The sequence below is a fragment of the Trachurus japonicus genome, chromosome 21, assembly GCF_045865225.1.
Source record: "Trachurus japonicus isolate A0001 chromosome 21, Traja_1.0".
Taxonomy (NCBI): domain Eukaryota; kingdom Metazoa; phylum Chordata; class Actinopteri; order Carangiformes; family Carangidae; genus Trachurus; species Trachurus japonicus.
The window spans coordinates 20,915,088-21,035,983 of record NC_140927.1 but is presented as its reverse complement, the minus strand read 5'-3'; the positions used below and the strand labels follow the sequence as shown (position 1 = coordinate 21,035,983).

The window sequence follows — 120,896 nt, the reverse complement described above, 5'->3', positions numbered from 1 at the left end:
GTACGTGCATGCTTCCCACAAAGCAAACTGTATATGCATTTCTTCACAGATGACACCCATGTTTACAGATCTGATTGTAATACTTTTTCTTTTTTAAAGATGAGACAGAAATACTAAATTAGATACCATAAAACCACAAATCAGGGTGGGGTTAGGGTGTTGAAAACAAGTTCAGAAAGTACTTTCCAGATGTGACAGAAGATAAAACACAATGAGATGAACACACATAGGGGAAAATAAACAAAGCATGTGAAAATAAATTATTAAATAAGCTGGTCAGAATCCCAAAAGGGATAAAAGATATCATTGGGCCATTTTTCATTAGTTTGCTGTAAAAAGAGGGCAAGAAGCCTTACCCCCGTCTGTTGAGCAGTGTGCTAGGAGAGAGAAGTGACGTGGGGTGTTGCAAGTCATTTCTGTAATAAAAGTTTTAAAATCTTTGAGGCCACAGTGAGCCAGTGTAAGGGCGCCAAAACAGGGGAAATACAATCATATTTTGTAGTTCTTTGAGAACCAGAGTATCAGTATTTTGTACAGGCTGGAGCTGTTCAATTGATTTGTGTGTTAGGTCACTGAGTAAAGCATCACAACAGTTCAGTTGGCTGTAAATAAAGGCATGAATGAGGAATTTAGTGACCTGGAATGAAAGAAAAGATCTGACTCTGAGTTGACAGATGGCCATCTGTGTTGTGTTGTGGAATTGAGAGGAAACATTTAGGTCTGAATCAAGAATCATCCCTAGATTTCTGGCCTCTTGTCGGCAGCGCAAGTCCAAGGGAACCAAAGCTGACATTATGAATTCTCTATGTGCTTTCGGCTCAAAGACCATCGCTTCACTTTGATCCATATTAAAGAGACTAGAGCCATACAGGAGTTTCACCTGAATCGCACTTTATCTTACAAGGCTGATGTTAAAGGTTTGAATGGTTGAGGGTTGGCCAACATTGCAGACACCCGTTTGTTTACTGTTTCCACTAAGATCCTTCAAAATGGGACCAACAGTCAGAGGAAAAATGTCCACTCTCCCTTAAGCTTTGTTTTGGTCTCCACCACCTTTTGAGAAAAAAACAAAAAAAAATCTGACTTTTTTCCTGCTAATCCATGATCCACATGGCCAATTTATGCCTTTCTTTAAAAACAACTTCCCACTGTGGCTGAAAAAGTTGTCAACTAAAAAAGACCAAAACAAAGAGCTAAAAGATGCTGAAATGAGATCTGAGAGGTAGCCAGACAACAATTCTCTGCTGTGACCTCTTTAGTATTTCACATTGGTAATCTTGACTTTCTTTTGATCTATTTTTAATGTAAAAATGTTGACTGGTGCAGCTTTGTTTACAAGTTGCTGTTTATCTTTTAATTTATTTCCATGAGATAACGAGTGTTATGAAATTCATAATTGTTTTTATCATCATAGGCAATGACACGGGAGTGAGGACACAACACATTTTTCATTGTACTTTTACTATCTACAACTTTGTATTCATGATGGATCTATTTCTACTCAAGCGATGAAAATATTGTATTAAAAGGTGAATGCCTAATTAGGCTTAATCTTAATCAAACACCACATTTATCTCCTGAGTAATCAAACCAAAATTTGAACACAAACACTTCAGCTAGGAGATAAACAACATCACAAAGTGAAAATATTTCTCAACAGTTGATTTTAACAGTAACAGCGCCTCTGTCTCTGTCATCGTTTTACTTGTCCTTTTACCCTGTGGACTCTCCTAACAAAACCCTGCTTCGTTGTTGGCCCTTTCTCCTTGCATCTAAAGTACTCCAGCCAAGCATGAGATGGTTATAAAAACATCATCTCACATCGTGGTGACCTTTTTAGGGGCATCATGCCAGGCAAACACTCCGAATGAAAGCCCTGAATGGATCTGTGATGACCCGTGTGTGTCCCCCACCCCAACCGATCGTCACACTTGGACGAGTGCACAGAAAGACTGTCTCATTGCAGGCCCCTAATGGCCGCCGCTGGGCAGTCTGAAGCAGGAAGTCGCATAGATGCTGGAAGAAAAAAAAAAAAAAAAAAGGATAAAAGCAAGCTGTGGCCTTAGTGAAGTTGGGATTTTGGGAATACATTTCCATGCTGCACAGCTGTGTGTCACTGCAAAGCCTGAAATCAATCCTGAGGAAGAAAATGAGAAACCCAGGAGGCCTTTGCAAATTCCTGTTCAAAAAAGTTTAAGTCACAGATGTAGAGCATTTACAGTATCAAGTTGTAGAAGCTTTTTTCTTTTCTTATTTCAGCTCCTCTGCTAAGAAATCCCTCTTGAATTATTTGAAAGAATTTTGTTCAGGAGGGAAATTACATGAACATTTGCTAAAATACCTAACAATAATGCTGCTGCTGATGTGGTTTTAATCATTTTTTACTGTCGGCACAAAAACAGCGAACACATCCCACTAACATGTATTGCCTTTTTGATATACTTAATTCCTCTGACATATACAGTTTCATTGTTCAGTCACACTGTTGTATGGATTGACATTCAGCCTATGAACATGTGCCCTACATTTGTCCCTAATGCATCAGTCCTACATACTGACCACTGCCGCATACTGGTGCAATAGATATGAAATACATACTATTGCATTTTGTCCTGTTGAGATATTTGTGCAGTTTCAGAATCCATTAGGATTTAGGTAAATGTGATGAAAACCATAGATTCAGCCAATGTACAATTGTTTGAAAAATGAAAATGAAAAGAAAATGAAAGATAAAAAAATATTTAAACTTATGCAAAATAGAAAAACAGTTACCTGTGAATATGTTAATGATTAATTACGTACCATTTAGTTAATGAACTTCAGACACATTATTTCATACCAACATTTGACATGTTAGTATGATATACATAGCTTGCAGCCAGGATTAAGCCTTTTTCAGTATTTAGGGAATACAATGTATCATCTAACGGCACTTTATTAAAATAGCTTTCTGTTTCTCCCATTTAGTCGATCAGCTGACCCATAATTCACCCCTCATATACCGACCACTGTGTTCATGCAGATACATTTGTGAAGACACCATTGTGTTTGCTCATAATCTCACTCATAATGCTGCCTCTCATGCTGCTTATTCTGCTTCTCTGCAACACATTACTGTTCCTGGCTGCTGCACCAGCTCAGCCTCCTCCTGTTCTGGTCTCTCATTGCCATATACCTCTGTATAGCCTCTCTCCTTGTTGTACATTGCATGAATCCCATTTTAGTGTCACAAATCTGTTGGGTATAGTTCTGAATGGCTGCAGGAGGCTCATTGTGTTCCCAGTTGAAGTCCCTCTGCAGCAGAAATTCTTTGCAAAGCAGCGATACATTTGCAATAAATGATGCAAGTGTCTGATGTGCTTGCATTTTATCTGAGATGAGCAGAAATTTCACAAAGAAAACGTCGGCAGCAATAAATTCAACTCTGTTCTCCTCCGTATTTTATGAGCAGCATACACATACCCTCTGTTTTTCCCCTCTAGATGACTTAATCTGAGGAAACTGAATGGAAAAGCTGAGACATCTGAAGAGCTTTGACAAATGTCGAAGTCAAACTGATAGAGTTAGAGTTATACTGTAGGTTCCTGACTCTCAGTAACCCCCTCAGAAATGATGTATTATCCGATTTTAACCAGCATGTTTGTTCAAACTGAAATATCTCTACAACTGGCCAGATTTCTGCTACTGGGACTTGTTACAATTGTGGACATTATACCTGCTTAATGCACAATGTCAACATTTCCTCTGTGAGCATGTGAACATGTTGTATATGAACACAGGCTCAAAGCCTTATACTGTACACACACACACACACACACACACACACACACACCACACACATATATCCATATCTATATCCATGATGTATTTATCTCATGTTCATGACAGACATCATAAAAGTTGTTATAATTTTTAGTAAATAAAACAATTACGAATCTGCAGCGTAAATTCACATGGTTGTAATCTTCCTCCAACATAGTTTAAGCCATGCTACTATTGCCCTCCGGTATAAATACATGTTATGCATGTTGAGCTAAAATCTGAACTCCCTTCATTCCTTCTCCTGGGCACCACAGCTAAATATATGACTGCCATCTAAATATGTCCCATTACTGTCTTCCAATCTCTAATTCTGCTGTGCTAAATCAGTCCTTCTGTCTCTTTCAGTGGCAGGGAGTCTTACTAATTACCATTTCAAACCTCTAGTTTGGCTTCCATGTTCCCTCATTATATCTGATGAGGAGTCGGGCCAGTTTGGGGAAAAAGGGAAACAAGCATTCAAAGGCTGTGCAGGCTGGAGAAGCGAAATTACACAGTGCTGCTGAAAACCACACACTCATGAAACAACAGTATAGTGGCTTTGGTGGTCAGTGTGGTGACACACACCATGTCTGCTGTGCTCTTTTGTAAATGGATAACGCTGCAGAATAACTACAGTTGTGTTTTCTCTGGGAACAGTTAGACACAGTGGGAATGAATTATGTATCTGTATCTGTATCAATCCTAACTACCAATCACATCAAACATGTTTGCCTCTTTACCTGTTGTGCATTTCATACTTCCATTTTAACAAGATGAACTCATGCTGTGAAATTATGCAGGAGGCCAATACGATTCCATTCAGTCCTACACTTCATCTTAACAGCATTTCACCACATTAGTTTTGTCATGCAAATCCTTATTGCCCTGAACACACAGCCACGTTACCCTGCGTGGGCTTCCTGTATCATAATAAATTCAAACCTGTGCGAGGGTGTGAATTATGCAGAAAAAATATTTTACCTCAGGTGCCAAATAGAATCACGGGTTGACCTCAGGAGAAAGGAATATGGGCTGGAAAAAACCGACATGAATTGCATCTTCAATGTTTAATTTGGTACGTATACTGGAAGTATTTCAGTGGAGTATGTTCATGGTGCATAAAACCTAGGCTCTTCTCTTCAGTGTGGGTGTGGGGGTCCTGCTCTCCTTGTAAATTGCTAACCGAGGCATATGGTGTCTGTGACCTGCAGGTGTTGAGTCGCAGGCGTGCTGAGAGACCAAAAGAAGTGGAATTACACTGACATGGGCATCCATTCACTCTGGTGCTGGATAATTAAAGTTGTATGTGTGTGTTTTGTTGTTGTTTTGTAAGGTAGTTGTTATTCACCATTTCCAACCTGAGTGCAGAATGAATGATAAATAGCAATATGGCTCTCATGCACTGTGCAGCCAGTAAAGGGGAGATACTGGAAAAAGAAGTGAAAAATCTCATCCTACTCTCGCAGTAATCCTTTAAAGAGGGCTTTGCTGCCTCTCACTGCCAAACACTTTGATACATCCCTTTTGAAAATATGTGAAGAAAAAAGAAGCTGGAACAGAGTGATTTTAAGGGGATTGAGGAGGTGAGAGAGATTTATGGTTATTTCACCTCGCTTTTCTGCATGAAAAAAAAATCAAAAATTATCTATTATATGAAGGAATAAAAAATGCTCAGAGCACTATCTTGGGGATGTCTTTGAAATCTTGTGCAGCAACAATCATTTTTACTTAATATAACAGCAGACGTGACCATTAGCAGCAGAAGCAGTATTTAGTTGGGTAAAAGTAACAACGCTGGAAGATCAAAATACTGCATTACAACTAAAAGTTCTGCACTAAAATATATGTCCCATGTGAGTGTAGGAAATAGCATATTGATAGAGTAGAATAGAAGAATAGACTCTTTATTGTAATTGTATAAAACAATGAAACTTCAGATGATCTCCAATAGATTCCTCTAAAAACAAACCAATACACACACACCATTAAAGGCATCATTAAACAAGGAAGTGTATAATAAATAAATAATGAATGAATTATGCAGAATAAAGAACAAGTGTCAGGAAACACACAGAGATAAAAACTCTCTGTCATATTGCAGTTTTTATATAACACTTATATGTGAGTAGCAGCGAAACTGCTGTAACCTCTCCTTCTGAAATACAACAGAGGAGAGGTGCAAAGTATCAAGAAATGAAAGTACTTGTACAGCCAAGGTGAGTTCATTGATATAGCACCATTCAGACGCAAGGCAATTCAAAGTGCTTCTCAGAATCATATAATACATCACATGGAAAAGACATGGAAGAGCCATTCAAGTATGTAACAAATGAACAATAAAGATACTTTAATTGTGTAGATGTATTTCACCACTAAGCAGAGCTAGAGGAAATCTAACCTGGGTCTCAGTATCATCATATGGTCCATGAATTATAACTTGTGCACAAGCATACTGCAAGAGCAGGCTCGGGAACATAACAGGCTGCCATATTTAAATCCACAAGTCCCATATGACGAAGCTAAACTTCGTACTGAAATCAGATTTCACACGTCGGGGACCCAAACACTTTTTCTGTGTATGTGCGGTAGTACTGTGGGTTTGTAGGATAGGAAAGAAAAGAAATTACAATGTGGGCGTTTGTACCTAAAAGTAGACATGCAGGGTGTGGGGTGTGAATGCTACTGTTTAATTTCCACTCTTGGTTGTTGTCAGTGAAGGCAACGCGGTGCATGTACTGAATGTGAAGTATTTACAGAATACATTAATATGTAGATATGCAAGACATGCTAAATCCTGAGCATGCTGTTTGGAAGACAGCAGAGGGTGGAAGCCCGATCACAGCGGACCAGCCATCATACACGGACCTGTCCATCAAATACTCGGTCGCCATGGAAACAACCTAGTTCCAAACTAGCGCGAGGCGGGTGCAGCCATATAATGGAGGACCAGACAGAGCCGCGGCTGCCTGGGGAAGTGGTGCTTTTGAAGCGACCACCCTCTTCCTTGTCTTTTCCTCTCAGACAAAATGAGACCGCAAGCGAGAGTGACACAGAATCTGGCTGCGTCGGTACCCCAAAAATATACACAACCGTGCAATCTAGCTACACTGTGGTCCTCTTTTGTAAGTCGTTGTCTTTTCCTGGAGGTAATAGCTACTTGGGCCTGAGCCACATGACACTTCTTCTGCCGTCTCTCTGGAAACGATATTATAGGTTTAGAGCGGTTTAGAGACGAGTTTCAAAGAGCTCAGATGGCTTATCTTATCAACAACATGTAATCATTAAAGGTATTACATCCAGCTTACATCAGTCAGATAACTAGCACATTACAAGTAGAGCCAGGAAATAAGTGAGAGATGGAGGAGAAAGGAGGAAAAGAAAGACAAGGACAGTGTCCAAGAGAGAAAAAGATGGAGTCATCCCGCTCAGTCGGTGGAACATGAAAAGGGAGACAGACTGGTGACAGCTGTCTTGGGACGACTGTTGAGTATCAAAGGTCCTGCAGAGATGTGACATCAAATCTTACCGGTACAGTGATTATTGTGACCTCACACCGTCAGACATGAAGAAAAGAGACTAATTGCTGTTTTCAAAAGGTGTGAAGCCTTTGTGGACAAAAACTGTGACGGGAACATAAGACGACAAACAACAGTATTTCCTGTGAGATAAAGAGAAAAATAGAAAGAGAGAGAGAGACAAACAGAGAGAGAGAGTTGACAAAAGGTGAGCTGATGGTGTCTGCCGCTGCCGTATGGTGAGACTGTGGGAGTGGGGCTGCGCCATCTCCCAAGAAGTGACAGGTATAGTGTGAAGAAATCTCAGGGAAACCTCATGGGGTCCAACACTGCTGTGAAAACAGCAGCATAAATGAATATAGCTGCAAGTGACAGCGACTGGCAGGGTCCAAACACTCTGTGTATCTACTGTAATACCAGTATACTTGAAAATGTGTACACGCCGAGCTGATTCCATCACAAACCTGTCTGAAAAAGGTTTCTGATTTATACAGAGCCAGATTTACTGGCCCTGTGGTCGTGTGTCTCTACCAAAACAGCCAAGATGTGGTTTGTGATCATGTCTGAACACATTCTCATAGGAAGTGAAATCCAGAGAGTGATTTGTTATAATTAACATTTGAATTCTTGAGTTGTTGCCATGAAATGTTGAGTCGTTCACAGTGATAGATTGATAGATGTTAATGTTTTCTGAAGAACTCTTATATAAGCTATACTGCGTAACTTCTATCACCCCCTAGAGGATTTCTGCGTTATTACAACGATACGGCTGGCACCTCAATATGGCGCATGGCCTGGTGTAACAGGCCCCTCCCCTCCCCACCGCTGTCTCTTTCTTCGCCAACAGACCTTCTGCCGAACGGGATGGCTTTTTCTTTTTAGTAGGATCCACTTCTGAACCTCTTGGTCGCTTCTTCGGGTTCTCCGCCATGTTGCTTCTAGCAGCGCTCTCCTCCACACCAAATACAAAAAGAACAAATACTGAAAAATACCGCGAGGTGATAAGAGGAGCCGAATGGCTTAATCAGTGTTGTATCATCTCCTTTTGTAGTGGCTTGGGTGAAACGGATATTTACAGACATGTAGAAGTTACGCACTATAGCTTTAAATCCACTGTAGGTGGATAAAATATTTATCATTTATCATTCTTTTGTGGTTACACCATATGACATTTTCAGGGCATTCAGTCTTACTTTTGTTAAAAAAAGGTTCAAATGTTGTTTCAAGTGACATAAAACCAACTAGATAGATAGATAGATAGATAGATAGATAGATAGATAGATAGATAGATAGATAGATAGATAGATAGATAGATAGATAGATAGATAGATAGATAGATAGAATCTGCTCTGGTAACAGGTGATCTGGTCGAGGGTAATGAATGCTAAGTGACTGATCAAATTGTTTCAGGTGGCTGGATGTTGACTACAGCCGGCTGGTTTCCACAACATGGCCAGGCCAGCTGTCCTGCTCTGTGTCCTGTGTTTTTCTAATGTCACAATGCTGGTTATTATCCAGAGATCTGGGACAGTGGGTGTAATGCAGGATAATGGAGCTTATTGCAGAGCCCTGGGTCGTCTTTGTTACACGCAGAGGTCACGTGGAAGTGTCAACAGTCTGCTGGCGAAACGATGACAGGCTTTTTTCCAACATCTTCCCCCTGTTGGCTCGATGAATTCATCCGGCACTGTGGAGGAACTGAGGCAAAGAGCAGGTGTAGCTGCTACCACAACACATCCATCATCCACTGGTGCCTCCTAATGCACATGTAATATTTAGGTGGAACAAAGTAGATGTGGGCAGGAAAGGAGTGAACGGAGGAGAGGAACTGCAGACAGCCACTAGCCTATACCTTACCTTTGGACTAAATTAATCTTTTTCTCTTTGTCTATTCTGTCTCTTTGATAAGTGGCTATGGCATTATCACAGTAATGTCTCTTAGTGGTGACATTTCAGGTTTGTCTCGAGCATTTTTATCCCTTATCAGGCTGTGGTGCGTTATTCTAGTACAACTCGTGGTTCTACTCTTGTGAGCACAAGGTAGGAAAGGAGAACTGTCAACAGATACATCAAATAAGCAGAGGCAGATTAAATAGTTGTACGTGTTTCACATTGGAAGTTAAACCTTTGTGTGTTTTAAGGTTTATGTGCTTGTCCACACTAAATCATTTATACACGGATTAATTCAGTGTGGTATCTGTCATCTTGTGCTTGTGCTGGGCTCCTCATGGAGTCTGTAGCTCAGGACTTTACTTTCAGTGTTTTCGAGATGTCTCGTTGATGTCTTTGTGGGGTTTAGGGAGGTTTAAGTGGTTCCTGAGGACTCGCTTGACTGTTGTCTCCTTCTGTCTCGCCATTCTTCAATAAACTGACTCTTTCTTTTTTGCTTTGCTCTTGTGTGTTTTTGTGTTTCTGTTTATGGAAAACTAAAAACAAAATTATATTGATTTTATTGCTCTCTCATAATTGAAATCACTTATCCTTCCGTTGTTCACAAGAACATTAAAAAAGATTAAGGGGTTATTAAAAGCTCTGCAGGAGAACTCCCTCACATTATAGCTGTGCTTTTATTGTAGGTGAATACTGAACGAGAATTAACGGTGCAGCAGATGAAGCAGATGTCCACTGAGTGTGGAGCAGATAAAAAAATGACAATTAAAAAAAAAAAAACCTTATGGCCTAGTGTCTGGTCAACTACAGTAGATGGGCTTTTTGCGTTATTATTTTACAGGTTCTCAGAAAAAATACTTCACTGGATAAATAATTCCATAACTGAGCTATGTATCATTCATAAGACCACTGCTCAAGTCCTACACCCTTTTAGTCACACCAACTTCGCATCAATGCCTCTGTGTGTTCAAAATGCTCAGAGATAATGATCACAAGATCTGTTGTAACACGCTGTTAGACGGAAATTACCAGTCATCTGTTTGACAGCAGACTACAAGTGATAAAGTCATCTGAAGGAAGGAAGTACGCTTTAAAGGGATGATATGACTAATTAGGTCACCAAACCAAAATATGGAATCATTGTTTAATTTTGAACAATGTGCGTCATTTATGAACCGGCTTGTTTTTAATTATACGTGATTATTACGTCCAACTGGTGATTTCCCACTTCATCACACTCAAACAAAACATGGTTTTCTTTTTGACCCGTGGCATGACAACACTGGCTGATGGGTCGAGCCACTATTTTGACAGAAGATGAAGTATCTTGACAAATGTTGAACTGGTTGTCGTTGATTTGACTCATGTCCAGGATTAACTCAAATGGCTTTCGTAAACTTCTGTAGCTCTACCGGCAATTTATCAAAGTTGGGTCATGACCAAATTCCTCCGCTGCAGTTGAAGGAGACTGTAAATGTCTAAATAACCCTGATAAATAGAGGAAGAGATCAGGTATGAACCCTTTCTACAATTGGCAGCAGAGAGATGGCTGTTGGTTATGTTGCTTGACACTGTGAAATGCAAGTTTGGCTTGTGAGTTAATGTGTTGAGCTTCCCTGCTAATTATGTACCTGTTAGGAAGATATAACAGGGATAAAGATAATTGCCAAAGTTAACCACAGCCATGCATATTTAGTCAATTATGATTAGTGAGTGAGTATTCATTTGCCTATACTGACCCTGTCCTTTTGACTCCTATCATATTTCCAGATAACCGCCATTGCTAACAGATCATTTGTCTTCTTTTGCGCATCTATGTTCACATGAGTGCATCTGACCCAACACTCGTATTATATTGCCACCAGATTTAATTGTCTCTCTTCAGAGCCCGTTTAGGGAAATGTTACTCATTTACTACCTATATATAATTTGCTGTTCACCTATCAATATGCAGCATGTGAGGAGACAAGGTGAACCTGATGAAATGCTCTCAAAAAGTCTCATCATCCTTCAATCTGCCAACCCCATCAACACCTCAGCATTGTGTTGATGTGAATGAGCCCATTAAGTCAACAGGACTTTTGTGATATTGACTCACATCATTTCTAAATCGGTTGAGATACTGCGATCAGGAGAAACAGATGGCATGAAATGACCAGGATATTGAAGGGCTCGAAACACCCGGGCACATCCAATGTATTGCCATGGAAACCGTCATGCTCTTGCGGGCTTCTAATGGCCACAATTAGTTGAGAGGAACAACAAAGTGGGGTAGATGAGAGAGATGGCCAGATGTTCAGATACGTCTTTAGCTGTAGCGGAAAGCTTTGACTGCTATGTGATTTATCTCAATCATACAGTTATGAGTTTCAATGATGATTATGCAGGTAGCAATGATGAGGGTGGTGCTGGTGGTGTTTTGATTTTAAAGCACAGACAAAAAAAACAAAAACAAACTACAATGCCCAGATAACAGCAGAAGAAAGTCAGTCTCACACTCATTATAGCATCACAACCTCCAAAACAAACAAAAAACAAAACAGTCAAAACCTTTTATCCTAACTGATGGGAGAGTATTATTTGAGACATGTCAGGCAAAGTGTTTGATCCATGCACAGGCAAAGGAAATCTAACAGTCAACTGATTGATTGCCCTCCCCACTAACAGTAGTTGTCAAACTCAGGTTAGCAACTGTTTCTGGGCACAAGAGCCTTGTCTGCCAGATCTGCACAAATTATGTGCTGCTTTTTTTTAGCCTTTAAAAAACAAGCTCAACCCCAAAAGTGAAAGGTGTTTTTTTTTTTTAAGCCTCAGTATGTAGTGTTGGGGTTAAACCGATTCTAGATTGCAGCGCTCACTCGCTCACCCCTCCCGTCGACAAACACGTTCGCAAACTAATCGCTAACTGATAACAATATCTTTGACCAATTACCATTGTTTCTTTTGTTATTATTATTATTTTAACACACGTGCAGACTTCCACTCGTGCCTTCAGTCATATTTCACAGCAAAAAGTTACACCAATGCAGGACACCAATTACAGGATGTGTCAGTTACGCAGTGCGGTCCCATGAAGGAAGATGAGAGGACAACATACTCGGACATAGATGATCAGCTGTAACAACGGTGCTGCTAAAAGAAAAAAGAAAAGAAAAAAAGACGTGCGGTCTCTGCTCTCCAGCCCCACAGCTGTCAGAGGAGCCTCTGCTGTCCCTCTCTCTTCATCCTGGTGTTTGGCTGCACTTTGTATAAGAACAGTTCAACATTGTAAGATGTAGCTGCTAATGCTGCTTAACTAGCACCGTGTGTGTTTTATAATGGCAGAAAAAAACAAAAACAACTACGTCGATCATCCTCTGGGCACAAGCCTAGTCACAGACACTCAATAGAGCATTTGAGCCAAGTTTGTCCGCTTTCGTGTACCATATTCAAAAATGGCGATGCAACATGGCAGACTCCAGTGCACCAGCCACCTAAGTATTTGTAAACAACTCATTCTAAGCTACAAGACAGCTTTCATTAGACATCGGTATACGACGTATTTATGAAAGCAATATTTGATTTTTGCTAATAAAAAGCCAAATAAGTTGGGGCGGTGCGTGGCGCAGTGGTTAAAGCGGCCGCCCCATGTCGAGGCTACAGTCCTCACCGCAGGCGTCCCCGGTTCGAGTCCCGCATCGGGTGGACCTTTCCTGCATGTCATTCCCCCTCTCTCTGCCTCCCCCTTTCCTGTCTATCTCTACTGTCATCACTATCAAATAAAGGCAAAAAAAGCCAAAAAATATACTTTAAAAAAAAAAAAAAAAAAGCCAAATAAGTTACATACTGTCCCTTTAAGCCTGTTTGTCTGCTCGAGACTTTCCTCAAATGTTAGCATGTTAGCATGCCTGGCTAGCTATAGTTGTTGAAAGTAAGTAGCCTCCCAAGACTACGTATATCACTAGCTTACAGCAATATTTCATTTATTATGCTCTGGTGTCGTGGAGCCACTGTGCCAGAGCTGCTAAAATTGCTAGTAGCAACAGCAGTTCTTCTGTCCTTCTGGTTTTTTGAGGATTATACGCCAACCCCAGTGAAACTCATTACGCTCGAATTTCATTTGACAACAGTTGATCCCCACGCTTTAAGACTTCTCTTTTGTAGAAATTGTTGCAACAGAATAAGACTAAGATTAAGCCTACATCTAACCTCCCATACTGCGACTACAGTGTGAGTAATCAGGAGGAGGACCCTGTGATTAAAAACATGCACATGCAAACATATTAACCACAAGTGCTTCTGTCCTGGCAGACACTTTTGCATACACTTTTCCTCACACCTGGTTGGACATCTTGCTCCTGTTGAAATTCCTTTTTCAGTCGTCCACTACAAAGGCTGCAGTATAATGAAGTGTTGCTGACTGACATGCACCTGGACACTGATGATAAGCACCTGAGTTTGGTGCTCAACAAAGGGGCTGCTGACCTGCTCGGGGGGCTGCTGAGACGACTGTAAGAGACCCATCAGTACGGAGGTCTTAACATATTGCTCCAGGCCAGAAACACACTTCCACACAAGCCCACTCGCACTCTCCATTTTTCAGTCACAGTCTCTGAGCACACCAATGAAATTTGTGTGAGTCATCTGCCTCCAAACGCCCCGTTATTGAGCTTCACTTTGAAGAGAACAGCATGTGTGCAATGAAGCCAATGCCTCTGGATGAATTATTTCAAGGCAACATTTTGAGTATCTGTGCAAACTCCCTGATCCATATGCATGATGCCGATGTGTGTGTGTGTACTGTATGTGTGTGCCTTGTGGTTATCTGTGGGAAATATTTAGTAATTTTTACACCACCAAGTGCCCCTCCTCTGTTCTCTGACAAGCCATCTGAACATTAATATCTGAACAAGCTTCCGTGGTTAAAGAAGACTATTTCTAATATAAACACCATCCAGTGCAAGTTTTCCTCCAGTTGGTCTTGTGGATCACAGACAGCTGGTTAGATCTCTTTGTGTTGTGATTTATTATTCATTGGCATATTTGGCTGTGCAGCAGTAATTGCAGCATGCAGCAGCAGCGCCTGCATCTGATGGAGCACAAATGAATAAATAAATCTAGATGGCGGAGCTATTTGAACGTGTGACATTTACTGATGAGGCAATTAAGAGAGGAGCGCACAACCTGCATTTACACTGGTTGATCCCAGCACTGCACAATAACAACAATTTCTCTCTCTCTCTTTCGCTTTCACACACACACACACAAACGTCCCCTCACAGCCAGAGGTTGCATGAGCTTCCGTCTACTCATGACCTCCATCGCTTTTCTTGAAGGTGATGTAATCACGTGTTGTGGTGACATTGAGAGAAATCCCAACAGACCAATGATGGCACCAAATAAAGGAGTGTGTTTGTTATAATTTACATACAGAGAGGAGGTCAAGGTGGGCGGTTCAACATCAAACTGTTTTCCCCCGCAAGGCAATAGTGTCTTTTTTAGCTGTGACAACATTTGTTCTCTAACCTGATAGCCAAGACGTTTTGTTTTTTTTTAACCATGACTGGGCCTTTGCAAATCTGATCTACTACTTGTCACTTCACTGAACAGATATCACAACAATGATTTATTGAGTTTGATGATAGAGGTTTGAAATGAGGATATTAGGACAACTTCTATGCATGCGTGAGATCTACACGCAGGTAACAACAACAAATACGTTCTAACAGCTGATGAATAAATCCACACCACAGAGCACATGCACTAATAGGCGTATCCGAACACAGGCATAGCGACAACACAAAGGAACAGAACAGCCTTACAACAAGGATGTGATTTTACATATAAGTCCAAGTAATATCCATGTAACTTATGAGTGAACATTGTTGCTGTCATGTGCAAACTTAAAGCAGAAGTAAGCGATCCGGTCGTTTTGGCTAACTTTTTGTCAGCCGATGGAGTTAGCAGCCCCCGCCCTCGTCATGGATCTATTGGTCCTCGTCCCTACGTCACCACATTCATGCACATCCCTTGGCTGCACACACAGCCCTTCATGCCGTTCTCTCTCCTCATTGGATAGTAAAGCTTGTAGGATACAAGGAAGTATACAAGAAGTTTTCTCCCCGGCTTGCAGCGGAGCGGAGTGACTGACAGACCCCTGTTTTAGACCAAACACTCTATAGGCTATAAGTGATTGCTGTCAGAAGGAAGATATCACCATTTAAGACTAACACAAACATTCCGCTTTCTTCTGCTTTAATTTTGACTCATTACTTTAGAAGAAGAATATCTCAGTCAAAGTAATATCCATAAACTGTAGTACTGAGTAGCTAAACATGTAAACATTGTTGCTGTGCAAACTTACACTTTGGGAATCACTATGTTTCAGCGTTAATCTATCCTAATGAGATCATTTAATTTAGGAAACGGCCACTCAGAGATCATCTTCCACGCTTAGACACAATCTGTAAGTGTCTAAACATGAAGAGGAATGTTTGCATGGTTTTATTTTAAATGTTAACTACTGTTTTTATTTTTATTTACAGCTAAAATGCGGTATTTCTATAATTTTCAAATGTTATTTGATTTCTGGAAATCATCTCGCGACCCCACTCTCGGTGCTTCGCGACCCCTTGGCGGGTCCCAACCCCCACTTTGAGAACCCCTGCTCTAAAGCACAACATGCCAACATGCAGGTATCAAATCAATATGCATAGTCTTTCCTTCCTTACTTCCCTCCGTTTAAAGGGATATTCCGGCGTAAGTTTAACCCATGGTCCAACGCGTCGTGACACCGAGTTAGACCCCCCTCGGGAGATGATGTCTGCTGATCGCTAGCTTCTCTAGTTGTAGCAAGTTTAGCACCATACCGCACCATAACAAACAGGGCAGTATATTGATCCACGCGCAAACCACGATCAAAAAGCCACTCATAGCCAGTAGCCACAAATAATGCTCAGAACAGCACCAACAGTACAAACAGGGTCCCAGCACATATATAGGCATCAAACATCTGTTAGCTTTGCCTGGTTTCTATTGAAAAGAGACGAAAACAACTCACCCACTCTCCTCCAGTTATACATTATGCAGCAACTTTCCGCGTCCAGGCACTGACAAAACACGTCCGAGTCCAACTGGCAGCAGCGGCCATTGGCAGGCAGTGACCACACATGACCACCCGAACCCCCCAGGTCCAGCCAATACATCCATGGGTCCAGCACATAGACTCCACCGGCATGTCTCCCTCTTTCACTTTTCTCCTCCATTTCCTTCAGCTCGTCTTCGGTAAACTCGGTCTCAAAGTGATAGAGGAGGCGCCCATCAAAATGAAACCAGTCGTCTTTGTTCTCAAACTGCATAAATTCAGCTGTGTTGTCCCTTACGTGATTTTCTCCCGCAAATATCTGTTAAAGTTAGAAATGCCCAATTCCGTCCTTTTCCCTGTGAACACTCGATAATAACTTTTATAAACTGATAGGCAAGATTCATAGGAACTTTGACTGCATTGCATCCTTGAGCTGCTGGACTCTACTTCACTCGGTAATGTAATCGCTTCCACGCCAGCGGACTACCTGTAACCATGGCAGTAACAAGCAGACAACGACATAAGATAGGTAATAGACAACAAGAGTTTTTTTTTTTTTTTTACAGTCTATGGTTTATGCAGTTTGAGAACAAAGACGACTGGAAAGTTGCTACAAACGGATAAGCTGGCGGTTAGCAGACGTCATCTCTTGTGGGGGGGTCTCGGTGTCACGGTGCGTTGGACCCATAGACTGTAAAAAGAATGGACGTAGCGTCCGTGACGTCACCCATTGGTTTTGGGGAGTCGTTTTTGTGACTCAAATATGGCGGCCTGAACAGCGCCATGTTGGATTGGCCGGCCGAGAACCCGCCCACTGGCCTCGAAGCAGCTGTCCACGGAGCTGCTCAGACCTGTCACTCAACGTTTCCGCGCCCTGATTGGCCAGAATCTTAACCTTTTAACAGTAAAACGGCAGAGTAAAAAAAAAATTCACCCCCCTCAGAGTGTGTGCGGGGGTAGAAACTATCGATTGAGACGAAAAAACGTTCTGACACCAGGCTTTTAACATGTTTACTGAGGATGCAAAGTCGGCGATTTTAACATGGGGGTCTATGGAGAATGCTCCCTTCTGACACCAGCCCCCACAGGAATCCGAGGGGATTGCAGTTTTTTGAACGCGGAAGTGAGCTTCACTTCTCAGACCGACAACTGCCCCCTTGGTTGGACCATGGGTTAAACTTACGCCGGAATAGGCCTACCCCTTTAAATGACATTTGTACAGTCAGGTAGGCTATAGGAATCTATATGCATACATTTGTCATTTTCATTCTTTCTTTCTTTCCTTCCTTCCTTCCTTCCTTCCTTCCTTCCTTCCTTCCTGACATACCTACAGCTGTCAGGTAGGTACCCAAATCAATATCCATACCTTATCTCCCTCCTCTCCTCCCCCCCTTCCCTTCCCTTAGCTCAATCCTTTCCTCCAGGCCAACAAGCCACCACGGTGCCTCACTGGAGAGAAAGAAAATCAGTCCTCGCTCGCTGACTCCGCCCCTCCCTTTCTGATGTGGATGAGAGAAAAAGGCCAGCAACAATGTGACAGACAACACAGCCCCGCCGCTCCGCTCTGCTCTGCTCTGCTCAGCTCAGCGTAGTAGTGGACCTCTTCACGGTGAACGCGGAGCCCCAATAAGAGCTGCATGCTCGCTGTGCAACACGGCGGATAGGAGCGAAATGGACCGCGGGGCAGCAGCAGCAGCAACAGCGGCATCATCCACTGAGGACCGACACAGGCTTTAGGTAAGGCTTTGTTCGCTTTCCGCAGGATTTCCATACAGATCTGCATGTATACGGCTCCAGCGCGCTTTGTGCCGTGCACGGAGCAGCAGCAGCAGCAGCACCACCACCACACAGGGGGAGGATGTGCATGCACGGTGTTTGATTGAAACGATTGAGCATTAACAGATTTTATTCTATTCTATTGAACCCATGCGGACTGAAATGTGGCACAAAGTCTTTTGTCTCCGTTAGCCCTACCACTACTCAACGTGATCATCGTTGAACGGCAGTTGATTGAATCAGCGCGCGGTGCTCCTCATCGTTTGCAATACAGGATAAATTGGTTTAACAAACGTAAGGCGCATTAGACTGTGGACACATGCAGGAGAGTTCACGGCGCAAAGACGCTCCACTCCGGGGGTGCCACTGAGTTGTATTTACGAATGAATTAGATTAACCCACACTGAAGAATTCATTCACAGCTCCCACAGTGGAGACGGGCCTGCGTGCTGCCCCACAACTTGAGAGGAGAAGATGAGATCCAGAGCTTTATTATTGTTCCCTTGACCCCTCAGTCATTGTTAAAAAGCCTTGTGCACATGGTGGAGCCCACAACACAAACAAAAACAGGAAACCCAAGCCAAGAGAAGGGCTCCAGGCAGAGACATCTGAAAGCAATATTGATAATATGATGGCACCTAGATGTTTTCTACTTCAACCCACTGATTAGCACAGCACACAGGCACACACACACCATGAAATTTGATATAGGATGGATGATGAGGTCAAATGTCACTCTGTAGGCATGATCTTCTTCTCATTGTGTCAGCAGTGTTGTAATGATCAGTCTGCTCATTGAAATGTGTTTATTCTTACACCTTTTAGCCTACTCTCTCATACCCATGACCACATTGTTTCACAGCAGCTGTGGCGATTCATTCAGTGACAACCACACAGGCCACATGTCTGCTTTGTGACCAGTGGCTTTAAATTAAAGGGCAGAGATGTTGCATTCTTTATCACTTTTGGCATCATGCAATCACGGAAGAGTAGGAGCATTTAGACGGGAAAGGAGAACACACTAGTGTCAAGGGCAATTAAGAGTGAGAGCGTGTGGAGTGTGTTGGGGTGGGGGTTTGGAGTGTGAGGTTTCTTTTTGAAGTGCTTTCAGTCGTCTGATATCAGCTGAAGGGAAGCGGAAGTTTATCACTCCGAGCTGTTTGGATATCTCTCTCTTGGTGTCACCGAAACACTTGATTGCATCACCTTCTAGAAAAGTGTTGGAGGTCGAGAGGAGACCGAAACTCAAAACAGTAAGAATTCACGCTCCTGTTGTCTGCGTTTTAATCAAAGGCAAGCCTTTTCCCTTTGTATTGTCTTACCGGTGCGGCGTAAACAGCGCTGGGGAAGGACAGAGAACGCGTCTCTCTAGGTTAACGTGACATTGCATCAAAAAGTGTCGTTTTGTTTTTGTGTGTGCAGCTGCTGAATAATTACGCGCTCTCTGGGTTTCAAAGCTTTTTGAGAGGTTCTCGTGGGGAACACAGTTGAAGCCGTTGGACAGTGTTTTGAACCACTGGAGTTCATATAGGGAATAAGATGCATATTATGTAAAACTAAAGCTAAATTATTCATCTCTTCTTTGTCAGAATATTGTTTTCATAGTAAGTATACTTTCCATGTTGCTGCCCACTTTAACAATGCATCATTAATGTGCTAATGGTTACCTGATAAATGTACAATACACACCACAACCACTGGTGTGTTTAAAAAAAAAAAGAAGAAAAAAGCTTATGATTCTCCCAGGACATCTTCATTATTGCTTTCCACACAAACTATCTAATTGCCACCACACACTGGCTGGCACCTCTTTGTCTCTGCAGCTGGATTTTTACTGTCTCCAATAGCACAACCACTCTCGTTGGCATGAGCAGACACAGCACAGGTGCTGAGAGGGGCCCACATCCTTTTGTACGCATTAACAATATTCTACTTTTTATTGTTTTGTGGGCGACGGACCGTGCCGCCTGCAGACCTGGAGCCATTTTATAGATGGACCCCCATTTTGCTGTATTTTTATTCACCAAACTGATCAATGTGGACCAGAATGATTTGAGATGCTTCTCTGGAGAGTTACCAGCATTTTGCTCGACAGGTTGGCAGTCTTCAGTGTTGTCCCAAGGGTCGAGAGCCAAGGCTTTCCCCAAGGATGTAATGAAAGGATAAAGAGAGATTGTCAACCTCTCAATGTTTTATTTGATGTAGATTTCTGACCTGCAATGATTTTGTCAGGCAGATCCATGCGAACACAACGATATATACTGAAACACAATTTCTCCAGGAAAAGACTGCAGCTCATACAGGACATCTCAACAAGAAGTCCTCAGAGAACCTTATTTTACATCCATGCAAAGCATGAGGTCACTATGCTGATTAAGTCTAATTTGCATCATATTTATCTCTCTGGACCGAGCAGTTGCGTGTGGAACCACAGCGGCGCGACACAACAATGGTCAGTTCTACGAAAACCATGTGAGAATATTTCATTCACACGTTCTTACTCACTTCCTCCTGTGCAAACAAATGTGTTAGTCAGTGGGTTGAAAGGGACGTTGTTGGAGGGCGATTTTTGTTTTTGTGCAGACACGGAATAGCAATGAGGAAATTGCATTATTCTAAAAATACGCACGGATGAAGTACGTGATCACTGACCCAGAGATTCAGTTTGACATCAGATTTGACTGCTCTCACTGTGGCTTCTTGATAGAGGAAGCAATTTATGTGTCTGAGAGACAATCAGATGGAGTTCAACATAAATTCTTCTGGTTGCTAACTATTATAAGAAAAAGATGAAAAATGCAGTTACAAGCCTTTGCTATAGTGCTTTAGTATTGGCTGACTCTTATGTTGAACTCGGTGGATGTTTCTCTTTGTAGCATAAATATGCACGTGCATGTGTGGAGAGATGACATTGAACCTGAATACGATCTTACGGCATTGTCGAGGCAAACGAGGAAAAACATTTTTTCCAGGACAGAGAAGGAAGGAGTTATTGTTCTATAGAGTTGCAGACTTGTGAAAGAAAAGAAGCAGTGGTCGATCTATTCAGTCAAGCACAGTGAACTGAAGCATCCTTTTTTTTTGTAATGTAATGTAATGTTTTGTATTGTAACATAATCACTGCTCAACAGTCACACTGCTTTTATAATAAGATAAATAGATTTGTACCTTATTCTTTCCTGCAGGGGAAACTGTGCAAGTTTAGAAAATGTAGAATTATAGGTCTGAAATGTAAAACGCAGCTTGGTTTAAACGTCGGTGGCACTTGACGAATCAAGATGATTTAGTGAACACTTTCTTTATTCAAATGTCTTAATGAATTCTCTCTCTTTTAGCTTAGTTTTCAGTCCCTACCACCTCCTGAGGGGAATATCTGGCTCTTTAACTGTTAAATGCTCCACTGTGTTCACCAACTAATCTCTAACTGTGATTTACTGCTCTTTGGTACCAAGTGGTTAGTGTACCGTGATGGCGTTTTTTTTTTTTTTCTTCTTTTTTCTTTTTTGGAGACCTTTTCTCTGAAACCAGCTGCCTTCTGCAACCACACACAGCGCCATGACAACAGTGACAGTGAAACCAAACGGTAAAGTTTTAAACACAGCAGCAAAAAACACCGTGGTGGATCTCTCTCTGTGAGGCTGAAGGGAGGTTCAAGACCACAGACTTCAACTTTTCATCATCAAAATTCAGTGCTCAGCAACTCGTGTCCTGCCCATGAACTGGCACGGCTCAACTTTGTTTTGGGTCGATACTTCTTCTTTTTTAGTTAATCCTTAAAATTCTTATATAATTTACAACTGGCCTGAAGGGTAGAGGTATAGAGTTTCAGTTTTATCTGTTCCAGACTGTATATATGTGGAGATACAGTACAGAGGAGTGGAGGGACCGCATGGGCAGGGCACTCTGGGAAAGGTGGAGGTGTAATTTCAGATGCACACTAACTGACCAGAGCAGCAGTTATCTGAGCTCAGCCTTCAAAAGCAGGAGCGCTGGAGTCATCAAGACCAGCTGTGCCGCTCACTCCTGGCTGAGTGTGAGTCGGTGTGTCTGTGTGTGTGTGTGTGTGTGTGTGTGTCAGATGGACGGGGACTCTCCATGAGAAACACATGAACTTCCCTGGTAATTAGCTGTCTTCACAAGGTTGTAAACTTCCTGAGAGGAGACGTTGTTTTGGCGCTTGTCTGTGTGTGTGTGTGTGTGTGTGTGCGTGTGTGGTGGTGGTGATGTACGTTTGTTGCCTTACTCCCTCCGTTGTATCGTCTTAAAAAGAGACATGGGATGTTGAGCAGCTTATTGTGGCATTGCTTTCATGGTTGTACTATAAGTCTATGATAGGCTGTTAATCTGAGTCCGTGTTTAGAAGTAAGTGTCCAGAGTTCAGACAGATTATCGAGAGGTTAAGCCGTCTGAAAATGGCTGTAGAGCTTTAGATTAGGGGGCTTGTTCTTTGGACAGTCATGAACATCTTTTCCTCCACAAATACAACATCCAGTGTGTGCAATACTGATATGAATGAACCCTGTCAGCATCTTTTCTTTCTTTCTTTTTAAAGCATTAGCATATGTGCTAACCTGACAGATCTGCTCTCTTTTGGACCACAGAAATGCTCTGGGAGGAAAAATGAAGCCTCTCAAGCCTTTATTCTATCTTTTTTTTTTAATTTCTTCATTCAGAATCATGGATGAGCGTCAATCTATTCCCATCTCGGAAACAAACAGTGTGATTGACTGGAGGTGTGAGAGGGTGACGGAGGGCCATTCAGTCTGCGTGGTGCAAGCCTTGTTAGGTCCATTTAGCCTATACAAGTAGGAGGAATGGATAGTGAAATGAACCTTCAGTGGACTTTCTCTACTTTCTCACATCAAACGACTGCCCACTGTGGGCGTCAGCGCTCCCGGCTGTATTTATGGATCATAATGTGAGGTGTAGAGCAGCATTTCCTTCATAGGACCTTGCTGTTGGCAGGCTGTATTTGAGAGGGCTCTGTGCACCGTGAAAGCCTGTCATCGAGAACCGCTGCCCCGTGTGATTTATCAGAATAGGATGCGCTTAGAAGGTCAGGATGATTCAACTCTTCCCTGTCCTGTGCTCTCATCAGACGTTCTTTTATTCTTAAAGCGGCGCTTCCCTTTTTAACCTAAACAGTAGTGTCCGTCTTTTCATGTTTGTTTGTCACTGTGATTCCCAAACTGCTTTTAGGCGCCATCCTGTTTGATTTTATACTTTTTTTTAGACTGCTCAGACGTTGAATAGGGAGTGGATTTCTGGAAGATGATGACTTTCTCTTGTTTGTTACCCACTCTGAATGAGTCAGAGGCCTGTTTTCTCTCAAGAGTCATGTCAGTAGTGTTGGTTTTAAATGAAACACGTCCTCTGCTTTGGTAATTACAAGGCGTATTGGACACTTCACATGGTGCTCTGATGGAAAGAGAGGGGCTAATTGGTAGTGCAGTGACCTTGTCTGGGTTCGTGTGTGTGTGTGCGTCCAGGTGTCAGCTGGCTGTTGTGGTTCGGACGTCTGCAGAATGAGGGGCCGTCGTCGTGTGCATGTGTGGGCACATAAGTGTAGATGCAGCATGCAGTTCCTGTCTGCATTGTGGCTCAGGTGTGAATTTCCTATAACAGATGGTCTGTGACAGGTGTGTGTGAGAGACTTCCACCTCCCTCCACCCTCCCTGCACTTCTTGGCCATTATCGGATGTGGTTGCTCCTTTAGAACAAGATTAATGAGCGTCTGTGCACGCCTTTTGCAAAAATAGACATTTTTTGCTGGGCTGATATAATCAGTACTGAGACGGAGGATAGCGGGGGGACAGGACAGACCTAATCTCCCTCAGTGGGATCAGTCTTTAATGGAGTTGGGACTCTCTGGTCTGACCTCGTTGGATCTGGTATTTCAGCGGCACAGAACCATCCCTCATGAGTCCGATCCCACTACCACCAAGAGAGAATCGGGATCAAAGGCATCTTGCTTGTTTTTCTTTGATCATTTCACAAAATGGAAAAAACATGGTGTGATGTTTTTCGGCTTCTCTGTGTGTGTGCATGCGTGTTTTTGTGTTACACAGAGAACAGATCTCATCCTGTTTTTCACATTTAAAAAATATTTTTCTCTCAGTGCTGACGAGACACGGTTTGACAACTTTAAGGTGAAGCAGTTGGCTGGTCCTGAGACTGCCAAGAAACCAATCAAACATCTCACACTTACATACGCACTGGTGAGAAAACTTAAAGAGGAACTAAGCAGGAGTTCTCCCGTGGCTAAGCTACATTTTTACCTTAATTAAAAAGCTCCGAGTAATTGTGATCGTTAACTACATGACTTGAGACTTGTTAGGAGTGACAATGGAGGCTCTCTGTCTTCCACCTGGCGTCTCATGGCTGAAAACCAACCATGCAACATCAGTGTAGTAGCCTGGCCGCCGCCCCGGTGTTCCAGCTCTAGTCTCTGCACACCGCGACACAAACGCGCTCCGTAACCCGCAATCTTTTGTTCATGACGGTTAAGACTACACAAACACACACGCCGTAACATTGTATATGTTATGTAACGTTATCCACCGCTCCATTTATTGATTTTTCGCAGGCTTCGTTGTTCAGATGTACATGGGCGAGAGGAGCGTAACCAAAACAGCGGAAAAGCGAGCGGACTTGCATCGTTCCCCTTTAAAACTGCCCTGATCAATATTTTCACGTTTGTTAGGTGTACCTTGTCATGTGCCTTGTTCAGTCCGAAACCTTAAGTTGTGTCCAGTTCACTGTCATAAAAGATGTCTTGATTAAAATAAATAATGAAAATAAATAAAACAAATAAATAAATAATGGATTCTTTGATGGGAATAGCACACTACCAATTTTAGGTAGTTCAGAAACTGGTAGGACTCTAGGCTACCATGTAAACAAACGCCACTTAACAAAAACAAGCTATAGGCAAAAATCAACTCACCCTGGTTCAGCCTAGTATCACTATGGGCTTTACAATGCATCAGCTGGTCGGAAAAAAGTTTTGTTTATCTGGAACTAACCAACTCGCTCAGCACTACAGCTGATTTTTACTTGTGTATTATTTTGAGACAGTACTTCTCATAGATGGTGAAAATACGCTGATTAATTGTCCCTCATTGACAGCCGTTTACTGCTTGTGTCTCAGTGCAGCGCGATGCGCCGGTGTTAGCTACAGGATAGGCTACAATGAAAAAGGAAGGGAAACCACGTTTTTATATCGAACTTTTTATCTACACGTTTTTTTCTATTGCACCACGCGCCTAGCGATCAATACATAGGCTATTGCTAACTAATCCATCCTCATGGACGAATGAGCCAACGATCTTAATAAGCAGCAACTTTAGTGTTAACGGATTGTCGGCGTTCAGTGTTTCTGCTACATGGACAAGGTTTTTCATGGTTCACAGTTAAATTGATCTGGTGATTTTAGTGTCCACCAGGGCGGAATGAATGAATGAATGAATGAATGAGCTGCAGTTACAAACTGAACCATCTCTGCTAATAGTTATCATTCAGATGGCGCGTCATGTAGGCCTAATTATTCTAGAATTTTTTTTTATGCCAAATGTTTTGTCTTTTAAGGTTTAAGAATTTTGCCATTATTTTTGGCTAATGGAAAATAAGATACATTTATATGAAGCAACACATTTGTCCTTTTTTTTTTTACTTGAGAATATCCCTTTAAAGTATATTTTGAACAAATGATAGACATGCTATTAACTGATTAACATATTATTCCTTAAGGCCATGTCTTCAAAGCAGTGCTGTCATGCTAGCTATACACTTTTTGCTGACTCCCATCTCATTCAAGTCTCTACAAGTTTGAGTGAGGCAAAGGTATGTCTGGCTTTTTTCTTTTCTTTTCTCTTTTTTTTTAAAACCATGGCCTTTTGTGTCTCCATTCACCCTCCTTACATGTTAGGAGAAACTGAAGCTTGGCCAATGTTTTGTTCCATTTGTTGCTAAATTTTGTGCTTTTACTTTAGATTTCAAAGCTGACCAGTGCTCAGCAGTGCATCTATATGCGTGCATGCAGCCATGCTCTTGCATGCACCGGTCTATGTGATTGGCAGGAGCTGCGATGGCTGGAATGAGCTGTATCGCCTGCAGTGTGTTCTCAGCTCCACATGCTAGGTGCCAGTGGTGAGGAGGCGGCTGATTTACTGCTGGTAGTAAGTCACATTTCCACACAAAGACTGGCAAGAACAGCAGTAGTACAGTAACTTCACGCACACACACACACACTCCTCTGCTCACACGGACAGAGATGCAGTAGTGGATGCAATATTAATTCAGTTCCTTGCGTGGGTAAGGCATAATCTTTGAAATGACTGACTTTAGAGCAAACACACATAGACACAAACACAGTCAGTGGAGCAGTGTCTGCACTTACATCTGCATGCACAGCACCATAGCTGAATGTAGGTCACAGAATAAGGCAGATGTGGGGGAAGGAGAGAAGGTGAGCATTGGAAGTGGAAGTGAAGGGAGGAGGAAGCCTTTCATTATGTGATCATGCTGGAGCAGCGGGAGGATTAGGGCAGGCTACATAGGGAGGGTTTAACCCCTGGATTTAAAGTTTTCTCCTTTGAAGTAAAGGGCAATAATTCTTACATCCATCATGTTGTATGTTTTATTTGCCCAAACAAACGTTAAATCATCAGCTGTCCTCCTCTCCTCTCCTGTCCTCTCCTGTCCTCTCCTCTCCTCTCCACCATGTTACGAAATGAGCATTGGCAGAAGCAAAAGCAAGAACACTGGATAAAGCCGCTCTGCTTGATTGTTTTACACAAGGAGACTCTTGCTTTTTTGTCCTATTTTTAGCCGCTCATTTAGTATATGGACTTAGGTAGCCAGCCATTCAGTCTGCCGGCTATTCTTAACAGCTGCACTTTAGGGTTTCAGTATGTGATGAAGTGCAGCGAACCCTTTTGGAAAGCTTCGGACGCTGGCAGTATAATTACACAGGGTGAAGTCTGATGTCCCACATGGTAATAACCTCATTGCCTCTCGAGGCTAAAGCAGGGTGGACCCGCAGCTGGGGGTTCATTAAGTGCGGAAAGAGAGAAGCAATTCATTTCGTCCACGAATATGCTTCGTCTTTGAGCTCAATTTTCTTGCTTCAGTTCAGGAATATAAGTGACTCCTGACGTCCTTGTAATGGTCCGTCGTTGCTCTTGTCTCATTTTCCTCTTGTCTGATTTGCAATTTTCCATAATTTGAATCTGGAGATAAGATGATGAAGTGCAGCAGTACTTGCTGTACAGAAACACAGTGCTCTGGCAGCGACAAAAATGGCCCAATCAATACCTCTGTACCAAAGACAGTGTAGGACTTCCCTGTTTGGCATCGCAAATGTATGAATCTGACAGGGATCATCCACATGTGGCCCCAAACGTGTGAGACGTACAGAAGGAAGTGACTGTGTTAATGAGATTATTTGTGTCTGTGTGAGCTCCGTGTGACACACAGCACTTCAGACGATGAGATGAAACGCCGCTTCTGAAGGTTACACCTTTCTATCATGAGATTAATTTATAATGATGATGATCTTCAGTGGAAACAACAGGTACAAAGCCCCCAACTGTCGGAGCACTAGTTTAGTCAAACTTTGTTCAAGAAAACTTAAAATTGGATTGAATTTCTGTGAAGTATAAACCCTGAAGTGAAGATTAAGTTTGAAATTGTGAGGATTTACACCAAAGGAAGAAAAAAACCCAAAGTCCTCCAGTTTGAACTGAATCGCTTGAATACACACTGCACACGCCAAGGCCAGTGTCAAACAGCAAACACCAGACTTGTGACAAAAAAAACCCACCAGGTTTGTAGTTTATGATCTGAATCTGCCCACAAATGCAGTCGACCTAATATTAATTGGTTTAGGACTGTTTTTTTTTTCAATCCTGCTCATGTGGCATCTGAGGAAGACCTGATAGGACATTGTCACTGTCCTCACCTCCTTTTATGTTTGGTTTTAATTAAACATAATAATAAGCTTCAGGCAGCTGGTTCAGGGAGATAATATTAAGGGGCCAGTTTGTTTGGAACGAGCCGAGGTGTTTCAATGCATTGGCTTCAGTGTTTGTACCTGTTCTGAGAGGCCACAGTCAAAGTGTGTCACACTGCCTCCCCTGACGTCTCGCTAGCAAGACGTTCACAAAGACAGACCCGGATTCCGTAGGCGCGGCAGGCTACCGCTTATTGTGACGGGGAAAATAAAAATAGCAGCCTGGTGCCTTCCCTCGACTTAAAAAACTGGCTGGAAAAGTTGAGATATTGTCACTTTTCCCTCTGAAGTGCAGCAGCAACCATGTGGAGATAACCAATTGTAGGTTGTTGTTTTTTTTTGCAGAAGCTCATCGTTCCAGTATGGGAGAAGTTGGTTGTCACAGTGAATAGCTTTGACATGCATTATGGATTTTAACAGAGCGTTGTATGACCGTAATCCAGTGCGTGGAAACATTGTTTGGTGAACACTTGACACGCTGTAACATGCCTGACCCTGATTTTGATGATAGTTCTGTAAACCGAGGCTGAAATCACGATGACATTCACAACCTCTGTCTCGATACCAGATGATGGAGCTGTGAAATTAAATGGCAAGATCCGAACCAAACTGTAGATTTGGAGATGTGTTTGCGTGAAGCCTTTTCCATTTTCAGAAAGTTTCATCGATTTGTGCAGTTCCAACGTCAGACAACTGTGTGGGGAGCCTGTTTTTAGATGCAGATATGCTGCAACAAGCACTTTGATTCCAAGCATACTCTCGAGTTAGAGTACAATTTTGGTCGTGTCAACCCAAAAAAAAAAAAAAAAAACCCTTCACCCAAGTTCACCCTGCTCACAAATAACTCTGGGCCCCAGTAGTGAAGATGCATGCGCCCACCCAACACCCACATCTATTTCAAACTGTATCCCGTTTCTAAATGTGTCCCCACTCATGTAATACCTCACTGGAAAAAATCTCTTTATACATGGATCACATGCTGTATTTGCAATGATACCATGTTCTGTTCACACCATCCTGGGAGACCTGGCCTGGAATTTTTTGAGTCGACAAATGAATTCAGAAATCTCCACGGCCCCTCCTGACCACATCGTTCACACTGTCTGTGGGTCTGCAGATGCTCAGTGGACCCTGTCCCTGCTGCCTTTTTTTATACCCTCACAGTGATCTATTAGTTTGTAGCTGACAAGTCGCTGCTTGAATATTAAAGGACCAAGGCTTTATTATTTTATTTTATTTTTTTTAGATGGAGAACAACTCTACACTTAAGGGCTCAATATTTTATGAGGAACAAGCCCCTCGGTCAGTGTTTTATTTGAGAAAATGTGCACACTTAACATCCTATTGCCGTGCCCTCTGCAGAATAGAGAAGAGCAGCGTGTTCTCTTGGAGACCCAACCTTTTTGTCTATTTATATGTTCCTCCTTCAGCCCATGCCTCCTTAGCGAGACACTTTTATTGAAATGTCACAGACCAATCATTATTAGCCCAATCAGGCTCTCTCCATTTACTGTGAAATGACATCTATTTTCTGCTTGAATGAGGCAAGTATTGAGAACATGTTCCACTGAGCTAACTCTGCTTTTTAAGCCCTAGATGTTCGTGTAATATTCACGTGGCCTTAACTTTCCTATGCCACAGCCAGAATCTTTATTTCCTACAGAACCCTCAGTTCGCCTATTTGAGAAATTTTTCATGTTGGCTGTGATTGAAGCATTCATAACGCAGCCTCTCCACCCCGGCTCCTCAGCAGGGTGCAGTAAAGTCGACTGGACGATTTTCAGTCGCTGTGTGGCCGTTTCCCCTGGTCCTATACTTACCTGGCAGTCAAAGAAAAAGTGGCTGGAGTTCAGTAGAGTCACCTCTGGCAATGCCTGTGCTAAAGACACACTGGCAATCTTACAGCAGGGAGCAGCAAGGCATGCTGGGAATGGGATGCATAAATATCCTCAGTTCTTCTTTTCTGTTGTGGAGTTGTTGCTTTTTTGCAGTGTTGGCTGCCCTAAAGAGATCCTGTGTCATTGTATTGTATTGATAAAAGTATTGTTGTTTCATATTTAAATATTGAAAGAAATCCACATCAGTCTGCAGTTTTTCTGTGTGCGTTGACAAAACAGGAGTAGAGGTAACTGCCTGTGCTCTGTAGTTAAGATTGAATGAGTTACAGGTTTTACATTAAATAAACCAAGGACTCCTTAAATGAAGAATGGAAGACGTCAATACACTAGAAACTTGGCACCAATACCAATGCAATTCCACAGCCCTTACAACCAAATTTGGTCTATCAAACACAAAATCTCTCCACTCTTCTTTTTCTTTTCTAGAAAACAGTATCGACCTGTTGCTGCACCTGCACTTCCTGCTGCTTTTCCATATGTTATAGTTATTTTTCTTCTGTGTCTGTGCCTTCTTTGTTCCGGGTTTGATTTGAGACTAGCACTTGTAAGGTTATTATTATTATCACATCCAAAGTACCTGCAACAGCTGGGGTAATGTAAAAAACAATGCATGCTGTCACATTTTCCTGAATTTTGGCATCGACTTAGTACCCAAGTATCTGTTTTCATGACATCCCACCAGTGGCTACGTGACTCATTTTATTTACCTTATAATAAATTTCCCATGGGGGAGAAATCAACAAAGAACAACATGTACTAATAAGAGAACAAACCACACAGGAAAACCAATGTGATCTGTGCTGCCAGATGCAGCGTCAGGAAACAAACAAAGAAAAACAACATTAAAGCCTTGGTACCAGCAGCAGAACCGTTATGATGTTTGGCAGTATTGGCATCACAGTATTAGCATATGTGCTGAACTTGAGAAATGAGATACATCGAATAGAAATCTATTCAGTGTATCAGTGTATGACAAGTCATGCTGAGCTTTTTCAACTCTCTGCTTGCGGACACAAATAAAAAAGAAATGTCTGGTTCCATCTTCCTCTTTTTCGTGGCTTTTCCGTTTTTAGTTTTAATTTCGTCAGCAGAATTTACATTTTCTCTGTTTCCTGTTAATTATCTTGGTGATTGTGGAGATTGACTTTTGTTGGTTCTCTACCTTATGAGACGGTGAAGGTCCTGTCTGGTCCCCAGTGGAGCTACAATTATGGTCATCAGTCTCACTAAACATCCTTTAATCTTCTCCTGCTCACCTTTTTTTTTAATTTAAACCTTTTTAATCTGTTTTAACAATACAGTGGAGACATTTTCCTGTGGTACAATGATCTGGTCCAATGTAGAGACTATTTTGATTGTAACATAAGTATAAACAAGCAGTTACAGTAGCTTCACTCCTACAGCATCAAAGCCCAGGCAGACACAACATTTAATCTGTGGTTCAAAGATGGTGTAACTTCCTTTGTGAATGACTCATTTACCTCATTTGACACCTAAGTTTGAAATTACAGTATCGCTTTGCTACGAAACAGACACACATACGCACACATGGACACAATCTGCCCTTTATTGTACTGACGCAAACCCTAAAGGGCAAATTTAATCGATGATTCACCTGCTCATATCCGGTGCACCTCAAATTTAAGAAAGCATCATTTCACACCAATGAAAGGTTGGAACAATCCAGTCTATTCAAGTGCTGATGTCCTCAGAAATAAAAGATACATTATTATGATTTAAAATGATGCCTTTCTTTCACATCGCCACGCTCAAATTGCTACGAGCTACGGTTAATCCTCGCAATCTAGCTGCTGCCAATCAAAAATGGACCCAAGCGGTAAACAGGAACTGAATGTAATAAATGGAACTGAAATGTTTATTAAATGATTAAGTTGATTGACGGATACGCTGTTCAAGACGGTCACTGTTTTTTTTATTTTTCAGCTTCTCTATACTGTACATAAATAATAGAAAAAAGAATTATTATAGATTCACTAAAGCTTAAGGTATTGCTCCTTTCAAGACGCCTGTGCTTTGTTGTCCTTTAGGCTCCGTGTGTTCATCACCGTCTCCTTCGAACTCCCACTAAGTCATTTAGTCGTCCTTTGCTGTCTGGCAGACACAACGTTTTGCTGTTTCCTTTTTTGTACCGTTTCTTTGTGTTAGCCCTCAACAAAAAACCGGCTCTGTCCTCCGCCCCCGCCTCTCCATCTGTGCCATACATTTATGTTGTTTCACCACAGTTACTGAAGCACACATCCTGATTGCTGCCAGGTGAGGCACGCAAGACACACACACATGCGCGACACGCCTCAGGGCTCGCACATCTACAGTGGGCTTGTGTGGAGCAGCCGAGCATATAGATGCCATTTGCTTGTTGATAACACTGCCATCGGGCACCGGTTGTGCTGTTCTGCTTGTTTCTGCTTTGTCTTCTGGGGGTGCTGTTGTTATTTCCAGGTGTTAAATGGCACATTTTCCACTAAGTAACATTTGACCCCGGTGTGGCAGCATGTCAAAACCGCTGTGTGGGGGGATACTGTCACACCACCTGACTGTGGCCCTCAGGCCTGAGCCGGAGCATGTTGGGAGTTTTATAGAAAATAATCAGATGGTGTGTGTGCGCAGATGTGCATTTTTCTCTTCCACTATTTTCTTTCTCCCATACCGTCTCGGCTCCCTCTGTCCCAGTGAGTCCCTGCTGGTTTCCTCCTGCTTGACCCAGGGTCAGTGGATGAGCTTTGGCCTCTTGTGTGGCCCCAGGGGGGGGAAAAAAACGGCCTGGATGTCTGAGTATATGAGGAGGGGGGAGTCGGGCTGGGGGCGCCTGAAATCACTTATGCAGCACTCTGCAGGACCTGGCAGTTCCAGAGACAGGAAGCTGTAATTAGGACTAGGGGAGGCTTAACACTCAGGAGCAGATTTCTTTTTTTTTTTTGTCTCTTTTCTCCTGCCTCACTCTGCCGTGATCTCCAGAGAAATACTCCCACATCAGGAGACCAAAACTCATAATTACGCGTGGATGAGAGGATTGTAGTCCTCTGATGTGAGGCAATTTAATGCTTCATTTATTCACCTTCACTGCTGTGTATTTCACTCTGTAAGATATCACCGAACCTAATGTGCAGTACACAAGATTATTATCAAAGCTGTGGCAAAAAATAAATCAGGCTGATAATGATGTTTGAGTGTTTACTGTTGTTTTTTTAATGACTGTGGCGCAGCAGTGAAATAAGCAACAGTGACATGTTGACGCACATGTGCCGCAATGAGTCCAGGTTTCTGTTGTCGCGTCTTAGTCACAGTACAACAGAACTCTGTGGTTTATTACTCAGGCTAAGGCTAACTGTAATCCAAGTGATAAAACAAAACAAAAAAACAGTTGAGTAACTAGGGGAACTTTTTTTAAAAATAGAATTACTGTGTATTTACTGGACACATTACAGTACACTGTGCAGATGTTTTAGGTCCTTCAAGTAAAGGGTGGATGCTTTAAAGATAATGTCAGGATGGAATAGTCAGGTAATTTAAAATGCAGTAAACTGGGGGGAAAAACATAGCCTGACCACTTTAAAACAACACCAGCTCTGCTTGTTACACTTGCACACATTTGTTGGCTGGTAGGTTGTTCCCTGTACCTTAGGAAAGTTTGCCTCAGTTCTTCTAAAGTGTGGACTTAGCCTTTCCCGGTCGTCCCTGTCTCTTCATGTAATCTCAGACTCCATGTTGTTGAGATCGGGGCCCTGTAGGGACCAGACCATCTGCTGCAGGACTTCCTGTTCCTCTTCTCCTCTCAATATATATAGATCTTTATGGCTCAGGCTGTATGTATAGGGCCATTGTCATTCTGTGTGGGACCGATGAGATGAAAACGTGATGTTTCACCAGACTTCTGGGTCTGTTTCTCATTGAATCAGCAGATCCTCCCAGTAAAGGGGCTGTAGTTGTGAAATTACTGATTTTCTTTTTATTTAGGAAAAAGGGAAATGATCTGTTACGTTCTGTGAATTGAGTAATTGACTGATCTGTGGTGAGGGAACCTTCCTCTTCTACATGTCAGTGCAGTGTACACAATGGTAATAAAAAGTCCTGATGCTGAAAGTGGATATGATTATGTCTTATCAACTATAAGTCCTCCTGTGGACAGCTGTAAATGAGTGCTGTGACAGTGAATGACGGTAAAGGGAAGCAAGTTTAATATAAAATGTGTCTTCATAAGAGAAAGATATTATGTGTAAATGGTCTTTTATCAGCTCACAAACATGCTCCATGAGTGTTCTTCTAAATTCGTCTTCCATGTAGAGACAAATCGGCTCATCACGATCGGTCCCGATCCAGCGCTGATGTGAGGAAAATAAACCAAAGCGTCTTTACCAGGTTGAAGTTGGGTCATAGTTCTTCAGATGATTCATATTGCATGTGAATTTCCTCCTTTTTCCATTTGTGGGTGTAATGCGACATTGAAATCCAACGTATGGATCAGCATTTAGTTCTTGTCGTGATGAATGTTGGATGTTAAATGAAGTGAGCTGTAAATCTGAGTTGTTAAACGGCTTAGTTTCTAAAAAACTCTGCTTTTATATTATGAGTGGAGAGCAGCCAAATTCTGCCCTGCAGGAGGCGCTTTCCTGCGGCGTGTCTATGCGAACAATGTGTTTTCATGCACACACGGCCTCATGCATGCATGTGCCCCCCCTGACCCCCACTAATTTGTTGCACTCTTCTTCTCAGGGTCCTGTTATATCCTGGGAGAGTCGTGGACATGAAGAAATAGAAGCATCGGTCGAGGTGAGTGCTTCAACCGTCTGCCTCTTGTGATGTTCCACGTTTTTATCTTCTCCCCCTGAGCAGCTGCACTCACAGCTCTCCTCTGTTACAGGCCCTCCAGCTGACCTCTGGGCTGCGTCCTGGCCGTGGGGCTTTGTTGTTGGTGGGCCCAGCTGTACAGGCGTGTATGTGAGACAAGAGAAAGAGAGAGAGAGAGGTGATGAAGTCCAGTATGAGGCAGTGGTGGCGACTGGCGCTGGTGGGAATGCTGGCATGGGCTCTCCTCTTCCTCGCCCTCCTCTCCTACTTCCTGGATGCTCGCGTGGACGAGCCCCTGACCTCCGCTGGCTCCTTGCTCTCCCAGCACCCCGACACTCGCCGCCTGGCCTCCATACAGGCCTCCCATCAGCAGCAGCAGCAGCAGCAGCAGCAGCAGCAGCATGCCATCGTGGGCTCCCGACCTGAACTGGCTTTGACGTTCACTACAACCAACCCCGGAGATGAGCCGGAGCCCGCCGCCAGCTCCATGACCCCAGAGTCCAGCCTGGAGGCGAGCCGCAGCCCCAACAGCGCTCCCTACGCCATCTACGGCAGCCAGGAGGCCAGCCGCCAGGATTACCTGGACCCTCAGAGCCTGGCTGCCTGGTCCTCCTTCGGTACAGAGAACGTGGGTTCTCACTCGGACCAGACCGCAGTCCTGAGTCGTGAGAGAACGTTTCAGACCACAGAGTATCAGAACCAAGTCGGCAAACGGCGTCGCCACCACGAAGGGGAGGAAGAGCAAGATGAGGACGAGAGGGACAACGAAGACGAAGAGCTGGGGAACAGGATGAGGACCGCGTCTGACAGGAGAGCCGGCGGTGACTCCTCTGACCTGGAGGAATATTACTTCTCCAAGTCGGCCTCCGTGGTGCAGCGGCTGTGGCGGGGCCGGGTGTCCGCCGGCATGCTGAGCCCTCGGCTGCAGCGCGCCATGAAAGACTACGTGAGCGCCAACAAACACCACGTTTCCTACAAAGGCCGTCGCAGGGCCGCCCAGAGCGCCAAAGAGCTGCTGTGCCAGATGAAGGCGCAGGCTCGGCTGAGGACGGTGGACGGCTCGGAGCAGCCTTTCTCCCTGCTCGGCTGGGCTCGCCTGGTGCCGTCCGTCCCTCTGGAGCGACTGCGCGGGCAGCAGGACCAGAGCAGCTTCAAGTCGTGTGCCGTGGTCACCTCGGCCGGTGCCATCCTGCGCTCAGGACTGGGAAAGGAGATCGGTGAGTGGAGATATATGAGTTAAAGCAGTGCAGAACTGTTCTGATTGAATTTATTCCTTTAACACCAAAATCATTTTAATTCCATCTGCATGTTGGTGCATTGACAGCATTTATCAGATCTTCTCATTTAGGATTCTTTTGTTGAATCTGAGAAAAAACATCTTTATATAATTCAAAATAAGCTTTTGAAAGAGATATTGTTTCGTGTCTTGACAAAAACTTTAGGACCTAAATACCCAGCCCTGTAATCAAAGAGATGAAAGACAAGATTTCAAAACTTGAAAGAGGATAACATTTGAAAGCATGTGTGCAGACTTTGCACTGTAATAAAAAATTGAAGCCTTTCAATCCACACGTCCCCCTGAGGTGGCAATGTTCACTCACATTACATCAACTGTGGGACTTAAAATCTTTTTCTTTTCTTTTTTTCTTCTCAATGTGGCGCTGAGGAAACGCTGTGAGGTCAATGAAATGGAAAACACGTCCTGCTTGCAGGAGAATAAAATTGCAAATTTCATGACGAGCCTGTTACATTATGGTATATCAGTCATGCACAGTTGTTGATGTAGATCCCAGGGTGGTGCAAGTGGAAAGCTCAGTGTGTAAAATAGAAAGATTTTTTCCAGCAGAGTTTTTCTCTGCTGCTTTAATGTCATCTGTTAATTAGATTTTGATGTTTCTTGTGCACAAGTTTTGATTTTGCCCTCTCGGCGGCACTTAATGAAAAGCTGCAGTCGTATTGAAAATCATTAGGATTAAATCTCCAGACGTGAGTAATATTCACAGTAAAGCCTAAATCTGATAATGAGACCCGTTCGTCATTGGAAAACAAAACTGTCACAGTAGTTTCTTTGATAAATATGGTGTCATTTCAAAATAAAATCACCAACAGAGAAATAGTTGCATCATAAATTCTCAATTTGGACATTTCTTTATTTTTATTTAAGCAATTATAAGAGACAGAGTTTGCCATTTGCTGTCACCGTGTTACTTTGGTGTTGGCGCTGGTTGCAATTAATCCTCCTCCATCTGTTTTAAGTTGAAACACTCACAACAGGTCAGAGGGCGTAATGTTTCTCTCCAGTAAAGTCGTTTCTTGTGAAACTTCTCCAAGAAGTGTTGAGTTTCATTAGGAGGAGCTCAGCATCATAAAAGCACTACAAAGCGGAGCTGTAGTGGAGAAAAGCTGCAGCCATGTCAACAAGTCCAGTTAAAGTTAATGGAGCCAGTGACCAGTCGACCGTACCGGTGCCTAAACCATGTTGTGTGTGGATTATCACAGTGTTGGAGTGTGCACCTTTTAGACGTTTGAATTGAAATGTCTTTACCTGCATAACCAAAAGCCACTAAAGTGATTTTTAAAACCTATTAAGGCTGTTGAGCTTTCATTTACATGACTCGCAGTTAGTTTGATATTTAAAAAGCTGAATAGATGAAAGTAGGAGAAAGGCTTCAGGCTTCAGTCGGGGTCACACCTCAAGAGTGTGACCATAAAGCCGAGTCCTTCAGTCAGAGTGCAAATCGTATTGAACATGAAAACACCAGTAAGAAAAGGTCGGTTGTTCATTTTCGGGGCCAGTTTTAATCAAGTATTCTGGATCTATCACGGTGGCCCACGTGGATGTTGGATTTAAAAGTTCAACAAACATCCATCTGCACCTGTGGTGATCTCCATTCACACGGGGTTTTTTCATGGCGTTTGCTGATTAACTCGTCAAGCTGATTGTAAGCAGCGTTGAGTGTGTGTGCCTAGCAGGCTATATGTCTTTGCATTAGAATGTGTGTGCTCTTGGTTTAGAGACTTTGGCAGCTCTTTGGTTAGTGGGGAGAGTGTGAACTCAGCGACAGATGGCTCACTAGAAGAAAGCAGGAACCCCTCTGGTAACCGATCAGGCTTCTTCCCATCACATATAGCTTCCTTGCATTTCCTTGTGAATTCAGCTGCTCAGAGCAAACACTAGAATTAATATCAAGGGCTTCAGTTTTTTTGTGTTTACCCCACCCCCCCTGCATTTAACATGTCTAAGTAGCGACGACGTGGTTTGGTTTGTGCAGACACCGGCTGGCCCACATTACATCCTATCCTGGAAAAGCTGAACAGTCTAAACACTTTTCTCAGAAAATCAGACGCACGCAAGTGATGCAAAAACCTGCTTCCGCACTCGACCCTTTTGGCCACATAAGAATTAACTCGTGGTGCTGTGTCAGTGAAAAAACATGAGCGCTGCAGTGTTTCAACTCTGATGCCTCCACTTTCTGCAAGAACATTTCCCCTGTTGCAAAGGAATCAGCATTATGAGGCCACATTTATTTATGAAGCCGTGGGTACAAACAGTTTTGCTGCACTAACTGATGAATATTAGAATTTTTCTCTCATTATGTTTTTAATACTTGAGCGCGAAGAACATTTGACAGGGGAGTTTTTTCGGTTTTGGGCACCCAGTGTGAGATTTAAACTCTGCAGGTGCTTCTAAATCTCTTCTGATGCATCATCATCCCCCTGTGCTTGTTTTTGGTTTCCGTCCAATAATGTGACACGTTGAAAAACCCTGTGTCATGGCGAAATTATCATTTTCCCAGGGTACAACATGCACACCTTGCAAAAAGCCATTCAGAATGAGAATGAGTCGATATGAGGACATAAAAAACAGTTATTCACGGCCAGATCTTTTCTGTCGGGCCATCGCATGCATCTCACTGTCAAAACAGCAGAGCAGCAGGGTATTGGTTCCTTGTGTCATCAAGCTTTTAAAGAGAGATTTTTCTTCAGCTGAGACTTAGAGACTTAGTGACTTGATGAATGAGATAAATGTACCAAAGCCGATTTAATTATTAAGTAGCCTCGCGGTGTCGGAAAAGCTTGACTTTGTTACATTAATTCTAAGGCTTAGCTTCAACAGGAAATCAAACTACATTGATTTCACTCTGCCTGTACTTGTGCTTACATTGCCGTGCTTCCCAACAGGCCGCGCTGAGTCAAAACCCTCATTATGCAGCTGTGAGAGGTGACGAATCACCTAAAAAGAAAACATCACAATCACACACCCCCCTCCCTCTCTCTCTCTCTCCTGTGCCACTCGCAGGTTGGCTGACATTTAGATTACAGGGTTTCTCAGCACCTGCAGCACTGAGTTCACCATCGGAGAGTTTCGAACAGTGGGTTCTGGTTTAGTTCAGTGTCTGGATGTGTGATGATGTTTGGCTGCCATCATGTGGTGAACAGACTGAACAGCACCTCCGGATTAACACAGGATGGGCAGAGCACAGTAATGTGAATACATAACACCATTAATCAGCAAAATAGATATTCTCCCTGTGCAGCTTGCAATGTTTTGTTGTAAACTATTTTTTGGCACTTTTTTATTGTAGATAATGGATATGATATTGACTATTGACTGGGAGGTTTTCGACTCCTCTGAGGTTGTATTTGAGATCATATCATAGTTTGCGATACAGTTCAACTAGGTACTGTATATCTATCAGTGTGTGCTGAAGAAGCCGCTGACTCCTGTCCCTCTGTCCTAAATGTAGTTTTCTTGCAAATATTTTCCCATTATTTTACATGATGGAAGTGAATATAACCTCCGTGTGCCGTCTGTAAATTATCTTATTGTCTTAACTGGTGCCCTCCAGTGGAAGAATTTAAAAAGACACAACTGAGATGTGAAAGTTCTCTTTTTTGACTGGGCTTGTAATGCCATTAGAATAATTTGAAAGCTATAATGACATAATTAGGCTATTTGCAGAAGCATTAAACCTTATCTGGATTTAATAGGCCTTTGTGTGAAGTATTTTGTTCTTTATGGTTTGTGGTTTCCTTTAGTCTTTAGTCTTCATCCTGAAGCCATCAATGTGAAAGACATTATCTATGAAAAAGTTACAATGATAGGCATTATATTCATTATTGAATAATATAGTTATTTATTTTTGACTTGCTCCATGTATAAGATCTGTAAAAATCTATTCACTTTTGTATTTCCACTGAGGGCATGTGACGCCCATTATTTATTCATTTATTTATTTATTTATTTTGCCCGATCCATAGTCCAAAATCTGAAGAGATTTTAATTAACATCATGTAAGAAAAGATGTAAAGTCCACATTGGGATCTTTGCTCTGCCGTTCATGACAAAAACAACATTTGCTCATAAATATAGGGAAATGAAACTGTGATGATGATAAAAAAACAAAAAGGAAATTATACTTTAAAAAATAAAAGATAAAACAAGAACATGTTGACAAAAACTTTACAGTATAAAGTGTAGAAATCAAAACTTGACAGGTGACTGACTTACAACCCTTAACATCCATCCAAAGCTCCACAGTCGACATCGTGTCCACACCATCACTCTCTAACCTGCTGATATCAGGGAAGTCTTAGGCACATGAAGGGTTAACAGTTCTATAATCTAATTGGAACAAGGCCATTTAATACTTTTTAAGAAGTGAGCACATTGTTTTGATTTATAACCTCACACAAAGCCGGCGGGGGGAGGCGGCCTCCACGGAGGAATACTGTGTATCACTGCAGCTATGATTGATACCACAACAGTGCATGATAACAGCTCAGGTAAATATAGCAGGTGACCACAGTGGACCTCCCTGACTCACACCAAACATGAAGTGACACCTCATTTTCTGAACCACACCGGCTGCTTTTTAGAGCTGCTTGTATTTGTCAGGTGTGGAAGCTGTGCCCACACTGTTGGTCACATTAAGATTCACTACTTTGAATTAAGTTTACTGTATCTGAACTTCAGAAACAGCTGAACTGAGTCAATTATATGTAGTTCAAACAAGCCAGCTAGCAGCTATGTGGTCGTTGTTCACATATCTGCCTCTAACAAGTCCCTTAGTGTCAAAATAGGCTGCGTCTGAGCCGCAGGAGTGTTGATCACATACTGTAAAATGTGTTATGTATGTATAATGAAAGAAGAAGCGCTTATTAAATCATGTCAAAATCAACAGAGCAGCTGCAGTGGGCTCATGCAGGTTTAATCTCATAGACCCTGATAGATGGACTCTTTGCAGTAGAGTAATCGCTCCCTCTGTGACGGCGCTTGAATAATGGTGTTGTAATGCTGCAGTTTCATCACTGTACGTGTCACAAACTTCATACTTTACAGCCGCACCTGATGCAGTTGGAGTTCCTTCTCACTCCCTTTTTCACACCGTCCACTGACAGCTGGAGAGAGACGACGTTTACACTTCGGCGTTACTATGAACAACTCTCAGCTTTTTAATGGGCTGATGTGTCTGTAAAGCACCGTAAACCCCTGGTCTGTGTCATATACAAAAACAGAGGTAGTGTTTTCTCACATGCAGCCTGTAGAAGCTGCAAACTACAGTCAGACTCGGCACAATTAACTTGAGCTCCACCAAGTTTGATTGTTGAGATTACATACAAACTGCTCCCTTTTCACTTTTTTTTTAAACAAAATATTAAATCCATCCTGAACTTAAAGAGGAACTATGCAAGATTTGTACATTAATTACCGGTAAGGGCCGGTAATGTCCTGTATACGCATCACAATCGCCCAAAACCTGACTCTGATCTCATTTCATGGTCAGTGAGGTAACCTAAGTATTCCTGGGTTGATAGATGGGGGAAATTAACGGTCCTTGTTGCTGCTCTGTACAGAGGCTCTTCACAGGTCACGGAACTGAAAACTATGAACTTAAGACCTCTCTGACCGCTTCTCTCTGATATCTCCAAACAGTTTTTCCAGAAATTTGCTGACATTTCCTTTGAAACCAATGCCAATATTGTTGAAAACTCCATATTTCTTATGCTGGGAAATGACTAGGAGTGAAAGCTTGACAGACATAGCAATAGTAACCAAATGGGGCGGGGTTTAGCGAAGGGTCAATTACTCCGAAGCTGTTAATTTAACTCATTGAGTGCCAACCACGTAATTTCTCGTTTTTCGTTCCCATGCGTTGAGTGCCAAAAACGAAATTTTTCGTTTTTTGCTTTTTTTTTTAAATTATGAAAATAGACACTTTAATACACATTATATGTAAATTTGGGGACTCTACGACGAGGAGAACTGAAATAGATGACGATCAAAGTCACATGACAGCTCATGATCTGGAAGTTTTTATCATAACTCAGCTTCTGCAAACGGAGTTCTGCATGTGGATGCAGCAGCTGCTCCGCTGCTGCTCTGCTCTCACCCGCGAGGCTGCAGCAGCTGGGAGCTGAACCAGGAAGCTCTCAGCCGACTGTCCCGCCCGGTCTTCATCTGGAGCAACACCGTGTCCTCCCCAAAGTCCTCCCGCGGTAAAATCTGATGGTCTCTGGACCAAAGCAGACCGGCACCACCGACCCGTACCCCAGAAGGACCACGACCACCGGCGGGACCGGTGTTCGCGAGCCGCTGTGGCCGGCAGAGCCTCACGTTCCGCGGCGAGAAGCTGTGACACGGCACGGTGCGTCTGTGTTATTGCTGTTTAGTGGCGCCCCCCCCGCCCCCGATGGTGGTTTTGTGAATAGAACAACAATTGTTGTGTATATTTATCTTATACGAGCCCTTTGATCCAGAAATGCAAGTGTCTGAAGAGCGACAGACACAAACAGCGCACCTTTCATAAAAGACGCTCTATCTCCTTTTCTAGAAAAAAAGGAGGGATTTTGGTGAAACCCAGCCATGTTTAGCTTGACTTTTCTCAGGAACGGAGGCACGTAGAAACAAACGGTTTGTGGCCATTTGAAGGATAAAGTTAAACCTTTCAAATGAGCTACAGTATGTGTTGGTGGCAATAATATAGAATACACTATGGCTCTAAAATAAAAAGTCAAATATGGTCTAATTTGCCGGTACACTTGACTAAAACTTTGGAAAGGAGCGCGGCACTCAATGAGTTAAGTGCAAATCTTGCATAGTTCCTCTTTAAATCACTTCCTTTCTGTCAAAGTCAAAAGGCTATAACATGCTGTGACGTGAAATTAAGTTCTTTTGAGTCTTAGGTAATGTTTTTAGGTTGGACTAGATTGCATTAATTGGCAGGAAATGATAAAGGCTTTGAAATGATAAAGCAATAAGAGCCTCAAAATAATACTGACATGTTTGAACCTCCTTTACTTTCAGAACAGTTAAAGTAGGCGAGTTGAGCCGAGATCTCAAACCAGGAGTTATGTAATCATTTTAGTGTGATGTGTAGAAGTTGTCTGCATTTCTTAGTTGAAACTCAGTGATTTGAAGTGCTTGACAGGCGTCATGCCTCTGCTGAAAAGGAATCAAAGAAAATGGAAAAAACATATTTCCGCTACTTGAAAAGAGGGTCACGAGTGAAGCGCCACTTCATTTTAAGGGGTCACAGTCAGACAGGAATGAAAACCGTTGGCTCCGGAGAAAAATATTCATAGAAATCATCCGTCATGAAAACAGCTCGCAGGTTGGAACCGGATCCTTGATGTCAATTGGGAATTTAAGAGTCTGCGCCCTAAAATGTGTTCACTATTCAGTCAAAGTGGTGAAGCCTACTACTTGCCAACATGAATGATAAACAAAAACAAAAACAAGAAATAATGATTTCAAATGTTCAGTAATATATTTTACTGAAATTTAATTTAATGATTAATTTAATTCAATTAATTCAAGATGACATAAATTTATCAAACTAAATAAATAAATAAATAAACTAAATAAATATGAAAAAGGACAGGAGCCTCCACATTGGGATATACAGAAAACCCACACATACAGACCAATATCTACTTTTCGACTCTCACCACCCCCTGGAACATAAGCTTGGTGTTATCAGAACTTTGCAACACAGAGCTGATAACGTGCCCATCAGCTCACAGGCCCAAGGGGCAGAACACAAGCACCTGAGAGGCGCCCTCACAACTTGTGGTTACCCTAGCTGGACCTTTGTGAAAACTGCAGCTGCTTCCAGAAAGAAAACCAGCAAAGTGGTTGAGAAAGAAAGACAAAACAAGAGAAACAACATAGTCATTCCATATGTGTCTGGAGTATCAGAAAAACTCAGGAGGATCTTTAACAAACACCGCATCCCTGTGTATTTCAAACCCAGCAACACACTCAGACAGAGACTGGTACACCCCAAGGACAAAACACCACACACCCACAAAAGCAATCTGGTGTATGCAGTCCAATGCAACGAGGAATGCAAAGACCTCTACATTGGAGAAACAAAACAACCACTGCATAAACGCATGGCCCAACACAGGAGAGCTAACTCCTCAGGCCTGGACTCTGCTGTCCATTTACATCTCAAGGAGAAAGCCCACTCCTTTGAGGACAGCAATGTCCACATCCTAGACAGAGAGAACAGATGGTTTGAAAGAGGAGTTAAAGAAGCCATCTATGTAAAAGTAGAGAAACCATCCCTCAACAGGGGAGGAGGTCTGAGGCACCACCTATCTCCAATTTACAATGCTGCCCTTTCATCCCTTCCCAGGAGATTCAACAATCTAGCCTCAAAGAACAACTACTGTTCACAAGTGGCAAGTGACTCCAACGACTGTCGTTATAACAACATAGGGCACTAACGAAGTCGAAACCAACTTCCATCAAAGACAGTCCTTTAAACGACTGTCGTTGGCACTTGGAGCACAAAAGGGAACCAGTGACATCATCACCCTTGTGAACGCCCACACAAGAGGTTAAATAGTGAGTCTCCACACCAGAGAGTTGGACCAGTCCCAGCCTGGTCAGTTGCGTACATGAACTGATGAAGCCTCTTGGATGAGAGGTGAAACGTCTTCCTAGACAAATAACTAAGTCCAGTTGCTTTCGATTTAACCTCCTTTGAAATACTATGACCTGGGCAAATGAGAATATGCACCGGCAAACTAAATAAAGGAAAATTTGAAGTTAAAAAAGTAAAAAGTGATAATAAATACTATAAATGCATAACAAATGCATAACAAATCCAATATTTAATGAAAAGAATTTAATCAAAAGCACAGTCGGATGGTCTGATGGGGGGCGGATAGCAATTTGAGCACATTAGCGCAATTTAGCGCATATTACCGTCACAACGCGACCTGTCCATCTAAGTGCCTGTGTGTAAGAGAGAGTCGTGGCCACCACAGACTCGTTTATTAATGGGAAACACTGGATGCGCTGTAAGTTTCGTTTTTACCCATACAGTATAATATTCCCAGTGACGAATGGATTTCAGATGTCCAAATTGCCAGCTATTATGGCCCAACATTTACAGTCATCTCATAGATTAGCCCAGTGTGTACACAAACGACAGTTTGCGTGCATACGTCTTTATGTGCAAAACTTTTTAATAAAAAAAAAAAAAATTATATTATTTTTAGTTTTATGACACCGGTGCTCCACAGGCTCCTTGTCCTTTTCTTTTGCTGTGATGATGTTGCACAGAAACCCGTCTATATGAAAGAAAAATAAATTATAATTCTCCATAAGTCCTCAGTGTAAGAGGACGGACAACTTAAATGTCATCATCATCAGACATCTGCTCCAGGTCCACGTTTCCTGATGAGCTGTTGGGATCGTCCAAAACTTTATAATTTGTTCTCTTTAAGGCATCCAACTCTTTTCAAACTACAGTGACACTATTTCAGATTCTTCAACAAAAGCTTTTCCACCTGCTCAACATCCGCACATTCTGTCATCCTTTCAATAATCCTTCAATTGCCTTTTTTTGTGGGATTGTGGGTCAGGAGATGTAATTGTTCAGGACTGACTCTTCAAAATAAACGTCTGTCCAATTTACCTTCAGTGGTTCGTCCAGCACTAGATGATTTGGCTGAAGATTGTTCTCAAGTGCTGACAAAAGGAGGTGCAGAAGCTCTTTATCAAGCCTCAGCAGTTCATACATACATGGTCTGTCACCACCGTCTCTTACGCTGACGTCACCGGCTTATAGCTGAGACTTGGTCATTGTTGGTCCCATAATAGAGCACCAGAGTGTTCAGTAGTCAGTGTTGGACATACCTTCAGCTTATCCTCAGCTAGTGCACCCAACAGTTTCATAATCGTGAAGCTGTGCTTGCAGCCCCTGATTCTCTCCACATGGTGAAAGAAAATACACCTTCTATCATGAGAAACCCATTGTGACAAAGAACGATCTCTGCTTCAAAAGAATAATCTTGAAAATGCATCAGTCCAGTGGTTCTAAAGGGACCGATTGTGTTAACGGTATTACATTGGAACAGAGGGTCAAATGTCAGGCCTGTGAGCCATGTTTGTTTGTTTTTTTTCTCTTTATTCTCTGTGTTTACAGAGGGTAGTGTCGTTGTGAATGTCAAACGCTGGTATAAGAGTCGACTGGTGGCAGTGATGAAAGAGCATCAGATCAAAAGCCGGAGCATCATTCGTTCTGGTGTCATATCAACACGTGAACATGGGTTTCACTAGAAGTGATGGATCGATGGACAGGCGGGCAGAAATTACAAATTTGTCATCATTACTTTAGCCATCCATCAAGCTAAGATTTCATTTTGCCGTATGAACTGCAAGAGTATATTCTCACATTATAAGAACAGAACGTGGACTTAAAATGATGAAACCAACATTTTTGCAATCATCATCATCATATCTGGAGATTTCTTTTATTAAGACATCCTATAATGCCGTGGTCGGAGGCGCAGGTCCAGTCCTTATTTCACCATAGTTTAAATTATCTGGGGCCTTTTTGCACATGTGCAAGCTCGCTAGACGCTGCTGTCAGTGTGATCTTTATTTACATCACAGCAGTCACCGTGTTGTCTTAGTGACTCCTGCCACAAACACTACGATCTGACTATCTACAAAAAAGTGTGTGTGTGTGTGTGTGTGTACCTGAAGGTGATAAAACCAAACAGCAGCTACATCAAGACCTTCACAAGTTCTTGGCAGTTGTTGTGAAATAGACGTCATAATATTTTGTCTCAGATGTTTGCCTTTATCTAACTTTGCATTTGTCTAAACAACTCAAGGATTCAAGACTTGTTGTATTTTTCTTTTCTTTTTTTTTGAATGGCCTCTCTGTAGAAAAAATTTTGTGTGTGGAAACGAAGACACATGGAATAAAAAAAGAATAATTTTAGTTTCCATGCTGAAGCTCAGCTCTTACTGGACCAATCCATATTATTCATATAAATTGACATGTATACCTCAAGGTCAGTTTAATACCTGCATCAGGAAACATGGTCTCTGCTTTTTCCATTCAGACTCCCATGATGCAGTTTTACGCTTCAATGCCGCACCTACGGAGGGATACGAGAGAGACGTGGGAAACAAAACCACCATACGCATCATCAACTCGCAGGTCAGTGAGGGAGCAGCCACTGTGTGATGCGTGATAATTATTCATTAATGGATATATGATGCACAGAACATGGAGAATGATGAGCAATATGAATGATTTATGACATCGATTTATTTTTGACTAACGGTGAACATTGTTTAAGGGAAGTCTGTTTGAAGGCTTTTTGCTCAATACTCCCACGTACGCATACAATTTTGTTTTTATCCCTTCACAGATTCTGGCAAATCCGAGGCATCGATTCAACACGAGCTCCATCTACAAGAATGTGACCCTGGTGGCCTGGGACCCAGCGCCTTACACCGTCAACTTACACAAGGTTAGTTTTTGTCAAACGACCCACACAGTGGCTCATTAAGCTGTCAGCTGCCCACTCCCGATGTCATTAGTCACTGTGTGCTTTAAATGATAATAAAGCAGATTTTCTTAGTAGAATAGTCATAATGGTGAAACTGACAGATGACTCAAAATGTTAATATATTCAGTCCAGACAATGGATTGAACGGTTTCACTACTTATTTCCACTCCACCATAGGCACCACTGTGGGTATTTCAACCAAACCAGCATACTGTAGCATCGGTGCTTATCACTCCTGTAATTGACCCTCCCTCCCGTCTAACCAGCCCCCGCCTTCCTCCTCCTTCGCTGTCATATCCGTCGTCTGCTCTTATCTATCTCTGCCCCCTCGATCCCTGACTTCCAGCTGCTCATGAAATGGCTGTGATTCATGTTTGCACATGTTTCCAGAAGCATGTTATTTATTCCGACTCCTTCTGCCATCCTCTTCCCATCCCAATCCTCCTTCTCCTCCTTCTCCTTTTCTTCTCGATGCTTCCTCAAACTATTATACAGAGAATGATTTTCTGAAACAATCAATAAGACTATAATCCAGGACTTCTGCGAGAGCCGAAGCCATCATGTTAACAACCTAAAAGCCGCAGATTTCTCATAAAATTCATTTGCATCCTGCAGGTGGCTTGCCCTCTTAATGATTTAAATGACCTGTCCAATTCCTTTGATATAGGAATATTAAGGAATTTCCTTTTCCGTTTCTTATTAACTAGCATGCAGCATTTAATTTTTTTTTTAAAGGTTAATAATAGAAGCACTTGTCCTTTTTAATCAGCGGGGCTTTAACCTTTATTTCTATGGAGGAGCAGGGGCCTTTATAGTGCACGCTTGTCGCCTAACATTTAACAAGAGTCTCGCACGATGCAGCGCTTGTGGGTGGAGCTGAAGCCTTTCTATGTCATACTCGAAAACCGGTAATTTAAACAAAGATTACAACAACAACAAAAAAAAAAGCTAATTAACATGTAAGTCTGTTACTAAAAATAGCCACAAGACAAACATCCATTCAGCTCACTGTTACGTAGCTCTGCATGCATCACAACATTAAATAATAGACTCCCTAGAGCTGCACAAAGCCACCGCAACACAAACAAGGTGGAGGGCAAGCAATGTTGTCGACAAGTGACCTTTTCTATGCTGCTCTGATGCCTATTTTTTCCTCAGACAAAGCCAGTAACGAACAGTGGAGGTGCTGATTGGGGGGTATTGTTGCCAGGGTGTAGTGTCCAGGTCTTGATGTTCTCCCTTTTCACCATCACACTGGTTAATGTGTTAGAAATGATCATATCTGTAATTCTTCATTATCACTTAAATGAAGATGAGTGTCGTACAGTTTTCCGGGACTGTCTCTTTGATCTTTGTCCCTCCCTCAAACCTCACCTCAAGTGCATCATCTCTGTCTGTGTCAGTTCACACTTTTCCTAAGAAGCTGCCTCAGGTGGCCACTTGACAACACATACCTGCAAATACACAGTTATGTGTTGAAGTGTCCATCAGAGGAGACGTGAGAAAGTGAGGGACGGGTTGAGAGATCCAATGCTCTGCTCACAGCTCTACACTGAAATAAAATGTCGTCCAGTTGAAATAATAAAATATTTACAGTTACATCCATGTGTGGCCCAGGACACATCTGTGTTGACTTAAAGATTGCAGCCTCTTGTGGCCCAGACCTCTGCCGAGCGTGTCCTCCAAGTGTCCTTGAATCTGCTGCTTGAGAGGACAGTTGAGTCTTTCTCGAGTCTTTACTTGTCAGTCTCCCTCGATTGTGATGCATTGTGGTCACTTGAGCTGAGCCTGATCGTGCTTTGGGTACAACTGGTCCAGTTTCTGAAAAGAGTCCATGAACTGCCCCCTTGGAAACTTCAAGCTCAACCACGGACCCCCTCCTCGTTTCTCACAATACCAAGTTGACTTGTATGTGGCACTCCTTGCTCCCTGCAAACTTGCTCCCTGCAAACACACCGCTTCTTAATGAGCAATGATCTGCTGGAAACTTGCTGCACAGATAACACGTGAACGCTGTTACTCGAGGTGAGGAAATTTAAATGGGGGCGGGGGGTTGCCGATGATGTGGAGCCGCCAGAACAACTAGAAGGTTTTAATTATGTTTAATGGGCTTTTAACTACCCATGATACCAGCAACAAAAATTGATCCCAGTGTGATGCTAGTTCGGGTACAATTGATGTTTAGCTCCACAGCAGTACAATACAGTACATACTGTACATTTAATATCATAAAAGGTATTATACTATGTTGGGTTTAATTGGTACTTAATGTAACGGCAAAGACATTTATTATTTATGCAATGCAAATTTGAGGATGGCTATTTAAAGCCCATATCTCTGCCATTAAAGTCAAGACACTATAATACAGTGAAAACACACTCCCTTGTTTTAAGAAGAATAAATTATGGCATGAGCTGTTTTTTTTTTTGTTTTTTTTTCTTCCCTTGACTCCACTATAGCTGACCTTTTACTTCCATCAATACGTAACACACTGATTAAATCACTGCACCATATATAGGCTACAGTGCGTTTGGTGGGCACATGGACGGGATTATAGAACACAGTAAGGTCAATGTGATTATCACACCAGAGCATAAAATGGCTTTTTTTCACCAGTAAATACATTAAAGAAAGAAAAGTAACAAAGTATAAAAAAGGATGGTGTTGTTTGGTCAGTACCAAGGAGCTGTTTCATGTTTTTGCTCTCGAGCAGTGTTCTTGAACGTCGACCGCAGGGGCAGCTTCCCAAATGCAGCGCGTTGGTGTTCAGTGCCGTCAATCATACACGGAGCTTTTCTCCCTGCTGTGGTGTTCTTCAGAGCATCTCATCATTTTTGGTCAGTGGCTGAAAATGTTGCAGACTGTTTTGACAACTCTGGGCTGCTTGTTTTCATCTTCCACTGTCAGGTTTGCCAAACCAAACTGAGCTGTTAGACACAGCGGATGCTCTCTGGCAAGATAATACAAAGTCTCCCTTTTTAGAGTCGAGACTGAATGCAAACCCCTGAAATGTTCTGACATGAGATCGTCTCCGCCAGGTTTTCTTACATCAGCTGCACAATGATGGGGTTTCTGGGAGACTTTTTTTTTTCAAGGGTGCTACAATACTGCAGCTCAATGATCTGTGTAAAAAGGTTCTGGGCAGCAAAGACACATTATCCATGGTCTGTGCACACAAAGTCACTAATGGTTCTTACTTATCCCAGGATGGATGCTGTACATGCAGCACCTACATCCTCTCACAGCTCACAGGACTGGTATAAAGAATGTTTGTTATTACACTATGTTGGTTATTTTGGTATGTTACATTAACCATGTTTTAGTTCTATTTTGTTCTGTGCATGTCATGTACATGATACATTATTTATCTCCAAGAGTAACAACAAAAAAACAGACGCGTGAATAAAACATCACCCTACGACTGACTGTGAAAGAATACATAAATAAAAATCAACCACTCAGCACAACATGGCACAAAATGGCAGCGAGAAATGTTTTACCTAGAGCGATGTTCTTGTTTTTTGATTTACTTTGAAGAGAAGTTAAGTCGACACAGCTTCAGTGGTCGTTCTGCAATAACGTCACGCATCTCTCTCGGTATTTCTTTTAAGTCCTTGAAATTTGCAAAAGAGGAACATTCTCCATCTCTACTGCAGACAGATGTGTACATGTTCAGAATCCAGCTCTGGTTTTGGCAGCACTGATGAAGGCAGACTCCCTCTATCAAGCCTGATAAAAGACCTAAAGTAGCCTACCCATTAGTTCATTAGAAAAATCAGATAATCACAAAAGAGCAATGGGCCTCATTCACCAATATCTTCTTAAGAACCTTCTTAGATTCTTTCTTAAGTTGTTCTTAAGAGGTTCCTTAAGAAAACCCTACGTCAGATTCATCAACGCGTTCGTAAGCCTCAGAATTGTTCGCAGCTGTGTTCCTACTTGATGAATGCCATCTCCTCGTAAGTTGAGGGCGTGTGCCAGGTGAGTCTAATTAACATAGGATTAGCATAGTAACCGCCCCATCAATGCCCGTAAAAGGGCATGAGACTGCAGGGCCGTGTGCACACAGCACCCACAGGCACTGAGCAGAGAAGGTGAAGTGAGAAAGAAAGTTGAAATGCTCAAATGAAAATCTGGGAGGGAGCACCAGACTCCAAACGTAAAAAGAACTTAAGTAGTGAAGTGGCGCTACTGCGGCAGGAATGAAACAAAGAAACAAACAAAGGCTTATATTTAGTTTATATTTTTATATTTAGGCTATATTTAGTAGCGTCAGCAGTGGATGCAGCTCTTCGGGTTGTTATCAGAGAGACCACACTCTCACGTGTGCCATCATAAATATCATCATATTATCACATATGAAAAAAAAACAGTTGTGTGTAGTGTGAACACTTACAGTAAGTGCACTGTTGCAGCCCGCAATTAGGAAAAAAAAAAATCATATCGGCAGCTGTATGCCCCCCCCCCCCCAAAAAAAAAGATATGATATGAATTAAGTGTCTATAATGTTTTTTAAGAGACTGCAATGATTTGTCAATTATTATTATTAATATATATGATTATTAAAAACATCATAAAAGATAAGAAAATAATTCTTATTCAAATCATATAATATCATACAACTGCAGAACAAAAGAAAACGCTATAATCGGTTATTTTTGCAGAAGTCTCAGCACCTAAAAGTGCGTAAGTATACTCCTGACTGTTCTTAGATTTTGTTCTTAGTTAAGAACAAATTCTGGATAAGAAAACATTCATGAATGCCACAATCTTCGTAAAAACTTCGTAAGTAGGACTTAAGAACAAATTTGTTCTTAAGAACGGTTCGTGAATGAGGCCCATTGTTCTCTCGATCAATTAAAGTGTCTAATTCTACCTTTAACATTTTGATCTTTTATTGTATTATATTTTTGCTGATCCTTCACATCTGAATCTTTATATTCAATCAGTTGAATTGGCAAATTTACACAGTGTCACTATAGCAGAGATAGAAATTTCCATCTGACTTAAAGGGATAGTTCAACAGTTTGGTCAAAGGAGTAGGTTCATTCCCTTTAACTGTCGGTGCATGTTGTTTTTAGATCGGCGGGGCAGAGATGCAAGCTACTCAGATAACGCCACAGAGGCGAAGAGTAGTTTTGCTTTTCCAATCAAACAAATCCAAAATGCTTTCGTGGACAAGTTGTGCACTGCACATTCACCACCCTATGAGATAATAATGTATAATTATGTTACATTATGACACATGAAGCAAATGCTCTACTTTTGCTTTTGAAATCATTCTGCCTAGCAGCCGTGTCTGGAATGTAGGTACGGCTATGCATTTGCCGTCTCGTAATGTTACATTATTATTTCACAGCGAGGTGAATGTGCAGGTCACAACTTCTCCACGAGAGCATTTTGGAGTTGTTGGATTGTGTATTTGATGAACTTGAGGGAAAAGCTTACTGTTTGCTTCTGTAGTGTTAGCTGAGCAGTTTGCGTCTCTGCCTCGCCGATCTAAAATCAACAATTAAAGGTAATGAACCTCTGAGCCTATGGGATAATAGCGATAGGCGAATTTGCCAAAATGTTGAACTATCCTTTTAAGAGCCTCATGCTGAACTTGGGATGACTGTACAGAGGAAACCTTTATTGTAGGTTTCAGGTTTTCAAATTGCACCTACTGTATTCAACACATGTTGAATCTCGATTGGCTACCAGAATAGATGTGATGCTTTGTGTTAAACTGAGTTTTAATGTAAACACTGTGAAAACTGAACAAAGAGGTATAAACTAGATATAAACCAGAAGATGAGACACAAGTCAAAGTCTTTGCCTCCCTGTTGTTTAAACTGAGGTGTTTCCTCTCCTCCTCTCTGTCTCATCAGTGGTACGCCAGTCCAGACTACAACCTGTTTGGTCCGTACGTCGAACACCGCAAGCTCCATCCTGATCAGCCGTTCTACATCCTTCACCCTGGCTACGTGTGGCGACTGTGGGACGTGATTCAGGGCAACACTCAGGAGAACATCCAACCTAATCCTCCTTCATCCGGCTTCATAGGTCAGTACGCACACGTACGCAATACGTATAGTCGATATGCATGCAGTGTAACTCTCTCTCTGGCAGTTTCCTCTGGACTCTTATCTTTCTCTTGCCTGCTCCTGGAGTCAATGGAGGGTAAACACGCATACACTTGCACGCACACACACGCTTGGACATGATGAAATTTTTATCTTCAGTATGCACAATGACATTATCAGCATGCAGCACAGCCATGCAATGCACTTCAAAGCAGCACATCCCATGCAGGGGGTGGTGGGAATGTGACCACAGTGAGCCCATCTTAGAGACTCTCCAGTATGCCAGTCTGTCTACTTCCTGATGCTCTCTTTACGTGCCTTTCCCCTCACACGCCACATAACACACACACACACACATACATACATACAAACAAACACACACTCACAAAACGTACAATTATGGCAGAAGTCTTACCTCCATTAGGCACGCCATTATCATCGTGGTGGATTCACTGAATCTAATGACATTTTTGCTCCTGTTGTCAGACAAACCTATTACGAATAATTGTTACTGTCAAGTTTGATGATAGAATAGGACGCATCTTTTGTGATATGGTGCTTGTATCACTCCCGTCACTTAGAGACATAATAAACAAGACATAGTAAAAATGACAGTAAGGAGTATTTTGATGTTAGGAATATAATTACCATATTTTGGTTCAAAACAAGCCTGAAAGAGAAGGTGAAAAGTGTGGGCATGTTTTCTGTAGCTACATAATTGGCCACAATTGGCTTCTTTTATGTCATTGTCTTATCAATGTGGCTATAGATCTAAAGCATCTGTAACTGAATTGGTGTTGGATATATAGGATGAAAGAGGGAAACGCATGATGTGACCTTTAGACTAATGAACAGATACTGTGTCGTTGAAAGCATCAAATGCGACTAATGATTATGCTGATGTACAGATGTTTAGCATGTGTGATGTTTACAACGTTCACCCACATCTTTGGCGTGTTAGCATGGTGACATTTGCTTATCTGAAATAACAGGTTTCATGGCCATTGCCTTAAAACACTGACATACTGTGTCATTAGCTTATATGTTGATGTGGCTGAACAGCTGCTTCCTTATGCATCCAGCAGCTGCAGAGAGACGTAGCATTCAATTTGACTGGATTATTCATTTTAGCTATCTTGTGTCTGTTCTTTTCTGAACTGTCCGTCTCCTCTGCTGCTAAATTCTCCCTTGTGTTGACCAGCTACTTATTAACTGTGCTAAAATAGTGGGTTTTAGAGCTTCTCCTCTGAAAACAGCTGCCTGCTGTGGTCAGAAATAACTACAATGAGAGCAGTGAGGGTGAACTGGAACCGTGAAAAAAATAAAATAAAATTAAGGCCAGTGTGCTGAGCAGTGATATGAAACCTGGAGGTGGCAGAGAGCTGCAACATACTGAGGTGAAAAACCTCTGTAGATTAATGCTGCTTGTCTTTGAAGTCCAGCAAATGTAGCAACGCATGAAAGGAGTTGAAAAGTGAAAACGATCAACCATTAACAACAGCAGGTGATTAAACAACGGAGGAGAAACGCACCACATTCAGATCTGTTGCATCGGCCCATCAACGAAAACAGCTAAGCAGCCGCGCTTCATCACAACTGTTGGCCCGCCACAATTATTACATTATTGCCTGGTCATAATAATTGGAGTTACTGTAATTGCAACTATTTAGCGTACTTGTTAGAATGGCTTCCATTCATCTGTATAAAATAAGATGGATGAAACAGTAATGTCATATTTCCATAACTTTCTACTGGTCCTCTTTTAATTACATCATTACATCATCACACCATCACACAATGTGGTTTAATAAAACATTAGTTGAGCGCCAGAAACTGTTTATCTTGGAGCTAAATTTCTATTCAATGACCGCATTTCGATGAAAACTTTTTTCTTCTATTTATTGTCTTTGCAACTAAATCCATGGATTTAGTTGCAAAGCCAATAAATGGCTCCTCTTCTTCATAAAGCATGTGTGTATTATTAAACTTTTGTTTAGGCTTATATAATAATAATGGCATAAGATGTTCAGAAAAAGACAATTGAATCATTTAATTGCAATTATTTGTATGGCAATTAATCTTCAACAAAAATTCATGCGTCGGCCCTAATCACAACCAAGACAGCACGGTTTTATATATCGGCTGCTTTTCAGTCCTGATTGCTGTAACTTTCTGAAGTCAATGCAACAATCAGCCATTGATTAGATGTCTTAAATGGAAGGAACATGAGCTTTACATTTATAACAAAAATCCTATTCAGCTGTAAGGCTTCACCGCCTGGATCCATATTAATGGCATTAAAATGTCAGCATGTTCCTGTCAGGAGCCTTTTGTGTGAACACCTGTCATGTTACTTACATGTTGGGCTGACAGTGCTGTTAATCAAACTGCTTTCTCATTAATTCAGCTGCACATTGTTTGTATGTACAGTACAAATTAATTTCAGCCTAGTGGGGTCTAGCAATAATGATGCACAAACATCAACCCCTCTCTTTGCCGTTATTAGAGACATGCACAACATTTGAGACGTTGTCTTTTCAGAAATGATAAATCTTCTACAAAAATAATTAGTTTTCTTCTGAAGACATTTATATGGAAAGTCCCATTAATGCACTGAGCTGTTGTAGGAACAAAAGCTAAGAATTAATTTTTCACTGTTAATTTTAAGTTGAATTGAAGTACAAGAATTGGTTGTTGTACTCCTTTTACCAGGGTGACATGGTTACATCCTAAATGCAGGGTGCTGTGCAAGTCTTTTCTAAGAAGTGCATCATTATGACTAGAAGAGGGTGGAGGGATGGCACTGATGCTGTCAAGGGATTTTTCCTCTAACACAGTCTTTGCCTTGCAAAACACATTCAGGTCATTTGTTGGTTGGGATCACATTCTCCCACATTTTGTGTTACATTCATGCTCCTGTTAAACGTGTGTACGTGAACACTGAACAGGATGGATGCACAGTTTTAAACAAAGCCTCGTCGTGTACAGGTTTTCAAACATCCCATGAGTTTATTGTCGGAGTTAAAATTTCACACAACATCGACTCTGTTTTTCAGCATCAATGAGAAAGGTGTGTGTGTGTGTGGCATGGTTAATCTTAGTGTTGATCATTATGAATGGAAATCTCTCGACAGTACTCAGACACATTAGAGCCTCAGATCAGTTCATCAGTCACAGAGTTAATTGTTTTCTCTCCCAAGAGCCACCAGCCTCTTTTTTTTTTTTTTTTTACAGTGCATTCATTTTCTTCCACAGGTGTACAATGATATTTATTAAAACAATTAAATCCAACAAAAAATCTTACAATACTGTCAGCTCTCATATCGTCCCCGTACAGTTGGTTAACGTTGGCATCCATTCACACCTGGAACTGACTCAACTATAAGCTTTCAGGCCGGCTCAAGTCAGATTGTCAGGATACATATTTGGCACCAACCTGCAGTAGAAAGTTCAGTGATCACAGTCTCTGGGGAAAAGCAACAACATCTGGAGTTCAGATCAAACATGCTTGATATCTGCTTTATGACTTGCTGACCTTCTCACCGAGGACGATTCACTTTTTCAGCAGTTTATGTAAATCCAGTAAATCTTTATATCCCAATCCTGGTTCTTCTGGTGACTCTACAACGTCGAGGACTACATCTACATCTACATGTCTTCTGTTAGTGGGAAACGCACACATTCAGGAAGCGTTCACAGATTTCGTAACGTAACCACAGCAGCAGGTGCAGTAGAGGTTCCCCTCACGTGTCTCCTTGACCGAGCATTACTCTTTGGCTGGTCGGGCTGTACATCATGATCAGCCTCTGTCCTCCTGGTCCGAGGGACTTTAAATGCAGGTCGTATACAGGGCGGAGCCACTTCTCACATCCCCCTTTTTTTTGTAGTCCACCTCTCATGGTTAGCATCATCTCACTGGCCTTCAGTCTATGAGGTCATGAGCTCTAAGTAGGTTCTTCTTTGCCCCTCAGTGAGGTGACCGACAGAGCTATTTAGTTGAATACAGGTTCGATCAGTTTTAAGATTTAATGTGCTAAAAATAATAAATAAAAACCATGCAGCACAAAGTAACCAGGACAGAAAAAAAGAATTGGATACACACCAACCAACTTTACGTATGTACAAGTTGTAAGGTAAATGTAGGCTAAGGTCTTTGTGTGAGAATTTCTAGGATTCTGCGATATTTACAGTCCAAGCAGCACAGAGAGGTGAAACGGAGGAAGAAAAGACGGGCATGAAATGACAAATACATCAATCCACTTAGACACTGATTGCGGCACAAAATCTATTAATGATGAGCTTTGGCATTTACAGCAGCACAATGACAACCTGACTAAACAGCAACAAAGAAGAGGCACCAGATTTTTGCTTTGTAGGAAAAATAGATGGAAAAAAAATCATTTGATTTAAAAAAAAACAAACAAAAAAAAAACATAAAATATGTGTGCGCGAAGGTTATTATAGAAATAAGAAATGTTTCAGTGATGAAAGTGAGAGAAAATAATAATAAAAATAAGACTAACCGATAAATGTTGTGTGAATTTGCAGCTGGGTTCAGGAATCTCTTAAGAAACAAAGAGCGTTGTGGAAACAAAGCTTCTATATACATACATGGAGAGGATTTTTTCCATACTCGGACGATAAGATTAACAATTCATTCCATTAAAAAATAACAACAATCACAGGCGTATACGTAAGTTGCAATAAACATTTTCTCCCGAGTCGTATTCAAAATGTTGCTGAGTCCAAAGAAACTAAAAGTACAACTCTTTGTTTCTATGGCTGATGTCAGCTCTCATGCATAACATGTGATGTAAGAACAGTGTCGTAATGGATGAATAAGGTGCTGTTAACATACAGAGGCATTTCGAATAATGCAATCCTTTTGTAGAGGTTTATGTTGACATAGGAGAATTTAATTCAATCAGTAAGAAAGCGGCTAGTGTTGGCCTGAAGCTACTGTGTGAATGCAAGCCCTGTGATGTTGACGATTGTGTACTTTTAGACTGGACTTGTTCTTTCATGGTTTCAAGGAAGGATTTTGTGCTTCAACATTTGGTAGCAGTTTGAAGAAGATCCTTTCCTGTTTCAACATAAGTTAAGGAAGAAAGACATACCTTTCTGACAATGAAGAGCTCAGCCGGTCTGCACAGAGCCCCGACCAAACCAGTCCTACACATTTCTGGATCATCGTATCACCGAACATCAATGGCTGAATGATTTTAAATCTTTGCAGCTTTGGTCACAAATCAAACAGAAAGCTTTCACAGGAAATTGTTATAGAAGATCTTAATGCAGAAGTTTGGTGAATGAGACATTGAACGAACACTTAAGCGATAGTTCATCTGCTCCAAGCAATGTGTATTTCTATGGGCATCTAGTACATGTAAGAGAACTCAAACCTAGCAGACGTGCACAAAAAATGATTCTGTCCTGTACAAACACAAGCTCGCACAAATAGCACATCTACTGTCTAAATGCATCAAAGTGAGTCCACAACACTACAAGTGCAGTTGTCGGATGTGAGTTATTGGTGTTGGGTGATGACAGTGTTTGTGCTCTGGCTGGGTTCGGGACATTCAGGCTCCGGCAGCGACCTGGGCGGGGTGGCGTGCCGGGCGGCCGGCGTGCTGCTGCACTGGTTGAGGGCGTCGGTGGAGATCTGGGCGGTGCAGGCCACCGTGTTGCTGTAGACTCTGCGGTTGAGCTGGATCACCGTGGTTTTGGAGGGCACGGAGATGTTGCCGTTCTCCGCCGACCAGTGATTGCAGTGAAACAGAATCAGGAAACACCTGTAGAACTGAGAGAGAGAGAGGGGTGGGGGGGGAAATATAATGTCAACTCGATGCAACTCCAGGAGAACAAGAGGTTATGGGAAGGTTGAAGATGGACTGGGTTTGTGGCAGTGGTCTGCTCGCTGAGTTTGATTAAGCAGAAATCATGTCTAAGTGCACTTACATGTCCTCAGAGTCAACAGGTAGTGATGCTTGAGAAGAGAAAGTATTTCCCCCTAATGGCTTGTTGCACTGGTGGAGTAGAGGCAGTTTCTCCGAAACTCAGCGGTGACCTTTCATTTCTGTTTCATCAAACTTAATTTGTGTGACTCACGGCCAGGCGTTTTTCACTTTATATACCCTGCACATACATGGGTCACGACAAGTTTTATATAAGGGTATGTGTTTGGCACTTGTGCTGACTCATCCTTGAGTACAACAGTGTTTTTATGAGTCTGATGGCTGGTATACATGTGCAATTGTGGAAAATATGTAAGATAAAATTAATAAAGACAGGTTTAAAATGAATTTTCTTTTGTTGTGGTTGTGCTGCCGATGTGCTGACGGTGAACTTGTTGTGTACAGTACATGTTGGAGCTTAATCAGTAGTTAATTAGTGTTACAAGGTTGGTGTCAGACAGGAGAAAAGAAGGCACATGGACAAGTGTTGTACAACACATGTCAACGTAACAGACATACACATTCTGTAGGAAGCAATTTGCTCAGTGCGTGTGTGATCACACTGGAGAGCAACAATGGAGAGGGGGGAGGGCTGTGAGCTGAATAATAATCATCAGCGAGAACATGATAAACAGAGATCAGCAGGAAAACACAAAGCAAGGTGGATAGAAAAACAAGGAAGGTAACAAAATGTATGAGGGAGCCGACATCTCAGTGTGCTGGTAACGTATCGGTGTGTACAGAAGATACCATGCAGCGCCTGCTGAGGCGGGAAAACTCACTGACTTCATATATTATGTATTCAGTTCTGTCCTTTTTTTTTTGCTGAACATGCATTGCTCCTTCTGCACATTTGTACCTCACGCTTGTACATAACAATCGCATGTGTACCCAAGGACTAATGGGTATAACCGCCATCCTCCACTTTTGACTTTGTGCAGAGTGGATCCAGTGGAGATTTTTATAATGATAAATGCTTCTCCTAAAGGAGCAAGATTCTCAAAGTCCCCACAATAAAGCACATAAGTGTCTTTCCCAAAGCTATTCCTTCAACCATCTGCTGCAGTCAAGCTGCTTAATGGCCCCCAGATCAGATTTGCAGCTGTGTTGGACAGCTTCAACACTCCTCTCTGCTAGATTTAAGGTCAGTTGGGAAATTACTGAATACGAATACCTCAACCTGTCCCTCTTTTTTTCCCCCACTGCAGGTATCCTCCTGATGATGGCGCTGTGCGAGCAGGTGCACGTGTACGAGTACATTCCCTCCATGAGGCAGACGGACCTGTGCCACTACCACGAGCGTTACTACGACGCTGCCTGTACACTGGGTGCCTACCATCCCCTCCTGTATGAGAAGAGCCTGATCCAACGGATCAACACGGGCCCCGAGAGCGACCTGAGGAGGAAGGGCCGGGTCACTCTCCCAGGCTTCAGCACCGTCGACTGTGACATCTGAGAAATGAAAGCTGACCTACCTTGATGTACACAACACACACACACACTGGCCTTTTCTGGCTGACTAAGGGAGAGGTGCAATAAAACCATTGGAGACAAAGAGGCTGAAGCTTACAACTTTCAAATTAGACCCATGAAGAACATAAGCCATACCCCCCCTCCAGGGAGGGATCAGCGTGGAGGCTTCGGAAAGAATTTGTCTTCATCAAGATGGTTTACTAGACCAGAGACCTGCGGCAAGAGTCTCCGAAATGGATCTGTAAAAGATGTTTCTCTCTGCTTTAGCTGAGCCACGTTAGCTGTGGAGCTGACTAGGGTAGCAACAGATCAGTGTTTTTAGATAGACAAGTGAATTTTCAATAACTGGCTGTGTTTCAATGGTGTAAAAATCTGTGTGTTTTTTGTTTTTTTTTGCAATAGGAACGAGTGGTTCTCCACTTTAAGGAAAACGCCACTGTTTATAACGGCGGATTTTTGTGATTTAAGGTTTTTTTTTGTTTCTGGTCCAAAGGGTCGTGAATCAGCAAAGAAATCGTCTAAGCTGAATGTCACAAATGCCGCACATGTTCACAAACACACTTTTGCGTAGTTAAAGCTGCAACACGTGCAGAGGGACAAAGGCAGAATCAGTCATATAACTGTACATTTCATCGCTCTACTGCAGGTTTTTCCTGTTTGGCATTATTCTCATATCTTCTCATGAGATCAGAAGCCGTGTTGCGTGTTATTTGTACTCTAGTAACACTTTTCTTTTTTTAATTAAATGAAAATAAATGAGGCCAAAATGGATCAACAGAACAAACAGGTGCTCAGAACAGCCGTAACCCTGTGCCTAGTGGTCGACTGAACACTTCCCTCGGGTTGCCTTGCGGGCTGTTTGGATACATGCAGTACATACTGTGCCAGGACTGCAGTGCCGTGCAGTGCGGCTGCCACGAGAGGCGCGGAGCAGTTGGTTTCGCTGAAGTGATCTGTATCAGGGGGATTCTCAGCTCTGCCTCAGCAAACACCAGCCCCGGTTTTTTTCGATGGTCACTTTCACCCTTTTTTATTGAATGTAATTTCACCAGTGCGCAGAATGGCCAAGTAGTTCCTGGAGCTTACCGCTGCAGCGATGGGTGTCTGCGTCTGTTCACATCATTGCAGGGTTATTTCCTTGTCACGTAACAAGCATGAAGCTCATTTCCTACAACTATAAATGTCTCGTATTCTCTGAATCCTCTAATATTGGTCTGTACGCATCCACAGCTCAGAGTAAAGATGATTATAAAAGAGGAATTTGAACAGATTTGCTTTGTCTCCTCCTAGGAGGAGGACTTTTATGTTTACAGTGAGTCACTACCACATCAGCAGCGAGCTCTGGAGGTATTGTCTCAGTGTGGAAAGGGGGATGGTGTTTCTTTTTTTCATATAGTTTTTGCTGCAGACAATGCAGTTAGAAAAATCTTGCCTTTAACAGAGATTTTTACTACTAGCTGTGCTATTTTACAAAATGTGCTTGTGCCATTGGTCGTGGTTCGGTATAAGTTGTGAAAACGTGTCACAGAAATGTTACTTTGAATAGTCTTATGAATGTTGAAGAAGATGGCTCTGTAGTATAGTTGAAGTAGTAATACTAATAGTTGTTGTTGTATGTTGATGGTTCTGGGGTTGGTATCATGGCGAATCACAAAACTGTGCTGACACCACAACATTTTCAGACTCAACAAATCAGATTTTGGTGCCAGTTTTAAATGCAGTACTTCACAGTATGCATTGACAACAGATATAAAACCATCTATCATTGTTTTTTGTATTGTAACACTGATATACAGCATATTGTGATCAAGTAAATCTTTTAGACATTCAATTGAGAAACTATGTGTAGGTGAAAGAACCAGGTAGTAATGACTAATTCAGTGAATTACATGCATGTCTAAAGTACTTCATCACATTGATGAAAACCACTGCAAATCATAGGAAGCACTTCTCCTCACTGATGTGCAGCATCTCACACACTGGTTAATACAATTGAAGATATAGCAGCTGACGAATGGTGTCTAATAAATAAACATATGTATATACACAATAGACTTGATCGTTTCTAATATTAAGATTTTAGACACAGTTTGCTCACGGTGCAAAAAGAATAACGTTTTGATACGCAGCCCCAGTGTCATGTTAATTATAAGGCATGTCATTAGAAGCTGTTGTGGGACGGGGGGGGGGGACTCCGGTCCCTAAAGTCAGCAATTCAACATCTGTACCAGAGGTTTATGAAACTGACGCAAAGAACCATTTCTGACACTTAACATGGGGAGATTTCAGCGTTTGTTTAAAATCATGCAGGTTTTCAGCTCTTTCTGCTGTAGGTTTTCCGTTTCTCCGTTGAAATGAATAACTAAATGTTTTAGTACTTGTGATTGTAACACACTGAAGGTGCAGAAACCCTAAACAATATTGTACATGTATATCTCTAATGATTTTCAATCACTTTCCAATGCACAGAGCATGCAAGTCAAGATCAGGGCCGAGTCTTTAACTGTCTGTGCTGTACTGTGCTGCAAGTAGACACCATTGTCATTAATGTCGTGAGAGGCGATTGTACAATAAGACCTTCCTTTTCTTTTCTTTGTTTTTTTCCACTCGTGGTGTTTTACAGATTTATAATGCATGCTTGTGGCCAGAGAAATGGCATCCAGCTGTGGTGAAGATATCACTAATTCCCTGGATGCACTTGAGTGAGTGCAATTTCCTTCTGGCAACTTCATCTCCACATCTTAATATTGTGCCAAATTCCCTTTTTAATTATGTCTCAGCTGGGCAATTTAAACCTGAGATGAGCAGTAATAGCGTGACCTCTAAGGTGCTGCTACTTCTCTCTGGGATCCTTAAGATGAAGTATAATTGAATTTCTGATCTTTTTCACTGTAACAGTGTTAATGCCAATATTAAATACAGGACATTGTAGTGGAAGTTGACGTTGACTTTAAGGGGCGTGGGTGAAGCAGTGAGATGAGAAACGAGCTCAGAGACGCTGTTTATTACTTTTTTGCCCTCTCAGCCACCTCCTCTCTGCTATTTACTCTTAACACCTAGCTTTCATATCTTGTTTTTTTTTCTTTCTTTTGCAAGTATTGTGGGAACTGCTGCGACACACACTGCCTCTAAAGAATTGTTCAACATTACATTTTTTTCTATATAGTATATACATATGAATACATTTCCCTCCTGTAGCTTCCTGCAGCATTCCCAAAAGGAGGAAGAGACAAAGAAGCACCTGTTAAATGAACATATGAAGAGTGAAGGTCGCGTTTCACTCCCAACAGCCTTAGGGTGTTTCTTGACCTTGATTTGTCAGTGAATTCTCTTCTTATTTACACTTGAATTAATATTTAAATGGACCATTTGTATGATTTCAGCTGTTGTAATTTGTCTTTTTTTACTGTGTAAATAAAGCTGTTGTTCCTGTCAAATTGTATCTGGGTTTTCAAAATGGTCACTTCGTGTTTGAGCAACACACACACACACACACACACACACACATATGCATGCATACAGAAAAACACCTGTTGCTGTCTCACCTGTTTGTTCATAAGTATATAGATGAGAGGGTTGATGACAGTGCTGCTCTTGGCCAGCAGCGAGGGCACCACGCTGGCCACAGGACTGATGATGTTAGGCGGGCCGAACGTTGCCATCATGGCCACAACGCCATACGGCATCCAGCACAGCAGGTAGCAGGCAGCTGTGGTCAGAACCATGAACAGGATGTGATACTCTCTCCTCCGGGCTGCCGTCTTTCGGATCTTGCCCACCTGTGGGTGAAAGTAGGAGAGTGGGATCAGGCTCACATGTTTTGATGGGGGTTTTTTTTTCCAGTATTGGTTCATTTCCATCTTTAATTACCATAATTCTAGGCATCTTGCAATTCCTGAAAAAACATTAAAGATGTCACATTTACGAAGACTTTATTATTTGTGAGTGCTAATTTTGTGCACTTAAGGACGCTCTGAATGCACCAGCTGAGCACGCATGATGATATCGTCTGTGGGAAGCATCAATTACAGCAACAATTTCCATTAGTTCACGGCTCTTTCACGCACAAACAACAAAAATAAGTAGAAAAAAATCCAATGACTGGCTCTGTCTGTCTAGACAGTAGAAAACCAATTTAAAAAACCTGTTATATTTTCATAAAGTCCCCATTAATGCCTATGCACTGTTACCAATTGTTTACCCTCCTCTTTAATTGCACATAGACATGAAAATGTCAGGAGCACAACTGGTCTTCCTCAGTCTGGGAGGAAGATTAGTGAGAGGACTGAGCAGATTAGGAGCTGTAACGAAATTCAACAGAATGTACTTACACACAGACGGTCTCTTGATATATCTTGATAGATATATTTAAAGCTGCATCATAATACTAATCCAATTAAAGCTCTCTCACCATCACTCTTAGGATGTCTTCAAATACAGACTGCTCTCCTTTAACCTCAGCCCTTCATCACCCATCTGTTATGTGAGCTCATTTCATTTTTTCGACAAACCAGATCTCGGCTCCACTCACGGACGTCATAACTTCAATAACATGAGATAGTTACTCATCCAGTAAATATCCATTAAACTCATATTAAAGAACCAAGGTGTCATTATTGTTGACTTTTACACTGATTTGTAGTCAGATGGAAGGTGAAGGGGTTTCTTACTACATCACCTTCCCTCTGAGATGAAGCATTGTGTCAGTTCCTCCACGTAAAAAAAACACCAGCATTATTCACATCAGTAATAATTTGCCCAGTTCAAAAGCCAAATCATTTCTCTTGTTGGCTTCCACATCGTTCGGCTAACTGCACATTAGTGTTTCTATTTCTGGCTCCATCTGTGCTCTCCCACTCAGCTCAAGGACTTTACATTGGGATGATGTCACACACTTAAAACTACATGTTGTTGTCCCTTTGTGTTTAAAAGAAAGACAGGTAACTGTACGTTATACAAATGTTGAGCTGTGTGCTTATTTGATAGAAACAGGAATTTCATTTGGTCGTCTTCCAGTGGCGTGTTCCCTTTTGTGCGTGCATCGCTGTTGTAGTTGTCTGCCACAAGCCGTATTTTTAAAATACACTTGAAGATCTTCTTTTGGATAAATATTTTAACATAAAGGATTTTTTTTTTTTCATTTTAGATTTTAAGAGAAACAAGCCGAAGAAAATTAGCAGTGTCTTGGCTGGCAGTCCAAGTCCCTTCCTGACATCCTGAAACATTGATTTTTTTAATGTGAAACTGCTTTATTTGGGTTTTTTTGGGTTGTTGTTTTTTTTACTTCACAAATAACTGTCACTGGGGGAATTCAAACTGCATCAAAACTATCCAGCTCTCACAATACATCCAGAGTCAGTTCAGGCAGAGCACTCATTGCCATCAGGTGCTTAGATAATAGATGCCCTATAGCATCACCCTGTCATGGTCATGCAGGTGTGCGCAACAGGTTGTGTAATCACACTGGGGATGTGATCCGCAGCAGCCAACGTTTGCCACACATCAGAGTGAAGCGCAAACGTTGGCTGCTGCAGCTCACATCACCAGTCCCTGCTGATGTGTACAAGCTTGCGTACTGTTGGCTCTGCAAAGTTAATATTGGCAGAGAGTGAATTAGTTTTTCCAACTTGTTTGGATTCTTTGACAGCTCCCATAAAAAATTTGAGGCTCTTCAGCTCAATCAAATTTTTGGAGTTATTTGTGTCTGTCTGAACAGGACAGAATACAATACCATATAGGCTGATGTGTGACACAATATTTTTCAAATGTTTACAAAAAAATTACACATCTCTCGATCTAGTCTCTGCAAGCATGCAACAAATCAATATTAGAAAAAAGAAGAACTTGAATAAAAACACTTAAACTCAGCCACTCTAAATGTTCAAATTACCTAAGGAGTGAGGATTTTGCCAACCAGTGCTCTTAAAAATATTTCAAAATGGCCAATACAGACAGGAGAAATGATCTCAACAAATACCCTGTCAGTGTATACATAATATGACATGTTTGTATTAGGTGTAGACTAAGAAAACTAATAGTTTCACAAAGTGCCACACATTCAGAATCAGAACCACCTCAGGAGACCACTTAGGCCTAATTAATTGATTTAATAAAGGCTAGTAACAGTCAAAGTTTGTTAAGTAGGATAAATAGCCCATAAAACAAAATCAAGACAAAAATAATTTGATAATAAGAAAGAAAGAAAATTTCAAAACAGTTTTTAATTTTATCTAGCTTTTTTCATCCCATTAAGTTTGGGGCATACAGCCAAGCCTTTGAATCAGACTCTCTGATTGGCTGTGACTGCGTCTACTCTGACCAATAGGAATGCTATCGAACTCACGTGACACTATTCCAGGAAAGCACACGGATTAGAGTCGATGATGAAAACACACAAGGCAGAAAAGCTCCAGATGAACGATAAGACTGCTCAAAATCTCTTCTGTTTTTTTATAACGAAACCGGCAGGTGTCCTCGTTCACGTGAGCAATCGATAGCGACGATTCCGTAGTTTTTAGAGAAAACAACGACACGTCTCTAGCTTAAATATTCGCAGAGTTATGACTCTTTGAATGCAACATGACATTATAAGCTCCCACTAGAGACATTAATAAATATAACTCAGATGGACCGAGGCCAAAGTCTCACTGTAATATACATGATCTCTCTAATATAGGAATGCACCATATGTGATTTGCAGTGTATTAAACATGGTGTTAGTGCACACACTCAATCACTTTGGCTGTCAGGCTGTTGAGATATTTTTGGTATCTTACCTACAGTAAAGACTGGTTTCCCTCTTTGTTGTCTTTGTTTTATGATCAGGTCTGTTCACTGTAACGGACAAATCTTTAAATCTGGCTGCTGCTTGACACAATCAGAAAATGAAATAATTTTCCGAGCGAACTGGTTCGTTCACAGTCTACAAAACACACCCGCAGTGTGCGTGAGTCTACAGAAAGTTCCCACTCTTCTGCCTTTCAACTCTCTTTGCCTCATGCAATTTGGGGTTAATAATTTTCTGATGCAACAAGACGTGAAATTTATTAGCCTGGAGGGTTAGTATGTGATGTTTGTTACTGTCACCACTTCATTATGTGTGACCCACACTGGGCTGATTATAGGTGAAGGACACTTTGCTAAAGCTGCTTATTGATTTTGGGGGGTAAGAAAAAAAAGATTTATTTAGAAGAGACTTAGAAAAAAAAGATGTACTCCTCCTTCTTCGTCATTATCCTGCACAATCATATTCTAATAATCTCTATATGTACAGGATTTAAAGCCAAAACTGAGGTCCAGAGTGTTTTCAAAAACACTGGATTAGATGAGAAGAAACAAGTGGATATTTAAGTGGCTTACATTTTGTCTGAAGTGGAATGCTATGATAATCCCCTGCCGTGCTAACCCCCTTACTCTCGGGATTAAACTATCTAAATCACTGGGAGAGCAAAGGATTTAACTTACTTAGGAAGAGTGAGGTCACTCCCTAAAACTCAGCACAACTCCACGCCTCTGCCATCAACTTTTGAAATGAACTTAACATCGATATATGGTGAAAAGATGCCGGGAAGTCCAGCTACTGTCCTTACAGCTGGATCCACTTAGACTGTTTAGATAAAGTCTTGTTTCTGAGCTCAGCGCCGTGACGGCCCCGGGCTGATCTGTGAGGAACTAACGCAATTTAGTGCTTTGGTTCCATGAATGTACAAGATGTGTTGAGCCTCATCTCCCACCGGTGCATGGCACGCTGAAAAGTTTGCATTATGAATCAGCTAAAATATAACAAAACTTATTATTTACAGCTGCCTCAATAATAAAAAAAAAGACACATTTTTTCCATTACCTGCCTCACGGAAGAAAACTTCAAATGATGATTCTCCTGTTCTTTCCTGACTCATTTTGATACATGATACATAAAAGAGATACAGACTCTGCAGCTCCTCAGTTATGAACATTCGTCTACTTGCTCATGTGCTCAGCTCAAAGAGCCGAGTGGAGAGACTTCTCAGTGATGGATGTCTGCTTGGTCGTCAATTGTCATCAAAACCTGACATTTACTTCTGACGTATTTAGCCCTATAAATACTTCCGTCAAACTTCATTACAGCTGTGCTGAATATTTCCCTGATGTCACGTCATCAAATCATGTCATCTCCCATTGTCTCTCACTTCCGTTTAGAAAAGATGGTCTGAGATGGATGAGTATAGCATCCCAGGATTTTAATGTGACTGACAGGGAGCCATTTTTCTTACTCATGTGGCACCACAATGTGTTGAAAGTGTCCGACTGAGATATTTCAATGGTGGAGAGGCCCATAGAGTTTTTTTTAACGAATATATTATACTGTAGCATTTCCGATAGCTGCATGCATCAGGCACATTGTCAGTTATGCAAGTCAATAACCGTATATTACTTTTCCCTCCACCGTGGTGTGTGTGAGACACATTTCTTCCCGGGAGGAAGTGGATTCTCCCTCCAGCAAGATGCAGGAATTTGAGCAGAAAGAAGCTATTTCTATAGTCCCAGCAGACGACGGGGAAGCTGTGCCTTCTTTTTACTGGCTATTTCATGGTCCCCAAGCGGACCAAAAACATTTCTGAAAATTCCTCGTCCTCTGCCCATACTTAACACGAGCACGGTCAGATGTGTGTAGCGAGCGAGGGGCCATGTGCGCCAAGTGCCCAGTGTGCAGTCTTGGGAACATGAAGACCTTGGCCGTGACCTTGCCATTACCTGAGGGTCTGCTCTGCTTGTATTCTGTGAGGCTGCTCAATACCATATGTTATGGTTTGCTCTTCTCAGGCAAAGATCTGCTCATGACGCTCTGGCTCTGTCGGTGGTGTGCAGGGTCATTGTCACAAAAGAGCAATTCAGTCACACAGCTTTGTTTAAGGTTGAAGTATATTGAATATAGCGATTTATAATTCTGCTTCTATGAACCCTTAGAAGAGCACTTTGGTTTTGTCTGCCGCTCTACTTGACACAGAAATTGAATCGTTGCAATGATTAATACAGGCGCTTTTTCATGGGGATTTATGCATTGATTTGAAAAGCTTCCACAAGCCTTTTGTAAATTATTTGACCTTAAAAAATACAAGTGGACTCAATAATTAAATGATATGAATTCAAACGTTCACCTGGAAAAGTGGATGTTAAGCTATCTTAGCCTTCTTTCAAGTCTACAGTGTAAAGGTACATTTCATTAGAGGGTAAATTCAATATGTGGTATGACTCAGCATTTAAGAGGAAAATGACATGAACACACAACACAGTCTCACTCCCAATGCGTCAACAGCCTGACGAATGGTCAGGGTCCTTGGGCGTCACATACCGACTCATTAGGTACCTGTTTTTCGAGATGGGTACATTGATCTATTGAACACAAGCACACATAATATACTGTTGCTGTTTCTCTACCTGCTTGACTGCCCAGAGCAGCCGGCCATAGCAGTAGATCATCACCAGGACAGGCAGACCCAGGCAGAAAGTGAAGAGGCAGATGATGTAGGCGTGAGACTGGGCTGTCCGAAGAGTCCAGGACACAGAGCAGCTTGTTCCTGCCCCCTCTATGTCATAGCTGCTCCAGCCCACTAGGGGGGGCACTGTCCAGAACAAGGAGTACAGCCACGAGCCCCCGACAGCCAGCAGCGGCTTGCGGTAGCTTGGCCCACGCTTATTGTATACAGTCAGAGTGCTGTAGCGGTCGTAGGAGAGGATCACCAGGGAGATGAGGGACACGATACCTGAGGGAGACAGAGAGATATTGGAGTGAGTGTATAAGTCATCTGACTCACTAGAAAAATGAAACATAATGTTAGCAATATAGAAAACCAAAAATAGCATAGAAATTAGAGGTTGACTGACATGGGTTTTCTCACACACATGCGGAAACACTAACAAAACGTTGGCGTCCTTGTACAATAGTGTTTGTTTTCTCTATCTAATGTTTTAATGTGGACAACAAAGTTACTCTCGGGTTAAACGTATCAATCAATGAGTGATTTAGCGTGGCAGCCACAGTCCCATTAATTTATGGGAAACGCTGCGACAATTAGTTGACTAATGGCCCTAATTCACGACTATTGATCGCCCAAGAAAATCTTTGGTCGGGGGCAGCCCTATTAGAAGTATTGCAATATGTTACTTCAAATGATGCCTCCAAATGAAAACTTCTGTTTTTCTTATAAGTTTAACTTCTTACTCTGTTACATAAGATCGATACTTGGCATCAGCATATCAATACAATATTGCCATGCAAAATATTGCAATGCTATGCTGTATCAATTTTTTCCCCTACCCGTAGAAATAACCATGACAAACTGAAAATGATCTTGAGCAGATCTTTTGGGTCAGGTTTAAAGTGAAAGATGTTCTTTGAAGAAAATACTTATTATACCAGAGTCTACAGCCACACTAGCAGTTCTTCAAGATTTAACTAAATGTTAACATATTTAACTAAATGCTAACATGTTTATCTAAATGCTAACACATTTTCTCATGGCAATGCTAAGATATATTGACATTAGGAAGGTTGCTGTTCACCATTGTTCACCATTTTCATGAAGCATGAATATGGTCAAAAATGACGACCAGATGATGGTACTGGATAAAAAGTCAGGTGATCATCAGGTGGATCCATCTGCTGGGAACCATTACAGTCTGCACAAAATGTCAGTGGCATTCATATTAGTTAGTGAGATTGTGCACAGACTACGGCATCTCTCTCGGGACACTGTATAAGCATGGGTAAACAGACGCATACAATGCAACAAACTCAATTTTGAAATGGGTCCAAACTGTGGAAATGAGTCATTTTAAATGTAAATTTAGTTTCTCTGCATTCTTTATCTGTGGCTGCTTGGGGAAAATAATCCCCTCTGTGACATGACTCTAGTTTCAACACACATTGTCATGGTGCAGCAGCCCCCACATGGCCTTAGTAACAACTCTTTTTATGTCTCTTCTGTTGTGTGTTTCTGCATTATAGACTAGAACAGTGTAAACTCAGCGTTTAGAGCAGAGGAGTAATGCTCCCTGAAACAGCCATGGCCAAATAAATCCAACCTCACCAACCTATTACTATCTCCCTCTACATCTTTTTCATTTTCTCCTCTTTCAGTGTCATGATGTTACCGATATTTGCCATGATAACTCAAAAACAAGGGCGGATTTGTGGCAAAACCTTTGTGCTGGACTAGTCATGCTATAATGTGTCGGTGACGTGGAGTTCAAAATACTCTGACGTCTGGCATTTAAGGAATGAGGAGGTAGAGCACAGAACAGGCTGTAGAAGAAGCGTGACAAAAGGCTTGAAAGCCTCTTTTTACTGTCGCTCAGAAAGTCTAATATACACTAGGATTAAAGTAAATTGTACCAGATTTATAAGGGGCTTTTTTAGTCTCAGCAACCATTAAAAGTACTTTGCTCAGTGATTCACATTCACCTATTCACACATGTTAATGCATCGCTGACATCACATCCCACTCACAGAGAATTTGTATTTCAGTGTGTTGCCTAAGGCCAGGTTCAGGCTACACGATTTTTTTGTCTTTCACAATGGTCACCATGTCAGATTAAACAATCACAGTGGCATAAATTCTTGCCATGTCTTGGTCGGGAGACTGGCAACACTACAAGTATAGACCCGCCCCCGACTAGTAATTGATCATGATTGATTGATATTGTAGCGCTGTGTGATAGCAGTCTTTTGCTCAGACATGAAAAATAAAAGGAAGAAAAAACGATCGTGGAGCTGTTTCGGGGTCTGGTGAAGAGGACAGTATGACTGGCTGTCCTTCAGAGAGATGAGGTATGTTACAGTAATGGATGTGTATACCTCAGTCAGAGCACTCTGTCAGCCTGTTGGTCAATATCAAGGTTCACGTCGTAGGAGATATCAGACTAGGCCAAGAAATTAAAAAAATTCTAACATGCTAGACTTTTCGTCTGGGGGTGGTACAGTGTCGTAGAGCGTCCTAGACATATAGTATAATCGCTGTTCTTCAGTTATGTTACATTACACGTCTGTTCATCATTTCCAACACTCATGATCGGGCCCAACGCTGGAAATGTGTTGGCCACGACAAAATCGTGTGAAATCGGCCTGAAATCGTGTAGTCTGATCCTGCCTTTATAGGACAACCTGCTCTACCGCCTCCAGAATCACAGTCATACCTTAAAGCAGATATCAGTGGCACGGCCGTTTCGGCTAATGCTGTGTTCAGGGCAGGCTTTTGAAACCGTAAGTTACAGCTTCAAGTCACAACTACGACTTGGTAGCGTTCCAGGTAACCCGTAGCTCGTGTTTTTACCGTCCTGTTGTCTGTGAAAGTTCCCTATAACGGCCACTCGTAACTTCCGACCCGTGAACTCGTACCAGATCGAACTGGTATGACTTCACAGGAAGGAAAAACACAAAGTACGAGTTTCCTTGAACGCACCATGAGTTAGCAGCCCCCGCCCTTGTCAGGCATCAATTGGTCCTCGTGCTACGTCACCACATTCACGCGCATCCCTTGGCTGCACACACAGCCCTTCATGCCGTTCTCTCCCCTCATTGGATAACACTTGTATCTCACAAGGAAAATTTTCTCCTCGGGTTACAGCAGAGCAGAGTGACGGAGAGACTCGTGTTTAGGCTGAAATACTTCATGTAAGTGATTGCTGACGGAAAATAGGACTATTTAGGACTTATATTAACAAAAACATTCCACTGATATCTGCTTTAAGTCTGCAATTAGTAGGAGTGAGCATTGCCTCAGCTGTGACTACTGATGGTGAATAAACCATCAAACAAGTTTTTAAATCTGAAAAAACAAAACAAGAGGGTCATCAGGGGTCGGCCCACATAGGACTGGCATAGCTAAGATATATTTAAATACGTACAAAAACTGTGAAAATCATCATGTTCCCTCTACCTTGTCACAGCCTCTCAGCAGTTTTCACACTTTTCAAAGTCAATCACTATTAGCTCTGAAGTCCCCACCACCACCACCACCTCCCTCAGTGTGGTCTCATTTGACAGCAGGACAGATGCCTGTCCTCAAGTTAGAATGATTGACGAAGGCAGTAACCCTTAGCAATGGCCTCACAGACTGAAATAGTTGGTTTTTCACTTGGGTACGCTCACCCTATCTTCACCCAGGCCTCCTGGAGTGAAATCTGAACAGATCATTGCACATGCTGGGACATATTTTTGTGTCCTTTCTCAACTAAGCTTTCATCATCCAGTTTCCATAACCATGGGATTAGAGCCATATGATCCCACGACCAACAACAGGGAGTGCACCTGTGTTGCCAAAACCATATCTTATTCCGTTGTGCCATTAATCTTTATCGTTCTCCCCAAAACTCATTGGTTATCCACCAAGTTACACTGACTTTTTTATTCTTTAATTCTTCTACTGCATATAATGTGTAATAAACCTGCATTGTAGCGCTTCTGTCTCCCCCTTCTGGCTCTGAGAGTCATTACACAAACACACAGGGAACAGAAAAGGTTCCAAGAGAATAATTCATTATTTATGTAGGGTAAATGTAATGGCTATATAACCTCCTCCAACTGTTTTACAGCGTTACACACAGCACAATGCTTTTTTCTTGGTGCAATCTAGAAAATAATGTATAATGGAAATGATGAGGTTTTAATGTATTGGATGGAAAGAGGTCAGACAAATCACATGGAGAAAAATGTTAAGCTGAAAAAAAAAGACTGACTCCATCCACTATGTTTCCCTCTGAGGATTACCTGACTGGAGAAACAGACACCTTTAGTCTCATTAAAAATAAAGCTTATAGGATTTTATATTCTACAATGGCATTACATTTTTAATACCTTGCTGTGTTTCAAGCCTGCGATACAAAAGCCTCATGCACCAGCTGGAAATAAGATAGAGCGCCAATACTGTTGCACAATAGTGACGATTATCATTGAGCAGTTGTAATCATGGAATTAGTTTGTCTGACTGTAATTTATATGGATTTAATCTGGATAATCATATTTTAACCTTTTGAATAATATGAAGATTGAATTGGACACATGGCTCAGTCAAAAGCTTCTGCTGTCTTTCATGGTTTAATATCTTTAAAATCTGAGGGATTATCGCACATGAACACCAAATTAATGAGGGTTAATAATGACACACTTTAAATAACATGTTATGTGACATTGTGGATTAATCACTGTGTTGCTGCAATCAGTTTGTGAAACCATCTGTTTATAATGAAAACCAGTGAGCCGACTTCCACTGATCAATTCTTCACTTTACTCTCAGATACCTTTCCTCTAATGGATGACAAAGGAGGACTTGGTTGTAGGAACATGATTGATAGAGTCAAGGTGAGGTCTCCTCCTCACCACATCGTCTATTTGTTATTCTTTCTGACTTTAACCTAGAGGTTTTAGCAGAAGTACAGGAGACACTTAACCCCCGACAAGTTCATATTTATAATACGCTGAAGAAGAATGACCACATAAGGTCAGGTCTGAGTCAAGACTTGAAATACCTGTTGTCAACATCCTAATTAATGAAATAACCTTGGTGGTTAAACATCTGAAAAGATGCAGGAAGTATAAATGTATTGATGTATAGAAAATTGAGTGAATAAACATGAGTCATACAGTGTCAAGACGGTGGTCTGGCGGTAGCTTTGGTTTTTCAAACAGACAGATTAAGTAACTTTCAGAGAAGATGAGATGACACTGAGGTTGAAAATTGCACATCTGGATAAGACCCACAGGGACTTTCTATGTTTTCACTGCTCTCTGCAAAAATAAATATCATCCTTCACAAGCCTTTTTTTCTTCTTCTTCTTCTTTTTTTAAATTTGATCCTTGTTTGAAACTAGCCTCAGGCAGCTGGTGATCAATCATGTTGTTACACATGATGTGTGAGTTCGTGCTCCGGCAAGGACGTACAGAAGCATCCCGCTCTGCTATCTCATCAGAAGGAGAAACAGCAGGGTGGGGATGGTGGCAGGGATATTTACAAAAGCAATGAATAATCCATGTCAGGTATTATTATGGTTGTTTGCAGTTTAACCTGAGCACTTTGCTATTTTCATACACATTAAGTGGAGGCACGCATCATTGCACTGTTGTTTTATTGTTCTTTTAACAAGGCCGCCACTGTGGAGGACAAGATGTACTAAACACAAGGTGAGCATGTAAACACATACTGTAATAGATTACTGTGAGTGTCTACACACACACACACACACACACACACACTGCTGGTGAAGTATCTGCAGGAGAACAGCAAACAGCAACATGAAATAAGCATTGTGTATACGCCTCTGATGTCTGGTAACGGACAGACTCAGTGGACGTCAGTGTGCACTATCTCCTGCATTCATTACCAGGCCATGCCGACAAATACTGAGCACTACTGTATGGAAGCCCTTAGGGGAATGAACTCAAAGTCACAATGAATACCCGCTGACTTCAAAAACACAGCATGAAGTAGTTCACTTCACTGGGGAGTGGGGACACATCCTCCTGAAAACTTTCCTGTTTTCAGCAGGGCATGAGAAAACACAAAGCAGAAGAAAACTCAGCAGATCACACCCTGTATACATTGTTGGGAGGAAGACATTACTGTGACATGATGTGGGGGAAGGTAAAATGGCACCAAAGTGTAGTTGTGTAGCATCATGCACCAAATGATCTAGTAACGTTGCCACAATCATAAGAAAAATATGGCTGAAAAATCACATTCATCAATCCCATAAACACAACAAAACCCCAAATGAGACCTATCTGCAGCGTTTGGTGTGATATCCTTCAGTGAGGAGTCACACTGAGTGTTCAGTAGCAGCTGCAGATGAAGCAACACAATCAACATTACCATTGTCTGAGACAAGTGGAGCCTGGACTGATCGGTTTTCACTTTATTCTATTGAGAATACAAATACAGTAATACCATGTGAGTGAACAGGTGTTGCCTGTAACTACTAGACCGTAGTCCCTTAACCTTCAAAGTCTGATATGACAGGCCTGGTATCTATAGCTGCAATGTCCAGGATTGGTCTTGAGCTCATGACGAGAGAGGTGGGCTGCCCATCACATCCACAGAGCAAACAGCAACAACACACACAAATGTTGCACCAGGTGCCATGTTCGCAGCAACTGACAATGACTACTGCACCTTGTGGTGGCAACTTCCGGTGCCTTCCAGACACACACACACACACACACACACACACACACACACACACACACACACACACACACACACACACACACACACACACACACACACACTTGAGTAAATACCCAAACACAAGCAAAGCATTCTGATACACATAAACTGACTTTCCCACATTTGCACATAGACACCAAGCCTACGCATCTATGAATGCATGTATAGCCTACTGTGATATGTACATGCATGTCAGCATGTATGTGCAAGTGCTTCGTAGCCTGTATGTACATGTAGCCTTATTATCATACAGTATATCATTAAAATGTGTAAAATATATACATATTGATATCTATTATCTATTATCTAATCACTTTTACTTAACTGTTTATGCAAACTACTGTATATAATTCAAAACACAACAGTCAGACATCCTGTTGTGTCTATTATGTCCATAAAAAGTGTTTCATCCACTTGATATAGAGCTGTCATTATGTATAATATAACATAATACAACATTTACTTTCTGATATGTGTTTTTGCTCAGGCGTCTGCAAAGTGTCTGAAAACGTTTTTGGGAAAGAAAAAAAAAAAAGATAGAAGAAAAACGTACCAAAGCAGGAGTTGATGAAGCCGTACCAGCTGCAGCCGCTGCTCCCCAGCAGCCACTTCCCACGGATACTCGAGGCGAAACTGAGAGTGGTGCCGAACAAGCACACCAGCATGTCACTGACGCTGATGTTCAGCAGCAGCATGTTAACCGGCGTCCGCAGCTTCTTGAATTTGCAGAACAGAAGCAGGACGACGAAGTTGTTCAAGAAGCCAAAAGTCATGATGAAGCCCAGCACCACGGACAGCACTACGAAGCCCGCCGGGGAGAGGTCCCCTCTGCCCGCCGGCGTGTCCACCGGCTCCCGGTCATCGCTCAGGTTGAAGCTGTAATTCAGTCCAGCCTGACCAGAAAACATGCTGCGGTCCATTCATCGGAGCTTGCCTTCACTCTTCGTAGTTAAGGTCGGTCACATCGCTCCCCTCTGAAGTTTATGAACAGCAGCTTCTTTCTTAAGTCTCTCTCCATGCTGGTTTTTCTTTTTTGTTTTTTTGTTTTGTCCCGTCTGGGGCATAAGACCTGAGCGACTCACGTTGTGTTCAAAACGCACATTCCTCCGTTGAAGCCGAGAGCTCGTATCTGCCTCCCTACGAAACCGACACTGGCACAAAGGCGAAAAAGCACATTGTAACCAACGAGTGGCACCTGTTACCTTAACGCACCGTGCGTCTCCTCTTCTCTCGCACCAAATTCAAGTGAGCGCACCAGCTTCTCTTGTTATTCATCCCAGACTTAAAGTAGGCTCTTCTAACTGTTTATTCTATGATTAATAAGTCTCTCATCTCTAACTCACTGCCTCTGGATTGACTGTAATACTGTAACTGTAATGCGCTCATACTGGAGACTCCCACTGGATGGACAGTGTTGCGTAAAGTGCGCTCCGCTCCTGTATCCAGCGTCTTTTAAAGGCGACTCTTACGTCACGAGGCATAGAGATGACAGGGGTCATGGAGGATGTGTGTAGCCTATGCGTGTGGTTCCTTTTAATCTTCATTTGCTTTAATTGTACTGTACTAACTTTACTTCCCTTTGTTTTATTTTATTTTATTTTATTTTATGTCCATTGCAGTTATTTCATATAGGCTTTGACATCAAATATCTGGCCTTCACAATCATATATAACGTATAGCCTATTGAAATGATTGTGCAAAATTATTGGACATCACACCTCCATCTGTCATAACCCAAGAAATGCCAAACCGACATTATGGGGGCTTTAGTTTTTATGTACAAAAGGCTCAGGGCTCTCCTCACAGCACAAGAGCAGAACAGTCTTCTCAGTATTTCAGATTTGACAGCTACAGGTGACGGAGGGATGATTACCAGCTAAAGCCGGTGTGAGTCATACATCCACGGTTGTGATGCAATGGAGTTGCTGTGCTCACTTTACAAGCGGTCTACCAGGAAAGTGTTCTTGTCAGATGATGTATTGTGTTGCTGCTAAAGTGGAACAGGTAGAGCTCAGCTTTTTCTTTCTTTGTTTTTTTTTTTAGCAGAAGAATTGGCTCAACAATATCTGTGACTTCTGGGTGAAATGAAAAATCCAACAAACAAACTTCACATAGAGTGACTGGCCAGGAGTTGAGAGACTGAGCAGGGTTTGGATTTCTCTCTCTCAAGCTTTTCTGGTGTGCGCAACTGAATGCAACACCACAAGGAGAGACTGAAATCGTGAGCTATTGTAGAAATCTTTTGGCTTTGGCTTCACTCAGATACTGTATGTAATATTTGCAAATGGGCTCAGCCGTCATACAGAGATCAATGGTTGCCACATAACAAGAGCCCTAAATTAAGAACAAATCAGTCTCTTATACTAAAGCAAACAAAGATCTGAGAGTATATCCTCCACCAACTGACAGCTATAAAGTAGCTGTAAGATCTCAGGAATATAAACCAAATGACAAGGGGAGGAGTGCAGATAAAGAACTACTACTTTAGTGCAGGGAAGGACAGTTCAGCTCTAAGTGGAACAGACACTTCAGTCTGAACTACAAAGGGATTAAAATGGGGTTACATGAGAGCGCTCACATGATTGTACAAATTTTTCCCATTAGAATAAGAAGAGAGGGAACAAAAACATTCACACTAAAAATTCTCCATGTTTCGTCATGTTTTTGTGTCTCTCTGTGTCTGCAGGCACCATGATATTTGGAGCATTATTCTCTGGTCTCAGACTTTAATTCTAATGTTGGCTGCAGAGGTTGCAGGCAGATGTCCAAACTGCATGACAGATTTTTATCTTCTGCTTTACACTTGCTTTTAACATTTTGTTTAAGGGGAGTTTTAGACATACTGCTCTCTGATTAAAGGATATGTACAAATGTCAGTTGGACAAGGTCCAACCCAGAGACAACAGAGTTCATCATCCAGCTGTCAACCCCTTGTGAGCTGTGGCAAAAAAAAAAACCCAAGATACATTTGTATGCAGGGTGAGAAACAACTGGTTGTCTACATAATATCTTATGTCTTAAAATCTGCACAAGAAATCGCGTTGAGAAATGTTAGGGCTGTTGATAACTTCACTTACAGTGCAGCTGCCTAGATAACTTCAACAATAACTACTGTATTTAATCTTTAAATAAAATAATCCAAAGCAACAATATGAGGCTATTTAAAGCAAGAAACCACCAAAGTAGCTTAAACTGTGACATCCTTTAACAGCCCGCATCCTTTGACAGTATTTTAAAGGGTTTTTAAGGCACAATTTAAATATGTTGTGATGAGAACTGCAAGCTAAGCACATCCTAATAGTGCAGCCACGAAACACAGCCTGCTGCAATCGCTGAGCCCGAGGCATCAAGATAAATCATCACAGTGACGTCAGCTGTTTCTCCAGCTTCCATGGAACTGAAGCCACGTTCTTATGCTTAAAATCTTTCAGAGTAGCAATAATCTCTAACTGTTTTTTCATGACCTTGGATGCTTTTACTCTCAGGCAGTGTTATTGTTCAAATAATTCTTTTTATTTTGTTTTATTTCATGTAACAAAAGCAGACACATTCTTGTACATTAATCTCTCAAAGCACAAACACAGCTGTAGGTGGATCGCCCTGTTATTTCTGAACTTTTGCAAATGTTGTGGAATATCATATTTCTGTTTATATCATGAGATTTACATGGCATGTTATGGTTTACACTGTATAAGAGCAGATAAAGCTGCCTCTCAGTGTCTCTTGGTCACAGTTGTTGTCTTTCAGGCTGCTATCACATGCTCTGACATCACACCAAAGGGGAAATGTCAATAAAAGCTGTAAAAAGGGCAAAGGTGTCCAAAAATCTTAGAATAGCTCTAAGGTCAAAGACACATGTGGCAACCAAAGAGTGCTTTGTCCTACACTTCATCGTGCTCGCTTCAGCTTCTATTAAGCAGATTTTCTTTTTGCAAATCAGATAAACTGCAACAGCGATAATTTTCAGCAGTAATTTAACTGAATAAATACTAAGCTCATCTGAAGGTTGTTGATCTTGTGACTGCGGTCAGTGCATCTGAACTTTTCAGTGTTCTGTGCATGTACTGTGTAATAGTATCAAATCATGGTCATATTTTTGACCTGACATCAAAAAGCACAAGTAAACCGATGACATTGGCTAATTTCTATTGATGTGTCCATAAGCCATGACAAACAGTGATCCTGTGTGCAAAACACCAGAGTCCAGCAGTTAAATTGAAGTCAAACATCATTAATTTTATCATTTCATTCCCACCTGTGCTTTTCCCACCGCCAACATGTCAGCTGTAACCTATAGGCCCAGTGATAAAATCATACAACACAGCCACAGCCCATGTTCCCTTTTGATTTGATTTGATTTGATTTGATTTTTGCCAGGTATTCTTAGTGTAGTTGGTTTGACTTTCCTCTCTTTTTTTCCTTCTTGTGACTACACCTAAGGTTATGTGATGATGATCAGTCATATCTTGGACATCCTAAAGGAGAAAACTTCCGCTGGTGAAAACAGGATGTCTGGCAAAATGCTAATCCACGTTTCAAGCAAAACAGCAGGAGACTCTGTAAATCTAGAGCAGTGAATACACTCAGGATTTTCAAGGACCTAACACCAGTAAGAATGATAGGCTTGCTGCATGTAAAATGAAACTGTTATCAAACTATGAGTTACATAAGTAAAAGAAAAACTGTCACAGAAGTCATTGCATTCCTAACTCACTTTTTTTCAATAGACAGGAATCTATTCCATTAAAGCAGAAGTAAGCAGAATGTTTGTGTTAATATAAGTCTTAAATAGTTATATCTTCCGACAGCAATCACTTATAGAGTGTTTGGTCTGAAACACGGGTCTGTCAGTCACTCTGCTCTGCTGTAAGCCGAGGAGAAAACTTTCCTTGTATCCTACAACCTTTATCCAATGAGGAGAGAGAACGGCATAAAGGGGCGGTCCTCTCTGTGTGTGCAGCCAAGGGATGCGCGTGAATGTGGTGACGTAGGGACGAGGGCGGGGACTGCTAACTCCATCGGCTGACAGAAAGTTAGCCAAAACGACAAATTATTCAAATCTGTTTAATGAAAATACATGATGATGGGTGATGCCAAGTTCATGTATTAGCTGGTATATCCTAGCTGTTATAAAGCTGTTAAAAGTCTGCTAAGTGGTGAAAGCTGTGTAAGTCTTTCAATATGAATTTTTCCAATATCATAATGTTGTAATACAATAACCTGGACTAAAAAAAAGAAAAAAGTTAATTTAACTGTATTTTCATTCGCAAGAACCATCCTCTGGTGTTCAGTCCCCTGTGTTTTTACTTCCAGTGATGTAGCGGGAGTCGGGGCCACAAGTGACCAGGCAGAGGCTCTGTGTCGGCGTTTTTCACGTCAATCTCCACAGTTAACAGCTGTCAGACGGTCCCTCACCAAACCGCCCTGACAGATGGGTTATTCTAGAAACTGTCTCTAAGGAATTTTAGCAGCCCATGACATAACCACATTAAAATATGCCATGAAAAGCCTCCTAATGCCGCCTCACATTTAATGTCTTGGTAATAAAGAATATTAAAACTCTCTCCCTCTTCTTCTGACATTTAATTTGGTTGATGATACAGGTTTAATTTGTTATTCTAGTCAGCTCCAGAGATTATACACACCGCTGTCATGTAATATCAAATTAACTAATTAAGAAATAAGGTTTCAGATAGTAACGCTGTGATTATAGCCTCTGATGCTTGCATTCAGTTTTGTTTTTGTCACACAGTGGATTGCTTTTTTTCGAGCACATTTCATGGTCTTGAGAAAAAACAGTCAACTGGAAAAATTTGTTTCATCACAGGGTTGTTTACTGAGATAATTGTGCTTTATACAGCACAATTGATCAATGACCTGTGCCGTTCAAGATCCGATTAACTGGATTATTCCCAGCTGACTGCTCATGTCAGTACCTTCTTTCCAAGCTTGAAGTACAAAGACAGTCAGGAAATGAATTTCGTTGCACTGTCGTTCTTGTCAAACCATATTTATCCAGTTTTTCCTTTTAATGAATGCAGCCTCCATGCATGGATCCCCAACTTCCTGCATGATATTAATATTCTGTTTACTTTCCTCAGCCAAAAGGCAGGTGGGATTATAGTATGTGATCTGACGTCACTCAGTTGAACCACCAACCTGTCTTTCTTCTTATTGGTTATGCAGATTATTTGCTTGCTTTAGACTCTGCACTACGGTGATGCAATCACCAATCTGCCTGTTAATCAAAGATACTGAGAAGTTACGTGCTGTGAAATGTGAAAACATCCATATATCTCTGAACTGTTTGTCACTGAGTATAAGATTTAAAAGTGTGGTGGTCTGGTTTCTGTCTCCATGGGGGTGGAATTTATTTTTTAGTGCATGGTTGCAAGGTTATTTGTGGCACAACTTCAGCCACTTAACACCAAGGTTAATGGAGAAAGGAAAAAAATCTGAACGTCAAAATTGTAGCAACACGTTTAGTCAACAGCAGAACTTTATTAGACCAACGTGTCTCAGCTGCTTAGATACATTTTGATGGAGTTTTAACCCTTTGAGTGATCACAAGGATGAAATATTTGATTGACGTATGGATCTGAGGCTGCACAATGTCACTAAATCCGAAGATTTGCATAGCCTATGTGTGTGTGTGCCAATTTTAATGGTAATTCATCCAAAGGTTAACTGAGTGAGGATGATAGAGGAGTCAGGGGATCTCCAGAGTCACAAGAGATCATACCAAATTTAAGGTTTGTCTGTCTAATAATTGTTGAAATATTTCCCAGAGAAAACTGTGACCTGGTAGCAGTGGGCAGATTTCAACTTCACGGATCAGTAAAGTTATTAGGATCGGGGGAAAGCATGAATATACTTAAAAATGTCTGCCTCAGGCAGCTGCCATGAGTTATTAGGAGATATGAAGAAGACCACTGATGTCAGTACCAAGTTTCATGGCAATGCTTTAAATAGCAGTTGAGATATTCCAGTGTAGATTAAAGTCTGAACCAAATGGCAAACAACACACATAAAACTGACTGATTCTTTTGTCTTTTCTTTTTTACCATTTATTGTTTAACAGCATTTTTTGTGTGGGTTAGTGTTAAGGTCTTCCTGATAAAATCAAGTGACTGCAATTTTGACCATAAGAGAAACCTCTCTGACACCCTCAGTGAACTGTCAACATGCTGAGTGAACTGTCAACATGTCGGCCAATGTGTTAATGCACAAGTCAATGTCACTTGTGTCTGTGCATGGATGTCCTCTTATCAGCACACCCAAAAACATCCTGAGACTCTGATAATTTAATTAAATTGGCTATAAAACTGTGTAAATCAAGCCTAAAGACTAGAGACTGTTGAGCTCAGATTTAAGGATAAGGATAATTTAATTATAATAGCTCTCTAATAGTTTATTCTGGGGTAAAACATTTGAAAAGTGGGAAGAGTTGATAATTGATAGTTTAAAAGAAATCTTGTTTCTCTCTTGAAAAGATACACATTAAATTTTAGGTTTCAACCCATTAGCTCCTCATTAGGTTGAATTGTATTGGCCTTTGAGAAAAAGGAAATGACTGCTTCAGAGGATAATTTAAGATTAAATTCAACCGCTGCCTTGACAGTGGTTTATAGAAGATCAGTCGGTCAGTGAGGGAAATCACCCCATATATCTATTGCCCATATGAGCTATCCTGCGCAAAAGTAAATAAATAATCAGTTTCGTCCTTGTTTATCTTCCAGTCAGAGGGAAGGGTAGGCTAAGTGCATTTTTGATGTTTGCCTGTTTGAATTTGTACACAAGGGAACTTCAATTTCAAAAGGGGGTAGCCTATGTGTGGAAATTAATAATCTCAAAGGTCAAACACAGATCTGAAGGCAGCAGCAGACTGTTTATCCAGAGTTATATTATCTATTTGACCGAAACGTTGTCCTAATTGTTGTGTGAATTTTTGCGTCATGCTCAAAAATGGTTTTATGGGTCATACTGACCTGTAGTTTTGACCTTAGGCTACCACCTAAATGTAATAAATGTTCTTTTGGTCCAAATGAATGTTTGCACCAAATTCAATTTCAATTTCAATTTTAATTTATTTAATTTAAAGGGTGTTTTTTCCCACAGGTATTACTGAGATATCTTATTCACAAGACAGACAACTCAAAAGCCTATGCCTACAGCTTTGGCTTTTGCTGGCATAAAACAATCCAAGTCTAATTAAAGAATTTTAATCTCCCAAAGTAAATTTCTTCAAATGAACCCACTCCATCACTGACTTTTGGCAAGACAATTGCATAGCCCATTTTTACAGTTTGTCTCAAAGGGCCTTATGGCATCATATCATCCTCTGCCCTCACACCGACTGGGGAAAAACTCCCAGGAAACCCTTTTTCTGGTTATAGGCACTAAAGGTTATGAATGAGGAAATGTTGAGATGAGAGGATCAGTCAGACATCATCAAGACGTGGAGAGTTAGAAACTTTGGATTTGTTGCAGGTTCTTCATAGTGAGTGATCCGGATTTGTATGGGGGAGAAAAATACGGTTTAATCTCTTCTCATGGTTAAAAAGCACTGAGTTTTCATTTAAAGTCTCTTTCAGGAACAGCCTACCGGTGTCGGCTCTCTCTCAGTCTCAGTGGCTGAAATGGGGAAAATCAACAGGTTGCATTCAAGCACCGTGGAAAATTTTTGGTGGAATGAATGAACCATTGTGACAGGGGGTCGAAAATAAATGGCAGTTAGTTTTGTGAGTTGAAGAAGTAATAAATATGATACGGAGCCGCCATTTTTTGCTATAACTACTACATGTAAGCTAAAAAAAAAAAAAAAAGCCGCAATAAAATGAATCGGTTATGATTATTATTTTATTACTTTACGAGAGGCTGGCCAAGTCAGACGAGCGTCACACAGTCGAAACTAACAGCCAGGCTGCTCAATCGAGCTACGATCGATCGCTCCTCTGCTACTCCTCGGCCCAACTTAAAGGGACGAACTGGGAGATGTATGCTGCCTTAAAATGAGACCCTGGTGTTTTTTATTTCATCGGCACTTTACGGGAACTAACCGCAAGGCAGAATTCGCGTGTGTTTTATTTTTTACATTTTAGCGGCCGCTGTTTGTGAACGGAATAAAAAAAATGCTCCGTCAGTTTAGCTTGCTTGGTAGCTAATCGCTGCTAGCGTGTTGCTAACGGCTAACGGCTAACAGACTGGGTCCCAACGACACCGCTGCAGTCTGTGAAGGTACCTTTATAAATATATGTCTAAAAGAGAAGCGTTGTGCTTATATGCAGCTGTCTGCACAGTCTGTGGATAAATGGCGCTGTTAAATACGTTTAATTGTGGTTGTGGCTGTTGACACTTCGCTAGTGCTGCTTGCCACCTGATACTGTTTGTAACTACCTGTGCGGTGTGTACAACGTTAGCCACGTAAACTGGTCCTGCTGGTGTTGACGTAGCAGCAACAGCAGCAGCAGCTAACTCGCCTGTTACTTACTTTTTATTTATTTATTTTTTAGGTCTGCCAAGTCACTACCAACCTGCCTGACTGACCAACTAAAACGAAAAAACACCCGGACTAATCCGAGGACATGAGCAATTGTAACTCAAAATGCAGTAGCTGGACTTGAACGTGTCGCTTTGTTGGTTTCCTGGATGATGAAGCGGGTCATCTGGCTGATATCAGGATTAAACAGAAGAATGATGAAGCTGCTTTTTGCCCTCGCTTTGATCGCCTACATTGCCTGTAAGTATACAAATGTGTGTTTGTGCCTCTTATCCCAGTGACGGTTTATTTGTTTTTTTCACCTGTGATATCCAAACTGTCCAAACTTCTGTGAATGTAAAGTTGCACAACACAAGTGTCCACATACTTACCTTGTTTGAATGGATGGGCATCATTTGAAAATCGTGAATAAGCTCAGATCGAAGCAATCAAGCTCAACATACAGTAAAAATAGTTGATATTTTCCATCTTGCTAAAAGCTTGTTGCTCATTAAGAAAGTTTAAGTAGCCTATATGATTAGGGTAATTGCTGAAAGACATGAAGGTGGCTACACTTATTATTGTGGAAGTGTTTAGGTTGCAGCTTCCCAAATCTGAGGAGTTGTTGCTTTTCTCTGGTGTAGAGATGTCACTTTTGGAAACATGTGTCTTTCTACTTTAAATAATTACTTTGTTAAAAGAAGAAATCAGCAGTTGATTCTTTTATTGCAGCCCTATTGTTATTGAATGTGAAATAAAGTGATATATCTGTTTTTAGGTTCCTTAACTACAATATTACTAAACTGTCTATTGTGGGCAGAAATTAAATGTTTATTTTGGTTCACTAACTGCATTTAGTGTACATGTTTGGTCTGCTCTGCTGAACAGAGGAGCTGGTTTGAGGGTTGTGTTGATGATGCACAGTGAGCATGGTGTCATTTTGACTTATCAAGTGATAGTAATAGTTTTCATCATATTGTTACACACACAAACTTGTATTATGGACTGCATATGTCATTGGTGGCAGGTTTGTTCATTTTTATGATTCTTATCATGTTTTGTTTTAACTAACTTTTTTAACTCTGGCGATGTGGCTCATTAGTAAGATTAATTTGTCTCTGCAGGGCTGCAATAAGTATAGTAAAGTTTAAACTGAATGGACTGTGACAAGTATTTACATTTGTATGAGAAATGTAAAATCTGCACAGTTAATTCTAAACGGTGACTATTAGATCAAACTGTGAGACACATCCTCTCACTGCTGATCAGGAGCTTTGGCGACCAAAGAAAGACTTGAAGCAGAATTTCTTCAGTGTCAGAAATTTAGGATAAAATTCTCAGTGTGACTGCTGCTAAGTCCGATGTGTAAAATCCAGACCCGGATACATGATGAGAACACAGAATACACACAACTGGCATGTATTATAGTATAGTACAGTACATGTTGTATATTGTTCTTTTTATTGGTGTTTAGGAGAAAAAACACATGCACACAGGAATGAAAACATGTGCCGATGACATACCTACACATGCCTGTATAATTGTTTTCTGTTTAAGTAGTGGTGTGACAATCTGACATGCCTCAAATTGATGCCCATATAATCTGATGCAGGTGGAGATCAAGGTATGATTACACCCATTTCACACTGTCATTATGGGCTATTGATTGTCAGCTAATGAGTGGATGGAAAAAGACTTCTTCCATTTTATTTTGACATGAGGTCTGAAGATACTTTCTCAATGCACTGGATCATTAGCGTCTCAAGGGACCAAATTATGGATTTGATGGCATGACACACAGTTAAATACTCACAGAATGTGCAATATACACAAAAACATTAGCCTGAACATTGACATCATTTTGATACGACAGTGTCCTTTACATATGAGGTTGTTTATATCATCAAATTGCCATGCGGCTCAGGGCTGGCAGATATCTGTGTAATTACATGATGCAAAAATGATTTTGCAATGACCGTAAATAAAGCGACTTCAAGTACATAATGAGCTGGGGCTGTTATCGCTGGTGAAATATGGCAACCACAGAGCAGAGCATCAGGCCTAGCACTCAGCCTCCTCCTCCCTGCCCCCTTCGGTAAGAGCTAGAAGAGCCCAGTGTCGGACAAAGCATCTCCTGATTCTCTGTGTTGAGCAGCTCTGTCACAGCAACAACCTGCCACTGACTGAACACACTCTGCTTCATTATAGCAGAGTATTATTATTTTATAGGGTATTTTATAGGGCATCGTGCAATACAACCTGGCACCTATGTACTTATGCACTTTTGCACTTTAGCACTCGTGCATTTATGCACTTTATCTCCCAGAACGAAACTCTTATGGTCCCCTTACCTGTGGAATGTATTTCTCAATTTATTTTCCGTTGTTATAGACACAGTATAGTATATATAGTAGCCTATATTATGTGTAATGTGTACTGCTGTTGAACTGTTTTTATGTTAATGGGACTACAGACGTAAATTAGCATTTTACTATAATCCGGCATATTTACATGTTATGTCCAATATGTGCACTGTTCCATTCAAATAAACAAATAGAAGTAAAAAAGTGTGTAGTGGCGGTCGTTGTCCATGATAGACAGCAGTTTGTGCAGGGTCTGTCCCTCTGCCATCATCACCAGAGGGTCCAGCTCGCTGCCGACAGAGAGCCAGCTTGTCCATCCACATCTTGTCTCTCTTCTTAATGTACCCCCCTCCCTTCCAACCACAGTCTGGTGAAACATCTGCAGGAGTTTCCTGCCAATGTTAAGAGACCCCCATCCCACGTCCTCAGGAAAGAGCGCTGCGTCTGCCCCTGCGTCTGCTTTGTATCCATGATGCTGCCATTTGTATGACAAGTTTCTCTTTCTCTCTCTTCCAGCTGTCTGGGGAACATACACAAACATGAGGTATAGTAATTTATTTCTTCATTACCTAAATGCTTTGAGTGAAAATAGTTGGCATTCTTTGTTGTAACTGCAGTGACACTAACTCCGTTGTTTTCCATGTATTGATTTATATGTGTGATTTTCAACATGTTTTACATGTGATTCCTGTGACAAACAAACAACTCAAACAGCTCCTCCTTCATGCCCGTGGGCTAAAGGATTTGGTATTTGCAAGTTTAAAATGTCAAATACCTAAGAGTCGAAAAAACTCTTACTGCTTGAAATATCAAGTGAAACATGAAAATGTAAATTGAGGACTGATTAATGCTAGATTTTCATAGTAAACTTACACACACAGTGGCTCCCTCTCCCTCACCTGGTCCTCCAGCAGATTGGATGATGTGATCTTGTGTGCATATTATACCTTATATCGCATATTACAGCTTCTCCCTATGTCATGAGTCATAACCAAAACATAAAGAAATGCACTAGATTTATCTATTTAACTAAAGTATTGGAACAAATATAGTTAGTTCCATTAGTAAATGTCACAGCTCCTCCACCTTTTCTCCTTCCTTTGAAATACTGTGTGAATTCTTGCTGTGATTGGGCTGAACAGGTATTTTGATGATGTGAAACACTACAAAGGTCTCTGTCAGCTGTTAAGGCTCATACTGTGGTATTTGTTTCCTTTTGATGACTAAAATAGACATATCTCTCTTGTTGTTTTTGCCATAAATGTTAAACAGAAAATGTAGGTATTGTGTTTTTGAGTTATATTTAGCACAATGTTCCTATATCCCACTGTTGTTGCTGGTGGGGGTCAAAGGTCGTGTTTTGTTGTCAATTATGTGCTTGAAGTCAAGAGTCATTTTCTCCCAATGGTTGCCATTACGTCATGTCATCAACATCCTGTTGTCGCTGTGCTTCTGTCATCACAGATCAATACAAGAACATGGAGAAATAAAGCTGGAGCAGAGAATTGATGAAGTGAGTTTGACTAAAATCTTGTTTTCACACTGCTAATCTGTTGTCTTTTACAGGTCCATTTTTCCACATTCGTCAAAGTGCATATACTGCTAATCATAATTTAAAAAATCCTCAATATCCCTAAATTGTTTTTGCTTGCTCAAAGTTGATGAATTCACCAAAGCACTAAAGACTTGTTTTTTTTGTTCTGTTTTACTCTACTTTGACCTTTAAACAATGTCTGCTGAGCAAGATAAAAAAACAAAAAAAAACAAAGTTGGTAACCACATTTCAAGAAAGCACAACCACATGCTGCATGTGACACACATCTTGTACCTAATTAAAAAAAGCAATAAATTATAGCCCTGGAACCCTTTTCCATTGTCCTTCATACCCCATACTGTATATTTAAGTTTTCTACATCTAAAAAAAGTAAGATTTTATATCAAGTCAAGTTATCAAGTTAATTACCAGCATCTGACAGTTTTTCCAAAACATAACCCCCCCCCCCTTCAACAGACAACCTTTGCATGCATATACACACATTACAACTGAAAAGTCAGCTACGTAACACAAATTATAATTGCCTCAATATTGAATTGAAATGTTTGCTTATCATGTGTTGCAGGTGCTCACTGAAATAATTTCAATTTGTTATCAGGTTGACCTTAAAGTTAAAAGAGTCGGCTTGCCTGTGAAATCCATCGCATTTCTTGCAATCTCACAGGCAATTTCCTGCTGCTCTGAAATCATTTTGAAGTACAAACTGTAATGATGACTACATAATGATAATGACAAAAAATACAGTTTGCAAAAGCAACTCTTAATTTTTATACACAGAGAAATTATTATGTGACCGTGGAAGTGCCAGTTTTTACATCTGTGTTCCTTCATAACTTTCAAGGGAAGAAAGTTATCATCAGCGACTTCAAGTAACCAAAGACTTAAAATCCTTTTATTCTTTAATTTGCATCTAGCTACTGACTCACTGACAACTCCATGTGCTGAGACTGAGATTTCCTTTTATTTATTCGACTGTTTCACAGTTTAGCCCATGTTAATTCCCATACATTAATAATGAATTAGTTGTTAGATTTTGTGAATTACTTTTCCTAACTGAAGGGTAATTGTTGCTGCTACAATGAAACACAAAAAAATGATTGGTACTGGCTGTCTATTGTATGATCTCACTCATAGAAGATCTGTAGCGCATTGCCTGCAGGAAGAAAAACAGACTAAACAAATGACAAGATGACATAACATATAAAGTAAAGTAGTATAAAGTATACACTGGTATTCATGCTCCATTATGTTACACGTTTGTGCTGCACAAAAGGAAAGACACTGGAAGTTTCTGTCACATTCTGTCAATGTCTGAGGTGAATTGAGTGAAGGAGGGTGTATTTTATTTATGCAGTTATAACTGCAACAAAGTCCATGGTCATGTGCAGCATTAACAAGTGTCTTGGGTGAGCTGAGCACAAGTGAACAGCTGCTGTGATGAGAATATGTCAACAAATCACATTTCAAGTAACTGTTTGTGATGGGATCTCACTTCCCTGCTCTATATGCAAATAAACACAGGCGACGTGAAGACTAAATCTGTTGTTCTTAACTGGCAGGAGATAGCAATTCTCCTCCCATGCCTCCTCTGCCAGATATTGAAGGGAGAAGAAATAAAAAAAAAACAGCACACAGACTATTGTGTTCCAGGCAAACTAAATTGCCCATCATATTCGACGCTCTCATAATCTAGTGGCTTTTTCTGTGTGTGACTGTGACAATTTTCATGCAGTGCATTTCATGTGTACTACTCTCTTCTTCATTTTTTATTTACCATTCAGCAGAATCCATTTTCTAATCTATTACATGCCTATGGTCATACTTTAATGTAACACAGTTGGTTCACAAATGAGTATGTGGCTCTGTGAACGGCTGTTGACTACGCTGCAGTTGTTCAGTGTGACCCATGGACACATTTGCGGACGCTGCCAAAAGAATGTGGCCACATTTGGCCCGGACCACCTCTGAATGTGATCTGAGTGATCAAGTGTGTCCTCAGAGCCTTGGGTTCATTCGTACCTGTACTTGGAGATGTCGGCCAGTGATCAGATCACCCAAGATGCTTCTTAATGCCAGGTCTAGAGAAGGTTAGAGAGATATTTGGCACGAGTATGAGAGGGTTGGGATCAGCATTTCATTTTCCCCATGTCGGACCTAATCTACCCTTGCACAGCCACCAGAGAGGATGTGTCATTATGCCGCCTGTGCTTGATTCCAACAAAGCTGGCCTGATGCCACCCTACTGTCTTGATTTTTAATGCAGTCGCAATGTGCTGGTGTTTGGGAATCAGAGATTGTCCAGTACTGCCAGATCTTTTACAAAGAGCTGCTAGGCCTCATGATAAAGATTGGTACTTTTACTGTAGCAGCCAGTGTAAAAAAGACTAAAGAGAGAGTAGGGGGTGTGGAACATGGCTGTAGTATTGGAAACTCAGTCGGAGAGATCTTCTCAAATCAAGATCAAGATAAACTTTATTGTTCCACAAAGTGTTTTTGTTTTACATGTGTTTCTAATAATAGTGAAGTTTGTGCTTTACGTGCTTATCTGTTCAATGTTTTAGTTCTTCTTTCTGTAGATGGATTAGTTTGTTGCATTATTATTCCTGTTTGTTGTACAATCATGCATTTCTGTGGTTAAAGGAAACTTAAATGAATGAATGAGAAACTGAAATTAAACTCAAACTTTCAGTACATTTACATTAACGTGCTGATTTAGTCACACATCTTTCTGATGTATTAACATTTACGAAGAGGTTACTTGTGCTTTCCACTCACATGTCATTCACTTCTCTCTTTCTAGGCTGTGGCTCCTCTCAGAGAAAAGATCCGTGATCTTGAACAAAGGTTTGTGCATTAATGTCTCCACACACCCAGATCTGGCTTTCCTTCCCCCATTTACCAGCTGGATGGAAACATTCCTTGTAATTCTCGAGGTCATGTTGTGTTTGTGATTACTGTCCATGAACGGGGACAATATCATCTACTCCTTTTTCTAGGATGTTAATTGTTTGTGTCACTTTTTCATGCCTTAAATACTAGTGAAGCAGCAGTCCAAAGACAGTTATTGCGATGATTACATCCAAGATGGCTTTGGCACAATAAAAAGAACTGGCTCCAAAGTGTGCAAACTATTGCAATTGGATTCCTCTCAGTTTGTCAATTTACTTGTATCAATGCTGGCATGTTTTTGTGACAGTTGTATATTAGGAATTTCAATAATATGTCAACAGTAATATCAAAAGCACTCATCTACACTGCTGGAGTCATGGCCACTCGCTTTATTTCACAAAGAAAATGACAACAGTCCCAGTTGTAATGCAACATAACAAATATTAATTTTGCTTGCCAGTTTTAACTTAAAACCTTTTTTTTTTTTTAAACTGACCACACAGTAGTTAAACATAAAGTAAGTTAGGTTACATCTTTCAACTCAACGTGGTTTAAAAAGCAGGTCTGCTGTATATTTGATGCTCTGTGCTACTGCTTCTCAACCGCATTTAATGAAGGTAAATATCCTCTGTCTAATATTAGGGCCATGCAGGAGGGCACTTGGGAGATTTGTTCTTTAACTAAGAACATCTGAATGAAAACAAACGCTGCTCAAAGACCCAAACTTTTCATCCATTTTAGATGATGACAGACTCTTGCTACAGCTAACTCCCAGGTGACAGATTGGCTTAAGACTCTGGGCAATGAAACATTTGCATTGACGCTGAGAAGCTGTCAATTATCTTTCCTCACACATTGATCAGAAATCGTTAAAGGAATTGATAAGGAATTGGACCATTGGTGTCAATAAAATCTAATCGGTTGCGATACCCAAGGGAGTCCCAGGTTCTTAATCTACTATTGCACAGGATTGCAAACCCATGCATAAGTGTCCATCTAATCCTTCCGAAATGCCACAGTGCTGCAGGTGAATTGCGTAGGACACTGAGGCATAAGCATATTGATTACTGAAGCCCATGGTTTCCTTCACAATCACTCATTTTGCGCACATTGTGCTTAGAGATGTTAGAAATGTTAATTATATGCATCACCTTGTATTCCTTGATTAGATGGTCGCGTTCAAGAGAGCCCCCTGTTCCTACTTTGTGCTCCTGTCTGTTAATCTGTGAAATGTTACAGGACCCCCTCCAAGGGTCTTTGTAATCCTGGAAAGCCTGTGGAGTGCTCATGTCAACATGTAGTGAACAAGGCTGTAGAGCAGTGGTGTCAAACATACGGCCCGCGGGCCAAAACTGGCCCAACAGAGGGTCCAATCCGGCCCGTGGGATGAATTTGCCAATTGTGAATATAACATAGAAGACAGAAGAGAAATAATATTGTTGAAACTGCACATAATTGTCTCAAGAAACTTTCAGGTTGTTCATAATGTTTGTTAAAAGGAGAGTTCCTTAATTGTAAACATCTTAAGATAGATAGAAATTCATTTTCTCAGCTGCTTCACATCTCACTCAGTGCATAAAGACAGTGTAAAAGAAAGATAACAATAAATATTCATAAGAAGAAAGATAGCGGCTAATAAATATTAAAAAGATAGAAGAAACTCAGCCAGTGCAATGTACTTGTACTTCTTTGCACTAGAACAAAGGGAAACATTTATTTCTCACGTTCTTACTTATTCGTTATTTATAGGTTATTATGGCCCACTTGAGATCAAATTGCACTGTATGTGGCCCCTGAACTTAAATGAGTTGGACACCCCTGCTGTAGAGTACAATTACTCACACTTCATTCACTGAACCTGTGATAATAATAGAATAAGCCACCATGTTGCTCCTGTGAGTGTTTATTAGAAAGAAAATAATTCCTTAGGAAAATCGGTTTGTTATTGTTGGATGTCATGAGGGTATACTTATAAGAAAAAGGCAGTAAAACTCTGTGTTTACTATTCTAGCACTCCATTTACTTATGGATGTTGTTTTGCTTTGCATGAAGCATTTCTTCCAGATGTCCATCTCTAAAGAGTTTGTCCTTTCTCTCTCAGTTTTTCTCAGAAATACCCACCTGTCAAATTCCTGTCAGAAAAGGATCGGAAGAGGATTTTGGTATGCATCAAACACACATTCATGATAACTGCTGTGATCGTAACCCAGAGTTGAGCCGTTTGGCAGCATCATAAGTGGTTCACATCGTAACTGTCAGCCCATGTCCTTTAAAACACTTGCATCTCGAGAGTTCATGTTCTATACAACCCTGGTCTTCTTAGACACAGCAGTGATTTGACTGATGCATTTGTCTGCTGCTTTTTGGTCCAGACTGAAATATTTCAACATCTGTCTTAATTGCTTGTCAATTGAATGAACCGTTTAACAGAGAAGACATAGTTACTAATGTTATCACACACATGTTTTCTGCCTGTAGATTACTGGAGGTGCTGGTTTTGTGGGTTCCCACCTGACCGACAAACTGATGATGGACGGCCACGAGGTCACTGTGGTGGACAACTTCTTCACAGGGAGGAAAAGAAACGTTGAGCACTGGATTGGCCACGAAAACTTTGAGCTCATCAATCATGATGTGGTGGAGCCTCTCTATATTGAAGGTGAGCAGCAGAGTAAAGTTGGGATGTGACGAAATCGATCTTACTACTTACAGTTGATGGGTCGTGGTTCGCGCTTGCATGGCAGTTTCCGCCATCAGTGTGTGAATGTGTGTGTGAATGCAATGTATGATATACTGTAAAGCGCTTTGGGTATTGTTACAGGTATAGTAAAGCGCTATATAAATACAGACCATTTACCATTTACCATTTACCAAATCAGGTCCAGTCTGGCCAGAGCTAATAAAAAACTGCTCAATTTGCTGGAGAGTCAGAGAAGGCTGACAAATATTGGTCATATTTGCATATAACGATATTTTGTGTTGTATAATATAGTATAGATGTTTAGGTGATACTTATACCCTTTTAGCATATTTAAACAGATTTTTAAGCCCACTAAAAAAAGGTGATTGATTCCTTTTATTGACTCCTCAGTCATATTTGTCTCAGAGGACAAAAACACACAGCTGCAGGCAGCAGAGCACACACACACACACACACACACACACACACACACACACACACACAGACAGGGAAGAAAGAGTGAGGTGTTAGCTGCCGTAGAAACGGGTTAATTGGAGTCACCTTGTCTCATAGCCAGGTTGTTGCTGTGTCAGAACCTCCATGTGAGACACATTTTTGAGTTTTTGAAAGTTATAATGGGGGGTGTGCTCACTCTTGAGCTCCCCGAGTGCAGGTTAACTCCGACAGGACTAAAATTGATGTTGCATTCATGGCCTTCTAGACCACACATGGGCATTTTACAGCCTGTGTGCAATCTCAATCTGGCCTGCGACATCCTCAAATGGGAAAAATATATGACAACAGTCAGATGACAGATGACTACAATAACTGTGTTATTGCGTAACTGCGACGTGACACAATTTCAACAGAGGGTTCTGTCTAAAGTTAGATTGGATTAAATGCCTCAGCAGAAAATTTGTAGTGTGTTTGTTCTTAAATTTCTCAGCCAAAACGTTTCCTCATTCAGTGATGCAGGTCTGTGCTGTGTTGTTAAAGTTTAAGTTATTCACACATAAAAGAGTCTCACAAAATCAGAACAGAAAAGGATTTGAGTATATTGTAATATTCACAAATATTAACCTGTATTTGTGTAAAAGTAGTGTCTTTGTCTGTGAATATTATTTTCTTCATTCACTGATGCAGTCATGTCCTAAATTAAGTTTTGATATTAGTAACAGTGTCTGGCTTGAGTCCATATTTATAACATAATAGAGTGTGTTTCATCAGTGACCTGTGGTGCCTATCAGACAACTCGCAGGATGTTTAAGTTGATTTAAAAGTTTATAATGCTTTTATGTGGACTGTGTTATGCATGTGGTTTTCTAATTTAACCTCAAAGTACACCAGATCGACACACTGACAGCGCTGCCAAAGTCAGTATTTTCTAACAGAAAGTTATCGGTTTTTGAAACAAGGACCCAGGTCGACCCAGGTAGTTTAACATAATTCGATTTGATTTTCAATTATGTGGCCCTTCATTTACTTTATCAGAGTAAGTATGGCTTTCTGGTTAAAATTATTGCCCACTGCTGTTCTAGACCCACGTAAAAGAGGCTTTCGTATTTTCATTTTGTCGGACTTGACGTTTATTGAGCCACGTTTCCACTACGGAAGTTCTTGGTTAAATCATGAGGCTGAAACGTCCTTTCACTCGCTGCTCTATGCCGCTCTGTCTCCACTGCAAAGTAGGACATGAAACGGTTTTGATCGTTGCGTGTTGTGTCATACATCTTGTCTGCTCTTGTTGTTGTTGATGTTAGAGTTTAGCTTAATTTAGTTTAGCATTTCAGCTCTTCTGATTAGTTTTTTTTTTAAATTACACTTTCTGTTGGCATCACATCCCGCTCTGAGTTTATACAATCAGCAGCGAGTAAACCTCAAGTCCCACATGGGAGTTACTCGGGAGGCCGCTCGTAGTACCTACCCTGAGGCAGGGACTCATTTAGCCCCTGTAAAGGTTCTCGTCCTTGGGGGCGGTTCCTGCTATGGAGCCATGCACCAATGACCACGGCCCCATAAAATTTTCCTGCAGTGGAAATGACCCTTCGCTTTGAGCTTTGTATTATTAATGTATCACTGGTCCTACACATTTACACATGTGGTTTAGGGATCTGGTTAAACATAAACACAACCAAAAATTCAGCTCTTTGGTTTCTAGTTGTTAACTATGTGTCTTCTGTACTCGATGTACAAGAAGAAATTATCAACTGTAGCAATCAGCAGCCAGTCTGTTCACTTAAGTACATGATTACCCATGATTGAGTCTGAGCCAGCTGAACCCTTCTAATATATATAGTATATATATATATATATTAGGGCTGGGACTTTAACGCATTAATTACGATTAATTAATTACACAAAAATTAACGCGTTAAACGCATTTTAATTGCACTTATAAAAAATTTTTTTTCTTTTTTTTTTTTCTCACGTGTGTCTACGTGCGGTGCGCCCGCACGCGAGAGAGGCGGCAGTTTGAGAGGCTGACTGGCAGAGATGAGAGCTGGTGAAACGCTAGCATGGTTATTTAAAACACCATCTCTGATCTCTGCCTGCACATAGATACACAGACACGGCCGCACGCTAAATGCGCTATATAGCGCTAATTGCTTAGCTGCAGCGCTATATCTATGACCTGTCACTGTCACAGGTGCATCTCATCTCATTATAATAGGACTTCACCCTCAGAGCTCTGTCTTCAGACTGTCCTGACCTGTCCCTGAACATCACACAGGGACAACATGGAGCTGCCTGTGTGATTGGTTACTGAGTTTTATTAATGTTTACATCTGGCTGAGTTCAACAAATCAGTTTATGCTACTGTGATTTAAGTAGCCTAGTTAAATACTACAGTAATCATCATAGTGTATTGGAAGGAAAGACCATTTAATCTGTATGTATCAAATATTAATGAATTAATCGATAATTTGCATCCCTAGTCTGTTGGTTAAGTACCACCTTGAATGCTTAAGCTTATGTATTCAGTCATTCAATGGTATACTAAAATCCATGTGAAAAAAAAATGCTTCTCACTGTTCTCAGGTCAAATATTTATATGCGATTAAAATGTGATTAATTGCGATTAATTAATTACAAAGCCTCTAATTAATTCGATTAATTTTTTTAATCGAGTCCCGGCCCTAATATATATACAGTATATACTGTATATCCTCAAGGAATCCCTCCCAATTTTTCACCAAATTCCACTTGCAGCCATGGACAGAATGATTCGATGGTCAAAGGTTGCAAGCTTTTTATTCAATAGACATAGTAATTACAAATTTTCACAGAAAGGGTTCATATTTTGTGTAAGGACATAACCTGTAACTGCCCTATGTGGAGGAGACGGTGCATTAGTATAATTTTATCTCAGCTAAGAAAATGATATCCTTTCCCCTGTCTGTGATGACTAACACCCCTTTGAAAAGCAAATGCCAGGTTTTCAGAAAATGTCGGCCAGAGCAGTCATTGTACAAATCAACCAGAAACAGATGTATACAGTGTTGGTCTTTGTTGGTGACAGCATTTTGGTTTACACAAGGCCACATGAGGTGATGGCTTGTTTTTTCTTTTAAATGGAGATTCTGAATGCTGTTAATGAAATTTGTTTCTCATAGCCTTAATGGAAATGAGCAACACAAAACATTAAGATGCGCACGGTGCAGTATTAGAACCGAGAACAAGCCTAATGCCTGGGTTACATAAGTTGAATGTTTTTTTTCCAGGAAATATGGGCTAAGCAGAAGGTGCTACATCTCCCCAACCCCCAAAGACGGCTATGGAAACAGCATAGTTAGGAACATGCTTTTGTAATCAGAATGAGATCCTTTGGTATAGTACAGGATCATCACTCATGCCACAGTTCCTGTTTGGCCACCGACAGTTTCCCTGGTTACACATGATGAGGGAAGAACAAGAAAAACCTTTTGAAGATACCTACTTGATTTGTCCGACTTTGCCCGAGTCCGCTGAAGCTTCATGTTAGCTACAGATCTTATCAGCTGGTAAATCCACCAGTCTTTTCTGTTCACTGCCTTTACTGTCTGTCCCACCACATTTTCATAATGGACAAAAAATATATTTCCATTTCTCACAGTACAGCATAACTGATATTTGAATGTTGGTGTGAGTTGTGCTGTTGCTCCTCTCTTGCTCCCCTGGGTTGCACAGAGCTGCATTTTGTGTATGTGTGTGCTGCTTGCTGATCAGTCACAATATGTAATCAACACTCCATAAATGGAATCCAATTCTGTGTAAAACACTGTCCCAATATAATAGCAATCTGCGAAGCTGCAAGTGGGAGATTGCAGTCTGATTGGTTTATTACACGTTGAAGCAACTGCAGTCATTGAAGGAGGCTGCGTAGAGACCAAGTGGACTCTTACTGTAAGGCCGACATGTTTGTGCAAAAAGGAAACAAAGTCCCTTTGAAGCCACAGTTTCTGACCAGGAACTGTTGAATTAACGGTTAAAAAAACCCCATAAGGCTTAAAGGAGAATTCCGGCCATTTTTGACCACTTAATCGTTTTCCTGATGGTCTCCCAGTGTTGAGGGAGAGCAAAAAACGTGACTTAAATTTATGCAGGCAACCTGGAGTTTGCAGTGGTAATGTCCATAATATCTCTGACCGTTTATTTTTGTAAAGACATCATCACAACAAGGAAAAAGTGTTTGTTTCTGTGGCGGGGAGAGCAGGCGCTCCGCGATCGGATGGTAATGTCTTTCCAGGACGTTCCAGAGTTAGGCTATCTGAGGTGAATGACTACATGCAAAAACGCAACGTTTATACTTACTGTACACTATACGAGTTCAGTGGTGTCTCGTAAGGATTCGAGTCATGTACCATAGATATTTGATTGTTTTTTGACTGTTTGTTGTGGTTGAAAGAATTGCCCCCATAGTTAAGCGTTGTCGCTATCCCGTGTGCCGGGTAGCCATGGTGTAACTCTGGTTTGCCTGCATCAATTATAGTTGCGTTTTTTGCTCCCCCCAACACTGGGTGACCATCAGGACAACGATTTAGGGGTCAAAAATGGCCGGAATTCTCCTTTAACAGAAAATGGAGAATAGGAGGAGTTCCACCGCACACAATGTGATCACTGGGCTTCATCAGACTTACTGTATGATTGCTGTGGGACTAAGCCTGACGAAGCCCACTGGGCGAAACACGTTGCTTAACTTTTAAAAAACAATAAATCAATATTAAAGTGACCACATCGTTCGGGTGGGACTCTTCCTATTCTCCATGGACTCCTTTCCTGACACCGCTGGCACCAATGTGAGGATCTAATCTGTGCTGTGCTTGGCAATCTCCCCAAAATCTCACAGCCCTACTCCTTCCTCTTTGTCTGAATCCTGGCCAGTCAATGAATGAATAGGAAAATAATGTGAAACCATTTAGTCAATCACTGGAATTGATTATCAGAATTAACATGTGCAGCCAAAACAAATTGGAAACCACACAAGCATCACGTTTTGGCTCCTGCAATAAGGATAATGGTCCAAATAGACTAAGTTCAACCCTTGTGATCCTTGCACCCAGCAGAGTGATGCTTTTTTCCTATTTTTAAAATAACAAAACTGGTATTGACACACCTTGAATACATTTGTGCTTTAAACCGTGCTCTAAGGGCAGCTGAAATAGAGCCTGATGTTTGTGTAAGTGTTCAACTCACTCGCAGGCTGAATGCGAGTTAATGGTAAAATGACCTTGGCTTGCTCTATTAGAATAATTCAATGCCATGAAAGTGCAAGTGATGCACTGATTTTATGTGATCGATTGGAGTCATTCACACATGTCTAATTTAAACTCAGCAGAGATACTGATACAAAATTTGGCCTTTCACATGATCTGGCATGCCGGCTGCATATTGACGCACACAGACTAGCTGGGAGACACAACAGTGGCAGCATCACATCGTAAATATGTATAAGGGTACGCAAACAACAAAGTGCAAGCTTGAAAAATCCAACTCTAGTGATCACACGGCTCCTATCTCTGCACATTTAACTAGTGAAGTCATGATCTTTGAAGGGTTTGTAGTTTGGTGCATTGAAGAGTCTTGTAAACACCATGAATATAGCTCAGTTATATCCTTCTGATTACACATAGAATGTATGTAAAACACTTTAAAAAACAACATAAATTGTCAAAAGATACTATCAGACCAATGAACAGACCTGAGTGAGCTGGAAAAAGTCAAACCTTCAGAAAGAGTTGATATTTAGCCTGAAAAGAAAATGTGTCGGGGATTGTAGGAGAATTATTTAGGATTGGACCAATCACACAGGACAAACACAAAGCTCATGTACCTGACAAGTAGTTTTCAGCCAAAGCACATTGAAGCAGCTTCTTAGCACTTTTAGTTGAGCTGTTGCTGTCAGAAATTCACTCAAAAATTCACTCAGTAACTATGAAGTGGCACGTCACCTTTTCCCCATGCCTTAGTCACATGGACCAAGAGAGATGGTTGCGCTACATCAGAGTAAAGATAAATTGGCTTTGCTCAGGAGTGGACATGGGACACAATAGACAGACGCGTTTTTGTCTGACTCATTCTCTTTTCTCCTTCACCTTGAATGTACGGCAGAAATCCAGCATGTTTTTTTTTTAATTTCCTCTCTTATTATGCCACACTGTACACCCTCCTCAAGGCCGGCGGTTATCAGTAATACAAGGTCAAGGCTGATGATAAAAGCTGCATTCAAGAAGTGAAACAGAGGAGATCATTCAGTTTGACTGTCATTACATTTTACCGGTGCAGCTTTTGTTTGTTTCAAGGTGAGATGATTTATGTTTCTCCTGTTCTTCACAGTGGACCAAATCTATCACTTGGCGTCTCCAGCCTCTCCTCCCAATTACATGTACAACCCCATCAAAACGCTCAAGACCAACACCATCGGCACCCTTAACATGCTCGGTGAGTACAGAAAGTGAGGCTTAACTTTTGTCATGAGCACTGAAATTAATGCGTCATTAAATGCAACAAGAAAATAAAGACTCAACCACGCAATACTTCTAAATAAGCTGGTTTCAAGTTGGTTCTTTGAGATTTAGTCTCTAAGAAAGAGTTTTCATTCATTTGGTTTGAGACAACCACAGATATTTCGAGATGGTTCCTCTTTGCCATTACATTTTTTAGATTTAACCTGCACTGACTGTTTCTTATATCCATGAAAATACTTGTCTTACAAGCTTTAAGATGAAAGCCAGAACTTCATGTCTTGTTATTTTGTCTGGGTGCTGGCATACTGATCAAAGTAATACTGCAGACTCTTGTATTTAATAAATGATGATAGTGATGAGACGTGCATCTCCTTCACCAACAATAGTCATTGAGCTTTCATCTGCTTTTATACAGTCATTACGAAAAATTAGGGAGTCTTTTCTTTCATATTTTTGTTTTCCAACTCACTGTTGTTCTTCAGCAGTGCCACCACAACCTCTTGTGTACCAAGTAGAGGTATTGTTAAAAAATGTTTTTTTTTAGATAAATGAAGTCGGCAATGTTGCAGATAATACTCTGGAAAGGACAAGCTGCACTTGTGTGACACATGTTGTAGGCCATGCAGTCTTTGCAGCTGTACTGTCTTCTCTGATTGGTTATCTTAGGGTGTAAGGCCACTTTTCGAAAGAAGACTGTTCTGTGATTGCGCTGTTTGTCTCGTAGGTCTAGCCAAACGTGTTGGAGCAAGACTTCTCCTGGCTTCTACTTCTGAGGTTTATGGAGGTAAGAAAAATGGTCTCCCACTAATGTTTAACAAGGTAGAAGTGATGCTGCTTCTCTTTTCCTGTGGCCGTGAGCAAATTGGAGAACTGCTGCAGCATCACCATCCAGGCCAAGGTTTTTAGATGATAGTTTTGTTTCCACCTCTTTCAGCCCTTTGTGATTGTTTTTTTTTTCTTTTCCTATTCACACTTGGACAAGAGCTTAAGTGCCTTATTTCTGCAGCTCAACAATTGTGGTTAGTGCTGTTTGAGAGGCAGCTTCTACGAGCCTAAATCATTATCATGACATTATCGCATTTTTATCTGTCAAAAGAAACTGAAATATTTGCACCAAGCAATTCACACAGATGGAAATCACTGTAGTAAACTTAAGCCTGAAAACCACACAAAGAGATTAACTGAATGTAGCTCTGAAGCGCATGTAGTCAGTATTTCCACTTTTTTTTTCAAAACAATCACAATTTATCATGTGGTTAGCCTTTCAAAGCTGCTGTATTGTATGACTGAAGCTGTTGAGGTGACAGAAACGCACAGAATATGTTCACACATCTGTCAGACATGGCATATCATTCCTAATCTCTCTGCAAAAAAATGAATCCACTGACTTCAGAAATGTGTCTGAAATCTTTCTGAAATGTTTGTGACCCAGATCCGGAGGTGCACCCACAGAATGAGGAGTACTGGGGGCACGTGAACCCAATTGGACCTCGGGCGTGCTACGATGAGGGGAAACGTGTAGCAGAGACTATGTGTTACGCCTACATGAAACAGGTATCGTCACTGCAACTCTGCAGCACAGTTTTGAAAAAAGCTCTGAGGGAGGTTGAAGTTGTGTGTTTTGGATGGATGATGGGTAATAATTTTATTGCTTATGAGTTGAACAGCACCAAAATATTCCCAATGAAGGTTTTGCTTTTGGCCCATGTGTATGTATACACATCAGTTTAAGATGAAATGAAAAAGGATTTGTAAGCACATGTGTGGTGCAGTGCACGATGGTTTGGTATGAGTAAAGACTTGTCAGTGAATCTTGTGTTGACTCTGCGTTGAGCTCCATGATGAAAAATTAATCAAAGCTCTTGAACACGTCGTGCATGTTTCCCTAAACATCCAAGCGATGTTGAGTCTTTTTGATAATTTTTTATCCTGCTGTGCCTTGATTGACACAAGCCTTTAATGATCAGATATGATTGACTTCTCTTGCCTTTCCTTCAGGCAGGTGATATTTATTTATCTGCCTCGTCTCCTGCTCCTCCTCAGCTGCCCATTATTTTTTTCACACTTAGAGGGAGAATTCTTGGAAACGGCTGGCTTTCAATATCCGGCTGTCAGTCATTCATGCAGAGGGACAAGAATATCACACATTACATCTATTGCCCAGTCATGTAATCAAAATTCATTAACATTTAAAAATTGATGAGTGTAGGTTATGCAGCAGATGAGAAAAGCATGTCTTACCTGCTTTCCAGACAGAAGGCACACAGATGACAAACTCTGTATTAGTGGATATCTGATATCTGACAATTTGCATGTTTACTTCCCCATTTTATAACCTGAGTTATGTGTAGAGATTACTATCACTATAATTATATCTTTACTGATATTGATACTGGTTTTGCTTATTGATACCCACATTAATATTCTTATACATGCTGCTGTAATTCTATAGTGACTTATAGCAGATACACAGACTGTAAAGGCCCTATAGTCGGTGTGAAGGGAAGTGGAGTATATAACTGACCACATCATTGCATTCTACAACTGATTGTATTGATATTGCAGCAGTTGACCACGACATCCTCCTAGTAAATACAATGAATGAATGCTGCACAGATAGGAATGTGTAAATGTGTTTCCTGACATCACACATTGAATCTCACCCCGCAGAAAAACAAAAAGCTTTCATGCAGTAGGCGATGTTCATTATATGCACTCCTTATTACCATTTATCAGGAGGTACAATGAAGGGGTGTGTCCGTCCTGAATGTAAATGTGTTTTTGTGATTTAGTGAACGGGTGCCTTGGTTACACATGGCGAGCATCAAATAACTCTGTGCCTGCTCCTCCCCCAAAGAAAGATGTATGCAGATTCAATATAGACATATGTGAGCTATAAATGCTTCAAAGACACACCGCTTCAGACTTAACGACCATTTTCAGATGCCTTGAATTAATTAATGAACAAAGAAATGGCTCATTTAACAGCAAGGAGTCCAGCTAACGATGTGTTGTCACAGATACGAGGTGGATTTACAGTCGCCTAAATTCAACATCATGACAGGGGAAGCAGTTCGGCTGCACATTATTTCTCATTGTTTGCCAGTGTTGCTCCTGTAAAATGCAACTGCAGTTGTTCTTTGTTTGCATTCACTGTGTCACAGTCTAGTCAGGCCTCTACCAAGTCAAAACCCACAGCTCAGTGACATACTCTGTCTTACACACACTCTAAGACACTCTTACACTTATTGGTCGTCAAATTGGTGACACTGGTCAAGTTTTATACTGTAATTACATATGTCTCAAGTCTCTGGAGAAAGTGTCCCACAAGGGTGAGGGAGGGAGGGTGGGCAGGGGATGATGGCATCTGTCTTTCGCAGGACTCTGCACTTGAAAAAAAACTTCTACGTTCATGCATTTTTCAATCATTAACACTGTGTTGACAAGATCAGGAAGCAGACAGAACTAGAGTAGTTGTAGATTAACAGTAGAAACTGCTTACAGTGCCTCCAAGGCCGCTGAGGAATAACCACATTATTTACTTTTTGTTTATTTCTCGTGCCAGTTAACATCTGATTCATGTTTGTGTATTTGCTACATGGACAGATAAAAACGAAACAGACAGCTTCACTATTTTTTGACTTTAAAGATGAGTTGTGGTGCAGTTGTGATCGCCTCCTGCTCCAAGTCTTGCTCTGAACGGTCAGGGAGGAAGCTCTATAGTCCGCTCACGTAACATGTTGTACCTGCTGCTGAGAGGGAGAGCGGGGACGATAATTACGCACGGTAAAATCCCCAAAACGCCAGCAGAGCAGAGATGGAACGGCAGGCAAAATAACTCACTGAGCCGAGGCAGTGAAGATATCGCACAGCGCCAAGCAAGCACACACACACACACACACACACACACAGTGAACCCATATCAGGAGAGCCGGCCGGTACGGTCATTACACACTGTGTCAGTCCAAAGATCTTGCAGCCTACAAAGGCTGAAGAGAGCCGATGTATAAATGAGAGCTTGCAGTAACAGGGCTACAGCAGTTTTTTTTTTATTGTTTGAACATAGGCTGTCATAATAATGAAACATTAGTTATATTTTCTAAACAAAGTTATAAAGAAAAGGACAAAAGAAATGAAACCAAACAAGCCAAATAAAATGAACATAATAATAAGAACAAGATGAGGTAAATAGGAATCATCTGTATCAATAACAACCTATGCATCTCCCCATTCCCACTGAAATATTACTAATATCACCACACTGGGTCGTCACATTTACATACATCATTTAAAGAAACGTCAAGTCCTTGAGTTAGTTCCCTAAATTTAGTCTTGACACCGTTTAGTTCACCTCGGCTTCTTCTGCTGGCATCCATATTACATTTCATACGTGGGATGGAGAGGGCGTCCTGTGGACATTTATGTATAATATGTGCAGATACACATTCGTTGAGAATTATATTACCTGAAGGCGATGTGGCTGCCTATTCCAATATAAGACGTGCCAGCCAGATGCAGTTAAACAGCTGCACTGGATTTATGGGACCGTGTAGCAGCAACCTGTGAGATTAGAGTAACTGGAAAAATGTTGGTTGATGATTGAAGCTGATTCCTCTCAGCCAATGAGTGTTCACCTCTTTAGGGATGTGTGAAGGTGTTGAAATGACTGAGGAAAATAACTTCTTCTTGCTAAGTGTTTAACTAACACGAGTGACCTGATCTTTCTTTTTGTTTTTTGGACTCAGCACCTGGTGACATGGATGTGCGTGTGTCTACCTCTCCTCAAGTGTTTAACTATACCTGAACACACACACAGTCACACACACACCTTTTCCAGGACCTTTTTATCATGTTGTCCCTATTATGTCTTTGTGCCAAACCATACTGAATATATTGTCGGTTGTGTCCATTGAATTTCATGCTCCACATTTCCAACAGAACGATCTACATAATTTTCATGTTTTTATTCATACCATATGACCAAGGAGGAGTCCGCATCCCATCTAGAGTCAGACGTATTGATGCGCGAGGCTGACTTAAGAAGGCCATGGATTTTTAAAAAGCAGAGTTTTCTCTGATCTGTGGGATCAGTGTGTGTTTTCATTATGTTGTCCTTGTGTATATTCTTTGTTGGAGAGTGTGTATGTGCGGAGCTCATTGTCGTACTCACCTAGAGAATATTTTGACAACACGTCAATTTATTTTTCTCAGCACAGTCTCGCAAACTGCTGCTAATTCAGTTTCACATGCAAAGGAGAAATATTACTGTTATATTTAATGGCCTAATGTATGTCTGAAATGCTTTTTGGGAAAGGCAGCATGTGACGCTAAATTATTCCTGTGGCCACAGTAGTCCATTTTGTCACAGGACTGGATGCTGAAAGGCAACGTAAAGATGAAAAGGAAATTCACATGAATAGTTCAAATTGACTGTAAAGTGCACAGAGTTTAAGACTGATGTGTGGGAAACGTAGAGTAGCCTTCCACCTTAGAGTACTTAATGAACGTTTTGATGCCAGTGATCAGGTCAGAAAGGGGATTTTAATGAAGTGGTAGAAATCTTGGCCAGACACAGGAGAAGAAAAGAGTTGAAGATAAATGACTCATTTTGTTCCTGTCACCCAATTAGAGAAACGTACTGAGGTGTTATTCAGATTATAATAAGCGAGGCGGTTTCCACCAGTCTCTAACCTGTGGGACGTGGCAGAGTTTCCTTAAAACAAGTGTAGTTAAGTTCAGTTTAGTTTTAAAAACAATTAGAAGTGATATTGAATCTGGTTTGATGATTAATGACATAAAGGTGTTAGTTCCTGGTGTATTTTGCTGCCTGCCACACAACGAGATCTACTGTATGCTGCTACAGTAATTTCCTATGGTGACTCTGTTGCATTCATCAGATTTTTCTTTCCTCAAAGTAATTGATTTATTTTCATCTATAAAACTGAACACAAAAAGTCATACATTTCTTACCAGGAAAAATATTGAATACTTGCTGAGGTCCATATAAATAAATACATATATATTTTAAGTACCCCTGCTGTACATTTATGTAATATAATATGATATGGATGATGAAAGAAGTAAAACACACACACATTGAAACCAAGGCACCACGGGGTTTGAACACTATTAACAAGTCGCCCACTCCTATCTTCGCCCACAGGAAGGAGTGGAGGTGAGAGTGGCCAGAATCTTCAACACGTTTGGCTCTCGAATGCACATGAATGACGGCCGTGTCGTCAGCAACTTCATCCTGCAGGCTCTACAGGGAGAACCTCTAACTGTGCGTATTTTAGACTGATCATGTGTTTCCAATGTGTTGATCAGGAGCTTGAGACAAACCTCTGAACACATTAGCCTCTTTGTTTTCAGCTTTAGTGTGTTATCCTCATAATACTGATCACTGTTGACCTTTGTGAAAGCGTTATGAAAAACTATTGGCACTGGTTTGATTGAGCATGCAGTTTTGAATAATGTTAATATGTTGAACAAGCTATTATACAAAGATGAGGCATAAACAGATAAAGATTGACAATGGACAACATTTAGACAACAACATGTATGAGGTAGGCAAAGTGCAAAGTGCTTATAGCAGCGATGTTGACCGTCATACACTATGTGTGGTGGACAAAGTGCAAAAGTCTGACTCAAGCCTTCCTCTGAAATTATTTCTATAAAAGAAAAGAAAAATTACATACATTTATATGTTGAATATAGTTTGAACTTTAATAGAGTTTGATTCTTACGCATGAAACTGAAAATGAATGTGACATTTAGGAGTGAAATGGGAAAAAAAAGATAATTAGCAGTGCTGTTACATGACAGTTTCACTGTTTTTAATTTAGATTTTGGATTTGGTTAAATATAAAATTAAAAAAATCCACAAATTACAACAACCCTCAGACTTGTAATAATTTGAATTTTGAACATTATCATGATGTTGTTGTTCCAGGTTTACGGCACCGGTTCCCAAACAAGAGCCTTTCAGTACGTAAGGTAAGACGAGGAGCGGTTACTGCTTTATACCTGTTGTTCATGTTTTCCCCTGAATGCATCATCGCTGCCGTCAGTGTGTCAAAAGAACGACATGACAGCCGACCATTTAGAGTGATGGTGAAGTGGGAGACTTGTCCTTACATCTCAGAGCAGCTTTCAGGCCCATTAAGGATATTATCTGATATTACCTTCTGAATGACTCCACAACACCTTTCGTGTGCTTATAATGTGTAGTTAAAGGGCCTTGACAGGTTCATTCAGGTAAACTCATTCAGCTCTCCTGTCTCTTTGAAAAGCCTCCGCTCTCTGTCTGAGGCTCAGGTCACATGTTTGGTTCCATGAGCTCGTTTCTTAGTCCACTGTGGGTCACCTCAGGCAGTCCAAGGAAAAATCTAAGTTCACACACGATGTACTGTATGTCTCATATAGATACTGTATCTCCCCCATGAGTTAGACTTCTGCAGTAAACCAGTATCCACCTATAGCAGGTGAGCTGTCGTGTCTGTGTTTAGGATGGCATACACGTGGACCATTAAATTGTTCTTTTTCTACATTTTTCAACCAGGTTAGAATTGAAAACATAATGATGAAATGTTTGTGCTTTTTTTTGTTTTTTTTCTCGTTGTATTGTTTTGTTTTATATTCTTTTTATTGCCAAATGCACATTGGATAGAATACATGTCTCTCACAAAGCAATCATATACATGTTTGTGATACACAAAACAAAACAAAGAAAAGAGCTTGGGTATAGTGGTAAACAACAGCAAGAAAAAGAAAAGTGCAAACCTGAGCTGGAGATCTATAGGACAACAACAGCAACTAAGACGCAACTGGAGCTTTGCGTCTGACACCAGATGAAATCCATACAGACTCTTTGTATTGTTTAAAGAATAAATGTTGTGTTGCACTCTTGTTCTGGTTTGTGTGGACAAAAACACCACACCTCTGTACAGATTATATATTATATATACGTATATATATATAGCCCTCAAAGAAGAGTTGAGAGGATGAATGATGTGGTGTGTCGTGCGCCGGAGGAGATGAGGAGAGGGGAATGAGGCTGCCATCTCTCACATGGCCCCTGGAACATTTTGTCTGTTTAACAGGAAAGTTGTATTGAAACAACTGAGTCGGCAGAGAAATCTTGTGTGATGTTACATGCGCAGTGAACCTTCTCTTCTCATTAACAAATCTCTACGTGAGAGATTCAGGTTACAGAGCCACAGAGAGTAATTTAATGTCCTCTTTGTGTTTGATTTGTTTTCCAGTGACCTGGTGAACGGTCTGGTTCTGTTGATGAACAGCAACATCAGCAGTCCAGTCAATCTGGTGAGTGCGTCTTTCAGAACAAACAGAAAATGAATTCCACCTACGCAGATAGGGTTTTCTGTGAGTCCATTTTATTTGTTTTGATGTGAACACAGTTTATTCATCTGTTTGCAGGGAAACCCAGAGGAACACACCATACTAGAGTTTGCTCGCCTCATCAAAAGTCTAGTGGGTAAGGTGTTTGACCACTCGAGGACGTTGTTGTCATTGTGTGTGAACCGCTGCAGAAACGTTTCTGACTCTTAAAGTAGGATTTAACCTCTTCACTCTTGTATGAATGGATGTCTCTCATACTGTCAGGCTGTGCTGAGCAGTTATTGCGCTGTAAACACATTTTGGCACTCGCTGTAAGTGTGATGATAGCTTCAAGGACGACATTTGAGCTGCAAACGGGACTGGAATTGGCTTTGCTGAGCACTAAATATAAATCTGTCTTACAATTACTCTGGAAACATGAAGGAAAAAATCACAAATTTCGGTCTGTGTGTTACGCTCCTTGTTTTGAGGAGATGATTGCTGGCTGTCGCAGTGAGTCCAGCTGCAGTCGTATGAGACACAACACTGTGTATGAGTTCACTCAGCAGAGTGTATTTACAGGCTCAGGAAAAGTTCAGAATACAGGAAGTCTCTTTCATGAACTCTTGTGATTGAACGGTACGATGCTCTTTCACAGTGAGCCGGAGTCAGATCCAGTTCCTTCCTGAGGCCCAAGACGACCCGCAGAGACGAAGACCCGACATCCGAAAAGCCAAGATGATGCTCGGCTGGGAGCCGGTGGTACGTGTGATGACTCACTCTTCTTCTTCTTCTTACTCCTCCTTTATACTGTACTGCAGCAAGGTTTATACGTTCAAGTGTCAGATTTTACAAGGCATGGCAAGGCGAGGCATCTTAATTAATATAGCGCATTTCATACCAAGGCAACTCAATGTGCTTTACATAAAGACAAAACTTTTATTTTTTAAAAGAACAGCATAAAAACAAAACACAGTTTAAAGCAGGAGCAAAGAAGAATAAAAAAAATAATATAAAAGAAAATAGATAAAGTTAAAAATTCTTAAAAAGAGCTCAGCTATAAGCACATGAAAAGAGAAATGTTTTTAACCTTTAAAAGTGCTCACAAAGAGACAGAGTTGATGGGATTTATTGTGTAGAGAGAAAAAACAAATATTAACTAAACTAGCATTCAAAATGTTTTACATTTGATATTTTGAGATATTTTTTCTTAAAATGAATTTCCATGCATGTTTCCAGCTTTCATAGACCATCAGTGAAACACCTCACTGAAACATGCATCAATCGTTTAACCATGTTATTAACTCTGAGGCGAGTCTGTCGCATCTATAATCATTTCCCCAATCCAGTAATTAAATGCCAGGGGAAAGTGGAATATATTAATCGTTAGATGATCAATCAATTAGCAAAAAAATATCATTAGCTGTTGCAGCTGCAGCCCACCTCATGTGATCATTAGTATTTGACTACATGACGGACGTGTTACATCTGACTTCTCATCTGATCGATACATGAACATGTGTGTGGTGTGTGGGTATTTCTTTCTTTTTGGGAGTGGGATCATGTTAAAGATGTGATGTGAACTGTGTCGACAGGTGCCGCTGGAGGAAGGCTTGAACAAAACCATCCAGTACTTCAGCAGAGAGCTCGAGCACCAGGCCAACAACCAGTACATCCCAAAACCCAAAGCCGCCCGCATGAAGAAAGGTCGGCCCAGACACAACTGAGGTGGCGTCTCCCACTCCCACCACGGACTCTCCCACAGCAGAGCGGGATGTTAACACTCCTCAGAGGACCCTCGAAGAGCAACTCTCTGAAATATACACTTGAACAGAGCACTCTGGGATACGGTGTCTTCTTTTAGGAAGCGAAGGGACATCTTTTGAGGGGAAAAAAGAAAAAAAAAAGATTGTGTTGCCTTGTGTTGGAGCTGCAGCTGCACTACGGGTAAGGGTTTCCTTACCAGAGCTTGCGTGTTGGATGGACAAGCCCGAATCAAAAAGAGCAAATCTTAGAAGAAAAAAAAAAAGACAGAAAGAAAGAAAGAAAGAAAAATCAGAAAGCCAGCCTACTTTTCTTTGTGAATTTTGTGCTTTTTGCTATTTAAATTGCAGACTTGAGAATCTCACAGTGCTTTGTGTTAATCAGTTACATGGTGTTTGGCTGCCTGACACTTTTTTTCACCCCCCCACTGGGTATTTTGTCCTCTTTACCAGTGGCGTGCCGGCACCCTGTCGGCTGCTGCACTGCAGGACTGGACAGATCCTCTAGAAAGACTGTTACAGCGTCATTATGTGTTCATCAGGACTTCATCGTGTTCCACTTTGTGAAATTCTCATTCAGGATGTGCATTATCGATTTCAAGTGAAGATGCTATTTTAATAAAATATTTCCAATATTTTCCGTATGATATAATTAGGGAATAAGATATTATTGGTGTGTGCGCTTGTGTGTGTGTGTGTGTGTGTGTGTGAGAGAGAGAAAGAGAGGAAATGAAGACGCAGGAGATTTAGGCACTGAGGAGTCACATCTTTATTTACAGTAGTGCTAGAGAAGAGCTGAGTTGCCCATTTTTTATTTTTTAATGTAAGGAGAGAAAGCAGATTATGGTTTTACAGTGGCGAGTGTAACAGATCAAGATAAACAGATGTGGCAGGTGTTAAACTAACAAAACTCTCTCAGGCTCTGTTCTCTGGAGGAGGAGAAGGCAGAGGACGGACTTAATTGAATAAAACGAAGCCCTTTGACCGATCACAGAGGCACCGGCCCGTGTTTGCGTACGACTGGACTTAATAGTAGTCGTAGTTGACATTCGCTCCGTGTCTATAAGAGCTGGGGTCACGTGGGCCGATGGGGGAGTTTTCATCATAGTGATGCTGACGCCCTTGGTCACTGGAGCGTGCTTGGTCCATCCAGTATGACAGGTCAGTCTCCAGCCTCTGGGGATGGAAAAACACCACAGACGTGACTCGTTAGGAAAACTCAGCCTCAACAAATCTCAAGCTAATGGACACCGAGGCAGCTGATAAGGTGCCCACTGAGACTGTCAGCGGGCACAGCTGTGGCAAATAGACATGCATGAAAGGCAAACATTGAAAAGGCCAATGCTTTGACAGCTTTGGCCTTTTAAGGAAGCAACAGCAAATGGCAATAAGCCCAAAGGTGTCATGCATGGGGCTGTTTGAGAAATACTGCTGCAGTGGCTGATACACAAATACTGTCAAATATAATGGTGTAGGGTTATTTTGTGCACTTTGCCCCCCTCCGCCGCGCTTTTTTTCCCGCCCTTGTTATGTGTTCCCCCTCGTTCTTCACTGTCCCTGATGAATTCTACATGACAGTCACTGGTCTGAAAGAAAACTGACACTGGCTCTCTGAGCGGGGTTACAGTATTTATGTGTGTGTGTGTGTGTGTGTGTGTGTGTGTGAGAGAGAGAGAGAGAGAGAGAGAGAGAGAGAGGGAATTTATGTAATGCCATGTACTCAGCTCCATTTTCAGGATACATGTGCCTTTTTAAAGACTTTGGGAAAACACTTTCAGACCAGACGACTCCACATTTTTTGTCCTCTAAATATCTGAGAAATATACAGTAAAGATCTACATGACTCAAGTTTGTATCGCCTGTTTTATGTGTGTTTATTATGTTTGTTTTTAATTTCCTTTCAATACATTTAAATATTGATACGTTAGCAAAGCAAAGTTTAAAAAAAAATCAACCTCAGATGATATTAATCAAAAAACCTGTTTAGTCTGAGTGGTGTTAATGTGAACTAGCAACATGAGCAAACAAACTTTCATCACATTTTAATTTTAAGGTTGTCATTGTGAAGTGGTGGTTGTGGTTTAATGTTTCACACACTGATGCAGTGATGCTCATATGAACTCCAGGGTGTGCGAGTGTCCACTGTGACATCAACGAGTGCAACGGAGCGCATGCCGCTATAACAACCATCAGTGATGCTGAGTGTAGTCAGAGGTGCAACAGGTTTGAAACGTTCAACCAGAAAGTGAAATGAATTATTGCCTAGACAGACGTACAGCACACAACAGGAACCTGTTTGTATCTGTGCCTGACCCACTTAGACCCAGTGAGAGTGACACACATACAAAAATCTGTCTGTGTTTACAGGAACGTGTTGGTCATAGTAAGAAGCCGTAGTAATCACAGTAAGAAAACACCAAGTGAATACCAAATGGGAACATGAAAGAGTTCAGAATTTTTGTTTCTGTAGTGGATCTATTTTTATCTGTCAAAACTTGCAGTGTTTTTTGTCGCTTGAGGTTTTATTTTGCAGACGATTTCTGTTCTTTCTGGGGTTCAGAGAAACCCTGATCTCACCTGCTCATCATAGCCCATGTACATGAACTGCATAATCCACTGCTGGACGTCCGGTCTGCTGCGGTCCCAGATGTTCCTCTTGGTTCTGCTCAGCTTCGCCAGGAACTCCTGAGCCTTGGATGGAGGAACAGCAACAGCAGACTTTGACAGGGCAGTACCAGCTCCGGCCACTGGATGGAAGCACAATAGGGGAAATAATAAAAGGGTAAATGTTTTTTTTTCTTCTTCCATTTAAAACAAGTGATATTTTTTCTGCAAGCAGCATGGTGAATCTGTTAGTTAAGGATGTTACCGTCTCTTTTCCTCAACAGCTTGTGCAAGCTGCTTTCACCGTCCACATCTGTAACGAGACAACAGAGACAATCAGCTGCAGTGTAAACACCATTCATCACAATAGGTAAAGATAATCAGTCATTCTTTTTCTAAAACAGCCACACAAGGTTTCTGTACAGATTTAACTGTAGATTTGTTGCCATTAATGGGCAAGAAGAATGATCTAACACAACTGAAGTTGTAATGTTTCATATTTAATGTTATTCATCTGTGGCTGGTTTGTAAAACTTCTGCCTTTAATAACACGCCCTCTTCTCTAACTGCTGCATATTTTACCATTAGTTTCAGCAGTTTTGCTTTCTAAATTCAACCCCCAAACGAAACTATTTTTGTGGATGAATTTATTCTCAGCTTTTATTAGATGCAAATGTCAAAGCAGAGCCTTGAGCAGGGTTAAAGGAGAGGCTGCCAGCTGGCAGCCAGAGATTTTTTAGCTTTCAGTTTTCATGTAAATATTTTCTGCAGTGACTTTTTTTCTGCTGCTCCTCCTCTCTCGGACTGGTGCCATGGGGCTACACTGTGTGTGGTGCATGCTCATATAGATAAATAGCACTAATGAGGTATCTTGTTGTCTGTTGCACCCCACCAGTTCAGTCAGATGACCTTTTATGCCTGTGGTTGTAATTGACAGTTCTTTCAAAGCACTTGGGCCCAATGCCATGTTTCCATTAGTCTAAAATTGTTTAATTAATTTGTTTTTGTGAAGGACTGAAAGGATAGGACGTGGTACCTTAGGATACCAGACAGAGTGCACAGAAATCCAGTCCATGGTTTAAGGAAGACCCTGAACACAACATGATTTTCACTGTGTGGCTAGATGTGGAGGATACAGTTGGAGAAAATTGCTTGCATGTGTTTTTTTTTTCCTCCAGCTTGTGTTACAAATGAGCTATGAACAGCAAATTCCTGCAGACTTTCTCAATACTTTAACACAGTACAGCTTTCTTTCCACGGCTTTTTCATGGGGGGTATCCCTATTTATCTTTTCTCCCACAGTCTTTTTGTGAAATGAGTGAACCCACTGATGTCTGTAATAATGAATTTACCAGTATGCCTCTGCATTTTAATGAATGCATTCAACCCATGATTGCAGTAAAAGGATAAAATAACGCATCTTAAAAGAAAAACTATAAACAAAGGTGAGGACTATGACATGGCTCTCTGACTTACTTTTTAGCCACACTAGCAACATGGCTAAACAGATAACAGATGTTTGGTCTCGACTGAAATGTATAGCAGCTGTTGAACAGATTACCATTAAATCTTGTACATAGGTTCATGGTCCCCGTATGATGCATCCTGCTTTGACTTATCCTGCTTCACCGTAAACAGAACAACATGTTCACTTATTTGGTGTCTGACTAAGTCCCCCCCCCAAACCAAAATCTTACCATTATAACATCAGGTGCATTTTGTTATAAAATATAATCATGCCAAACCAGGAAAAAAAATACTTAAAGTGGACAAATTATCATGTTAGCATTCTTTCGTTAGTTTCAGACTTAAACTGCTGCTGGCATGACTAGACATTTTGATAGTTAATTGTAAGTTTATTAAAGCTATTGTTTGCTGTTCAGTCTCATTGGAGAGCACGGGGATGTGTTATAAGTACTCTTATCACAATTAGGAAACTAACGAGACAAGATTGCCGACTTGTAGCCTACTCAGACAAAAAACAAACAAACAAAAAAACAGTGGTCCTAAAATAGAGCCCTGTGGCACACCTCTGATACTGGAGCTATCTATCGGAGTTTCCTGCAGGCTTAGGGGTTGGAGGTTGTTTTTAAGAAAGAAGCATTTGAGACATTTCCATTCAGATGAGTTGAATCTTCTTTTTGAAAAAAATAGAAAAAGCATGCACATCCCTAAATCTAAACGCTTGGTGCCGGACAAAACAAGTAAATGATAAGAAAAAGGAAAGTCTGCACACCAACAAAAACTCCTGAGCAATAATTTATTATCACCCAAAAGGGGAGTGACATTTCAGGTTGAAAACCCTTATCATCTTTTTCTCAGCTAAGGACCACCACTGCCAGTCCCAATTACTGCGCTTATGTTAAACTTCACATTACTATCCAGCCTGTGTTGCCTGTCCTGAAGCCATTTGATGAGCTTTTCAAACTTGCTGAGGCTTGAGTCTTTTAATATAATGTTACTTTGAAAAACAGCTTGTTAACTAAGTCTGGTGGTAATGCAATTTGGACTTTTTAATTAAGGTAAATTGTAACATAAATCTGACAATAACACAAGCGGATTGTGTCATGCTCAATGGGACTCGTCATCTAAAGGGGGGTGTATTGAATTTCCTTTCAAGAATGAAAAGAGTAGCATCCTTAGGCTTGGCAAATTGCGTTCAAGAGTACAATGCTGTAATTACACTGCACTGGACAAAAAAATGAAGCAAAACTCCTAAGTACAGCCCTTTAAGATACATTCTTGTCTATTGATGAGTCCACATTGTCTCTGCACTGCTTTCCTTTGCTTTGTCAATGTATCTGACTATGTGTGTGTGTGTGTGTGTGTGAATGACAGAGAAAATCACCAGCCTTCAGACATGTTTATAAAAACACAACCATTTTGCTCTGACATGTCATAAATCATCTTTTCAACTTTTAGTGCTGTAAAAAAGAAAAAAGAAAAAAGAAAACACCACAGAAAACTACCACACAGATCAGGGAATAAGCAGAAGGCCAGATGGGGAAAGAATGTGGACTGACAGGCATTTTAAAAGCAAAAAGATGGTATAGAGCAGGAGAAAACCATAAGAGTAGAAGAAGATTGAGCTCACCTCTTAGTGCCAACACTGTCACCAATATAGCCAGCCCTATTAGCCTCAGATAGAGCTGCTGGGATGCCATTTTGTATCCACAGAGTCTTCACAGAGCTGCTTTAAGGCAACAGCTGTGTATAAACTGCTGCACAACCAGAGGGAGAAGTGGGCGGCTACCCAGACTTTCCAAGTGGAAACTGGCCTATGGCGGAGGAATGTCTTTTACCTCTCTGCCTACAGAAACACAACTGCAAGTGGAAGCATTTCCGCTCCTAAATGAATTTTCATGTGTCCCAGGTACTTTTCCATCTCTCATTACATTCACAGTGGGCTACATAGAGGGGAGAAATAGCTACAGTACGGACCATTTCTCCTCTGAAAACATTGCAATCTGAAGTATCCCGAACAAATAACATGCAGTACATAATAGGAAAAATAATTGCACTGTCTGAGCCCATTGTCTGGTAACCACTGTGCTAAATAATTCAAACTCTGTCTGGATTGGTATGCACACTGGAGGAGTGTCTGTAATATTTATGATGGTATCATCCTTCTGACATAAGGCTGAAATACCTGAGGAGAAATGGGCAGTGGCAAGAGCTACTTGAAATTAATTTCAGTAGTGTGTTGGCGACCAACAGTGAAATGCCTGAAGACCTTTTTGCCCTCGTTTAAAACATCAATCACTCAGCCCGCTGACTGTAAAAGAGGGAGAGAGTGTCTTGGGGGGGGGGTCTCATGAATGTTAGAAAGGTCTAATTCAGACTCCCACAGGCGTAAGGAGGTTGTGTGTGAAGCTGCAGGTGAAATTTAGTCAGATACAGCGGGCTATTACTCTGAAATATTCCATTGTAAATTGCATGTATTGTTTTGTCTCATTTAAACACAGAGCTATTAATTAAAAACCTTTAGCCCCAGGTGATACCACAGTCATCCACCTTCCTCCGCTGCTTTTCATTTCAACTAATGCGGTGTGCACTTCACCTCGCCTCGATCGTTTGATCATCCTCAGAAGTGGAGCCGGGGAAAACAAACACTTCTCACACTTTTTCAGCCTGACTTTCCTCACAGTTAGTTGCAAGTTTGCAGCACAGATGATGCACACAAGCCAAAAAGAAAAAAGAAAAGGGTTTGCATTCATGTTCTTTTGCCCTTACATGTTCCTGTTCACCTCCCACAGACTAACAATTAAGCTTGTGTACCGTCCGCAGTTTTGCAGACAAGCTTTTTGTAATGGAGATCTGTTGGTTTTTTGGTTACTGGAACTGATCTGCTAATTTTCCTTAACATTAGCTATCATGCTAATGGTCACCTGGTGAGGCTGTGTTTTTAATTGAGCCAGGGAGTGCTTTCACTTTTTTTTTTTTTTTTATATAAATCCAGCTTTTCAGTTGTAAAGGGAAGACTGTGCTGTACAAACTGTGCCTTAATGAGTGGACACACTGTGTTTGTGAGTCACCAGTTCTCTGCAAAGCAACAGCACAGAGACTAATCACGTCCCCAGTGTCACCAGACTAATGGTAAATTGCCACTTTATAGAGGTTTAATCAGAACTTCTCATTTAACTTGGCTTGTGTTTGTCTTATGTGTGTGTGTTTGTGTTTGTCAGAGAGGGGGAGCGTTTGGTTTTGGAACAACAAACAGTCTCACAGACTCTGTCGAGTGGAGCTGCAGGAATGCAGCAGGAAACCTAAAGCTCCCTGATGATTGCGCTGCTTTCATGAGGGATTTTTTGAGCGGAGAGAGCGAGGGACAAAAGACAGAGAGAGGAAGAAGAGAGAGGGAAGGTAGACGAAGTCCCGTGGGGGATGAATTTGCTGAGAAACTCTCCCTCCTTATTTCATCATGTCAGACTCTTCCAAAAGTGGCTTCACTGTCTCTATGAGGCCTGCAGTTTCATTACGTGTCCTCTCACACACTAACCAGG

The 120,896-nt window shown here is 41.3% G+C and overlaps 4 protein-coding genes across 5 annotated transcripts; 2 read left to right on the top strand and 2 right to left on the bottom strand.

Annotated features, from left to right (window-relative positions):
• Window positions 1-17,816: 17,816 nt before the first annotated feature.
• Window positions 17,817-64,515, top strand: st6gal2a (ST6 beta-galactosamide alpha-2,6-sialyltranferase 2a). The gene is made up of 7 exons (XM_085764619.1): window positions 17,817-18,006; window positions 34,687-34,743; window positions 34,835-35,978; window positions 47,134-47,231; window positions 47,446-47,547; window positions 53,457-53,631; window positions 60,814-64,515. The coding sequence occupies exons 3-7, from the start codon at window positions 34,943-34,945 to the stop codon at window positions 61,059-61,061; spliced, it is 1,659 nt and encodes a 552-aa protein (XP_085620745.1). The 5' UTR covers window positions 17,817-18,006; window positions 34,687-34,743; window positions 34,835-34,942; the 3' UTR covers window positions 61,062-64,515.
• LOC146965187 (vertebrate ancient opsin-like) lies at window positions 59,156-78,627 on the bottom strand. The gene is made up of 4 exons (XM_085764620.1): window positions 77,831-78,627; window positions 70,496-70,821; window positions 64,624-64,857; window positions 59,156-59,451 (listed from the first exon to the last, which is right to left on the bottom strand). The coding sequence occupies exons 1-4, from the start codon at window positions 78,195-78,197 to the stop codon at window positions 59,179-59,181; spliced, it is 1,200 nt and encodes a 399-aa protein (XP_085620746.1). The 5' UTR covers window positions 78,198-78,627; the 3' UTR covers window positions 59,156-59,178.
• Window positions 78,628-86,200: 7,573 nt separating this feature from the next.
• On the top strand, window positions 86,201-113,412 carry uxs1 (UDP-glucuronate decarboxylase 1). 2 transcript variants are annotated; one of them, XM_085764481.1, is made up of 16 exons: window positions 86,201-86,273; window positions 86,790-87,016; window positions 89,635-89,662; window positions 90,583-90,631; window positions 93,474-93,517; window positions 95,664-95,724; window positions 96,041-96,221; window positions 103,056-103,160; window positions 103,911-103,970; window positions 104,619-104,740; window positions 109,350-109,469; window positions 110,139-110,182; window positions 111,451-111,511; window positions 111,626-111,683; window positions 112,185-112,288; window positions 113,122-113,412. In XM_085764481.1, exons 2-16 carry the CDS (start codon window positions 86,926-86,928, stop codon window positions 113,251-113,253), a joined length of 1,260 nt encoding a protein of 419 aa, XP_085620607.1. In that variant the 5' UTR covers window positions 86,201-86,273; window positions 86,790-86,925; the 3' UTR covers window positions 113,254-113,412. The 2 variants fall into 2 exon arrangements, with proteins under 2 accessions (XP_085620607.1, XP_085620606.1); XM_085764480.1 differs by having other exon boundaries at window positions 86,201-86,514.
• Window positions 113,413-114,049: 637 nt separating this feature from the next.
• On the bottom strand, window positions 114,050-119,218 carry ecrg4a (ECRG4 augurin precursor a). The gene is made up of 4 exons (XM_085764482.1): window positions 118,988-119,218; window positions 116,159-116,206; window positions 115,867-116,036; window positions 114,050-114,465 (listed from the first exon to the last, which is right to left on the bottom strand). The coding sequence occupies exons 1-4, from the start codon at window positions 119,055-119,057 to the stop codon at window positions 114,316-114,318; spliced, it is 438 nt and encodes a 145-aa protein (XP_085620608.1). The 5' UTR covers window positions 119,058-119,218; the 3' UTR covers window positions 114,050-114,315.
• Window positions 119,219-120,896: the final 1,678 nt, after the last annotated feature.

Excerpts from the sequence above, each read along its gene's own strand:
- st6gal2a (XM_085764619.1), top strand. The coding sequence starts at position 34,943 with ATGAAGTCCAGTATGAGGCAGTGGTGGCGACTGGCGCTGGTGGGAATG. Across the intron at positions 35,979-47,133 it reads AGGACTGGGAAAGGAGATCG|ACTCCCATGATGCAGTTTTA; the intron begins GTGAGTGGAGAT and ends TTTTCCATTCAG. Across the intron at positions 53,632-60,813 it reads TCCTTCATCCGGCTTCATAG|GTATCCTCCTGATGATGGCG; the intron begins GTCAGTACGCAC and ends CCCCCACTGCAG.
- LOC146965187 (XM_085764620.1), bottom strand. The coding sequence starts at position 78,197 with ATGGACCGCAGCATGTTTTCTGGTCAGGCTGGACTGAATTACAGCTTC. Across the intron at positions 70,822-77,830 it reads CTTCATCAACTCCTGCTTTG|GTATCGTGTCCCTCATCTCC; the intron begins GTACGTTTTTCT and ends TGTCTCCCTCAG. Across the intron at positions 59,452-64,623 it reads ATATACTTATGAACAAACAG|TTCTACAGGTGTTTCCTGAT; the intron begins GTGAGACAGCAA and ends TCTCTCTCTCAG.
- uxs1 (XM_085764481.1), top strand. The coding sequence starts at position 86,926 with ATGATGAAGCGGGTCATCTGGCTGATATCAGGATTAAACAGAAGAATG. Across the intron at positions 111,684-112,184 it reads CCTCATCAAAAGTCTAGTGG|TGAGCCGGAGTCAGATCCAG; the intron begins GTAAGGTGTTTG and ends GCTCTTTCACAG. Across the intron at positions 112,289-113,121 it reads TGCTCGGCTGGGAGCCGGTG|GTGCCGCTGGAGGAAGGCTT; the intron begins GTACGTGTGATG and ends CTGTGTCGACAG.
- ecrg4a (XM_085764482.1), bottom strand. The coding sequence starts at position 119,057 with ATGGCATCCCAGCAGCTCTATCTGAGGCTAATAGGGCTGGCTATATTG. Across the intron at positions 116,037-116,158 it reads GCTGTTGAGGAAAAGAGACG|TGGCCGGAGCTGGTACTGCC; the intron begins GTAACATCCTTA and ends GCTTCCATCCAG. Across the intron at positions 114,466-115,866 it reads ACATGGGCTATGATGAGCAG|AGGCTGGAGACTGACCTGTC; the intron begins GTGAGATCAGGG and ends TTCCATCCCCAG.